Source organism: Gavia stellata, chromosome 13 (genome assembly GCF_030936135.1).
Source record: "Gavia stellata isolate bGavSte3 chromosome 13, bGavSte3.hap2, whole genome shotgun sequence".
Taxonomy (NCBI): domain Eukaryota; kingdom Metazoa; phylum Chordata; class Aves; order Gaviiformes; family Gaviidae; genus Gavia; species Gavia stellata.
Genome location: NC_082606.1, coordinates 7802567 through 7946745, shown reverse-complemented (window position 1 = coordinate 7946745; position 144179 = coordinate 7802567). Strand labels below are relative to the sequence as shown.

Sequence of the window (144179 nt, the reverse complement as noted above, 5' to 3'; positions counted from 1 at the left end):
AATATTTCTATTACTTTTGTTGGCTATTCACATCATTGATGCACCGACTTAAACCCGTCATCTCTGCTAGCAGACATCATCATGCTACTACGTAACCCATGTTGTACTGAAATCTTAAACATAACTCTTAGTTTTGCTGATCCCTTGATTAAAAAAATATAAAAAAATGAAAAAAATACAGAAAAAGGCGATGACACTGGCAAGAGATATGGAAGAACTCCCATACAAGAAGTGACTAAAAAGCTGAGAATTCTTTACCTTGGAATAAGGGATAGCTGAGAATGACAGATAGCAAAAGAATACAGTCCTGAAATAGCACAAAGGCAGTGAGTAGAGAACAAGTATAATTCATTTTATAAGGACTGAACAGTATCAGGCAATAGATTTAAAAGAAGCAAAAGGAAGTCGTTTTTCCACACAACATACTAACCTGTGGAACTCACTGCTGCCAGGTTTTCTAAAGTGTTTATACTTCTAGCATATAAAGAAACGTTTGGATGGATTAATGGCAAGTGTGTCAAGGGCTATGAAACACACAAGTGTGGACACATGGACAGGTGAAAAAATGCAAAGCTATAGCTGGAGGAGAAAAGGTATTCTGAGCTCCCCCCCTGCTATGGCGTATACCCCTGTAGCCTGACAACTGAACACGAACAGCTCAAGTATTGCTAGAATTTAAGCGCAGGAGAGAGCGTAACAAAGCCAGAAGCAGGAGAGCGTGAAGAGAAATACCAAACGCAGTTCACGCTTTGCACACTGTGCTTAGATAGACCAAAAGATCTGGCCCAAAACAAGAACAACTGTGACACGGATTCTTCGTGAGGAAAGTTATCCACTTCTTTTACTCTCTCACACAAACTCCTGGATTCAGCTCAGCCTACGTGCAGTTACTGCTTCTGGTGGGACACGGAGGCAGAACGAAGCAGCTCCTTACACACCCTCTGGATGCAGCCCCTGGAAACCGAGCGTGCAAGGAAAGCTGCTTCGAAATGGCTACTTAGACAGCCAAAACCAGGCAAAACCACGAGGCGCAGGGATCTCGCAGAGCAGACCAGAAGACGCTCTCACAGCCAGGAGAGAGCGAAAGCTCCTCGGGCCACGGCTTTGAGCGCCAACCCAGACTAGAGCAGCCCTCACCGCGGCCTCGCAGCTCCGGCCATCCCCAGAGGCCGGTCTCCGAGCCGCCCCGAGCCCCAGCCGCCCCGGGACGCTGCCCGCACACCCCAGCCGCACCGGCAGCGCCGCCCGGACGCCCTCTCCCCGCGGCAGGGCGCCGAGCCCGCCCGCCCGCTCGCCGCCCACCTGGCGCGGGGCTCCCTCCTCAGGGCGCTGCCGCCGCGGGGGCGGCCGGGCCTTCCCTCACCGCGCCGCGCCGCTCCGCTCCGCGCCGCGCCGGCGTCCCTCGCGGCGCACGTCCCGTCCGGTCGCCCCACGACGAGGCGCTCTCCGTGAGGCGGCGGCGAGAGCACTGACACCCGCGCGGCCTCCGGCGCATGGGAGGCGGCGCCCCCTCCGCCGCGAATGCCGGAGCGCGGCTGCAGGGCGCCCCGCAGGACCCGAGGCAGGTTCCCGGCGGCTCCGGGGCTGAGGGACAGCCTCTCCCCTCGCTCCCGCCTGCCTCCCGCGCGAGGGGAACGGCGGCGCGCTGACCGCGCCTGCTGCCACCTGGCGGCCGCGCCGCCCAGCAGCGCCCCGCGGAGCGCGCCCCGGCGAGGCGCGCGTACGCCCCGGCGCGCCCGTTCTCTCTCCCTCCCTCGGGCGCGCCGCCCGCCGGGCCGGCACGACGACGTTCAGCCCCGCGGCCGCGCCAGAGCTCGGGGAAGCCGACGAGGCTGCAGGAGTCGGGGGGAAGCGCGCGGGAACCGCACCTCCCAGCGGCGCCGGTGCGCGGACGTGCCGGGGGGAAGGCGGCGTATGGCGGGGGGTGCGACGGCGCCTGAGGCCGTTGGGCGCGCGGGGCACCGCCGCCGCCGTGGCTGCCCCGCGCCGCGCGGCCCGCCCCCGCCGACCCCCGCCTCCCTCCGGCGCGCGCGGGCGGGAGCGCAGGTGCTACCGCGCCCGCGGCTGCGCTCCCTGCCCCGCGCTCCCGCCCGCGCCCACCGGTGTCCATCCACGCAGGGTACGGACGGCATTTCGCGGAAGCGAAGCCTGCCCGGCCAGGAGCCCTCGGCCGGTATCGCGGGGCCGCCTCTGCGGCGAGCGCCCGGGACAGGTGCTGACCGCCGGGGCTGCAGAGGCCCCGGGGCTTCCCCCGGGCGGCAGAGCCTCTGACAGAGCCGTGCTGCATGTAAGAGTACCTTCCGCTCCGCCGTTTCCCAGTTCCTACAGCCTTACGCTGTTTGTGATGGGGGCACTAACACACCCCATAGTGCTGCCCTCAGACACTACAAAAAACGTGAGAGGGGCAACTGCCATCTTCCTACTCGCTGGCTGGATGAAAGGCTATCTGCTTCGAGTAAAAACACAACTAGAAGATAATGCGTGATTCCTGCTAGTATTTGCCCGAAAGTCTGAGATCTGAAACCAAGCCAGTAACAGCGATACACGGGCACTGTAGAAAGCAAACCACAGACAAGCATATATGAGGAGGATCTTTTCTTGGTGACTTTTGAGTCAACATCTGAGGAAAAAGTTGGATTTGTCTCTCTGTTCCCGCTTTATATTAAGTGTACCAGACCGAAGATCCCTAAGGGTATTTTTGTTGAACAGTGCAATAAAGTGTCCAGCATGAGCTCTAAACCTTAGAACCAGATAATCACTGGCAACAGTTCATTGCAACATTTACTTTTATGCTTTAAAAAAACCCAAAATCATTATTCTCCTGCTGGAACTGACCCAACCAGGTGAACCCATTTGCTTTAAAGCACAGCAAAACAGGTTGATTTTTCCTGGCAACATTTTGGGCTCGGTTACACTTGAACCCAGCCGAACCAGTAAAAGATGATGTGTTGACAGTCACCAACAGAACTACTCCATTCCCAAGCCCATGTATAGCAACAGGCTCTAAGCAAAAGATCTGCTGCAGAAAACTTACTTTTTCCTGTATGGTCACCAGGCAGTTGCCACAGCATAGCACTCCCGAGCCGTTTCAGATGCCTTGTGGGCACCACGGCAGATCGTGGTTGTCAAAAGACAGCTGTATACAGCGGTATGTTGAAGATTTCTCACAGGCAAAGAAAGGCTGCATTATAACGCTAAGAGAAGGGTAGCTATGCTACCTCCAAGAGATGGAGCTCTCACTTGTAGCAAGTGAATGGATTTGGAAACCAGCAGTTTAATCTAGAGACAATTCCTCCAGTCCCTCCTGAGTTATGCTGTGGTTTGGTATCAGGTAAACCTCTATCTGTGCTTCAAAAGCTAGACTGAAGCCTGTTTGGCAGTAGTAGACAATCCAGCAGGAAGCAAATGCTGCGCTACTCTGGCCATGATCTAATGAAGTACATAAATAAGTGACTAATTGCTAAGCCAGGTACCATGTGGGCAAGAATAGCTCTGGCAGATTACAGTGTTTTAGTTCTAATCTCTGCTACAGAGTACATGTTCTACTTCATCTACTCTGCCAATTATACAACTACTGTTTGCTTCTAGAGCAGTCACAACTGTGGCCAGATGGACTAGAGACAAGAGTTTCTTTTCAAGACCAAAGACCTAAGTGCTTAGGTATTAATAAATTAATTAATGTATTTAGCCAACATGGTGGGATTGCTCTACTTGAGACAGTTCCTAACCCCTGATATTGGGGAAAGATTACTTAACCTGTACCAGTCTGAAAATTAGCTACCTAACTCTCTCAGTCCTCAGGGGGAGGAGGACTTTCTTCTACATTAAGAGAAGCTGAACAGCATTAGCCTCCCCCCGGAGGTCCCAAAGGCCGGTTCATCTGGGTGCTAATAGTGTCAGAAGAGTTGGAGCCTTGGTACATTAAAGTAGAGACCACAAGGACACCTTCTGAAAAGCCAAAGAAGGTACACTTGTCACTGTTTTCCCTTCCTGCCTCTTCTGCTGCCTTTAATATCCCTAATCTCTCTCTTGTTTTCTATTTGACTTTCAGAATGATTGCTCCCTCCCAAGGGCTAATGCAGAGGCCTATCTCTCATCCCTCCATCTCCTCCTCCCCTTGCAGATGAGCTGTTCAGAACAGCATGCATCTTGTTTTCCCAGCAGTGCAAGAGGAAGTTGTTGTCATGCTGCTGAGGGGGAGAGGAGCCGTCCTTCCCACACCTTATCTACGCATCAGAGCAGCTGACACTCAATTTGTTCTGAACAATTGCAGACTCTCCCCTTATCATCATATTGTAATGTTATCTGAAGTCTTTCATGGTCTCACATAACAAATGTGGTTATCTAAGAAAAAAACCCAATATACTCTGGCTATTGGCTGCTCTTTTCTAAGAGTTGGACATGAAGGGGATTGTGAGATGGCATCATTCTTTTAAACAGAGAGCAAAACATAAATGCTTGAGAGAAAACATCATTCACCAGAAGTTTAAATGTAATTTCTCCTGCAGTAATCCACAAAGGAAATGTTTGTTTAAAGTTTTAATTTGCTTGCAGAAGAGGCAGTAGAAAATAATGCATTTGAGGGAGGTATTAACTCAGCAGGCAAAGAAAGATCTGGGTGAGGACAAGAATCAGCCTACTTGATCACTTGTTCAGCACATGGTGATCCAGCCACATCTTGTCTCCTCCTGTGAGGGCAGGGATAGCCACCAGTGCCACCCACCCAGCAAGCTACAAAGATTCAGGTTGGAGATGCAAGGGGTATCTTGGTATTTTTGCTTCCAAAGCTGAAAGACTTCCCTGCCATTAGCCAGTTCTTTGGCCAGCTGCCTCAGTAAAAGAATAGGAATCTATTTCAGTTCGTTACATTAAAATTCTTTGGGTTACAGCAGCCTGGGAACAAGACATCAGTACTACTTCGAAAATGCAGACTAGATTACAGCATAAAATGATAAGACTGGCAAACAGATAACAGGGAAGAACAGGGGTCTGTCCTGCAGGGCTGAACTGCTGCTCACTAGTCACAAAGAATCATCTTGCACTAACAGTGGGAATGAAAGTGTGTGAAAATCCCCATTGGGATAAGGAGGGAGAGAATCTGAGAAAGAAGATCAGATTGGGGTAGAGTAGGAAGCTAGAGTTCCCCTCCCTTGAACTGTTTCAGCCACTTGTTTCAATACTTCTCTGTGAGCCACTAATTGTCGCAGTGGGATCTTTCTGCTTCATTTCCTTTTCTTTGTGAGAGCAGGCGTCAACATTGCAAAGAGTTAGAAATCTGCTGCCTAGTATATGGAAGACTATGTCAGATTTGCAACATGTCCAGCACAGGTCAGTGGCACAGTCAAGCCTTGGAAAGTGCCTTTTATACAAGCATTAGATTTCGAGATCTGGGGGAAAAATCCACTATGGCAAAACCCAAAATCAAACAGAAAAAAAAATTAAAATGGAGACATGAGTTAGCTTGCTGGCCTGGAAGAAAGACACTGTAGTTTTACAAGTCTTCTCTTCACCCCTAGATCTGTTACTCTTTAAGCAGGAGTACTAGAAAGAGTGCATGACATCAAAGGAAAAGAATAGCTAGCTCAGTTGCAGCTTAGCTATCCTGAACCACAGTAGCGTTTTGTAGTTCACATCCAGAAACTGTTCAGAAAAGCCTCCATTTTATGTCCCCTATCTATGCCTTTCCCCAGTGCTAGGAGGTCAATCATTCCTGTCAGATCCTTGCCTGAGAACAGCAGAGATGCATAGAAGATGGAAAGTTTTTCAATTAATACGTCACGTTGCAGAAATGGGAGAACATGTCTGTTTTATGCTCATTCTACTTTGCATGTGAGGGCGAGTTCCAGGAATGGCACTTTGCTGGGACCTGCAGCCACTCTTGGCTGTGGTATCACTGCCTCACTCTCAAGGAAAACTTCACCACAGCACAGCAGGGCAAGCTGACTTTCTAGACAAACAAAAAAGGACTTCCCCCTTCCTCCTCCATACAAAATATTTCTCTTTGGTCCCACTGGCGGACTTCTCCATGTTCTGGATAAGCACCAGCCAGATCATGTGCAACTACATCAACCACATTCCTTGCTCTTACTACTGTGCTACATATAAATACCTCAATAGTTTTCTTTATGTGAACATACTCACTACTTTTTTTCCATTGCCTTTTGCTAATCACCATCTTTAGTCCCTTAGAGCTAGTATTACAAAGTTTGTGTCAAATAACCTGTCTATGCGTGTTTCCTGCTTAAGCCTTCCTTTTAAAATACCTTCTACACAGCAGGAAATATGAATGAAAGACAAGCAGGAGGTTACATAGATTTAGGGGAAGCAAAAATAGGCATTTAGGAAAACATGAGAGTCATTCAACTGAGTGGCCTTTTTAGCCTGTGTTTCTTATCTTTACTATCTAATAGCAAGACTGCAGACCTACAGCACACACAGCATGTGCTGTTTTACATTTATTTTCCTTTGTTGTTTCTCAGCTGTATAATTTAAACCTTATTTCTTTTACTACATGTGTAACTACAACACATTCTAATATTTACAAATGGAGAGTGACTTGGCACAATATTGGGTGCAATCTGTCTGCCATCAGAGAGGCATTCTCCAAATGGGCCTGCCCGCCTTAAGAGCTGGGAGATCTGAACTGTTTGTTTAAAACCTAACTTCCTCCGAAAATAGCCATGCACAGCTGTAGATCTATTGACAACTGTTAAATAACTGGAGATTTAGACCAAAGCATTGGACAGGGTTAGAAACCTTTTAGTGACCAACTAGATATCCCGTGGGAAATGGAGGCAAAGGGTTCCCAAGTTGTTCAGAAACCAGCAGCCAGGGAGCAAGCCACTGGGCTAGGCAGCAAGCCTATTAATGCTTAATACTGCCATGAAAAAGAGGTAAAAACTCAACTCTTGGACCTGAGAAATAATCATGGACTTTAGCATCTTTCACAGGTTAGAAACTGCAGATGCCCAGTCACCGACAATCTTTGCCTAAGACATCTTTATTTCTTCTGGATGCAAAGGGATAGTTACAAAGACCTAAGAATAAGACTCAAACTGTCCTGTACTTCAGCTGAAAAGCAGCTACGAGACACAGGATAGGAAATGCTGAGTAGAAGAGTAGTTATAAACACCCAACTCCTTCAAGATGCTCCTAAATCAGGGATTTATCAGTGGGAGAGTATAAATAGCAGTGCTTGTAGTGCAAACATATAGTACTGCTTACCACAATGGGCAGCATGTGGCTAGAAGCTTCCAGTAGAGAAGCTCTGCAGCCAAGATAACCACCTCTGTTAAGCGCCACAAAGATGGTGGGGGAGAATCCACACACCAGTTCTCCTTGCTCTGCATCTCCTCAGTCATCACAAATTTGCGCTTTTCTCCCCACGCTGGAGCTCTAAAACTGAGCCTTCTAAGCAGTGTGAGAGTAACAGGATGATACTGAGGAAATTGTTCTTGAGCATGAGCTTTGACCCTTTCAGGCAGTGAATATGAGACACATGGTCTGGACCGGTCCCTGGCACATTAGCTGCCTTTGTGAAGTTATTTGCTGATTCAGAGGTGCGAAACTCTAAAAAACACTGTGGAAGCAATGGCACTGCTTGTGGTACTGAAACAGCATGGGTTCCTCCCAGGCTGTTATGACTTCATAAATATTGACTTTGGATAAATCTTCTGACAAAATTCTGTTTTGTTTTTTTTTTTCTTTTTCCTCCCAAGTGGGTTCCCAGAGCTAATTTGCTTAAGGCAACATACATGGCACAAGAATAAGCCCTTTGAATAGTGATGCAATTGCTTGGTCATGAAATGAAAAAAGGCTGGATTTTGATTGATAGTTGAAGTTCATGCCATTTGTTTGATTTACTCTGGATTCTTTGTCACCTCAGTGCTATTCCTGCCAACACATATCAGAGCACTATTGATTATGGGCTGAAATACTGTTTTAAAGTCTTTTCTGAATTTTACACTTTTTAAATTTCCCACACACACCCTCTATAGAAGCAATGCAATTTTACCCATGAAGCTTTTTTTCTTCAAGAAATCTTCTAAGCTACAACTACGCACACACTGGGCCTCATTCCTTTCTCACTTGCAGTAGTATGAAAATTAAAGCAACATAATTTACTTCAGTGAAATGATTCCTATGCAGTACATTAGAATTAGGTCTAATATACTTCAGAAAAGTATTATTTTTCACTCTGTGACATGATTGTAATTGCCTTAGTGCCCTACTATACTAGTTGGCAGTCACAACAACTGTCACCCAATTAACACCAGCACACGCTTCTCCCAGTGTTATGCACAGGAAAGCCCTGATCCGGTGCAAAAATTTCAGAAGGTTACAATGAAGACAAGTACACTCAGGAACTGACTGTTTCCCTGCTTTGGAGGGAAAATTAGACACTTCTTCCACTAGAAGAGCACTTCAGTGTTAAACGTGCTTATGTGTTTTGCTGATTTGGGCCCAAATTTCTAGTCTTTTATTCTCAACAGAACAGATTGAGAGAAGAACGAGAGCAGACAACAACTACATCTGAGAAGCCAGGAGATTAAGTATGACATAAGGCACTTAGCTATGCTCTCCCTTGGCAATGGCAAAGGTAACTTGGTAGAGTCCAGCAATATTTCCAGGAATGCAAGAGTCAAGTATTAATATTAAATTTTTACTCATTATTTCTTGCCCCTGCACTTCAGTACACATCACTGCACCTATATCGGACACACACACCCACACCCGCCAGACCAAACCCACATATCTAGCTTGGAATAGAGGCTGTTTTCAGACAGTTTTTCTCTTCAACATTACTCACTTTCCTGATTTACTGATTCTTGGCTGAACTTAAAATTATCTGAAAACCATTGCCACTGAGAAAAACTTTAGTATCCATACTCAAGTACTTGCTGAATGTCTAACCTGGAGAACAACACCCAGAGATCCAGCCTCTGCAATATGGCTCTGATCAGATACTTGAATGCAAGTCATTGCCAGGAGCACTCCTATGATAATTTCTTGTCATGCTGTCTGCTGGCAACTTGATGCTAAATAGTTTAACATTTGTATCAGTGACTCAATCAGGATATTAATTTGAAGCAGAAGAGAGTTGTTTACCAAAAATAAATAAAAGACTTATGGATGATGTAAGTACTGAGCTATGGGACTTGCCTCCCCATACAGTGGACATGCCTACATGTTTTTCCCCTGATTCATGAAAACAGTTGGACCACAGGCAACCTGCGTACTGATCTGCAGGCAAATCTTATGTCAAAACATTGGTCTATCCTCAAAACATTTCCAATGCATGAGGAACAGCATGAAAGAAAACACTGTGGTTGGCCCCTTCCTTTTACCTCCTGAGCATTAACAGGTCTGCATCATCTTTTACTCTCACTGGAGGGTGTTAGCTCTCATACAGTCAAGCTTTCCATTCTACACAGAGAAGAACAGAAATGCAATTGAACACTGTGTACTGACTGAATTGTTAGGTTAATTAAAGAGAGAAAAAGATGGGGCAGTGGAAAATGGACATGTGCTCCATTTCCCTTTTTGAAAAGAAGGTTTTCTAGGATGAGGCATATGCATGCAGCAGTTCAGGGAGGGTCTGTACAAGTTATCCTTTTACATAAATGGTCACGGCCAAGACTATCCAGCTGCTTTGTAACACACTTTCTACACTGTGAAAAGTCATCTTTACAGCCAAATCCCTATGAGTGTAATGTGAACAAGATTTTACCCTGTCCTCTGTAGAAAGAGGAAGTCATTTTGGGGCAAGAAACCAAGACATGTTCCACATAACTCATGAACAACAATTCCCTCATCTAATAAGCCTGCCCTAGGGTTTATTCTTGAGAAGTTTACCAGCAGAGTAACTAGAAGTACTCCTAACACACTGGAATATATTTTGTATGCTAGAGATTCAGACCATAAACTTAGCAATATATAATCTAGCAACTACAGGATGCACAATTTTAAACTGCCTAATATTCAACAGTTCAACTGAGTCTGATTAACCACAAGTGCCAAACACTTATTGTACAAAACACAGACTCTTCCTTTTATTTCAGTTTGGGCTCTTAAGCAGCATTAGGCTGTAGTGAATTGTTAAAATCCTGCCCTTTTTTTCCTCTTTATTAATCCCTACATAGAGGTATAAAATAGGTTGTCAGTATAGTCTTCTTCCTGCCTTCCTCCAAACACCTCACACAAATAACAGGTATCTCATAGCAGGAAGAATCTTTTCCCTGAGATGATACAGCATAGTGGAGCTCCATAAGAATCTCAGGTGGCACAGCCCGTCCAGCACTACTGTGTTTCTTTCTTCTAGCTGTGAAAAGCCTCATCTATCTCCAGCTTGCTCCCTGGCCAGGCATAAGACAAGGATGAGCTGTCAACATGAAGCTTGACCCAAACAGAGCTGGACTCCACACAGCCAAAGGCTGAGCCCCGACAATAATCCCTCCCAACAAGCGCTTGTGCAGCAGCTTATTAGCTGCCTGTTCTCTGCCTGCCCTCTAAAGTAACACATAATCTGGCCTCTCTAAGAAAACCTGTTGCTTCTAAAACTTGACTCTAATTTAATTTAATTTATCTGCTACAGTGCAATAAAGGGAGAAACAAAGGGGGTGGGGAGGAGAGGGAAAATATCCTATTTTGTTTAAAGATTAACATGAGGATAACTCAGTAAACTAGACTTCATATGTTCTCTGTCTTTGTGCATAATGTAAACAGAACTCAGTTCACTTCAAGTAGATGGTCTATAGACTCCAAGCACTTGAAACAAGGGACAAGCACAAGTGGATGAGGAGGACGAGGATTCTTGGAACATCTCAGTGTAGGCATATTCTTAGGGCCATTATGCACTACATACTCCATAACAAAACACCCAAACTCTGCTTCATTGAGCTACCTTCTCATAAAACCTAATCTACATAATATCAACATCTGTTCAGCAGGACAATTATACAAGTAAGTAAGTATATTTTATATATATGTATATATACACACACACTCAGATTAGATAGTTTCGCACATTCTATAAAGAAGTAAATAGAAGTACTATTGTGGGAGGCACTTTTCTCATGTTGAAAAAACAAATTAGAGATGTTTGGAGAGTGAGTGCAATACTCCTCACTATATAAATATCTCTAATTCCCAAATTCCTTGAAGTAGGCATTGCTAATTTTTTTCAGGATAAATATTTCCTTATGCATTTCAGCTGCACAGAGAAGAAAAGCAGTTTACATGTAGCTTCGAACAGATGTGTTTATAGGCACAAAAGAAGAAAAATGTAACCTTATAGCTATATAGCAATTTTTCTATTTGTAGTGTTTCTGAATGTTAACTTTACAGTTCCTGTAGTTTATTGCAGTTCTGTGGGGTTAATTAAAATCCTCCTACAAAATCAGATAAACAAGAGGAACGGGGGAGGGAAAGTGTGCATTTTATGTACTGTCTGTTCATCTCAAATGAAGCCTGCCCCATGTGTACAATCAAACATCTGTAGAAAGCCTACACTTCAACCAGAGCAATCACTCTTTGCATTCCAGTTTTGGTAGCTGGTTCTTTTCTTGAATTTTGTGTATGTATGCACACATATGTGGTTTCAACATACTTTTCACAAATAAAAAAAAAGTAAGACAGTTTACATGACATTTTATTAATGTAAAAGCCAAAAAAATCTTTAGTCCTTACATTATAGACAGATAATGTTTTAGAAACTTCTACTGTGAGATTTTCTAAGAAATAAGCAGCCTTTGGAAGTCATATGTACCAGCCACATACTGATGTGAGAACAATCAATATAACCAAATAGATCCATCTAGATTATATTTACCCTCTACATATGTATAGGATCTTCCAATACATGAGATGATCCAAAATGGAATTAAATCAATGAAGAAATACCATGTGGATTTCAGCTACCTGGGTCAGATCCTTACACTGCAAGCAAGAAACAGCTTATATTCAACTTTCTCTATAAAACGATTACTTAAAAGATGGGCCCATGATTGCTTAGGAGCTCATATTCCTCAGGGCTCTAAAAAGCACAGTTTGTTTCCTAGTTGTGGTATCTCCACCTGTCATAAAGTCATTCATTTTGGTAACCAAATGTTACCCCTTCTGATGGAAGCTGGCATTTTACTCTTCTCAGGTACGATTTGCAACATATAGAATACAGAATGGCACTGATAAGCACTGAATGAAGTTTGTTTAGTCACACCAACATCCTTGCCTCAGGACTTTGAGAGCTGTGAGATGAACTGAACATTTTAGGCCAACTTCATCACCAAGTTAAGAGAATCATACCAATAGAGAAGGCACATCTACTTCTGGCTGAGAAGGAAGAATCTGCCTAGTTCTCCATACATGAACCTTCAACAGACAGATGCAAAGAGCTACAATGAATTCAGCCTGTTCTGGTCTCATTTGTCAAGTTTGAGCTGCATTCGTGGGTGGCAAGAGTTCCACATCTACATTCATGACACATCACTGTGCTGTGGTAAACACAGAACAGAGCAAAACATCTTCACTGAAAGAGCACTGGCCCGCACGACAGCTGTGCAATTCAAAAGGCAGGCAGTGTGCAAAAGAATGGAAAAAATGATGGTAACATAAAAGTAGCTCTTTGAATAAGAGATTTTTAGATACTTTTACCTGAAGTCAAAATAGATTTTTCATGTCATTGAGAAGACAGAATTTTATTTAAATATTGAAGATTATTTTTGATAAATCATTCTGTGATTTAGACGCTGCAATTCCCTTGATCCAATAGGATGCTACCATATTCTAAAATGACACAACCACCAGTAAGAGAATCTCCCTCTGCTAATAATCTCTGTTTCTACAAAGCGACAGTTCTCCAGTCTAGCATCTCAGATAATACACAGTATTTTTGGCACTTACATAACTACCAAGTAGGTTGCAGCAAAAACTTTTTTATGGGCTATTAAAATTGTTCCAAGTCACTTGGTTATTACTTTCCATATTATTATGCAATTTACTTCCACTATTTCTTTAGCAGCCACTGCATCTTTTGGAACACTTGCAGGTCAGAGCCAGACACAACTGGACCAGCTCCCTAAATTCCATACTGAACCACTGAAGCATCTGTACATCTTGCCTATCTTATGTCATCTTTTTCCAGGGTCCAATGTTCATCTATAAAAAACAGTATAGCTCCATTTATTTTTCTTCAACAGCCTTCCTTTTGAAAGTTTAGCATTTTCTATTAAAATTATGGATGTAATTTCAACTTTGAGAAAGCTAGAGAGAAACCTACATCTCTCTATATATTATACATACTGTCTGCACAGTGAATCAGAGCCTAAGCACTGTTTGTCCAAGACAAGTACCTAGAGCCAAATCATAACCTCTACTTTAAGGTGTGGACTAGATGAAGGGAATAGAAAATGCATTACAATGTCCAGAAATCTGTCAGAGGTTGAGAGAGATCTTCAATCTTAACTACCACTATGCTCTGCTTCCCGTGTTCCCAGGGTACTGTGCATTTGGGGATTCCAGGTTACAACGGCATGTAGCTGGCTGGAGCAGAAGCGTAGCCAGAGAACCCTGGCTCTGCACAGCTGAGGTTTTTGACACATCCATAGAAATGCTCTGCAGAAGTAACTCTGAGTCAACTACAATGTTTGTTTTTCCACCTGCTCAAACTCACAGTTCCCTGGTATGTGCAATGAAGAATATCAAGCTGTTCAGCTAGGGCATTCTGTTTTGGATGGGACAATCCTCTGCATACTTTGAGATCGAGAGAATTTCCTGACAGATTATGAAGTAATTAGTTGGCCAGAGATCCAGCCCTGGGCCCATTCAGTAGGAAGGCAAACTTTATTCCCTCACAATCTCTGACTGGAGTTGGATAGAAAAGCTGGGGGTTTTTAATCCCTAGGGGAAAGTTGATAGTTTTGGGATGACGGGTTTTCCAAAGAGGTTTAAGTTACAGTGAAAAATTGTAAGATTCCTATTTGTTTTTTCTATATTTTTTTGCTTTTCGCACTTTTGTCCTACAAATTCCTCCAGAAAGAAAGGAGTTGTTGGGGAAGGAAGAGAGAATGAAAGTGATCCGCCCCCCACTGGTTTTCACATATTTAATAAAAACTGTTTCTTAATAAGAGAAAAGATGGTGATTGATTACTAAGAAAATGTTTAAGTGCGAAAACAGTCGTCTTCTAATTGCCAAGATAACCCAAACATAACCCAGAAGAGTGTCAAGACTCAAAGTGTAAAGTACAGTCAAAGTCATGAAATGCAAGTAATTATAGAATTATTGGAATTCCAAGATTACTGTTAGTACAAGGTAAAATCAAGCTCCAGAAGAACTTCTTTAGCAGCAGGCAGAAGAAAACTTATCATAAACTTTCGATAACCCCCAAAATAATGAGGCCTTTTGAACTTTTCTGACACCAGATGGAAATACTTGAGGAAAAAAGAAAAACAAAACCTAAACACACATGATTTAGAAACACTTCTGCTTTATAATCACAGTAGACTGATGCAAAAAATACTATAATGTCATAAGGGATTAGAACTTCAAGCAATGAAAAAGCAATGGGAGTACAATGTTCCAGAATTACAAAACTTGAAAGAAAAGAATTAAACAGAATTTGTGACAGAATTGTTTTTAAAGGACATTGTTGTGGGTTTTTTTGGGGGGGTGTCTACCAGAATACACTACACAGTCTTTTAGACCCATACCAAAGACACTGACTGGCACCATTTAGGGCCCAAAAGAAGTTGAAAAATTACTTCTGCAGTCACTTGCGTAAAAAAGAAGTGGGAAATAAAAAGTGGGGCAAATAAATGAAGTCTAATGCAGGCAGTTTCATAGTAGGTACTACCACTTTCAGGTTCTTTTTATCACATTAATTCTGATTCATATTACTTTGGGCTTGGGCAGCAACATCAAGAGTTACCCTAGAAAGCTCAATTGTAAGAAGTGCTAGAATCACTGCTATTGAGAAGTGAGAATATTGAACTTCAATTGCTATAGAAGGTTCAATATCTCCCAACAGAAAATTTCCCAGTATCTTGCAAAATTAGGTGTTTCAGTGGATAGATATGATTTTTCTAAATATGCTAAAATGAGGTCTTTTTTTACCTGATGGTAAATGAAGTTCTGTACAACTACTTCTACTGTTGAAAGATCAAGATATAAAATTAAGGGCTATCAATATAGTAACAAAATGTGGTTAGGCTGCAAACACATTAGTGTCCTTTGCATTGTTCAAAATTGGTTCAAATTAAATTAAATCCTTTATCTCAGCCATGATTGTTCTGTTGAGAGCATCTTTTTAACCAGAAAGTACAATAGCCTAGTATTTCAAAGGCATTTATCATGAGTGTGTTCTGTATACACACTGTTCAGAAGTGGGCAGTACCTAAACAGAAAGCAATAGTACAAGCAAACTTAGTTTTTCTTCATCAGGTTCCACAGGACACCAGCCTGTCTGTGGAGTGCAGGTTCTCAAAGACCCTGCCTGCCTCTCCTCCTGCTCTCCTACTGCACCAAGTTCCTGTCCAGAAAGATGGTTCTTTGAATCATATAGCTATGGGTAACAAAAAACAAAGAACGTGAATCAAAGCAACACCTCTATGATTTTGTACCTTGCTAGTTGCAACTGTAGCAACATCACCTGGGAAAAAGGTCATTGCTCAAGTAAAGCAATAAATCAGAAGCCCACGTACTACAAGTAATAGTGCATACATGATGTAGAAGCCAGTTGTACAGATCCTAAAGGACACCTTATGAAGAGTTCAGTGCTCTTCATTTACCACAAAAGCTACTGCCTCCTCATTTGCTTCATCATGAAGTTACAGGATAACCCAGCAAAAACCATCTGCCCATCTTTGCACAGGGCAGAGTAAGACTATGGTCATGTGCAGACATCTTCCTGAGATATTTCTTAGTTGACTAGGTAAGAAATGCAACATGGAACTCAACCTGCTATAACAGATCCTTCAACAGCCTACACCTTCTCAATGCAACCCAGAACAGCTTACAAAACACACACTCTTCACGTATTTACTGGCCCATTTTATCAGACAAGATTTGGAATATGCATTACTTAAAAGCAAACACCTTTATAACATGAAGAGGAAAATAGATCTGTGTCTCTTTTTACAAAGAGAATGGCTATTGTTTGAAGTTGCTCATAAACTTTGAAAGCTAATAATAAACTTTGATGGGAAGAACTGATAGGAAGAACCTACAAAAGAGAATCAAGCCTTAAGACTAACTGTTAAGTATGTTTCAGGAAATAATACCATTTCACTGCAGGAGAAAGGGGAACATATAAGAAACACCAAAATCTGTAGTGCATCTATGAACACCTTTGTAACCACCACAAAAATCAAAGGATCTCACAAATCAGTGGATTTTTTGACAACATGGAAAAAACGTCTCTTCCTAGAACCCTATCTTAAAGTGATCCCAAACCCTGCTCAGCTTGGCCGTCCAAAGATGGATCAGTTATGCAAGAACTCTAGGAAATGAGATAATGCATCATCCAAGGCTATCACAATTCTGCATTTCCAAGGCTCCTGTGAGACTGGAGGACCTCATGGCCCATGACACAGAATCGACACAAAACAGAGACTCAGCATATCACCTAAACCAGATTTACTTCTGCAGATTGTTTCAGGTTTTTTTTTAACTCTCCTTTGGAAATATTTCCCTCCAGGGAATCCAAAAGCATTCTAGGTCTTCTTTCTTCTAGGGGCCTGGCCTGTAGAGCCATCAGAACCGTTATGAAAGGCCTCTTAGCTCAAAGGAACTCAAGAGAACTTTTCCATGGACTTCTAAAGAATAGCACTAAGACCTGTTACATTCAAGACACAATCAGTAACATTTATAAACACACAACATGCAACTTTCTAAATCCTTACGGCAATGCACAGGGTTGTGAGAACCACATGTTGACACTCAGCATTCTCATGCTTCTCTTTATGACAGGATACCAAGGCTAGGAATAAACAGTGCTTTTTTTCTGTTGAGGAAGATAGAAGGACTGAAAGTGACAGGAGATGAAGTGAGAAGGAAAAAGTGTTCCCTAGACTAAGTAACATAGAAAAGATTCTTCTATTCCTTTTTAAGACATAGAAGGCTTCAAATGTGTCCGTTCTGTTACAGACATTTACACCTGCCCACACCATTTTGCGTGGCTCCTAGCACATAGCAGTGTGTCATGGGAAAGAGGAGCACTTAGAAAGAAAGCCCAGCTGTAACATAACAAGGTGACTCATGGTCCAGATATGTATCACTGATAATCATACACCTCGAGAGAGAAGCCACAGCACCAAGAAGCAGGTGAGAACTGCAGTCCTGTAGGTGCTGAAGAATGAATTAAATAGCAAGTCAATCAAAAGTAAGTGACAGAAGAAATCTGTATTAGCGTCCTCCCCGACCTCATTTCCCACAGAGAGATTTTCATCCAAGGTCTGATGCTGTCTAGAAAGTTTCTGCCAGCTCATCTTGAACAACCACTACTCTGCTTGAAATAGAAAAATAAAAAAGTTCCTAGTTGTTGAAAGCTTTCCAGGATACCAACATTAACTGCCAACTCTTGTTGAGGCAGTCTCTATTTTTTACTCCTATGCTTCTTTATCCTCTTTTTACCGTCTACTCTCTCATAAGGGCAAATGCTTAAAGAAAAATAAAATACATATATACACACATACACACACAAAGACACAGAGCCTATTCCTAATCTTGCCTTTCCTGCAATCCTTTTAGTTTTGGAAAAAGGAGCCTGGACATATTTTAAATCACAAAAAGCTGATTAGATAGATCTGGCCTGATTTGTTGTTTGTATGATAAATTGCTGCAACAGTTTCACCTACTATGTCACATGGCCCGCGCTGGCCCACAGAGCAGATATGAGTGCCAGCTCTAGCTCGCTCACACTCCCTCCTCATTGTCTTACTCCAATAGACATTCCTTTACCCTCCCTGTTCTTCCATGACTGTGGGTACTCACCATGATAGGACCACAAACATGACAACTCTTGAGGCTATAATTCTTGTTCTCTTACAGTGTTGGTTTTTTTCTTTGTTTTGTTTTCAAACAAAAAAAGAAACCCACTGCTGTTGTCAGTACATACATTTCAACAGGTTTGTTTCCAACTCCAACACATTGTCTTTGATGCCAGTGCATTGCTTTACCAGTCAATAATGTACTCATTCACCCCTAATGAAGGGTCACAGAAAAGTTCAGCAATCAAGGGAGAAATAGCATCACTTATCCCCTCATCACAACTGCCAGGCAACAGGAGATGTGGAGCTTGTTGTCAAGTCACACAGTTCTAACAAGGCTTTCAAAAGCAAACCCCTGCTCGGCACAGGCCAAGTATGCATCTTACCCATTTTTCCTGTACTCTGACTTGTTATCAAAGTTATGATGTGTGAAGATAGCCTGGACTTTATATTCGAGTCAGAAGTTATTTCTCAAGCCCTGTAGTACAAAAATAATCCTAAATATCAGTTGAAGATTATTATATAATAAACTACACCCTGAAATGTGACTTCAGAAATTTGATATATATTTTGCAATATCCCTGAAAGACAATATGCTATAGGAGCTTAAGTCATCAAGTCAGCCTTTCAGTACCATCGTCAGGTGTGCAGCATTATGCCCTACTCAGGCACATAATAGAAGTCACTGATGGAGGCAGGCCATTCCTCTGCCCACCTGAATTGTTCCTATACTACATATTGTTAGTCCATTTTAGTTTTTAAGTCTCAAGGAACAGGAGCAACATTTTAATTTTGCCTATAAAACTACACTACATTTTAGGCTGACTTTTTTCCTGTCTTCAACAGATACTAAATTCACATCCAAATTCACCTCCTTTCTGGAATTTGTCTAAATGTCATTAATCTAAGGAGAGAGTTTTGTCACAGCTGGAGTTAGTAAGCATCAGCTATGGACAGCAAAAAGAAGTAACTCCCCAAAGCTTATGTGCAGACATTCTGGCACCTAAACACAGACTAAACTATTTCTATACTGTCCTTGCAATCTCACTGTATTTCTTATATTTAATCAAAACAGCTGTAATTTTCTTAATCTCTTGAAATTTATGACTCCTTGTCTCTCTAATGTCTTCATTTGTGTCTATGTTATTAAATTGCCCAATAATCCTACTTCAAAGATAGGTTGAATAACCAAACCGACAGAGGCTATGAATCTTGTAATCACAGAATCATAGAAAATGCTAAAGGCAGGGACTCTAATGACTTCTCTTCTGCCCCACAGCAGGATCAGATCTACCTGACAGTTGCCTATTAGAGCTGTTCTTAAAAGCCCAAGCGATAGATATTTTTATAATCTCCCAAAGAAATAGTACATTATCACTAACTAAGCATTAGCCAAAACTGAACAGAATTTATCTTATTGCAGTTCAAGCCCTTTATTTATTTCTTTTCCTATCAAAACTTGAAAACGCATTATTCTTTCTACTTTGCAGTAGTTTTCTAGGTATCTGAAGGCATTATTTAAGCAGGGAATTTTTGTTCTCTCAGGCAGAGAACTTTGCTTTTTGAGAAAGCACCGTGACTATTGGAAGATTAAAAAAACCATATTTATACCTTCTGGGAGTTCCAAAATACTGGTTTATTTCCTAGCATATTTGACACAGCTGTTTCTACACTAAGTATTGAGTAGTGACCAAGTACGACTGACATAACTGATCTTGACCACACCAGAATTTCAGAAGTGACTCACTGACCCTTTTCCTTCCATGCAACTGGGAAATTAAAAACTTCTAGTATGTTCTTCCTTTGGGTTACTCGTGTAATGGTCCTCTGACACAAATCAGAAACACATATTGTATGATGGCACTGCAGAGTCTCTGAGGAGCAGCTGGAACACCTACAAGCTGCAACTATGTCTTCTTTCATTTACCTCCTATCCTTTTTTATTCTGGCCAATGTAAGGAGCAGGACAGAGCAAGCATGGATATCAGAGAACTTTGTGCTGGACATCGGAGCACGAAAAACCAACTGTCTGGGGAGAGCATAGGTACATAATTGTATTTGCACACTTTGCAATTTAAATTTAACATACATGAGTGAATGATGACAAATACATACCCTTATCTTTTTTCCCTCTAATCTTCCCATGCTATGGTTTATGAAACGTGCGATTCTAGAAATGCTAATGATGCCAAGCATTTCAAGAACCTAAACAGCAAAGAATTGTTATCCTGACTGTTCGTAATTTAACCCATCAGATGACAGCTTTCTGACAATACCATGCCTTCACTGTAGCTGTGAATATGTACACCAAACAGGGAGAAAAACTGTTCTCAAACTCTGTCCAGTGTTGAAAGAAGACAAAGTCAGATACCATATTCTGTAAGTCTCAATAAACACAGTCATTGGCTTCCATTTCACTCTAGCAAGAATGAACATGTATCATTGTTCTCACAGAACCCTTGCAAGAATTAAAAAGCAATTGCATCTTGTTAAATTGCAACAAAACACCCATATTGATCAGTATGGATAGCACCAGTGAATCAAATCATGGTGCCCTGAAATTAGTGAGAGTTTCTAAACAGCAGCCAGGTATTAATCCTTATTTATAAGCTTATAAAAACTTACTGTCTATAACTTGCTGCCCTAATATACTATGAAGATTTAGTCTATGTTAATAAGATGAATACGGACCTGGAATTTCAAAGAATAATTGCTTTGTAGAGTTTAAAGGAATACTGTTTAAAGGAAGATACCTGCTTTTTAAAAGACAAACATTTTGATATTAAGGTTTTTCAGTAAGAACTGGTAGAATATTGAATGGCTAGTAAATACCCCTAAATAAATGTTTGATATGTGCACTAAATTTAGGGGAGTTTGACTCGGAATTAAGATTTGTATATAAGACACTAATAGAAATACCATCGCCTTGCACTTCAAATGGGATTTTGAAATACAGGAACTACTATTGTAATCAGGCTAGTAGGCCAGTCAAATCTGCTATTGTTTTTCCTCCTACTGTGATTAATGACAGTGCTTCTGAGAAAAGCCCAAGAATTCAGCAGTTCTTTCGGCCTCACTGACATCTGATGGTGACAAGTTTTATTGTTCATTGTTTCATTGTTCATGCACAAAAAACAAGAAAAAAAAGCAACTGTAAAAACACTGCCTTCCAATCTGTTTGAACCTTCTCATCCATGTGTTATAGAAAAGGTGAAAAGAAACACAGGTGAGCTTGTTCAGAGCACACATCATTACGAACACACCAGCCAGGCCTTCTCTCACCTCTTTAACAGTAACAGTCCTACCTTCCTCTCACACGTGTCTTTCTGGGACTTGAGGTCACTTTGTTCTCCTTCCATTTCCTAGTAATACAGGGGTGGGGCTGCAGCACACTTCACCCTCAAAGCATTCTAATAAGCTCAGTATTACTTTCTGTCCCTTTCTTTACCCATCTACACAGCTTGTTTGCTTCTCCGATTGCTGCTTCATATGGAGCAGGTAATTTCACTGAGTCATTTACAATGATATTTCACCTTTTTCTTGAGCTTTGCAGCCAATTCGTGTGTGACTAGCTAGAATTACTTCTTCTATTGCACGCTACTGAGCATTTGACAATCATTCCACCTGTCATCGTGGTGCCTGAGCCTGTGACTTCACTGTGTACATGGTGCTGTGTATTTCACAAAGCATTTTTAAAACATCTATGCCAAATGTCAGCCCTCTGCTCATTCAACTTTCTTCCATCAGTTTCATCAAAATGACAAGTTCACAACAGCCATCAACACTAATCCTGAGATACTCCTTTAAACACCAGTTATTCAATTCACTGTCAGCCGTCTGCATCCTGTACCCTAGAAGATCTTCACTTTATTTCTCATACTGTGCAGCATTTATGTAAAATATAATATGTTGTGCTGAGGGGTTTTTTTGCATTCAAACTGTCAAAATATATCACCATTGCTGACAACTTCAAAATTTAAAGGAAGTCCCAATACGACTATTTTAACATCTTCGAAAAAAACATTTAGTAATCTTATATTCACTGAGCTTCTTCAGAATGTGTAATAGCTTCTTCAGAATGTGTAATGGCATCTTCAGGCTTTCAGAAAGCTGCTGTGAGGGCAATCACTCTCTCTCAGCAGCTGCTTCCCTGGTTTCCTGTTAGGCAACTGGACTATGAAATTGCTCTGCACCAACAGTTGTCCTGCTTTACTCCTTTGACTTGCGATTATTTTCTTCTTCATGGCATTTTCTGATTGGTCTTTTTATCCTTGTTTACACTAGAGAAATTACTTATTGCTGGTTCGGAGTGCAGAAGAGGACGCAACTGCAGGCTAAGTGCAGAATGTGCCAGATTAATGCCAGTTCCCAAAATGGTTCTGAACAGACTTTGTCCTTGTGTATGCTGGCAGCAAACCCACATTCATCTGTGATTCTGCTGCAATACTGCTGACATTTAGTATCAGGAAGAGATAATTTTCTAGTATAGACATGTGTTTTTTCTTGCCAGATATTAAACTTGTGTCATTCATAAATACGAGGTAAAGTCACTTTGCTATAGAACCCTTGGGAATAATTGCTACTTGAACTCATTTTGCCTCTCACTGTTGAAAGGTTTGAAAAGAAGTCAATGAAATAGAAGGCCAGATTTCTGAATGGTCTGAATCTGTGCATTTCTGTGGATGATGCCAACAAGGCCCATACAAGAGCATGGAGCATATTTTAAATTCGCATTTTTCCTTTCCTTTCATTAATGTAATATGCTCTGGTCATCTTCATGCTAACATAATCTCTTTGTATTAGAGCATGCAAAACTTCAGAAAAAGTGTACTTGGGCGCAAGAGCCAACCCATGTTCACCAAAGGCTACTGTAAATTGCTTACTAACTTTCAAAACCCAGCTTGACGGAGGTTTCTACTTGCTCTGCCCCTCTCATTTAGAGGGCAAGAATTGTAGACTAGAAACAATGCAAGACAAAGATTGTTTTTACACTGAACACTGACATGAGTTCTGACTATTGCGCTGGGTGTGATCACAACAAATATTAAACAACAATAATGAAATAACCAGACTCTCCTCCTAAACTAAATTCAGCCAGTTATGATGTTCACCCCACATGCTACATATCAGCAAGCCAGGGCCCAATAGCTGTCAGTCATCTGGCAGAAGCAGCAGTCAAAATCACTTCAAATGCTAGTTATACTTACTCTCATTCAAATGCATCTTTCTGGTTTCAGGGAGCTAAATCTTAAAGCTAGCATCAGTATATTCCTTTCAGTATTTTTTCCATGCCTTACTTATTTACAGTTATTTTTCAGCTGTCCTGAGTACAAATCAGAGATACAGGAAAGCCCTACAATTTCACTCCTGTTTTCTTTTCTTCTCTACAACAGTGATACATTTGGCTTGCCTTCCAACTCATCATTCACCTGCATTATCTCTAACTGAACAGAGATCTGCATATAGATCCTTTATAAATTTTCAAAGGCCAACATACACATAAGGACTCTGTACCCAAGCAATCCATTAAATATTTTAGAAAGACCTCTTTTGGCTACCTGGAGAAATTAGCAAAAACCCTGGGAAAGCTGCATACATTTGAACCACAAACAACAGGAATATCTGCATTAGAAGTCCTGCTTAAGAATAGTTTGGTGGTAAGAGAGACACATAAAAGAAATAAATCCCACCTAAAAGGCCCTAGAGTATCTTCAGTAAAAATCCAAAAGGAACCTCAGATCTTCGCATAAAGACTTACACTGTAAAGTGCAATGTATTATATTGAAAAAGAGCTCTTCTCCGCAGTTTGAAGAAAACATGTCTAACAAACAAGTAGTTGACTAAGCAAAGAAGCATTCAGTATCAAGTATTGAAACCCTCAAGATTTTTAATACATCCTTACACAGTTTTGATTCCAACAATATTAGGAGTTGTCCATGGGCATCCACCAATTCATCTGTTGAGTTTATCCACAAGGCATAACAGCATATTACAGGGTCATTATTTTTAGTACACCAATTCACAACACATTCACAAAGTTCTCCACATCCCGAAGAACTGCAGGTTTGTACAAGAATCCTTTTTTTTTCTTCTTCTGTCATCTGCTGGATCAAGGACACATGATATTTTATGGAGACTTAATATCCTACAGGAGTAGGTGTTGAGAACGCACAACCGCATTCCTCAGAACAGACAGCATCTCTGTTGTGTTAATCTTTAGAAGGTGTACTGATTTCTGTCCTTTTCCAAGGTTTCACACTGCTAGTAAGAGGTCAAACACAGTTTTTCCTCAAGTATGTAACCAGGAAGAGGATGCTCTATCTCACTTAGCTGATGAAATCTGGTTTTTTGTGCTCCGATGTCCAGCTCAAGGATCTGTTCCCAAGTCAATGGAAAAAAAAAATCCCAGTATCTGCCAATAAAATTACATTAATTCAAGCAAGTCCTGGGAATGAGCCTAGTTCAAGGAAGTTCTTTCCAGTTTTGCTATCACACTTGAACTACTGCTTCCCCAGAATGGGAAAAGTATCATTATCTAGCTGATCCAGATTAAAAGTATGAGGAAATATTTTTTTCAGGTATTAACCTAAAATTATCATCTTATTTCAACTAAGTATTATCACATCCTTGGGAATTGTACCAGCAGTACCAAATACTGGTATCTCTATAAAAGATCACCAAGTAGATCTATACTTGAGGAACTGCCTGCTTTGATAAAGATGAAGATTTGGTAATTATTAATGAAAGTGGCAAGTGCAGTGTAAAGGTTGGAGTGTGGAATAATGAACCAAGATACTTGGCTCTCCTCCCATCTTGGCCATGTAATTAGTGTGTGATCTTGAACAAGATATTCAAGTATTTAAGAGTAATTCACTGATTTTGGAATTGAAAGCCTAAATACTGTGAAACTTCAGGTGTGGGACAACTGGCATTGTAGGAGAAGAAAGGACAGCTGATGTTGCCTCTCAGTCAAGCTTCAAATACTTCATTAATATAGCTTCTGGAATGCCTCATACTAATACCTGCAACATTCAAGAACGTTGGTGTGTTCACAGCAGTTTACTCTTGACTTACAGTCTCCACATGTTCACTTCACAGTTATTCCTTTTAAACTACTACGAGACTATCAAGAATATTACAGATACCTGAAGTACAAATTCCACCATTATGCATGACTGGATTCAGCTCCTAATCTTTAAGATACTCGAAATAAAAGAAAATAATTCTTTACCTTCTTGTGTATCTCTTTCAGGGTAATGCCAGAGTTAAACAATTCTTTTTGCCTCTCTCCGTTTCTTCTCTAATGCTTGTCCAATCTTTGTCCTGTCTCAAACAACAAGAGTAGTAGTTGCAAAAGGACTCTTGGTGTTACGAGCAACTGTCACTATACTTGAGAATAACAATAATTTGCTACCCAGTGCCAAAAAAAAAAATGGTTTGTAAATCTTTAGCAGTTACCTGAACTATTGCTTGGCTCTGAACAGAACAATGTTTTGTTGAAAAAAGTTACCACTAAGTTTTTAATTACACATTAGTCTCCCACATAATTTATTTTCCATTTCGTTGGTTCTTGCTGAGATCAGTGTTCTGAGTCATATTTCATCCCCAAGTCTAGCATTTGAAGCATGCAACTCCTTCCAAGGAAGAGTACCAAAAGCTTTCTGATGCTTTGGTCCTATGTGCTCATAGGTTGCCTTTAGCCCTGCTCCCAGTGCTCTTGGACAGCTTCCTCCTGAACAGAATCAAGATTTTCAGAGAACCTGCTATTGCCTAGGCAGCAGTCAGTGAAATCACACAGACGTGCATGCTGTTGAACAAAACGTTCCAAGCATTAAAAAAAAAAAAAAGTTAGCATCTAGCATGCTTTTTACTCAGTTTCTTACTCCCCCACACCCTGTAAAAAATCTCAAGTTTTATAAGATAGCAGAACTTATGGAAAGACATGGAAAAGACATTACTATTATAGTATTAAACATACCACAGTGTCTGTGCACATGTATTTATGCTTTTAAAGAGAAAAGCTAAAAGAATATTTTAAGAGGTAAGGGGAAAACTTTTCTAACTTTTTAGAATCAAATTCCATTTCTTACAAGATTCCTCTACATCCCACTTTTCTTCTTTCACCCCTTGTTTTCTTCCCTTTTCACTTCATTAAAAAAACAAAAACAAAACACAAAGACAAAAACCCAAAGAACCTTCTGAAGGTTCCCTGAGGCACAAAGTAAGCAAACAGAACATACTTTTCTCCAAACTCTGCAAGGTAAGTATTTGGATGAGGAAGTGAATCTTTGTTCTTTGTAAGTGACAGCAAACAGATGAGGGAATAATCAAATAAATATGTTTATCTACTATAGTGAATTTCATGTCCTGTAAGGGGGGAAAAAATGCAACAGGGCTTATGTGAAACTTTCTATTGCAGAGAAAGAGAAAACTCGGCAGATGAAAATGAATTATTTTAAAAATCTATGGAACTGACCTCAGAATTTGAGGACTGATTTTGTCTTTTTTTTTTTTCTTTTTTTCTTTTTTCTTCTCACTTCCAATATACAATCTTACCGTCTTCACAAAGATAAACTTAGCCTTTTACTTTTGGGACAGCGCCCTTATGAAGACTACAGGTTCTCAGGTACACATGTAGATACAGGTTTTCAAGTTACTGTGCTGCTACTTTATCTTTTCCTGATCTCCAGGAACTGGTACAAATTACTCATTTACTAGTTGTCCAAATGGACCTAATCAATCTCACTCATTTTTTGAAGCCTCCTGGAAAACTATATACACTTATTTAACACTTCTGGAAACTTTGCTTGGAACTTTTCAGGCAGAAGCTCTAGAATGAAGAATTTGGAAACAGCTGAAAATCAACAGCAAAATGAGGGAGACCCTGCTAAGCAAATCATCCTCAAGACAAAAGGTGCAAGGTCCTGCCTTTTTCGCTCAGTTGCCAGGTTCAAGCAACTGTTGACTGACAACTGTGGTGTTTAGGTGTACAGACTTCAGTTTTTTGTCTGCTAAGTTCGTGTTCTCATTAGTTGTTTCATGGAAGATGTTGCTTCAAATTTGGTGATGGGTTTTAAAAAAAAAAAAGAGATTGACAAATCACAGCGATGTAAAAAGAGATGGTAAACAGAAGGATTTACAATCCTATGAAAGAACTGTAGAACGGTGGAAGTCTACACGTCTATACTTGTCTGCAATAAAATTGCAATGGCTTCAAAGTGGCATATTACAGTCATTCTCCTATTGTGTGGTCTCCTGTCCCATGGCAAAACTAGTTTTGCTCTTTCTTTCAACAGATGCTCTTGTTTTCTGAGTTTGTTTCACTGTCCTAAAAGGCCTTTCATATGTCTGCTTGGGTTATTAATCTGTCTTGGGTTATTAAACTCTGCAAATGTTTGGCCCCTGGTTGTAAACAAAACACAAAATCTTTCCTCAAGCACTGTCAGTAAATTTAAGGAAATGAACTGCACTCCAACACCACCAAAGAAGAGAATGTTCTCACTCTTGTTATTTCAAACTTGAAAAGGAGTAGAAGAAATCTCTATTACCCCCCTCCACCTGGAAGGAGAGGAGAATGCAACCATAATCTCACTGAGGGAGAAGATTAGATTGCTACTAGTATCACTAGCAGGGTCCTGATGCAACAACACATACAAAATCAGGCTTGGCTACAAGCACTTGCTGCAATGTTTAAGTACACGCTTGAAAAAATCTCACATAAATCCTTTGTTGAAATGTGACCCAAGTACGGACAGATGCATGAAGTTGATATTCATGGCAACACTTAGTACATGTTTTTGAAAAACAACAGTAACAAAAAAATGGGGCAAGGTTTATTATTTAAAATTGAATTCTACAGTAATTTCAGAAATTTATTCAAGAACAATTCTATTAACATTTGAAGAATAAACTACTTAATGAAGTATACTTCCCATCAGAACTCTCTCCTTCACAATATCCTTATAGCTGTCAGGGACAGGGAAAATATCTAGGGTGAAATGTAAAGTATGGCCTAAGAAATAGGATTTATCTATTTAAAACAATTTATGCTACAGAGGTTACATGCAATAGAAATAGTTCTATCAATTGGATTTCTCCTTACAAAAAATATAAAATGGCATTTAATGAAGCAGTGGAAGGGTTATTATTCTTAACTGTAAATAATCAATGGAAGAAAATTAAGCTCCTGCAGGTCTGCATTAAGAGAATTGTGTGGGTTATAGTTCCACTTACCAATGAAAAAAGTAAACTAGGGTGTTTATAGTAGATCTGTATAAAATGCCAGACACAACCAGCTCTAGCTGATTCATAAAAATCACAAGATAAAGTTCCAGTGCTTCCACCTAATAAAATGTTGGTGGTGTTCGCTGAACCATTAAATGTCCTAACAAAATCTTGGGTATGAGACAAATTGTTCAATATTACAAACTACTAATTCATAAGATAGATTCAGGTTGCTCTAGAATGTACGTCATTGGGAAACACATAACTGCACTTCCTGTTGTCAGTAATTTCTTCGTAAAATTATTTGAGATACAGTGTATACAAAAGCATGCATACAAACACATGCATGTGCATACACACACAACATCAGTATTTATCAATTCAGCTTCTGAAAAAAGGATGACAGAAGTGAACATAAAGACAAGCTTTTAGTCACTTTGTGTATTTCTAGGCTAAAGTCTATTCTTTCTAGATTAAAAATATTCCTTTTTTTTTTTTTTAAATGTAGAGGCTTTGTGGGCAAAGGAGAAAAAACTTTAAAAAGTGGGTTTGTATTTGCATTTTGTTTGTTTGTTTTAAACACCCAGCCTAAATTTCTACCATCATGAAATATGACCATTCACTTATAAATTTTGGGGCTATGGACTGTTTTGCTGTTCCCACAACAGAGCACTTCTTATTCTTACAAAGACAAGTCTGAATGTGGGACTGATCCAAAGGTGACTTCAGACTGACTACATTCATCAAATACATAAAGCTACTGCAAGCATGCAGGAAGTCCCCTCTTCACTTATATGATTGAAGCATAGCACTTGGTGCCGTAGATAAGACAGGCTAAACACTTTCTTTCAGATTATTTAGCTTGCTATGCTTCTGATAAATGTTATAGACTGAGAAAGGTGGGTGGAGTGGGACAAAACTGTACGCACAAAATGAAACACTTAATAAAACAGAGAATGAGATTCAGGGAAGTAGGTTTATGCACTTTAACATATTTGCTTCTAGAAAAATAAAACACACAAAAAATGCACAAAAATGGGAAGGTAAGTAGTTTGCACAGCTATGAAAATTAGCCACAGACTATTCTATGGGTAGGAACAGCTTTAGCATGGTAAGAAATGTATACAGCATAGAACTTAAAATAATAAATTATTTTAAGCAATCATATAAAGTTCCATGTAATTCTGCAGAATACAAAATAAGCAATTTTAGGGAAATTTGGAATTAAGTACTTGCTGGGCCTAATTTGTGAGCATCTTTAGAACATTTAGGATTCCTAACACTAGCAAAATACTATTATCTAAAACACTATGGATGACTGTTAAAGAAGCATTTTTTTTGTTTTGCTTTTTAATGCTTGTAACAGAATGATGTTTTTGTGCTCCTCATAATAAAACACCAACTCTGTATTGTGTTGGCCAAGTTTTAAGAAAGTACCTAACCCCCACTCTACAGTTAAAATCTCTTGCTGAACTTCAAACTGCTGAACTTCAAACTCTGCTTTAGGTAAGCAGCTTTATAGAGAAAGTACATACCTGATACATGCATACAAAATAGTATGGCCCTAACATGCACACTGCAAAAAACTGAACAACTGCAGTGAGTCATCCAGTGAGTCACTAAGTCACTGAAGCTAAAGAATCAGCTGTAGCACTGGACCTAAACAAGGTGATACGGATGTAATTTTTACTTCATGAAGAAGCTTGTTTTCACCTTCCTCACCTCCCATATCCACGGACTGGTACGTATAGTCCTATTTGATCAGGTTAAAACCAGAATTTATTAAAGGAAAAGGGATTGAAGAAGGTGATAGGGTAAAAAAAACCACCCAAACAAACCAACCAGCTAGGAAGCATTCAGGACTTCAGGAAGGAGTGTCTCATTTCAGTCTTGGAAGTGTTTTAATGCTTTCCTGTTTAATGATAGTGAGACTAGGAATGTAGATGAAGGGTGATAGATTTCTACCTATAAGATAAACTACATCTCAGAGCTGCCGAAAATCTATCAGCCCTGCTCCTTGGTTCCCATCCCACTGAAGCTTAATGTTGGACTTCTCCTTTTTAACTCCAACAACCAGAAGCAACTCCCAAATGCCATTAGCTTGAACCATCAAAATGAGATGCGTCCCACCAGACACCATGCAGATCTGTGGCCTCTTGTCTTTTTTCTAACTTCAGGAATTAAATACTTAATATACATCATTAGACACCACTGCTGAATATTTAAGCTAACACCTAACAGAGATAAAGGCAGTAGTTCACACCTCTCACTGTTTTTGTTACAAGCTCCGTGCAAACTTCTGTCTGCACCACCTACATCCAACTTCACATTTTTGAGGTTTTTCTTTGCTACTAAAACAGCTAAGGCCTAACTTTCTTTAAAGAAAGAATATCAAAGCTGAGACTGAGGGGCACATCATGGAAGTCTCAAAGATTTATGCATGTGGGAACCTCCTGGTCCTTTTCAATTCCAGATATAGATCAAGCAAATGAGACACAGACAGAATGGAGTTCTCTGCAGGATTGTCTATGCTTAAGTTCTTGTGAAAGCAAGTATTTTTAGTACATGCACTTCCACTAGTAATAAAAGCAAGAGCACTAGCAGTGTTGTATTTTCATCATGAAGCGTCCAAGAAGGCCGGGATGTTGCTGCAAAGTCAGCCAAATTTCAACAATGCAAAAACCAGCTGCATTCTCCAGCAGTACAGTTTTAAGGACAAAGTTTTGTAGAATCAAAGACAGCTGCAATATGCCCAACGTAACTGCATGTAAACCTAATTCCATTCCCTGTTGCATGCAGGTACATTAGAGGAATGAGGATTAATGTTGCTATGTGTTTGACACTGATTTTAGTTGCAGCTCCAGAAAAGAAAATCTAACAGAGCTCAAAGCCAGTAAGTAGCATTTAAGTACTTACTTAGTGTTGGAAACTTCCAAAAGTCTTGAGACAAAACTCCTGTAACATATTGCAAGGACAACCCCACACTTCAGGATGAAAATACACATCTCTTACTAGCTTGGTTAAACAAGACTAAAGATTTTTGTCTCTGTATCAAGACTGTTGGCCAGACCACACTGAAATATAATACGAGTAGATGTTGATGGGAATATAAAGGAATCAATCAAAAAAATTGCTAAGTTGAAGAAGAAAGAAAGAAAAAAAAAAGGCCAGAAAAATGTTCGAACCTGTTTGATCTATAGCCTAAAGCTCAGGTCCTGCCAGAGAAAATACCTTTTTTTTTTTTTTTAATATCTGAGAGAGACATAATGGAGTAACAGCACCATTTTCTGTAAAGGAAATGGTCTGTTTAAGAGACATTTTAGGCCAGTTTGAAGATTCTGTGCATGTTTGTGTCTGATTTTCCAAGCCACCAAATCATTCAGGAGTCTTCTCAGACCAGAGGCCCTTGGTTTGCACAGGTTCTGCAAGCATGTCTTGCTTAAGGTCAGCAACATAATAATCTCTCAGAGAATCCTGAAATAATAGACCATCCTCTTAAATCCCACCTATGAGGAAGACACTGAGCACTGGTCTGCTGGCAGGTTAGCAAATGATCTCCCAGACAACATTAAAAGATGAGTGGTCCTATTCTGTCCTTAGACACTAACATGAGCCAGCTCAAACTATAAACTTCTCCCCAGCAAAGGGATACATATCTGGAAAGGGAACAGTATAGTAAATTTACATGTGCATGACATTTGCCCATGGAATGTTTCCTGCTCATATCTGAATAGTTCCAAACAAAGATGTCTGTTGATAGCCAGCTGCTGGCACCCACCACTTCTCGTCCACTTGCAGTGCTTTTCAAATTAGGGATGAGGGTACTTTATCCTAGATGCCATCTTCTACCTCTGCAGAAATGACCTGCCACCTTCCCAGCAAAGGCAGCAGATGGGAACAAGCTGCTGCCCCAAAAGAACAATTAATCTAGCTTGAATTTCTCTTGAGTATATTTGCTCTAACACAGAACAGAACTACGAAAATGCTTTTCAAGAAATTTATTAACTCTTTAATAGCAGTGAACAAATAACTGCTCCCTCTAGAAAACATGAAGATGATTGGTGCCACAGACTTGTATGAAAGTTTGCACAGTCACTGGTTTTCATAAGACACAATGCTGCCTGGGAATGTCTCTGGCAGAGTACCAGGAAAGAGACATCACGTAGTAAGGATTATCAACACTGCTAGTAAAGCATCTGTAAAGGGCCTATCATTTCTAAATTGAGATAGATATTCATAGGATACAGCTATTCTTTGCCATTTTATAAAGTGATCACTAGGAGTTCCTAGAGTAAATAAAGCAGTAGAAAATACGCAGTAGTGAGCTAAATCACTGACCTGACACATGGCAGAGGCATCCTGTTTTAACACACAGTCTGCAGAAAGCCGCCTTCTGGAACAAATTGGGAGAGCAACCAAAGAGAACAGTTAAAGAATGTTATGAGAAAAAGATGAACATTCATTGAGGTTGGGGTGCACATATTTCTCACTGAAAATTACAGACACCTGCCAAGCTGTACAGGCCTGAAATCAATAGTTGCAATCCTGGTTCCCAGCTCACTCTTCTGTCTAGCCCTCTGTTTCACTCAATTGCAGAGTCATAGGCACTCCACAGCACTATGTACTAGAGGCAGCTGGTTTGCCTGATTCCCCATGTTCTAGAAGGAGCCCTTCTAAAAAGCCTATTTCCTGACTTCAGATTTACCATTATAGTCCCTCCCTATCTCATAGCCCTCCCTATCTCGTAGGTCTTTTAAAGCTTTGTCTAAAATAGCTGAAAAAATTTCAGCCAAAATTTTGAAATAATTTTTAATTGAGCTGCTAAAGTCAATTTCCAGGAACCTACTTAAAGTTTTAAAATATTTTCAGCTGCATCATAAATTGCCATAAAAAAATTAAAATACTGCAACACCAAAACCCAAGAAGTTGGCAATCCTGCTCTAGATTTCCAAATGCTTCTGATTAGGAATCACTGAATTGATTGCATTCTGAAACATGTATATGAAAGAACCCATAGCCAAAGATTCCTCTAAATCAGAAAATATTTTAGAGATGTTAAATATTTAGCACATAAACTCACACAAAAATACCTACTTTCAGCGCATTTTATTCATCACAAATTCCACTCATTCTATAGGTGCAATGAGCAGTAAAAAAAAAACCAGCGGCATGGTTCCTCCCTAGAACATAAGGCAGACTATTTTAAAAAATAAAAGTAAAAAATCCAGGCAATACTTGACCTGTGACTGCTACAGGTGAAAATGCTAGTTAATGAAGTCTGTGTTAGTGGCAGCCAAGTAAGCGATTCCCTCATCTGGTGATTCAATTGAAATGAGTGCAGTAAAAAAATTTTTTAAAAAGCGCCAGGAAAAAATAAATCCCACTGAATCTAGCACTACACATGCTAGAACTACTTTGCTCCACACTGACAGGTGCCCCTACCCCTAGCATTCTTCCTCTTGGCCTCTCCACATAACAAAGCTCTATACCAATAACTAATACTAATTAAGCAATAGCCTCTCTGTAGCTGTTCCCCACTGTAGAGATAGGGAAAAGGAAAAAATTGCCTGTGCCTGCCTTCTGTTGGACCAAGCACTGAAGCTACAAGCAATGCTGACAATATTTTCCTTAAATAATAACAGAATGCATTGGAGCCTGGAAACAAAGGCGGGGGGGAAGTGAGAGCCTCCTAAGAGGAGTAGGGGAGGAGAAATACAGAAGTATTTGGCTTCCCACAACAGTTCTCACACCTCTAAAAATACACAAGGCTGTCTCACCCTCTGTAGCTGCCCAACGCTTAACATACACTACAGATGAGATACACAGCACCTGGCTACCTTAACACCTTCGTCAGCTCATTACCAGATATCTAATGCAACCAAGTATTTTTATTTCACTTTTGCTGCTGTTAAAATATAGGCCATCAGGGGATGATCCTCTCCAAGGCACTGCTTGTTATCCTACGGTCTCCTTTGAATACAATTTTGGATGAGTTTGACAAGTGTATTTTATAAGAAGGTATCTCTGGAATAAAAAATGAGAGCCAGTCAGCAGTGAGGCTGCACAGATGTCTTAAACCAAATATTCTTTAATATGAGAATCTTTACAGTTGACACGCATCTGTTCTGCTGAAAGACCTCAAACACTTTCATAGATCACATATTGAGATACACATTATTGAAATGCTAGTTTGTCCCTGCAATATGACAAAGCTTGTTGAAGTGAGGTGTTAATGGAAGATGTGAAAATAAATGACTAATCTTAGATGGACAACAGATGTTGGTTGAATTTGGAAACTGCCTTGAGCACACCTAGATCTATTAAAATACTTTCCTGACACAGCCTCTAGTTAATCCCTGAGAGTGAGCCTACAGCTAGCATCATCAAGCAAGGGCAAAAGTTCAGTACCAACAAAGAAAAAAGAGCAGATAATCAATACAACTTTCTCAGACCACCTGTGGTTCCTTTTTTGGTTTCTTCTCCAAGCAGCAATGAGATCAAGATTCATGCAATTTAAAAAATTGTAACAACAAAGCTAAAGGGTCCTTAGCATGTCTGAAGTAATTTTTAACCAATGTAATTCACTCTTTCTTTAAAGATGTGGACCACTTATTTTTTCTTTTACATAAAACTGAAAATACTGTGAATGGTACTCTGCAGAATATACAAAGAATCTGTTCAAAAACTTGAATACCCGTACTATCTGCAACTGACCTACTTTCTTTGTAGTTGCCCAGCACATACTAATCACTGTATATGAAACAGCAGCTGCCTTGCAACCAGTCAGCTCACCACCAGAGAAACGGCTATGTCTAACTGAACTGAGATAAACTTAATTCAAAATAACAAATGTAAGACTTTTATTTCTAGCTTGTCACCAAGCACATTTAACATATTTTGCAACACTCTTCACTACTCACATGCATATACTATTGTAATGATCTGAGTGAAGAAGCAGTTATCTAACGTCTACCCTAATTCACAGTCTCCCACTCTATCCATTTGACCGTGTCATGCTCCTCTTTTGGCAATATATGTATTCAAAATAGCAATGGAGACAACCTGTGTGCCAGACCTCAAGGCCTTTTCAAATGTGACAAAAGCACCTACTGGGGTATGCATCTCTCATTTTGGAAATCTAGGACACTCAAATTTTACCCCAAATCCAAGTAAGCACATGCTTGTTCATCATAAAGTGAGCTACTTACATGGGTTCTGACTGGCATGGAAGAAAACGTTGGTTTTAATTGCATGAGAGGGAAGCAGACAACAGGTGGGAAGGACAGAACTTGTCTGTACAAATTCAAGCTTCTGCAGACATCAAGATCTGGATGAGTGCCTAGACTACCCTAATAGGAGAGGAAAAAAGAAAAAGCAATTCCACTGCATGGAAAAGATGGACATCTAAAATAAATCAGATGTTTCACGCTGTAGAAATGTCTGTTTTCCTCTAGCCAGCACAGAATCTAAATGACTAGCTGAGGCATAGATGTCATCATCATAGATATTAAAAAAAAAAAATGGTTAGGGTAATCCTCCCCTTGCATATAGGCCATGTGTGAAATCCGTGTCACTCAAATCACAAGGAATCAGGCAACAACTTCAACAGCATCACGATTTTAGCTCACACAGGTTACCTAGTTTAGATTTTTCTTTTTTGATTATGCATCCTAATGAAGAGCATAAATCAGTGCAAATACCTTTTAGAATCTTCAGCAACATCTTTAAATTTTGCATTTAAATCTTGCATTATTACATCTGCAGAGGAGACGTATGATAACACTGAAATAATGCAACATAAAGCTTTGTAAACAATCCTGTGGATCATGAGAACTGTTAATCATCTAGAAATTCAATCTACAAAGAGAATGAATAAAGAGTTTAGACTTGGTTCTATAGCATCTTTAGTACAAAGTGTAGTCTACAGTAACTTATGCTGGGGGGGTCATTTGGTGGTGGAAGGGAGTAGAGACCTGTATCACTTTTTAATTAGGAATAACAAACCCAACCCAACCCCCCACCATCTACAGTTCCATGAAACAAGCTCTCCACTTCCATTTTTAGTTACACCTTTGTTTCCTATACTTGTGATTTCAGCTGTTTACAAATGGCTAGAAATATTCTTATAAAGCAATCTACTTTGCATTCCATCATCAAAGATTGAACAGTATGTTGGGGAGATAGTCATTATTGTAGTAAATTAAATTCCTCATGTTAAGAGCAGTTCATAGTTTACATTAATAAATGAAAATAACTGATCAATAAGAATGTATTTAAATGCTCATAATACTTGGAATAATCTAAATAGAACTGTGATTATATCAAGGTTTGTCTTGGATAAGACACTCATTCCAATTAAACCTACAGTAACAGGCTTCAAAATAAAAAAGGACCTGATCCAAAGACTTAAAGTAATAAACATAATTAATATGTTGCCTTTAACCTTACATCTCTTGTTTCAGGCCAAAAAAAAATCAAAGATGTTTTTGGCTATGAGCCCTAGTCTTGGAAAATCCTAAAAAAAAATGGAAATATTCAAGTATGTGATTAGAAGTAAGCATGTGCTTAAGTATCTTGCTGAATAATGGTAATATGCAATAGATAGCAGCAAATGTGCTACATATCCATGTAGAACACAAACCACAGCACATACTGTCTCACCATATAATTTTTAAGTGTAATATAATAGCTAATCAATGAACTCAGCATTTTTTATTACTATAAAGTCATGGCTTCTCTACATACCACTACGATTTCTTTCATTGAGTGTGAATTACATTAATACCACAGTTACTTGGATAACCAAGTAAAAAGTCTAGACTATATGAGCATGTAATACAAACACACCACAATCACGGGCACGATTTCTTCACCACTGTAGTTTAAATTAACTTTACAATCTTTTGTCTAATAGACATAAGTAGATGGAAACCATATGTCATTCCAGGCTATCTTCTTCTGTGCTTAAGTGTTAAGTGCTCAATACTACATGCAGAAAGGCTTTTCATTACCTTGACTCTTGAAAAGTATCATTGTCACTGCTTTGAAAAGGTTAGTGCTGTTTATGTTATCCTTATCAGGTATTCCAGAAAGAATGAACTTGTTTATGATCTGCTTAATGTTCATATGAAGCTCCATATTTGTTAGATGTAAAATGAAGTACTGCCAATCACAGCATTTAATCTCTGGGATACCCATATTAGTCAAACAAAAGTGAAAAGAATAGTTTGTCTGAAACTAGGAAGCATCTAATTTATGGATGTAGCAATATACTAGATGCCATGCACTATATAAGAATAAAGATCACACACAAGATTTTCCTTAATATGGAAGTAGCTGCCTAATTAGGAAGATTGCAACAAAAGGTGGGATTAAGCATTGTCACCCTGTTAACCAACAGATTACACACCAAGAAATTTGATCCTGTACTGTACCAATCAACCAAAGTCCAGAGCAATCATGAAGCCATCAGTTTGTATTTTCCAAAATGCTGGATAGAACAGTTACATATCAGTGCCTCCTCAAGTCAGTGTAGTCAGTAGTAAGGAATATAGAGTTGTCTTGTACAAACACATTTCTTGGGGATGTTGGGATACTTCTAATGCTGGAGTTGGTATAAATAGTCTAACCTGCAGTTTTCTAGGTTTGGTTTTGGTTGGTTTTGGGTTGGGTTTTTTTGTTGTTGTTTTTTGTTTGGGGTGGGCGGTTTTTTGTGGTTTTTTTTTTTTTGACCCTCAGTGTACTTTTATCAGTCAAGTATGTTTCTGCTTGCAATATGTCTATCTATAACCGAAAAAACCCCACCAAAACCAAACAACTCGAACTTGAGAAGAGTCCATTTTTCCCCTCATTAAGACTTCCCAGTTTTTCACCAGGGCTTCCTGTCATTTGATACAATAAGCAGAAGCATCTGTCCACCCCATCTGTACACAAGTATGGCATATGAGGTCCAATACACAGCTTGTAAAGAAATGCTGTTTTCACCACAGTAAATAGAGACAGCAGTTCCTCCAGATGAGCTTATCTTTCTTCCCCCGAGAGCAGAATCCTAGCAAAGCTAGCCAACAAAATTAGATACTTGGGTTGTATAAACAGTCCCTTAGATTCAATTTCTTTTAGCTCATGCTCAAGAAAACCCAGCTCTGAGGCAATGTGTTTAAGCAGATACCAATTAGCCTTTTGTAAGATTGCTTAAAGTCTGTGTAGCCTACACTCTCTACTTTTTGGTATGCAAAAATCCAAGTTTATATTCACTTTTGAGTAAAAGCAACTTCATCACACCATAGAGCAAAGTGATAGCTAGTCTCCTCTTCTCCCTCGCCTTGTTCTACATGTGTGTAACAAAACACCAAGTCTTACAAATACCCGAAAGACTGATGCCTCCAACTTAAACTAAAGAGAAGAATAATTTCACTGAAACTGGACTTCAAGATGTACCAGAGATTGTGTGATGTGGGAACAGAAACATATTCAAGTAGTCTGTTTTCCCAATCAAAACAAATAGCTTATTGTGATTCTGAATATGCACACTGACCTCCCAATCTGAATCACCTTTGTTAATGTTGCTTAATAATATGAAATTGCAAGCATTTGCCTCAGCTTCTTGAAATAAATTAGCTAACAAAAAGCAGTTCATCTTGATATGTCACTATGATAAAGAGTAGCAACAGAAAGCATTAGTGTTTGTTGCTTTTACAGGCTACAGGTCTGATCAGAAGTAGTGACTTGTCCTTAATTTGCAGAATGTATACATAGATTGTGGACTCACTACTGTTTGCACAATAGCCTAACTCAATCTGTAGAGGGCCAGTGTTTTAATAGGTTAACTTTTTTTGTTATTATTTTAAATAGTTTACATGATAGAAGTATGACCATTTGTAGTACTGGAACAAGATATTTCACTTTTATATCACTTATCTACACAGAACAGAAAACAAGGTTTTCAGCTATTTTCAGATTCAGATCTAACACTTGGTCCCAGGCAGAAGAGCAGTTTTACTTACTTTACAATGCTCAGTTAAAACACCTCTTCCCAGAACCTTTTTTTCCTCAAAACTGACAGGATCAGCTTTTGGTGTGCATCAAGTGAATCACTTCTCCCTTTGTTCCACTGTGGCGACATATCTGCAGCTCTATTACTTTTTCAGATCCTATATCAAAAGGAGTGTATGAAATACAGCTCTTCAGTCTCCTTACTGAAGATCACATTTCAGTTGCATAATAAACAATGACTCTGCATGACATAATGGGGCCTTCATGCATGACACTGCTAAACTGAAAAAATGTAAGATACATCATTATCTGCCCTTGTCTGGACATAGAGGAAATTTGTCTCAGAAAATAAGGAAACTGTATAAATAATCCTAAAAAAAATCAATGGAAAAAAGTTTTCAAAAGATTTAAAAGTGAAAACAGTATCTTTTTAACCCTTAAGATAATTCCTAGTTAACATATGGGATTTTTATAATAATAGCTCCTGTCCTGTGCAGAAAGTCAGGCTACATGCACCATCCATTTTGGATGGGATATCAATGATATATTAACAATACCAAAATTCAATTTTATGCAGCATTTAAAGGCTTTTGAATCAGAAAAAATAACTGCTTCTAGCCTTGAAGGTTTTAGTAAAAGGTCCCCAGCTTCAAAATCAAGGGCTTTTTTAACTCCTCAATTAATACCTGCAACCACAGAAAGTTTATTTATGTAGTACTTAAGTTTCAGAACATCTAAGAATTTGCTGCTTATACCACCTTCCAATTTTTAGGTATGCAGAAACTTCTTAATAAGCAACTACAGTAATGTACCCCGCAAGTCTGTATGATTTGACAAGTAATTTTGATAAACACATAAACAACATATAGCATGCTAACAATTTTAGTATCACCTGGCCACTTAAAATTCTGTGTACTCTAAGGTCTCACATCGCTTTAGTCCATCACTCATTTCCTAAAAACAGTTAGTAAAAATGTAAGGTTTTTTGTTCCTACTGGTTCTATGTGAAAAAATCATATGCAGCCCAATGTTAATCTTTTCTTCATTTATAATAGCTGCCTAGCTACCCTCGCTTCAGCCATTTAGCAATCCTGTTATGAAACAGCTGCTATTAGTGAAAGAAGTCCAAACTGGCAGCATTCACAGACCACTGGGAATACAGAACATTTTAAGGAGATGTTTCTACAACTCACAGTCAACACCCTCTGATTCATTTCACTTAGTTTTTTCAAGACCCTACCTTAAAGCCTCCTATCACGATTATGCTTCTAAAACCTCAGTATCAGAAAGTCTGGCTTTTCTCTGGATTTTCCCATTGAGAACTTCCTGTTTCTCTAGACCAATCCACCCTTCTTAAAACATTTTTTTCCACTCTTTTATTGCTGCTGAATCCGATTCAAAAGGGGCCCATCTGCTCCAGCTACATCATCAGGAGAGTTCTCCACTTCCACACAGCTGCTGAGGTTTCTTTCCCCATGCAGAAGCTGGAATTGCTCCACCCACCCCCTTTGCACAGAAATTATGTAAAGGAACTGATGAATCCAAAAAACTTGTGTGATCATTTCTGTACTGACTGTATTTCTGTAATTTCTCACATTCTGAGGTGTCTTAATTTGTTCCCTTAATAAAATGCACCCTGAGACTTGAGAGTGGAATTTTCCAATGGAAAGAAAAAAAAGTCCTAGCAATACGCTAATCTTACTATGAATTCCACAAAGCAGTTCAAGAAGCCTAGAGGGGTGATTGTTTCTATTAAATTCTCTCAACTGCTGGAACAGTTTCTTCAGGTCTTTTAACATTTCCTTAAAATTTAAGTGACTTAACCTCCATTAAGTTCTGTAAAGAATGAAAAGCAACTACCTGCAAGTATGCTTTAGAAGATCACATATAACATAAACCAAATTGAAAATTCCGCATGCCATTGTTAACCTGTAACATGCTCCGAAAATGGATTCTCTCCGAGAACTTAGATGCACCAGCTTGACCTGAATGCAAGTAGACTATGTATTCCAAAATACCTATGACCACCTGACTCCTGCTACTCATTCAAGGCTATTTTCAGAGCACAGAAACTTACAAAACTGTATTTGCATCTCTGCTTTGCCAGAGAGTTTTGCCCAGGTATAGGTTAAAAACAAACTTAGTTTTGAGCCATAGAAACTCTTGCAGGAAGTTTTCTTTGGTTATGAACATTTCTGTTTTACAAATGAGCTTAAATAAAGTAAGATCAATTTGAACTGAGTAAAAGAATGCACAAAGGTTCTGGATTGCTTTAGTTAAGATACAATGGAACTGTAAAATTAAGTTTAAATGGCACAGCTTTCTACCTGCATATGAACACTAGCCATGGGAATCAACTGGACTTGCTAACAGTTCCTAAATTAAATTTGTGGGTAGAGGCTGGCAAGATGTTTACAGTGGAAGTTATTGTACTATGGAATGCATTTTTTCTACCCATTCACAGTTGATTTTGGGGGGCAAGCTGTTTCTCATCTCTTCATGCAGCATTAAGGAGAAGTCTTTTCTTTGCACACAGTACTTCTTTATAGTATCTGTGAAGGGCAAAAATGAAAATTTTATTTTTATTGATAACAAATACGAAATCTTCACACAGTCACAGAAATTAATTACAACTGAATAGTAGTCATCAGTTTCCTTACCAAATGCAATGCATGCATTTTAACTTATTTGACCTTGGCAAACTTCAAAATTAATCATTTAGTAATCAAGAAACAAATGAAATTATATTATTAACGTATTTTAACAGAACAAAAATAAAGCTTCAGTGAGTATACCTCAAATGTGTATTTTACTTATAATAAATCACACAAACTAATACAAATTAAATTAATGAGAAACACTTGAGATTAAGTTTGGGCAATTTGTTCAGTTGAGAATTAGGCTCATTAAATGTCCATATACTGAGCACTGTGATAGCATTGCTGTGAAGACGTGTTCTATAATCTCACAAATTCAACAACAACAATAATAAGTCTTCAAGTTCAGGGTGTAAAAATAATTTATTAGCTTTTGCTCATAAAAAAATTGGCTACTATTCTTGATTTTTTTTTTTAAACAGCAGCAAACAGTCAAAAAAGTGACAACTGAAAAGTGTTCAATAAAAAAATAAGGCAAGCAGAGCGTAGATTTGTTCTTTAAAAATCAATGCTGTAGCACTATAGAAGCAAGGGTAGCAGAAAAAAAATAAACAAGAACTTAGTAAAACATGACAATCACCAAGTTACTTCTATGCTATCTCATCACTTTAGCCAAGGAAGCATTGCTAAAGCAGTATGCAAGTAAACTTTTATTTCAAAACTATCAAGAGTTAATTAAGATTTCAAGGCATCCCTTTGAGGGGGGTGTGTGAGGTGGGGGGGCGGGGTGAAATATGCCATAGTGATGGTAATTTTATATTCTATTAAGTTTGTGAAACATCACAGAACACCAAAACCAAAAGCTTGCAAGACAACAAGCCTTGACTCTACTGTTTTTGATCAGTGATCCGCTGTAAGCAGAGTTTCATGTAGGAATTTTTATTGCGTATTTCTACCACCGCATCTCTGACAAGCTCAATGAACATTTGAGGCCAGAGCTTCTGCAACAACTCGTTTTTCATATTGATGTCAGCTGCTTCTTTCACTAAGTTTTCGACGTATGTCTGGCAAAATGTTTTTCTTTCCTTGATTTCCTGCATGGGAGAACCATTACACATTATGTAAGACAAAGGAAGAAAAGGTTAAAAAAGAGCAAATCCAAAAAACAACCACAAAAATTTAATGAATTAAAGAACATAGCAATTAGCATCCAAAGAGGCCATTGCACACTTTTTTCCTGTTGGTTTTACATTGCAGGGCCTAGGGTCTAAGTCAAGATTTTACAAGTGTGGCCACAGAATCTTATTGTATTCATAATATTCCTATTATATTCATTAATTAATCTGAAATCCACTTTTAAGTAGTCATATAAATATCTTTTAACAGCATTATGATTTCTGTCGCCTTCTGGCATAGCAGTGAAAATTTTCAGAGATTATTAATCACTAGATTATTTTCCTCCCTTCTCTCCCTTGCCAGCTTTTCATGACTATAGTACAAACAGTTGGAAAGTATACGTTTATCTACCTGCCCTAACAAGAACTAAGCTTATTGTCACAGAAAGATAGGCCAGTACGTATCCTTTCCACAGGTTCCCTGATGGACTCTGGCAAGTACATGGTTCCTAACATGTACTACATTAGATACTGAAGTAACCTGAACCTTTAAAAAATAATAATAAAAAAATACTGCACTCTGTGCAACTACTAGCTCCGCATTTTAGTCACTCAAACTGTATTAATCCCTGTTTCTGCAGAGTTTCTATAAAATGCCATAATAAGCTTTGAACAGTAAGTTATATTGGTACTAAATATCTAACTAGTTTGATTTATGGCACTGTTAAAAATGTTAGGTCATGCTTCAGACCATCAAACCAGAAGTTTTCTTAAATGAGCGATAAAGCAGAGAAAATACTTTCCAGCTGTTTCACCTGAAAAAATCAAATTATTAATCAATTACTCCAACTGTCATCTTCAGCAATAAACATATTCAATCACATTTATTATGTTAGTTTACTGCTGATGGGGAAAACTTGCCTATCCCACTCTTCTCTTGTGACATCCTGTAATATCTGCTGCCACATACACAACGCTATAAAGGACAAGGTGTGAATCGCTGCACTGGTAAGAGAAAACAATGCATATATTTGATGGACTGTACAAACACCAAGCCTATTTTATAATAGTGCTTGTTCCATGGTAAAGGACAAGAGGAATGCCTCACTGTCTTACTCTATGACATTCAAAGTTTTAAGAGCTACTATCACAGCTTTTGAAATGAAAATGTGTTCCTAATTTAATCTCTCCACACACGCAGTCACTGTCCCTTTTTTACGCTATGGATCTGAGATAACAAACCCACAATGCAGTAACTGCATTCAGTGTTTACTTAACTTGATTTCATCTCTTGCACTACAGGATGTATATATTTCCACATAATCAAAAAGCACGTAACAGGACAAATGTGGGAGGCAGGGTGCATACAGCTAGAACTCATGCTAATTGCTCAGAAAGGAGCCAGTGGCTTAAAGAAGCATGTTCTCCTTGGGAACAATTTCCCTCTGCCCAAGCAAAAGAGTTACCAGATCAGAAACACAAACTAAACTAAGTGTGACTGATGCATTTGTCTGAAACAAGCCAGCTTGCAATTCTATTAATAATTAAACCTAATACATTTCCTATATATTTATTTTCTTGTAGCACATTTAAAAGCTAGGGAACAGCTCTTTATTACTACAGCCTGCACTATCTCAAATGTTGTCTGAAGGTGTTCTTCACCAATTAATTTTGGGATATACTTTCTGTCTTTCCAATTCCATTAGAAAATCCTAATATGTGCAACATACGTTTTTCTTTATAAAAAACTGTGCTCACTTCTTGTATTTTACTAATGCAGCTACATTTCATTATGAACACTAGGGCTTGCAGGTGAGAATGTATTTCTGAGACTGTGGCACTGTTCAAGAACCACTTCACTAAAGACAGAAACTGACCATTATCCAGTATTCTGGAAAACTTCAGTTAGATTAAACATTTGGTCATATATGTAAAAATGGTAAGCAATGATATTTTAAAACCACCATTCTCAATAGCACAACTGAAACTTTATATATAAACAAATTCCATGAGTAGAAGTCTAAGGTTATATAATAGAGGATGAAAGTATTTTGTAATGATATACTTACCTCAAGCTTTTCCATATAAAAGTCCTTTGTCATGTAATTCAATGTTGCTCGAGTTGTGCTTTCTCCTCCATTTCTTCTGTTATCACTACTTTCCTCGCTTCCAGTCCCAGATTTCTTTCCCTTTCCCTCCAGCAGACAATGGAATTGCTTCTTCCTGTGAAAGATAATAAAGAGATTTATAGTTTTAATTATTGGAAACTTTTTTTTTAAGTGCAGATGTTTCTAGCAATTGTGAGATCCCCCCCCCCCCCGAATATGTGCTTTCAAGTTTATTGCATCCTCAAGTTACTCAAAATACAGATGACTCTAGATATTCCTCTGTTAATTTGCTTCTATACAATTGACTTTTTGACATATATCACATCGCATCTCCTAAATAGGAAGTCTTGCAGCTTGAACTTTTATTAAGTACGTATCTATAGAAGACTAAAAAGTCTTTTTAAGCACCTTTTTTCTTACAGCACCAACTCTTAAATCTGTTAACTGTTATAGACACCCCCTATAAAATACCCACTAAAAATAGTCAGTCTTCATCGTGAAAGTCTGTAAATCTTCATCGATACCAGTACAACTGGAGAATTAAACAAGCAGTGCATTTGTGTGCATGTGCCTTTTAATCTTACTCAGCAGAGTTCATACAACTTCTGTGAAAACCTCTGTCTACATCAATCAGGAGATCCTAATATTTCTGCAATAAGCAGAGAACCTATCTTCTGTAAGTTGTTATTTGTGAATTTTTTATCTTTTTACCTAGAAAGAATTCATCATGACAGTGCGCAAAAGAACTAAACAATACGTTCTGGACAAATTCCAGTTCTGTTCATTGTATTTTACCTAGACTCTCCAAATGATGAAAGCATGCGATAATCTGATAGCTCAGAAGATGCTACATAAGCCAGAATGCCAAAGAGCCTTTCTGCCATTACAATGTCATTTTCAGTAACCTGTGAGCGAAGGGGAAGAAGGGAAAGAAAAAAGAAAAAAGTTTCAAAATTGGCACATTCGTATTTCATTACATATCTACATTGAGAATTAACTGAAATTTGTTATACAGAACAGTGCATACAGATCTGTTCCAGGCATATCTTCAAAACATAGATTTGCTTTTACTGGCACTTTAAACGTACTTTAAAAGAAACCAAATGAGGTACTTGTGCTTGTTTTATTTCCTGTAATTCTGGAAACTTTAATGTATACACATGCTACCCTGTGCTTCATGATATTCTTCATGAAATGAGGAATTTTATAACGATTTCTTATATTGAGTATCTGAAGGCCAGACATATTAATTCTGCTTCATACCGCATGCACTTACAGAAGGTCTACTGGAAAATTTCTGATCAAGTTATGCTGCAGAAATGAAAACATTCTGGGCACCCACATGTGAAAAGATAAGTTACAGTCTCTCTTATTTTGGCAGCATCACAGAGAAGGCTTTAGAAAGAGAGGCTTTAGAGAAAAAAAACAAGAAAAAAGACAACTATTCTCTCTGCATTTTTCAACCACAAAAAATAAGTGTTCCTCCATCTTCCTTCTCTAAATATCATCCATATTATTGTGTCAACGTTAAGTTACAGATGCCTCTCTAAACTAATTTTCAATGGTTGAAAAATTTTCAGGATTAATTTTACACATTTCAATTTTGAATAAAGAAGGTGGAAAGGGTTTATTTTTTGGTGGTTGTTGTTATTGTTTTTTGTTTGTCTTGGCTCATAATCTCTGGAGACTATGGCCTGTGTTTCTTCTGCCCGATGGCCAGACTATGAAATAACTTTAACTGCCAAAAGTTTATTGGCACAGTTTCTAGACTCCTGGCTTTCCACTGAGTGCAGAAGGAATCTTTATGTGATCTAAATCTGACCTGGATAACACAGGACAATGAAACTGACTTAGTAACTTCTTAACTTCTGGATCAAATTTAATTTCCGTTCATCTTATAACATATCTTTGGAAAGCAAACCGTTATTAAATAAACTTCAATGCTCACAATATTTACTAAGTACTTCCAGACAATTTTTGTGTTCTATATTATTCAAATGTGTGAGTGAAATGGAATTTTGATCCAAATCAAGATAGAATTATTATATTCTTGTTTAGTGTTTATAGACTATACAATCTACCCTTGTTTAAAGTATACTGCAACAGCATAATGCAGGCAGAAATTCACCCGAAAAAACACAGGTCAGGAAATTAGAAATGTAAAGTCAATTCCATTTTCGCAGTGTTTAGATTTGCTCATTTTCACTTAAAATTAAGTAAGTCTTACTTAGTAGCCTAAGAGTAAATGACCCTGCTGAACAGCCTGTTAACAGAAACAAAATCTAAAACAAAGAGTGCAGAAGGCAGCTAGGGAAACAAAGACCACTGCAGGCAGAAATGTCTGCTGGAGAAATAAGTGATTTTAATTTATTTATTTATGCTAAGAGAAGCATAAGGACCAGGTCAACAGAGACGGCAAGGCTGAATACACTCTCTAGTTCATAGAAACTCATGTTCCCTGTCTTACTCTAGTACATTGTTTGCTCCATTAATCACAAAACGATAGTAACGGTAAGATCACATAAATGTAAGTCTATTATGCCTGCTTCTTGCCAAGTACAGAAAACAGGCACCAATCCAGTAAATGGGATGCATCTGTTACATTGTATGCCATACCACTTGGCGCCAAGCATTTCATAGAAAGTTTAGCAACTTAATTAATTTGAGATTACTATCACCAGGAAAGTCTTCAAATAGTCTCAATAAAGAGTATTTGTTTCTCCATAGTTAGTAAATGTAACAGTTCGACAAGGGAAAAAAAATCATTGTTAGGGGGAGACTAACACTCAGCTTCTAGCCTGGAACATAACTGGAATGGAAGGGGGAGGTTGGGAAGAAAATAAAAGCTTCCTTATACTTTTTTTTTTTTTTTTTTTAAGTTTAAAAGTGCTACAGTTACACAATTTATTTAGTTAATTCAGTTAGTATATATTGCTTTTACTCCCCAACTTTATGTACCTCAGAGCTGGTGACACTGTAGTCTTCCCGAACATTGCACACAAATGATAATCAGAATAGCAGAATATGGACATTTCCCTTTCCATCATCTGCATCTATCATTTAGGGCTGATCTAAGGTCTGAGAGCACAATGCAGAGGTTTGTATTCTTTACATTGAAACAGGTTTTTCTATTATTGATTTTAAAAGAAAAGGTTTTATATATATATATATACACACACACATATATATATGCAAAGCTGGATACCATGACTTCTGCTGTAGACTAATGAAAAACTGTGATCACAGTTCATCTCCTTCTTCTGCTTGACTATGACACTTTTCAAATGATGAATGACACTAGGAAAAAATTTGTGTGCCTATCTCCATACAGTGTGGTCTGGCTGAAAAAGTTTGTTGAGGACAAAAACGTTCTTCAGTCATACTATTTAAGATTTGATATATGTCCTGCATAAAAAGCATGCTGTGCTACATGTAAATCCATTTACTAAATTCATCCCCAAGCACTATTAAATCCAAAGCTTTCCTTCAAAGACTGAATTTGCTGACCTTGAGATCGTAAAAAAAAAGTCTACTTAAATAGTTGTGTTACTTTCTTTTTTTCTTTCTTCCTCCATGAAGATCAAACAGGTAAGATTTATCTTGGATTTTCTTTTATTCTGAATCACTAGTGTTGATTTTGAAAATACGATGCAGTAAAAAAGAAATAAATTTTAAACCCATATTCAACCTTTTTTTTTGCCTTTTTTTAAAAAAATCAACTTTGATGGGCATGTTTTGTAAAGTACTAAATTCAAGGTTATTTTAAAGTTCTCATGGAATTACTGACTATCGCTTTTTTTCCCCCCGTTTCAAGATACTGTGCTGTTGGAGTGAGTCATATTTGCCTTCATCCTTCATCTTTTCTTATCCTTTCTCTGACAGTTAATTCAGGTAAGCTCTTTAACCCACTCCTGCTCTTCCGTGCACCTAATGCATGTTTTGCAGAACTAAAACCAAGTAAACCACAACATGCACGCTATGGTTGTATCAGATAACAAGTACAATATCTAATCTAAAACATATGATGATGGTGACCAAATTAAATTAAACTACCAGATCTAAACACTAAAGTTACATATTATTTTTGCTCTATTTAACTTCCATAACACCACTTAAACTTATTTAGCATTTAAAATTGGATGCACACTCAAACCTTCTGTTGCTTCGTAACTATTTGCCCAAACATAGAATAAACATTTTATATGCTTCAATAAATTTACTTTCAATTGATGTAAAGGGGAATACAAAGTACAAAGAATAGCAATATTCGTGTCCTAACTTTCTGTTTATTTAAACTGAAAACACACACCCAAACACCACCCCCCCCCCCCCCCCCCCCATGATCTTGTACATAGCAAGCAGGAAAAAAAGAAAAAAGACAGACTTTTTTCTGTGATAGGCTTCAGGAAGAAATTATGATTTTAACTATATTTTGTAACTCTGGAAAATATAAATAATCATAAATGACTAAGTAGTCTATCAAATGCACATTTTTGCATAAATATTCGATGTCAGTGCTGTGACTGTTTTGAACATAATAAAGAAGTGCTTGTTAAAATCAAGTAAAATCATGCAGTTCTTAATATTTTTTTTTAAATAGAAACACATGCAGAAATAATAACAAAAAGTCTTCCCTTCAGGTATATCCCTACCACTCAGGTATAGATTTGGACTGACATTTGCAACTGCAAACATCTGAGACAATACAACATTTTATGGCAAATAAGAATCTTATCAACTTTGCTAATTGTAATACAGTGCCATGGGACTTACCAAATGCACAGCACAAGAAATTATATGGTGAACTCTTCTTAAATGTTTTTTCCTCCTAATGCTGAACGGACACTGCTCATTTTATTAGCAATTCATCTGCTTTTTAAAAAAAAAATGCTGATTTATCTTGTGAGACCAATAGTAAGAAGGAAGCACCACTGTCCTACCTTTAGTCCATTTATCTTCTGTAGATTAAAATGGTTCAGTCTAAACAGAACATAGTATTTCCACAAAGTAAAGCTGACAACTGGATTTCCCTGAGGATCAACTGTCAACTGTTCAATGCGATGCATCTGGGCTAATGCATTGAATTGCTGCAGTGTCACAAGATTTGTCTCCTTAAACTTCAGGTGCTTAAAAAAAAGTCAAACCACAATAAGTTAAATAAGGAAACAATAACGAGTGAACACAATGATTCCTATTCTGTGCCACTCAAACAATTTTCAAAATCAAATAAAAACAGTCTTTAGGTCTGATGAAGCAACTGAGCTCACTTCATTTGAGGTCTTTGTGGAAAAACACAACAGTGTTATCAACCAATTGGTGTATTACATATATTTAGAAATGTCAACAGTACAAGTCCCTAAGCAATTTATAAACCCTTTAGTAACAGCACTACTATTTTCAGTATAACAAAAAGCAGTGATACTACTTAAGCAATGTTTATTTTAATTCTGCAAGTAAAGCAACTGCCACATACACACATAAAAATAAGTACAATATATGTTTTTAAATATTCTGGTTTTTCAGCCATAGCAAGCTGTCGTTAAGTCATACCCTCCTGTTTCTATGAACCATGCCCTATGCCAGTGCTCCTATGAGCACAGTATATTTGGTTACACAGTAGCATTATTGAGGGAAGGGGAAAAACTGATAGTGAAAATAAAAATTTAGTTGAGATCCTGCTGTCCCCCACCAATCTTTCACCCCCACAATGGAACAATTGTTTGATTAAGACAGGTAAATTTGTGGGGAACTTAAGAGAAATTTACTTATCTCAGTGAAACCATTAAGTTCTGTTATACTCAAAACCTTAAAAAGAAATAGGGAGCTCAAGAGGCATACCATCTGAGTAACAAGTTGCTTTATGTAAGTCATCACTATTTTACTATTTGCTTCAAAATGACCGATTTAAATGTCCAAGAAAAAAGTACTAAAGGGATGTCTCATTTACGTTGTTTTGCTTCAGGAAGTGAGGAATTCCAAAAGCTGTACTGATTTAGCCAGCTACTCCCTTTTAATTTTGCCTCTCTCTTTTTATCCTATCAGCTATTTGATCTTTGAACTCACAACACAAATGAAAGTCTCCTGATACCATGGATCCATAACAATATTGTAGAAGAGCGATACTGCATTTAAACATCAGTTTTGCAACTTGAAAATAATCAGCTAGGTCAAAGGAATTAAGAGAAATAATAACCAGTCTGAAAAGAAAACACCATCCTGTGTGAGAATCTAAATGGAACTCTTGATTTTTAAGAAGTATCAAGTTAAAGTTAGCATTATAGGATAACACCAAGCAAATATGTAATTCACAAATGCATCTATTTATACGAAAGCACTCAAGGGTGACTATGGCAAATTAAGGTTGTATTAGAGAATACATATTCCATAGCTGTTCACACAGCTGAAGTTTGAGGCATTCTTACCACACAATTAGGAAATTTTATCTTCAGTTTTGTTAACACTTGAACAATTTCATCAAATTCTATGAACATAAAGGAGACTGTGACAATAATTCCAGCTGTTTGAACACTCCAGTTTCGATCCAGGCACTCCAGCGCTCCGGCACCATACAAGCAAAGAGTGTCTCCTTCCACTTCCACTAAATGACACTCAAGAACAGACAAGCCTTGTACTGCACTGTTCAATATTGTATCAAGAGACCTGTGGAGGAAAAAAATGCAGCGATACAAATGAGATTTTGAGATAGTAACATCATTCTATTAAACGATAGTCCTTTCATTAACCAAAACCCAACTGTCAAATATGATTGCATTTCTCAGCATTCATTCATTTGCAGTACCCAATCTGGTTCAAAAACATTAAGTGCTGGAAAATCCTCTTTCCATCAAGTAACCTTGCAAATGTTCTTCTACTTCGGCAGAAAGGTTCTGGGTGTATTTGAGTTGAACAGGGGGGAGAATTAAACAAATAAAAAAATCGCTTATATTTGATAACCTGCTTAAAATTTTTAACTCAGAATGCTAACTTATCTAAAGCAACACGAAATATGTTATCTAAAACCAACTTCAAACAATGTATTTATTCAAGCAAAGTCACCTTCACATTGTTTGCTATATGAAAAGTAAAAGTTATAACATGAGTAAGCCCTTTAAGAACAGACAGTTGTTAAAACCAATCCAGGACAATGTTATTCACAGTAGTGAAGAGTTATTTTTATTCTTGACAAGAGTATAACTCCTTCCTTAAACCCATACATCACATTATCTGATCAGGACATCAGGATTCATTATTCTGCTTAGAGATGAGAATAATTTTATGGTTTATTACCCTTGTTTAATCCTTAATTAAGTATTTCTTTAAAATAATGTGAGCTTTCCATTTCACAAGAGCAATTTTAAAAATTAAGCAATAAGTCCAGGTATTGTCAACTCTCATCTCTTTCTGTCTTACTTCCAACATGATATACTCAGCTGACTAGACCTGAAGTGCACAGGGAATTCAAGATGAGCACAAATCACAGGTTTAGAAAGTTGCATAGTGACTGTTACTATTTTATTCTTTTACTACCTTACTAGTATTTTTAATGTATTTTGCTTTTTTGACTACTAGTAATCACTAGACTGATGTTTTCTTGACAAAATCAACCAGAACTCTAAAATTTCACTATTGACTGGAAATGTTGAGAGCCCATCACTTCAATATGAAGCTGTAATTACTTCTCTATGCTTAATTTTGCCTGCCATTTTATCGCTTAGTCACTCATCTTGAAAATACCTTCTGAAATTCTTCATTATTATAAAACATAGTAGTAGATCAATGTCAATTTTAACTTAGAGGGGGTTAAAGAGCAATAAAGCTTGACAGCAAAAAATGGCAGTGTCATCTACAGCTTCCTAATTCTAACACACATCACCACATCTTCATTGATCTGCTTAAACTAATATAAATTGGTGATAAAGATCACTATCACACTTTCATTTCTCTAACCAGACATGAAAAAGAAAAATTCCAAACCTAAGCTTCCAATTCAGAAAACTAAATGCACTGTAATTTGCATAAGAGAATTATAATATATGCAAATAAAGCACATGGTTTGTTTTGTTAACATCGGGGGGGGTGTGTGTGAAATTTTATATTTCATAAAAGTAACCACTCTGATTTCTACAACACATTCTACAAATCTTCACTACAAAAACTTTCACAAGAACATGGAAACAGATTTCATACATTGGATTTTATTACTGTTGATTTGACAAAAGATTCCTAATATTCGTGGTCAGGAAATACAAGGAATAAACCAACTTTAGTCACTGTATCCAGCATAAGCAGAGATAGCATTATACCAAGATCTTTCCCACAACTCCATGGAAAAAGTCTTAATATGTTACTTAAAAGCATGATTTCTCAAGCAATGAGAATCTGTTCATTAACAGGACAATGCTCAAGCTACCATAGTTACATTGACTTGGTCATGGGGGATGATTACTAACACTGAATTAAATTGTTAAGAAATGAAGGCAGCAAGAAAGCAGTGGCTAAAACATAAATTTGGGGGAAAGCTTTGGAAGCACAAGAACAGCAAGGGCTATAGCAATTTAAAAACGCTAAGAAAAAAAAAGGTCTAGCCACTACTAGACTGAAACTCAGATGTGTTCTGTTTGCGTGAGGCAAAGACTTCCTGCACCTACCTGACATTTCCAGTGTTGATCAAGCACAGCAGGAAGCTGTACTAGCTACTGAATTCGTACAGACTATTTTTTCAGGCTTTTGCCTGAGCTAGCCAGATTGAATGTGTGCTAGTTCAGTTTTAGCCAATCCAAGGCACACGTTGTTCATTAAGTTCTGCATTTGGTTTTTAAATTATATAGAATGCCAGATGGCCGCCTTTTAGATGCAAATAAGCAAGCCACAAAGTGTGTCACAAAAATAATGTAACTATATTTTAAGCCAACAATACAAAAATTACCTTAGGAAAAATTACCTTGGGAATAAAAGTAAGTCAAAGAATTGCTATTGTTAGAACAGCAAGGGTATGAAAGTGGTCCAATAAGAGATGCTGCTGTTCAAAGTGAGAACATGTATTCAACACTCAGTTTATGAAACCTCTTGACACACAACGAGGTTACAACATTTGTAATGCTTGCACATCCTCATTTTGCTCATTTCAACCAAAGGCAACAATCTAAGTTGTCAAGGAAATGAACAGCCTTAAGAAGGCTCAAGAATTCATATTTAACATTTCTCGCAAATATGAAGTCCTCCCTTATTTAGCAAAATCACATGATAATTTAGCTTGCACTTCTTTAGTCCATGAGTTGCTGTTACATTTCTTATTTAATATATATTACTTATTACTAATGGCCAACAGGTTTAATCATGAAGTAAAACATTTTTTCAGGATTGATTTGGATATATTACTTTTGATAATGAAATACAGCGAGATCTCAGAGGTGAGAAGAAGTAACTTGGAATCTAAGACAGGAACAAGAAGAAATATTTCCCAATAAAATACCTGCTTTCTTCAGGAAATACATATGCAGCACTGCCATTGATCTGACAGGGTTCGTTATCTTTATCCTGGTTTAAAGAAGCCACAATAGCTATTCGATTCTGCTGTATCTCCCACTGACGTGCAATATTACAAATCGTTAACCGTTTCTTTTCCTGAAACAAGATATAAAAATCATAATAACTTACGACAGTGCAGTATCAACATACTTGTTTGTTCTGAAAGAAATATTCTGCTTAATCAAAACATTTTAAAGATTTTTAAATTGAAGAAACAATAGTACTGGTTGGTGATTATGCATTAAAACCAAGACATCATTCTAGTGCTATTTTGCATAAGTGCCAGCAAACAATGATCTCACAAAACTTACAATAACAGAAACAAGAAAAGCAACACAACAAATCTGCAACCTGTGAAAGAATAAAGTTAAACTATTTAGTTTGGTTAACCACAGAAGTCTCATTTTGACAGTCTGAAGCTACCTGTAATACTCCTCCCACAAAACAGGGCACACTGCTTGTACTTTCCTCCACGCTGCTAGAGTGACCCTAGCACTTAAGCTAATATAGTTATGCAATTGCTGTAAGTCTTAGCAGTTATTGCAACATACTCTGCATAGGGGAAAAAATTATCTTCTGAAAAATGGAAAAAGTCAATTTTATAAAAACAGAAAATGAAATTACCTTCATGATAGACACAAGGACTACCACAAATCTAAGTTCAAGTATTTTGTAATAGTTTTTTTAAGTAGTTTTTATATTCTAGACAGGTCTTGTCAATGAACCAGTATTTCAAAAGTCTATTAAGTATTTGTTCTTGTACAGTCATGCAAATCATGTCATTACCTATGATTATATATATAGTTTATTTTTCTATTGTATCATATAGATATATATGATTTAATATAACCAATTTAGCAAACTTTAAGCAGTTAAAGAACAAGGTGCTTTGTAAGAGCTCATGGACCTGCAGCTGAACTCTCATCAAATGAAAACTGCACAACATAAATAGTATCAAAGGGCAAATTCATTGTTAGTATCACTTCATTTGTTTTTTCTGAACCAGATCTAATTCTCTGGAAGTCAGCCATCTCACTGTTACACTACTCTCAATGGAAACTCAGTGACTTAGAATTTCTGAGAGGCAAATATTATAAAGGAGCTTATAGAAAGTAAATTTACATCCACAAAACATGGAGAAAAGAGAGTATTAGTCAAAGCCAGTGATTTCTTGATTTATAATATCATACTCTAAATGGATGTTGCTATAGAAATGTAACTTTCAAGTCCATACAAAATAACAACCTTAATTTAAAGCTTCCCACTCCTAGGAAGAATCCTTTAATTTCTCTCATATACTTCAGAATACCACTATTGTAACTGGAATACAAATACACGTCCTGATATTTTGGAATGGAGGGGAGGAAAGGCAAACCTGAGTTTGCCCTATGTAGTATAAACAGCAGTTCATAGGCAGCCTGTGTATTTGTCACTAATTTCACTCATAAACAGGGGAAGGATAAAAGGTGCATACTCTTCAATGTACTAATGAATATTCTACTTCAATTCTATGAAATTTTGGATTGAAACAGCAAGTATTTGTTAGCTTCAACTTGCAATGATCTCAAATTGGGTCTAAAATGATCTTGGGGAAGGTAAATCCCTGTTAACAATTATTTCCCTAGAGCATAAGCTAACCACCTTTATAAATTTCTCAGCAGTGTTAAAAGCCCGTCTAATATAATAATTTTTAATATCACTACATTAGTTCCTGTCTCCTTTAGAATATTTTGTTAGGCTGATTACAATACAAGAAAACAACACAATATTAATTAGGATTTAGAAGGCTGGACCAAAAATCCTGAAGGCTAGAAAGGATTTATTTGTTTTAAAAACGAACACTTAGATTTCTGGTTTAAGACAGACTCTATGGCTTTTTTCAAATAGGAAAAAAAAGAAGATAATTTATTTGATATGCCTATAGAGAAAGGCAGGGGACCAGAGTAAACCACATTTTATAATTTGAAATTAACAGTTTTGATACATTAAGTTTGATCTATACTCACTATGCTCCTAGGTTTAATCTATAAAAGTAACATGTGACTGTTACCATCACATTTTTACATAATTTTTCTTTCACAGTGGGTGAGTTGTGGACATCACTGCAATGTAGTTCACTAAGAATGTTCCTCACAGTGCTCAGTATTGGATATGTGAAGTGTAAAGTACTATAAATGAATATTTCTTTGAAAAACAGAAAATAGCAGATCAACAAAAAAAGCAAGCATTTCCTCATCTGTGACTGCTGATTTGTGGAGCCTAAGTATTTCCTTAAGAAGAAAGAACAACTGCATATAAATGTTTCACAGTAAAACATTTAATACCTACATGCAAATCCCTCATGCTGCAGCTATTACACTCAGACTAAACACCATGATCTGTTTCAATTACTGATAATGCAGAGATAGATCTACTAGATTTTAAACATCGATAAAAATTACATGCATAATTGTCTATAACTGACACTGAAAGTACATGGAAACTACTTTAAAAAGTTTTCTTCTTCTGAAAGTTTTTCCATTTTAAAGAGCTCAAAAGTCTATTTCACATTCAATTTTCCCAAAGAGCTATGATGTTACCTGGCTAGAGAACACTAAGCACCCAACATTTACAGACTTCAGTGATGATTGGGCTCCATGTCACAGAAAGTAGGGGAAGTTCAAATAGTCAGCATTTTCTTCCAATCACATTTAGAAAATTCTGTTTGTTCTAGAGGGTGAGTGACTCCTAACCTCAACTACCGTACAGCTCTACTGCTTTGCTAGCCCTCAGTTGTGGGCTGCTGGATTCCTATAGAGCTTTGAAAACTTCCAAGAATTCCTTTCACAAAAAGCAAGTTTTAGAAGTGTGAAGATTCTGCTAGCAATAACCGTTTCTTGTTCCAGTAAATATTAAGTTCAGCCTCTGTTGGAAAGGAATTACATTCCTGTACATTTTGAAGTACACCTCACAATTTCCTAGAGGAGTGGGTTTTAAGCAATAAAAAAAGAGTCTGGAAACAGAGAGATGAAGAAACTCCGCTGTTAGGGTAGACAAGTTTTTGATGCAGTGAATACAGGAAAACAGCAATTGTTTGCTACTGAACAAGTACTTATAATTTCATTTACACTGCATATAGTTTTTTCACTGGACATTTTATCTGTGAGCAGATTTATTCCTTTCAATTCAAATGTGTGGAACAGGAAAAAAGAAAACAGAATCATAACACAAAAGAACATATTTACAAAGGAAAGATACACAAAATCACTGAATCATGCTCTTATGCCACTTAACTATTTGAAGATAAGATAGATTAAGAAAGATACCTCAATTAAATTAAAAAATCTAAAATTTAATGTTGAAATTTGAGTAACAATGACATTATACATTAAAAAAATTTTTTTCTTCTTCTAAGGGAAGATTCTACTTGCAAAATGCACTGAGAAATCTAGGCCATCAAGACAAACAATCCCTCTGCTACAAGGAAACATTACATCAATTCTTAAGAACATGAATTACAAAATAAACAATTTTAATAAACACCTACTTTTTTTCCAGTCCAGAGACACAGCTAGCTTTTCAACAGCATACAATAACACTATTCGTTAACATTATTTACTAATTTCCCATTTCTTTACATTACTAACAACTGGCACCAAAACTTGAAACCTAAAGAGACTTTAAATACATCAGTATCTTACAGGGAAAAAAACTCCAAACAAACAAAAAAACCCCAAACCAGGACACTACTAAAAAAAAAAGACTGTATCTAAGACTTCTTTGTTATATTGAGTTTTTTTTTTAAACAGAAGATTAAAATGTACATCGATACAAATATACAGGAAATCAAAATATATTCTTAGACACTAGACATGGAATTCTTTTTGTTTCCCCATTCACATATTTAGGTTCTTGGGGTTTTTTTTATATACTTAAAACATCTTTTAATACACCATTAACATTGTGTTTGTGTCTTTTTATTTTTCAGAGTTGTATACATTTGCTATACTTCTTCCAGCCTCCTGCAGCTACTTGCAGTCTAATGCCCTTCATGAAATATGATTTTACCTAAGCAACTTAACAATATGGATACATGAAAATTGTTTGTTTGTTTGTTTGACTGCCAAATTTAAAGAGCTTTTTGTGTAACCATTACTGGATGACGAAAAGTTTTAGGCACGTTTTTTCTCCAAAGAAAAATGATTTGGAGACAAATGGCGATATTCACACAACAAATGGAATGCAGACATTCTTACATCCTTTAACTTTGGTCTCCTATTAGCAACATAGGACATTTAGTCACCAGCCCCATAAGAGTATTCCGGAGTGCACCTCAGTCTCCCCTGTTAGAGCTAATCCATTTCCTGTATATAAGCATTAACCAGGCCAGGTGGTCTGGCAGATAAGCATTCTTCTGAAAAAGACGACAGCTGGAGTCTAGCTGCTGCTCTGATGACTGCTGAACTCCTTCTACAAAAAGGAAGAACTTCAACAGGAAAGAATGAAGGAAAAAACTACTTCAGAACACCCTCCAGGGCAGCAGTTAGAGCACTCACCTGAAATGGGGGATACCAAGTACAAGGAATTTGAAATCACTGAAAAGTCCTTTACTTTACTCTGGATTTAATTTATCTCTGGATTTGTGAAAAAGAAGTTTGCCATCCTTTTACATGTATCACACTCATGTATTCAACTGGGCTTTTTTGCTAAAGTATAACTTGCATATTTGACTGAAGAGAGTTTCAGTTGTAGAGTGCATTGTCTAAGCTGTAAAAAAAAGTTTAAAGAGATAGAGGCATATTGGGATAGGTAGGAAGTACAGCAAAAAATATTAGGATATAGATTATTGCTGTAAACTGGTTTACAGTTGCCTTAGAACAGCCATAGAAAATACCTTAAGCAAGGTCTGTTTATGGCTTTCACGCTTCCTTTCTTCCTCTTTCCTTGCTGCAACAGATGCCATACGTCTTTCTTCTTCCTGGATAAAAAAAAAAGAACAACTACTTCATAAAAGGAGGAATTAATCAGGGTCTGAAAAGTATTACTGATAAATTATAAATGTATTTTTGTGTTGCTATTTGAAATGCAAGTTTTAATTTCAATACAATTTTAGGATTTTTAACATTTTAATGTTTCTAAATATTATTAAAACCAACAAAATAGGTAATTATAAATAAGAAATACAGAAGAAATACCTATCTACTCAGATACAAATACTGAAGATAAAGCTATTTAAAACTATATAAAGGCCTTTGAAAAAGTATAAAGCATATGGTGAGTATGACAGTGAAGAACAACATTTTAATATAACAGTGCATTATGTCTTTGTATCTCTGTAGTGGTCTTTGCAATTAGTAGGATTTTTTGTAAGAAAAGACACAGAGCAAGTAAGCTGAGTTCTATTTATGCTCAAATCATTACCTAAGATCGATTTTTATCATTATAAACTGTTTCCAGGGGCTTACTTTTCTCAATCAGCAAGATAACTTGAGAAGAAAAGAGTATTTTCCAAGTTAACTATAGTACATTAACATTATTTCTCATCAATATTATTACTATTCAAGAAGACGTTTCAAGAAGAAAGCCATTGATTCCTAAATAATGAAGGTCACGTAAGTGAAGATGCTTAATTTTCCTGGTACAGCAATTTAATACTGCAATACACCCATATTAGGTTGAATGCTCCCTGTTTACAGAAGTCTAAACATTCTCACAGCACAGTATTTTTAGAACATATATTTTCCAAGTAACAAAAGAAATGTTCACTATGAAGTAAAAAGTGTAGAGTCCTTCCAACACAAATATTTGGGAAGCATACTTAAACTTATTTTGATTTACTTCACATGCCATTTGAGTGTTTCTATTAAATTATCTTCCCAGAACATACGGAAAGTGTTTTGATTTCCCTCAAAATAGAAGGCTCCTGTCTTAACCTTTTCACTTTCTGGAAAAAGTTGTGTGTTAAGAAAATTAACAAACAAAAATGAACAGAAAACATCATCAACCATGAAGACATATTCATATGTCAAAATTTCTATATAAATAAAATATGCTATGTTTAGAGCACTGTAAGAACCCCTAAGCACATGGGTGAATGCTTACTGTAAGATAAAACAAAACTTCACACTTAGCATCGCTATCACATTTTTAAGAAAATAATTTCCAAAGCCTACGAAGTTAGTTTCACATAACAAACTCACTCTTATCTGTGTACAACCCCCCTGAAACCCACTGGCATACCATGGATTTTGACATCAGTATGAGAGGTGATTAAACAACAAACTTCCAAATTGTTCCTCCATGACTTTAACCTAATATGCATATATTAAACAAGAGGAATACCTTAATGCAGATTATGGCATGAGGCTTTGGATAGAGTAAGCTTCTCTAACCCGACCGTATGCAAGAATTTCCCTGCAACACTAATTGGAAAGCCTAACTTTTTTTTTTTTGTTCTGAAAGCAACTTCTGGCCATTTGAGGGTGAAGTTTTGTTGGCAGCCTCCTCTGCTACCGGGCGTTTCAGTTCTTCCTAAATAGGGTATTACCAAGGGGCTGGTGTCATAGAATTACAGAATAATCCAGGTTAGAAGGAACCTCAGGAGGTCACTCGTCCATGTTAAAGGAGGATTAACAGTAAATAAATAATTAAATAAACCCACACACAGATACAGAAGGCCTTCTCGATCCCAATACAACACAATACCACACAATGAAACCCAATACCTAAATGGGAGGCTTCAGGGTAAGGCTGTGAAAATCATAAAATAAACCCCATGCAGGTAATATGCCACAAATATGAATGTATAATTAATAATGCAAAATAAAAATGCACTGTTCCTCAAGCTATGATTCCAAATGTTAAGAACTACAAACATTATTCTCATGACAGCCTTTTATCCCAGTTATGTGTTACAGTGTACTAACTTTGTGTTTACTTAAAAAAAACCTGAAGTCTTAAAATAAAATATAAACACTAGCAAACTACATTAGTGATACCTTTCTATAGGAAGTGGTTTAGAGTGGGAAGTTTTTTTATTTTCTAATTAAATCTCTTCATTTGACCTTGCATTTATGCTTTTTAACTTGGCTCCTAAAGAAACAAGCTTTTTACCATTCCAGTGCCTTCATCTTCCCTAATGACTTTTCAAACACATTGAACATATTAAATAACTTAAAGCATGTATAGAAGTCTCAAATTAAGTTGTTTTTTTTCTTTCCTAGATGTTTGATTATATAAAATTGGTATGTAGAAAGAAATGTAAACTAGTTTTCCCACCAAGGGAGAGGAAGCAGAAATTATCCATTCTATTTGGCAGAAAACAGCTGGCCAGTCATTACAGACTAGCTCCAAACTAACTGAGGTATTGTTGTGTTTCACACTGGGGAAGGCGAGAATTAGAGAACAAAATGACACTAATCTATAGGAAATTAGTCTTCAGTAATTTTAATTCCTTTCAAAACAAATTAAGGTGGTGTTTTTTCCAGACTTTAAGGCAAACATCCACAAAGTTCCCTAAGTCAGTTTTCTTTCATCTTCCACAAATCTCTCTTCTTACTCCATCTTCCTTCTCAAAGCCTTCCCTTAATCCAGTCCAAATTCGTACTTTATGACACTGTCTTCCGTACATGAGGGTCTACTGCCCTCATTCAAGTCAGTCCAGTACTTTCCCTGCCAACAATGTCTCAAAACAAACAATGAAATTAACATGCAAATTATGCTACAACAGGACTCTCTTACTAACTGAATAAGGCTTTTTTCTTGATCAAGAGTTTATCCTGATTACAGACATTTTAAAAATACTATTCCTTTTACAAAAGAGATTAGCTCAGCCTAAAAAGAAAATATATCCTAGTTTTACTCAGTATTCATAAAGGCAGAATGATAGAGAAAACATCTGAATAAAGATCAAGGGCCAAATTACTTTTTATGGAAATCAAATCCATATACATTTCTTCATTAATCTTACACAACACATGTAATCCATCTTGAAAAACACAACATCACCCCCAAAACCCACCAAAAAAAAAAAAAACCAACAGAAAACCCACAAAGTTTTAAAACAAAGCCCTTAATAACCTTGCCACAACTCATTTTTACTACCACTCCTCTTTTAGCTCCCGCTCTTTTGAAGTTCTTTCTATCTCCCTTTTTCTTTGTTCCCCCTCATTTTACTGCTATTGTCCGTAACACTGTTTTGTCTTTAAACAAAACCTTGCTAGACAAAGGGGGATACTTTTCCAGAAGGTCAAAGTGCCAGATCATTACAAAAGGACTTGGATGTCCTCTTGTATATTGAAGTCTCCTCCCTTTATTAGTTCGCCACTTCCCATCTAAAAACTTACTAAATGGCTAAGAAGCCATCTTCACCGCAAAAAAAGAGAGAAAAATAAAGAAGGGGGAATATACTTCCTAAAGAAGCAGAAGCCCCACTTTCTGCAATGAGATTTTGAGGCTGCAGTTTACATTCTCAGTGTGAAGCAACAGAACACAAGAATAAGGCACATTAAGCTATTACCACCCTTATAAAAACTTCCCATTAGAGCTGTAACAGCAGAGTATCTGTAAGCTTTGGCATGCTGATAGCTCCCCCTGCTGCTACACGAGCACTGCTGTAACTGTAACACCACAGATTTTGGCCAAACGCATCATTACGTCATCAGTCTTTCAAAGAGGTAGCATCCAGCCAGACCTGAGAAGGATCCTAAAGAGACCACAGTGGAATTCACATGTTCTTCCTCACTACTGCTTTACTATTGTAAATGTTATTCATTTGCTGCTGTCATTCAAGCAAGTTCTTTTTCAACAAATGATACCATTTATGTCACAAGAGAATAAGACGCTAAGTTAGCATACAAGGAATGCAGCATTTCGTTTCCACAGTACATCTACCTTAAAATTATTCAAATAATTTTACTATAGATTAGAAACATCTATCAAGTATACTTGATACAAACTACTTCAGGTAATGAGAATAAAAAAAGGAGAGTATGAAGAATGGCCAGGAATATACATTTAAGCATAAACAAATGAAACAGAGTACACTTAAAATACATAAAATTCAGCCCACTTACACTTGCAAAAGGCAGACTACTTTTTTTATGTATACCACATAGGCTGATTTTACACAAGAACAAAGTAAGAATGTAAGGATAGTTCTAGTAGAAATATAGCCATGGAAAATAACAACTACAAAATTTTTGATGAATCATTCTTTAAGTGATACTTGACAAATGAGATCTAGCTCCATTTTTTACTTTTAGTATTAATTTAGCATATTTTTGCAAGACGTGATTTAAGAGAGAAGATTACGATCCACATGAATGACTCTAGAAGTTCCTGAAGTATCTTATTTTCAAGTGGAAAGAGGAAAAAATATTAGGGATCCTTCCCCCAAAAAAAACCAAAACACAAAACCACTCCATGGTGGTGATGGACAACAAATTCTCTTCTGGATAAAGCAGTAGAACCTACTCCCTGATCAGCAGAGAAATGTCTAAGCAAATAACCAAACCAAAACACAGCTCTCTTACTTTAAGCATCCGAAACCTATAAAACCTCAATGAAAAGAAGCAAAAGTTTACTGTTAAAAAGATGCAGCTTGTCTTTCAATTTGGGAACCACAGCACACTTAAAAAATATATGTACATACTATGTATTATATATGTACACAAATATATAGACACTTAGCAAATTCTGTTGAGAAAGTGTATTGAAAGTGATGGATAGCAAGTGTTCCTGGTTAAATGATTTCTCAGTAAGGAATAGGTACACATTTCATTCATATTTTAATATTTTATTACATGTCTGCAGACAATATCTGCTCACTGTTACGGAAGACTGGAGGAAAAAAGATAAGTCGCAGCTAAATTGTAAGCGCCACTGGATAGGTCCACTTTTTCAAAAGTTCAAACTACAAAGTGTATTCAAAAAGCTTCAATGCCCAGAAAACCCGCCATTATAGTATGTTAACCAAACAATGTAAATGACTACATATGCAACCTGGGCTTGCTTTGACTGTAACACACTTCAACTTCACATAAGCCTATTTCACTGAGCCATAAATCAAGTCACATTAGTCCACCTTAGTTGTGAGGTAACGGTGTAACTGTTACAGACAGTTAACACAGGTGACATGCAGTAATCTGTCCAGCCACTAATTCAGCCTCCTCCCCACTCCTTAAGGCTCTAGACTGATCTATCAAAGTTTGAGAAAGTAAAAGATTTCCATTGAGTTGATGTTTTAGATACACAATACAAAATGGCTGGGTTTTTCAGCTGAAAATCATCTTCTAGCATGGACAATGAATAAGCATTTAGAGTCTCGCAGTGACACTCGTTACAGATTACTAACTTCCACTGATTTCACCACCACTGGGTCCATGCTTTGATGGTTTAAGAGCTTAAAACTTACATTCAGAAATGGCTTAGGAATGAGATGGCCTAAGAAAACACCAACTTCCTGACACTTCAGGGTTTAAAAGTTGTCATAATATGGTACAATCCCTTGAATAAAGGCAAGTCTGCCCTGACTTAAGAAATATTAGAACAATTACAATGCAAAAAAGTTTTATTTTAAGTGCAGAGTATTTGATTTTCATGGCAGCTATATGTTTCTGAATAGTTACCTAAGGCAGAGGCAGTTACCACCAGACCTCTGCTCCAAGGTTCTCTTTCTCCACAGAATCCTATAGAAAAGGCCTGGCACCAAAGACCATGTGTCTTCTTGAAAACCAGTATGAATAAAGCTTCAAAGTCTCTCACAAACTTTTGAAAATATCCTTCAGATTTTATTCTTTCTTGAAATAATTTTCTTTTCCCAGTGAAGCCAGTAAGTAAAAGAAAAGTTAAAAGCAGAAGTAACAACTGAGTAAAACTCAGTTCTCGAACAGAAAAGCTTCTGAACAGTTTAGTGAATTCCTAGTCAGAAAGAACCAACACCCCGGTCCAACTCTCAGTTCTTTACAAGACAAAGCAACACCTAAGTTCAAAATGGTCTGGACACTCTTCAGCCTAATGAAGAAGAGATCCTACAAATGTAATTAGAGTTTAGGTATACTAACTGAGCGAGAGAAAGCACATACCCAATATTGTACTTACATTCTCCTACCAAGTTACATTTACCCTCACAGCCGATGACAACAGCATGTTGCATTACTAGGCAGCATAGCTGGATTTGGCATTGCCAACTCTCTAATTTTATCACAAACCTCATATTTGTTATTCTTCTTAAAATCACAGTTTCTTCAGTCATATGATTATCTGGGTAACACAGTTATTACTGAAGAAAACATAGCACCCTCTACATGGAGAAAACGTTAAAAAAAAGTTCAAGGCTCAAAAACCATAAGGCAAATAAAAAGAATGTAAAGCACATTCTTTTTACAAGTAGATTTCTAAGTAGCCCAACTGGTGAAGCCTGGTTTTCTACGTTTTTTTGTCTTGTGTTTGATCCTCTGATGTTTAACAAGGTGCAAACCCAGATTAATTTTTTTCCCATGGCTGTGCATTTCTAATAGCTTTTTCCCCATACAGATCCCACAGGGTCTAAAAAGTAGTTTAAGCTCTTTCTACACTTCTTCCCATCACTGAGAGTTCTACCAGGATCCATCTCCTCTCAAGAAGGTCGGGGAGGGGGCTGGGGGGGAGTAGAACAACAGCAATATTTTCTTTATGTGACTCAAGTTTCTGAAATAATACTGAGAAAATGATCTTTTTAAAAGCAAAGCAATTATTCAATTAAGTCAGTATAAATTCACGAAAGAAAAAACCCAACCCATAGAATACCTGTGAACAAACAAGTATTTAGTATTTTCAATGCTGGGAGTAAAACTCTCATGTCCCAAAGCTCTTTATTTTTAAAAATAATGTTTTCCACATACATGTTATATTTTACATAATAATTGGCTCTATTTTAGAATCATGGTGGATTGGCTATGGGACAACAGGTTAGATGGTAAAACAACAGGTGCAATTTTAAATGCAGTACAGCCTTTGTACAAAGCAAATGAGCATTTAAAATAAGGTATATGTATCAGCACCTGGTCAAAAGAGATAACACTGCAATACTGTTGCCTGTAAAGCGTATTATACTTGTTACCTTGCTGTTGGATGGATTTCTCTTGTAAGAAGATCATGCTTACACATCACTTTTGAGTAGACACAGAATCATTAGCATGGCTATTCCTATATTACGAGATAAAATAGTTGACTTAATCGTAAGGCCCCCAGTGATTGCCCTTCCATTCTCTACCTTACAGAGTATTTTCAAGAAGTCTGTAGGAGACTTAGTTGTCCGTAAGTCCTCCCTTCTTTATGAAGGTTACTTCAACTTGAGCAGCAGAAACAGAAATGAATGGGTAGAGTAGGTTAGGTAAGGAAGGGAGAAACAGACACACAGAAACTGCATGATCACCAGGTTTCCTTAGGGGGGCAGACTAAAGAAACCAATAAGATTTTTAAATGAAAGAAGATACCAGTAACACCAATTTTAGGGTAAACAGACTATTCATTTGGAAGAAATATGCTGTTCCTTTTCAGCTATACAGCAAACCGGTAAAGACTGTGTTGAGAAAGTTCTAACCAACAGCTTTGCAGATGGCAATTGATCACACAGTATTTACTAATGAAGAGTTTAAGCGTTTAAAAATAAACATGTTAAAATGAAGTAAGAAAGCATACCCTTACATAATACTGAACAAAAAAAGTTAAAGTTTTAAATATTGTAATGTCTACAGACCATTCAATTCCATACTAAATTAAGAAAAAATCGTGGTATTTTTAACATACATTTAGTATACACAGAAAACCCTACATTTACTTCTGAATTTAAGGATCTAGTAAGTTTGACAAAAACAGAAATTTCTTACTGTGATTCTCTTCATATCTAGCTGTCGGAGCTGCATCATATGATGGAGAACAGTGTGTTTGTACCATGTCTCCTGAGCTATTGGATTGCCATCAAGGGTGATATCTGACAAAGATGAGGATTCAGCAAGGCACAGAATATCCTCAAAACTGTAACCAAAAAAGTTTAAAGTTTTAATGTCATAGAGTAGGAATAATTTTGAGATGGAAGATTTTACTTCTTAAGGATACAACATTAATATCTACCTGTCCTGAAAAAACCCCACCCATCGATATTATGTAAGATAAACCAAATTTTAAGTATTTTGAAATACCAACAGCCACTGCTGTTAAATGTTTTAATCTCTTTGCATACAGGTAAAAAGAGATGCGGAATAAGGAGAACTTGTTAATTATGGGAGTATAGTTTCACCTAAAAAGCCCCTAAAATAGGATACATGTCAATTCATATTCCAAAAAAATAATACAAGGTGTATTTGCCAAAGCCAGCATGAAAACCATGGAAAATACCAAAAAAAAGCCAACCACAAATACCACAGAATGATCCTGGGTGTTCGCAACATTGTTAAATATCGGAAGAAAAACACTGACAAAAGCATCATATTATCATCAAAACACATCTGTCTATGGTTTCAAGTTCAGTCTACAAACACTAACAAGTTGGCTTTTGATTGGTTTTGATTTGGTTTCCTGATAAAAATAACTGGCCTGTGTAAAATGTATTTAGAGATGTACAGCCTGCATCGTGTTCCTGTCATTGAAGATGGAATGTGAAAAGCAAGCAGCTGACTCAGACAACAGAGAACTATTTAACTTGACTTCAAAAAAAGCTGAACAGTTATAGAAATAAATATGACTCCCCAACACCTTTCAAGAAATTGATTACAGTGTATAAAATGTACAACTGTGCACCCATCCTTATGCACTTTAGCCTTCAAAAGTCGAGCCTGTGTTATGAAGTTAAGTAAGTTCAAGTGGAATGTATGAAATAATTTGACTCAGTACTTTTGAGAATGAAGTTCAAAAAATCTGAAAATTACAAAAGAATCAATGATGATCATATAAAAATATAAACAGAGGATCACTTTACTAGATAAACAAAAACTTAATGACATTCTGAAAGAAGAGGCTGTTTCTGAAGTGGAAAATATTAAATTATTGCCATTTTTTTATACTCTGACAATCTTCTTGATTGCATCAACTGGTTATATTTCTTGTCACTCTTGGTGGCAGGAAAAATCTTCATCCACTAATACTTGGAAGGATACCAAACCTTAAGTATGCACCGAACTTAGGAATCAGAAATTGTATGCAGTAGAGATGTTCATATTAAAAGACTGTCATTGAATAAAGTGGCAACTGCCTTTATCATTGGTATCACTCAACTTTCAAAAAAGCATACAATAATCTGCTGAGGACTAACTTTCACCTGCAAAGGGCTTCAGATCTACCAGAATGTCAGATTTTAAAATGAGATATCCCTGAAAGATTCTAGGTATTAGACAAAAAGACTTCTGCAATAACAACAAAAAGAAATATGGATGAAATATTAAAATATCATCAACAAACAGCCATCACTCTCAACCAGTAGAAGAAAGGCCTGGTACCAACATAAGCTAGAAGGAGTAAAGAAAAGAAAATCACCCAATACAAATCTGAAAAAAACCACCACAATTAGCACCGCATGCAAGTAACTTCTACACAATATACTAAATGGATGCAGCAGAAAAATGACAAAGTGGAAGATACTACTACCTTTCTGCTTAGTGTATTAAAACAACGTAAGAACCGATGGAAAATGAACTACGTACAAATTCCAATCAAGGCAGTGAAGGTGCTTAGCACATCTGAAAAACCGGGCGTTTCATACATATGGTTAAGTTTGATTATCATTTTCTGCTTCTTTTTGCAATCTGGTTTCCTTTCCATAAAACAGTTCATGTAACCACATTTTTGGAAGATCAGGCTAACATATTACTTAAAATATATACTCAGTATGTCCTGAAGATAAAAGACCATCTTTCCAAATGACTCAAAGTTAGTAAAGCAAACTCGTAAACATGTTAGAGTAAGAAAAGATAACTGAATTTCCATTGGGCTAGAATAGATTTTGCTTGACAAATATGACAAACATGAAAATTTTCTGGTCTTCAAAATTAGTTTAAAATAACGCAAATATATTTATTGAAAGCATTAAATATATTTACTCCAAGCACTTCCCACCAAACATTTAACCAAATAGTACTTCTGCCATTACACATACAATTTGCAGATTTTTAATAAAAATTATCTCTTCAGGACATGACAGAAAAGTTGAAAGTTTGCTAGTGTTTTCAAGACCTCCCACTCATACATACTGCTGTGCTTTGAAATTCTCAGTGCTTCAGCATACCAGAACATTCATTCTGGAGCAAAAACAGACATGCTTGCGTTATACTGCTTTTAGCCACCCCATTAGCAGCTCAATTTTAGAGCAAAACAGTAGCACAAAATAGCTATGTTTTCACATCTTTGTATACACATATGAAAAATAGAGCTTTAGAAATTCAATGTAGAAAACCTAATATACTGTACTCATCACACTGGCATACCAATCTTTATCCAAGCAAAGCTTTAATGTAATACACTTATCAAACTGACTGCATACTTTACAACCAAGCTTCTGTGTGCTTCCCAGCACACAGACTGCTGTTAGAGAGCCAAATGGTGACCACCCTATGGGAATCACAGACCACATCTCAATGCTCTCTCTAGCCTCTGTTCACCACAAAGGAGTCTTTAACCTGCTCATGAAATACAAAGCAGCTGTGGATGATGCTGTCTCAGACTGCCTCAGTCAATCTTCTCAAGTGGAATGTCTGCTTCTCTTTCCAAAAGACCTACTCCTGCAGGAGTCTCACCAAACTATGGCAACCACCTCTCCTTCCCTGTCCTTTCTTCCAAGATGAATTTTATCTTCGCTAAAATTATAGTTTCAGCAACACAGAAACAAACTGCAAATTTGGGCTAAATTATCAAAAACTGTTTTCCAGAAGTCTTTTCAGACTAGATCAGTTTTACATCTTGTGTACATACTCAGAGTCCTGCATCCAATTCTCCCCTCTGCCAGAAGGGATGCGAACCCACTTCTCCCTCATATGAGAACGTGGCAATTACTAAGCAGCAGAGTATTCTGGAGTGGTGTAAGCTCAACATCCACCAGTGACACACATTTACATTCACACATTTAGTAGGCAAGATTTGAACACAAGAACACTTGTCCTCTGTTACAGCCTGCTTGCTTAGGAAGACAGTTGTTCCTTCTCTATACATTTGCATCAATGACTTTTTTAAAGCATATTCCATAAAGGACAAAAGCTCTGGAGAAGAGAAGGAAGGCAACATACTCGCTGTAGTCTGATAGAACACCCAAAAAAGGGAACTGTATGTTCAAAAAACATTCAGTCAAAGAAGAAAACTTGGGTTTTCCCAGGTTTCTAACCACTAAACTACTGATGAAAACAGATGTTACCACAGTCAACCTTTCATTCCCCTTGTACTGCTTTTGCTCAAGTATTGAACAATGTGTTTATAAATTTTCATTCTGCTAAGAAAAGAAGATACTTTCTTGTTTTTATTAGGCTGAGAACATTCCTTCTCTCAGGTTTCCAATTCAGCAACCAAATGAAGAAAAACAATTACATGTCCTTTGAGCTTGTATCCAACTTCTTCCATATGGCTAGACAACATGCCTTACTAAATGAAAAAAGACAGCATAGTGCTGACCTGGACAGCAGTGTAACAGTGAAAATATGTATTTTGTGTCCAAGATTAAAAAATGGTCTTTCCTGGTTTCACATTTTGAAATAGGAGCAATAACCCTCTTTCTGAATCTAAGTGGCATATCTTTCCTGTAGAAAAGTTTCTGTAATCTCTTCCCAGTACGACATGACAAATTCAAAATGGGATTTCTCCCCCTTCTTTAAAACTAGTTCTAGAGATATACATTACCTTCAGCCATCAGGTGTGAATGCCTTCAGTTTGTTAATGCTAAATTTTTTTGGGCTGAAGCCAGAAGCAGGAATTCTTTAGTTTTAGGTCAGCATTAGCTTCTACATAGTGTTTGGTTTTAGCTTATATTATCTTGCCAATACATCCTTTTTTACTAAAAGCTCTGCAGAGAAGCAGCAGCATTCTGATGCCTCCTCTGAAGCACAAGGGAAAAAGAACATGATAGATTCTCATGCCTTAAATAGTGACAATTTTTAAAAGGCATTCCTGAATCCTTCACTGAAATATTATTTCATACATGTCAGTACGTATCAATTTAAGACTCAAGGATTTTTGCTGACATACAAAAATAGGAAGCAGCAAAACTTTCCATGGGAGCACTGCCTCAAAAATGCTACTTTTTTTTTTTAATGATCACTAATAAAATATTTTAATTAACCTGTAACATAAATAAATCCAGGTTTTGGCAATATACTTTGTGATTTGTTTCCATTTGCAGGTTTTCTCTTTGCACATACAGATAAATGAATTAGAATATCTGTGTGTCAATTTGATTGTCTAATAGAAAATTCAGTTGTATAGACACAGCTGTTTCTAGGAAAAATATTTTTTAAAATTACCATACAGCACACAGTAAACCCAGGTAAGTGACTCAAAAACACAAAATAATTTTAAAGGGTTGTAGGAATGTTCAGATGTAGCACAGCAATTCACTACTATTATGGTTGCATATAACTTCTTCAGTCAGTTCAAACAGTATCAGGCCAAGTATCAGAACACAAATGGTCAAGAGTATACTTTCATATTTAATAATTTTCCTGTTAGAAGACATATCTACTACATAACTCAAAATCAGGAATTAATGGGTTCTTTAGCCTTCAAAACTGCTATATGCAATAAAAGGTTATTATTTCAAAAACCTAAGCTAAATGTGATCATCAGAAGAAATATTTTGTTTTAAAATAATGTCTGGTAAATAAAGAGTTAAACTGATCCATCTACTTACCTACCCACATATATACACAAAATTTATAGAAGAGCAGTGTCTTTTGTTTGACATGAAGATTTTACTTTCATACCTATTCCAACTACGAATTAAAACCGAATTATATATTTGCATTAAAGTTCTAAATAAGTATTTCTAGCTTACATGAAAACTAAGACTAGATCTATCAATAGTTCAAGTGGAGTCCCAATGAATAAATGGCAACAGTCATGATAAAGTACCAAGAAGCAAGCTACTGATTATATAAAGTTTGAGTAATCTACTTTAAAAACCTCACAGAAAAACAAAAATATTTTTCCTTCTTTGAACACTAAAAATAACATGACTTTGTATAAAACAACATGAGAAAGGAGTCAGAAAGCTACACAAAATAGACGAAGTATATAAAAAGATACAGAAATTCCACTGACTGCAGTGATGCTCCCTGATGGCAAGGGAGCCAGCTACTGCAGTCCCCTCATTGCTCTTGCCAACCTAAGAAATTTTTTAGAAAAACAGAAACAAAAAGGCATGTTTCAGTTCTGGAAATTACTCAAGAGAGGCAAAATGCTAAGCTCCTTTCCAGCAGATTAATTGAGGGAAGGGCATATTTAAGATTTCTGCAGTTCAGCTCTGATTTTTTTAAAATGCTTAATACCCTTGAGTATTTAAGATCTACTGCATTGGTACTTTAAGAACTTAAGGAACACAGACAAGTAGGTTGAGCTGTCTGCAAAAAACATAATGCAGGTCAACTTAAAATGTTCAAGTAGCTATTACAATAAAAGCTCATACTAAGTATAACATTTTACAGAGAAAGCAGATACTACAAGAACAGCACAGTATTTCCAGTAATTAGAACATGTAGCATCTTTCCCCTATCCCACATTAAATTATTTGATTGAAGTAAGGATTAAAATAAGGATTAAAAAAAGGACATACCAAACTGAAGATAATGCAGGCACTTTTTTTTTTTTAATACTGGCAGTAGTATAAATGCAGACTCCAAAAATGCATGAATATGAAAAAGCATAGAGGACAAACATTTCTATCTATTTATAACAAAATGTACTTAGTTACTTGAAACTATAAAAGCCCTGCTTTGAAAGTTGAGCTATTCTGCTTCTGCCATCTGGTTTGGAAGAGAAATAACCATGAATATACCTTTCAGACTTTATTAATATATATGGACAAGTAAAATACAAGCATGAAATAATCTAATCATTGTAAGCAGAATATGACTCAGCAGTTTGTATAACTCCATTAATACAGTGAAGGTATATTAAATATAGTATGTACCTTGTGTAATGTTGCTTTAACAGATACCTAGTTTAACAGTAAAACAACATATTTATTAAACTATTGTTAATTTTGATTATCATTGTAAACCGTCTAATTTTTATATTAAAAAATGTAAGTTTCTTGGTAGAATACTCATAGTACAACTATATTTAAATGCAAAGGGTTTCAAGAATTTTTATGTTTAAAGTAGGAAATACACAATGGCTTGATTATGCTATCTGATATGTTAGGAAAAAAAAAGTATCTGCACTCATAGTGTTTGAATTTAAATTTTAATGAAATACAGCTCCAATAGGATACTTCAAATTACTGATAGGAAGCAAACTGCTATTTCCCTTACCTAGATATATTGTTGAAGCTGAGGAAGAGACGTTGGAGACGGGGCAAAGTATCCACATCTTTCTAGAAGGAAAGATAGAGGCATAAATTCAGTAGCTGAAAGTAGCTTTTGAACCTCTCAACTCTGCCTGATGAAATACTTTCATTCCTATACGCTATAACCTTGCTGCAACATTGATTTCCGTTGAACGTGCAGCTCCATTTCTTCCTAGTGCAGACTGCAAGGGAGTGTTTCAGTGCAGATATCCACTCTGCAGAACAAGCTGCATCACTTGCAAAGCAAATATGTTGAAGAAAAGAGGATAAGGCTGCTGCTGGTTTCTGAACAGGCTTTTGGGAAATAAGCCAAGGTGCTGTCTCAGCACTTAAGCTGCAGGATAAACATACTGTAAAAAAAAGAGTTTATTTTGTGACCATGCTGAAATAAGGTTTCTGAAGTGCAATACTGGCAGTGCAATTAGCACTGCCAAACAGCAGTGACTCTTCTGCCAGCGAATGATCTGAAGGACTCTGTCACCTTTACAATTAAAATTTATAAGGAGGAATGAGTTTCCAGAATGAGTAATTGTGAATTTAATCTATGTCACAAAAGACCTTTGCGGAAAACCTCTGAACGGCAAATAGCTCAAATATTAGTAAGATGAAACATATCATGTAAGATCAAACTTCATTTATGAAATATAAATCCACAATGCCCAGACAGCACAGTCCGCAGTGATTCACATACCATTCAGACTGCACACCTAACCCCTCACTTACAAATCTGCATCTCCTTATCCTACTACGGACCGTCCTCCAACTTGCAACCAGTGGACACAAACCTGTTACAGCATGGGGAAGTGTCACAGGGCTCACTACCTTGATTTTAGCCACAAAAATCAAATCTACAATCCTTCCTGCTGCCATCTGATTCGTGACCCATCTACATAGTGTTCTAAAACCAGAACTAGTTCATTCTATCCGAACAGGTAAAAACAAGGCAGCTCTAAACAAATCATGTAGCTGCTATTAATGAAACACTGAATGTGAGCTAACAAGCATCGCTGGGAGTCATCTCTCTGTATACTATAAGCAGGGCTTATTAGCTCAGGTCTGCAATTGCAAAACTCCTGGTTCAGAGCTGTTCTGAATCTTCCTAGATCAGACCATGGAAAGATTGAGTTCACAACAGAATTACATCTGGACATCACCTCTGTCCCTAAGGTGACTTAGTGTTGATGCTTAAAGGGGTGGGAGTGCATGATAAGGGTGGATATACACATGAACACAGGTATTATAGGGTTGTGCACAGTAATTCTTAAACAGCAAGCATTTTAACTAACTAAAGAAATATGCGTTGGAGAATACAAAGTAATTTGCCCTGAAGACAAGTTTCCATAACTAGCACGATATGTCACTAACCTGTAAAATACGTTGCAAGTCTCACAGGCATGACAGCAAACACCTTAAGTAGGATTTAAAAAAAGCCTACAGCTACTTCAGTTTTGATATTACATCATATAGGGCAGTGGACAGACAGGGCAGGATTTCTTTTATGAAAACATGGTGAACACCTTGACCAGTCCTCCTTCACATCTAAGACCAAGCTGCAGATGACAAACCCCAAAATTCTAACCTTTTAATACCTCAAAGCAATCAAGCAGGTCTGTCTTTCAAACAAAATTATAGTTCATCTTCCTAACAGTGGACTCTTAATTCACAACTGGATGGAAAGTAAATAGACATTCCATAATTCATGGTATGTATAGATTCATGCTTTTAATGCCATATGAGACACTTTGTAATCATTTATTGTGCCTGTCTGCTATTCTTCAGAACATTCAAAATTCTTGAAGGCACTTCAAATCCTGTAAGATATTATTCTGCTATAAACCAAGCCTCAGGACTGGCTTTAAATCCTACAGCTTTGGACGAAGTGCAGTTTATTCTTACAAAAAATAATTACTTGTGATTCAAGGATTTCCAGTCTCTAAACAATACCTCAAAGACAAAAAATGATCCCAAAATTGCTAATGTAAGGCCAGTGCATTGTAAGAGATTATTATATGTTTAATTGCTCAAACAAACTATGATCTATTTGGATAACTTGAATTATTCAATATAGTTAACTGCAATGGGTATGGAGTTCAGTATGGAACCTCATTTTGTTTGAGAAATGAGAATATCATCTTTCCTACACAAGAATAATACACTTAGAACAGGCATGGGGGGCACAGGGAGATGAAAAAATACGGAAGGTTCACAAAAAATATATGGAAAGAGAAAGTTATTTCAATTATATTGATTTTATTTTGTGATTTTGGGAGGGCAAACTTTTTTAAATTGAGGTTAGATTCTTTCATTTAAAGGAATAATCAAGCGTAAAAAGCTTGATTCATAATGATAGTGTTGTCATAGTAACTGAGTAACTAAAACACAGTCCAAAAACTAAAACAGAGAAACCAAATTCTTTTAATGAACTTAGAGTGAAAATTTTGTAGTTAATTGCTAAGTTGTAATTATATCGTGACTAAAGCGACACCACCCCCCCCTGCACAGTTAACCATAAGAAACCCTAAACCTCATCTTAAAGCAAAGAAATCTAAATCCCATCCCTCAACTACTCCAGCAATAATATAACAGTATCTTGGATATTCTTTCCATAAAGTGATATGTTTTTATGTTTCTGGATTTTCCGTAATTTCATGTTACAGCAGATTCTGAAATTCAATACAAAGGTAGTCCATCTTAAATTTATTTTCAGTTTTTTGAGAAAATTAAAGAAATACATGTACATTGTTGCGCACAGAGAAAAAAAGACAGCACCGATCATTAAAATATGAAATTTATTTTAGGAAAGAGACATGTATTTACTTTAAGTTTCAGACAGCATGACATGTCCAAGACTTGACTTCATATGATTTAAGAGTCCTTCTCTAGAGGAAGGTTAGTTAGTGTCATAGTTGCTAAAATCACCATCCAATTAAAAACAAAACAAAAAGCCACACACTAACCTGGGTAAAAAACCCCCGACAATTAGACAAAATAAAGTACTTCCCTGAACAGAACACCATCTTCTGAAACACTGCCTCTGGCCAGGAAAGGCTAAAACATTGAGATACAGCACAGAGTCCAAGCCTGTAACTCACTAATTTAAATTTCATGCTCACTCTATCTGTGACAACAGGAAGCAAGGAGAAAGTACGAGCTACATCTGAGGAGAGTGAAAAGGCAGTAGCTACAAGCAAGGAAAGGAATTCTAGGTAGCATAACTGATGTAGGGGGAAGGTACAGTAACAGAATCAGCAATGACCAAAAGTTTCTTATTTTTGAAGTGTGAAAACAATTCATGTATGGCAAGTAGCAGAAATTCGAGAAAAGGAAAGGCTCAGCAGCAATAGGAGACCAAGAACTAAAGCAGTTATGAGGGCCCAAAAAAATATTGCTATTTAAGTAGACATACTGTATTATTTTAAAAAGTGCTTGTTCAAATAATCTACTTGCCATACCCGAACTACAACTCCCAAATTGAAAAGTGAAAAGCTTTATTTTTTAGAACATATAGACTTACAATGCTAGGTTAAAGCTTTGATCAGTAAATTCTGCTTTTAGGATCAATACCTATTTTCTCTGCATTTTCCCCACAGATATTCATAAGGAGATAAAATTTAAGATGGTCTGACTGCTTAGCTGAGCTACAGAAATTAAAAGAGGGTTTGTTTCTAGGAAACAAAGTTGTATGGAAGAAAATTACCTAAATTTGTATGTTAGAACCACAAAGCTTCTTCAGAATCTCCCCTCCCCCCATGGAGAACCTCATGAGCTATCAAGATTTGAATCACTACAAGTGATCACATTTAAACAAAATAACAGCAAAAATAAATTGCTGTTTGTTTCACCTTTATGTTGTAAAAATATTGCAGCAGAACAACATAAGCAACACAATATGGGAAAACACAAGATTTCACAAATCTGAAATACTGATCTGGTTTAAAAAAGAAAAAGAAAAGAGAAGAAGACAAGAGTTTTGTTCCTTACTATAGCAGAGACTTGATTATGACGAAGGTTGAGCTCTGTGAGTGAATCCAATCCATTAAGGTTTTCTACAATGGTTAGTAGATTTCTGGCAAGGTTTAACACTCTCAATTCACTCAAATGACTGATGTTTTCTATTTTAGTAATCTGTGAAAGAGGTATAATTATAAACATGCATACTGTACTTTATATAGATATACAATAGATATATGTAGCACATTTTTTAAAAAAGTATATATGAACAATTTAATACAGTAGAGTGCTTCTTGTATATTTTTCTAAACCACAATAATCATAAATTGCTGAAAATAAGCTACAGTCTGCCAGAGATTAAGTATAGTATTCACTTCACTAATATCTTTCTAGTCATACTGCATTAAAAAAAAAAAAGAATCAGTCAACACTTCCTTCCTTACCATCAGAAATTAGGTTACTTCAGCTGTGCTGTTCTATAGCAGCAACCTCAAAGACAGCATAAAACTAAGATGACACTGATGATATGGTATGCCAAAAGGGGGAAATTTTGTGCACGGTTGATCCTTAATTTGGCTGCAAAGGCACTCAAACATACATCCGAATCTCCTGGAACCTATGCTACAAGAATATGAGGCATCGTATCTCCCTACCATCACAGAACTCTGCACCAATTTCCCTTCAAGCCTCTTAAAAAGCCAGCAGCAGCATTCACAGCTCTATCTACAGGAGCTCCACAGACAGACTTCCCAGCAGGTCATGAGGACAGGAACCTGCTGTGAGTCAGGGGCAAGGAGCAGCCACAGTCCTCTGGAGAAGAAAGCAATTATTTTGAAATTGGAACTTGTAAGGAAGTTTTACGAGCAGGTAATTGCTGGCATCAGCAAGACATACTCAAAAGTTAGAAAAGAAAGCAGCAGCATCCTTAGTTTGGGTACACAGCAGATTTGCTTGACAGTCCCCAGCACTTCTTCAGCAACTCAGGGCTTCCAGTGATTAGAAAACAGATGGATCAAACAAAGCAACTAAACTACAGTAAACAGGCAGCTGCCCAAGGTTTGTTTTTATACTTAATACCCTATTTTAAAGATTAGGTAATACTGACAAAAAAAAAAGTCATCAGAAGAGTAATAATAGCTACTGTTCCTTAATTTTGACTTCTAGAAATGCAACCATGTTTTACAAAGGCATTAATTATTGCTCCGTTGACATAATCTGAGTTCATTTTCTGCTGTTTGTATTTCTCAGAGTGATCCACTCAAGGTCTCTATCCAGATATTTATTTCTCATAATGGTCTGCGATCTGTCCTCCAGCATCTATCCAGACATCTATGCAGGACTTGCATGCATACAGCAACGTATCATGGAGAAGATGAAGTATTGCCACTGCACAGGAGACTATTCCTATCATATTCTTACTGAAACTATGCTGTATGGCAGAAAGAAGGCAGCAGGTTATCCTGCTGAAAAGAGTTCAGCCTTCCATAATATGTGGCAGTGCATCCAAGGATACAGTGCACAAAGCTACTAACAAGTATAACAAATTCCCTTTCAATTAGAATGATCATGGGCTGGACCACTGTAAGCTCCCTTCAACACTGTATACTCATGCACGCTATTCCTCCTCAAAGCTACCAACAGCAATAAGATGCAGACAAGCAAGACAGCAACTGGTGTCACACACCTTCCCGGTCATAATGAACTTTCTGATGCTTTAGACCAGTACAAATCTGGCCATGCCAGTTTCCAGAAAGTGTCTAGCAACTCCTGGAATGGGAGAAGAGGTGAGGTAGCTGTTATTCAACAGTTTGAGAACACATAATGTTGTTGGTAATTTTCATATATATACACACACACATATGTATATGTCTATAACATACGACTTGAATATGCTGCTATAAAAAGTATTTCAGCAATTTTTCCATTAAAAAGCATACACAAGTAGACAGTAAAACCAAAATTAAGTAACGTCTTACAACTTTTGATTCAACTGGTAATTAAACTATTATGCATCATCCATTTATGTGTATTATATGCAGAAAATAAAAGTTATCAGGATCTAAAAATATTACGGCAAAAGAAACAGAAAATACCACCATTTAGAACAATATATTTAGACAGAAAGACTTGTAAAATCAAAGCCAAGAGCAGATGGTTAGCATGAAGAGCACAGACCTCTGCAGATGTCTGCTTAGCTAGAATTACATCATGTCACAATGTAGAATATTAATCCTGGTGTTTCACTGCTATCACAAGGATAATGATTTCATCAGCAATGTATAGAGATACTCTTTATCACTTTGCTAAGTTTTAAGGTTAACTCTACTGGATTTTCTCTGTTTCAATTATGCATGCACGCATGAAGATACGCCAGCTTTTAGTACATACTATTAGGTGCAGCTTAGGTAACAAGCCATTATCGCCTCTTTCTAGAGAATTCAAATAATACTTCTCTTACTAAAAAGAAACTATACCTATAACTATTTTACATTAATTATAAATAAAGAAGGATTATTATTGACCTTTTTTAGTTGCTTTTTCAAAATACGTATGTCAAAGACTTCACTTGTAAACATTGAACAACACCACTATTCTATTTTGTTTGCTTTTATGTTTGAATACTTAGCTATGAAATAGATTTATTTTGGAAAAGATTGTTAGGCACCACATAATCACTCATCAATAATTAAACTGCACAAAAGTTGCGGGTTTTAACACACATTTCCGAGATTACTGAAAAGGAGTCCATGCCTGAAAAAAAATCAAGTTGCATTTTTTTGTTCCTTTTACTTATATCCTTGAACTTTTGGCAAGGAAAATGATTCACAGAATTAAACAGAACACAAAAAATAACTCTAATGACTTTTTGAAATTTAAAGCATTATAGAATAAATTTCATTTTAAAAGTTAGAATGAAATTCAAGTTCAACTTGACTCAACTTTAATGCACTAGTTCACTGGAAGACAGAGTATAGTCCATTTCAACCCTACCTAAAATAAAAAGGTTTTAAAGGGATTTATATGGAGCATATACCATTTACCTTGATGGCAAAGATCAAGCCAACAATCAGCATTCTCTCCATAGACTATTCAGAGTGCTTGGAAGCACGCTATTTAGAAAGTAAATGCTTAGTTTAAAATTAAATGCAAGTTGTAGTGCATGAAGTACACCATGCACACAATCATGTGCAGGGTGTATCATGTAGTATCATATGTCCATATTAGTGTGTTAATAACCATAGAAAAAGTCTCTACATAGAAATTTAAATGTTACTAAGATGCTGTATTTTCTTACAGATTTTTACTGGGCAGTATTAAAATCAAGAACCTTGCTAAGTCATGTAGGAAAACAGGCCAAGAGTAGTAATATGACAAAAGGAATTCACATTTCGTCCTTTTTGTAAAGCGTAGGCACTGACTGCAATATTTCATTAGGCATTACACTGATTATTTTTTTTAACCTTCTTTTGGATATTTATTATATGAAAGAATTTTCTTTAAGTAGTAATGCATTTAAAAGCTTGATATGAGAAAAAAAAGAAATCATACAAGGTTTATCATTAAGCATCGTGGAATACTATACCTCAATGTTTTAAAGCACATCCAGTTCCCAGAAAATTTCTCACTTGTGTTGGGGGAAGTCTCAAAGTTCAGACCAAACCACATTATCCAAAACACCCAAATAAATAAAAATATTTTCCCAAAAGTGAACAAAAATTAGATTTTCCTCCTCCTGTTCTTCCTCACCTCCAACCTCTTGGAAACATTCCAGTGTTAGAAGTTTCATAACGTGCATTCCATCTATGGGACTGATTTACACCCCAAGAGAGAGGGAGGGAGGGACTAAGACTGAAACAGGAATCTAGTTTTCCTCTTAAATGCTACTGCTCCATGAACATTAATAAAAATAAATAATTTTTAGCTAGGCTCTAGCACTATTTTTGAAAAATAAGATTAATAATATTGATATTCTGGCCCTATATTTGAGTATTTATATTCTGCAGCTATTGAGAGTGACTGCTGAGATTTCTTACCTTATGTAGAACTACTCTGTACAATGAAAGAGTTAACATTTCTAGTTAGTTTAATGCATTTCAAATACCTTTAAGATAACTTGTACACAAGACTCAATTGTTCCGTGATCCTCTGGGATCACAGGTAACATAGAAGAGATACCATGCATTACTAATGATAGCTTTGAACACCAAAACAATTAAAAGTATTGCAAGCACCTTCGAATATTCCTGTAGTGAATTAAACTACTGAAGTAAGAATGAAAACTATCTGGCCAGATATTATGTAATGGATATTACACATATGATATTTTAGTTTATTACTGTAAATATGTAATATAACATACCATGAAGTGGAAAAAATGGTAGTTAAAAGAGTAATACTTTTTTCTTGCCAGCTATGTGAACCCATTCAGTGTTCTCAGAAAGAACTGTGGAGTATCACATTCACTGAGTCGTCAATCTGGTAAAATGACTTGCCAAAGGCATCAGGAAGATTTACTGGATTTTGCTATAACCTGCTACATTGAATTTTATGGTTTTATTTAATGACATCAGAGAAGCCAAACCATGAAAACAAAGACTATGGAAAAACTCTGTTCTGTATTGTAACTCAGTCAGAAGTAGTAATACTACTGTAGCCATTTATATTCCATGGCATATTGTTGTAATAATATTATTGTTGCCAGGCAGTATCATTTAAATGCATTTTACCTATATGACTCTTTTCACCTACTGGAGTGTAACACACATGTTCAACCACCTTGTGGAACTGTCTGTCTGACTACAGAGGAAAGCTGGTGATACCAGAATCATTAAATGCAAGTTAACTTGCATCTCAAGTAAACTGTAGGCAAGCAGCAAATATTCAGCAATCCTCTACTGTGATGAAGACTGCTCACCAGATATTCTCCCCTTAACAGAACTGCCTTTACTACAAATAAAAAAAATGTGTCCTTGTCTCCTGTTAACTAAGCAAAGGCAAAAGTCCCAGTCAAAACAGAGCTGCTATATACATTAATACAAAAAATAAAAAAGCTGTAAAATAGATTACTGTTCTAAAACATGTATAAATATGAACCACAGAGGATGACTCTATAAACAGACAAATCAAAGAGTGAAGAAAATTCAACTGTCTTCTCAGCAAATAAATTGGCAAAATACTCTATAAAGTGACTTGCAATCATCAAGCAGTAACAGAATTGATGAATAGAAGCAATCAGTGCAAACTGCACAGGAAGTGCTCTAAAGAACAACAGATTTGATGCATAACTTCATCAGATGTGTGGGATTTATGAACATCAAAACCACAGGAACACTCCTATGCTAACCCCAAATACAGAGTGCCATTTAATTAGACCTGTAGTAGGATGTTGATTCAGTACACTAGAGTTCAATGAACTGCCACATTCATCCAATAAAGAGGTTTTTCATGGCTTTACAGGGGACATTTTTGCAATAAAGAACTGTCACTTTACTAGTATCCTCAAAATAATTCTTCTTTACTATTGTTTTCTTCTTCTATTTCCCCTACCACTAAAAAGGGAAAATAGGAAAAGAAAAGATAATGAATTTAATCTAAAGTAACCCTAGCCACAGAATCAGAGCATCAGTTGAGGTCAGAAGGGACCTCTGGAGATCGCCCTTTCCAACCCCACCTGCTCAAAGCAGGGTCAACTACAGCACGCTTCCCAGGACCACATCTGGTCAGGCGCAGACCACCTCCAGGGATGGAGATTCTACCACCCATCTGGGCAATGTTCTCCAGTGTTCAGCCACTCTGACAGTAACATTTTTCTTAAGTTCGAACAAAGTTTCCTGTATTTCAGTTTATGCTCAATGATTCTCGTCCTTTAGCTGGACAATACTGAGATAAGTCTGGCTCCATCTTATTTAGACCCTCCCATCAGCTATTTACATACATCGATAAGAACTCCCTGAGGCTTCTCTTCTCCAGGCAAAGCAAACTTCAGCTCTCTCTCAGTCTCCTCACATGAGAGATGCTTCAGTCCCTTCATCACTTTTGTGCCTTTTCGCTGGACTCACTCCCCCAAATTCATGTCTGTTTTGCACTGGGGAGCCTGAAGGATCACCTCCCACAATCTGCTGGCAACACTCTTCCTAATGTGGCCCAGGATGCTGTTGGCCTTCTTTGCCATACAGGCACATTGCTGGCATATGGCCAGCCTGTTGTCCACCAGAGCCCTGACGTCCTTTACTACAAAGCTACTTTTCAGCTGGTGAGCACCCAGCCCATAGTGGTGCTGGGTGTTATTCTTCCCTAAGCGCAGGACTTTGCATTTCCATTTCTTGAATTTAATGAGATCTCTCTCAGCCCATTTCTCGAGCCTGTCAGGGTCCCATTGAATGGCAGCACAACTGTCTCATGTATAAAGCTCTCCTTCCAGTTTCCTGCATTGTTAATAATGTAGGTCATCAATGAAGGCGTTAAAAAGTATTGACCTAGTACCAATCTCTAGGGTGTAACGATGGTGACTGGCCTCTAGCTAGACTTTGTGTCACAGATCACAACCCTTTGAGCCTGGCAGTACAGCCAGTTTTCATTTCAGCTCACTGTCCATCTATCTAGTCCAAACCTTAATTTAATTTAGGTTTGTCTGTAAAGATGTAATGGGAGACAGTGTTAAACACCTTCCTAAATTCAAGATAAAAAGCATCCATTGTGCTCTACTCATCCACTGCCTTCGTCATTTTGTTGCAAAATGCCATTTCCTACATATATTCACAGTGACTACTCCTGGTTGTCTTCTTGCTGTAGTACGTTTGGAAATGGTTTCCAGGACTATTTGTTCCATCACTTCCCCAGGGACTAAGGTGAAGCTGTCTTGTTTCATAGCATCTGACATATACTCATTTATATGCCATCCCACAATTACAGTCTATGCAACAATTTGGTTATTGAGCAGACAGCATTCAGGCAAAACTTACATCCAAGTTTTAACTTATCAGTAGGTTTCTTGAAAGAATCTTCTTCCTGGAGAATTTGGTATCAAAACCCGTCCAACTAACGTAACTACAATGACAGGTTTTATAATGAAGTTAAACATTTTCTTCAAAACCACAAAAACATATTTTTAAATTAATACTAAGAAAAAATAAACGCAAAACCAAGTATGCAAGTCTAAGTAGTGCCTTTAACAGCATGAATTTTGCATTGTGGCCCAAGAATATCACATTAAGAAAATCCTGAAAGTATTCCCGGTAACAAGACATAGATGACACCACAAAGACAGCCGTCTTTTCTAGAAAATAGCCTTAAAAGTTTTGTGCTGGATCAAAAGTATCTGTTTCCCATGTTCACAGCATTAAATAGTTTCTCACATCTGTAAGAAACACAACTTTGAATGTAAAATGAAAACAAAAATACCATAAAAATATCCATAAAAAAGTATGACTGAAAAGATGGTAACATTAAGTAACCTACACAGTCTGTTTCACAGTTACTGGAAGTGAGCAATGGAAAATTATGTCCAGAGGAAATGTCATATTCACACAGCACATACAGATACTCATATTACACCGGCAGTCAATGACACTTTTGTACACTAAAAGTGAATTAAACTTTTCCATAGTTATATAGAAAAGCCAACATAAGCGATGCAGACCAGAAAAGTGCCATTACACCTTTCACTTAAAGTAAGAACCATCCTGATAAAGGAAAATTGCTGCCTGTTACTGGTTCCAAATTGTAAAACTGACTAGATGTATTGTAGATTTTTTGACTTTCCTGTGAGAACTGAGTGCAGGACAATGCCATGAGCAATCTAAGGAAACAGATGTATCAAGAGCTTGTTAAGATAAAGCAAATCCTATTTTCTACTGTTTTTCATTATGACTGACAAGCAGGATATTCTGTTTCTGCATTCTTGATTCTAATTGATCTGTACCGAATGAAAGAAAAAAATAATAATGTGTATGTTAGAGACAGGACATGATATCAACAAAGCAATGATCAGAATCCAGTATTTTGAACTATATACCAACACTTCATTTTTAATTCTACTGATCTGTTGTTTAAATTGCTATGTTCTGGAATATTGGAACACATATTTTGAAGTTGTCAAAACCAATTCCGTGGTTAAAGTCTGTTCTTGAAAGATTTATGACATGGAAGAAATACTGTTTAAGATAGACTAGAAGGCTGCCCTAAGTAAAGATCCCACAAGTCTAAAGCTAAAAGATAAAGCCCCCCTATTCATTATTAATTAAGCAAACCAGCCCTGACTTCAAAATAAGACACTAGTACACTAAGCTGATATGTCTCAAACCCAGCATTTCTCCCTTCTTCATTTCTTCCCTTATGACTTCAAAAATAACTAATAATATGTATGCCAGACTGGCGTTTGAAACGTGGAACTCCTCAAAGACAGGAAAAAAAGAATGTTAATATGAAAACTTGCATATCTTTAAACTGGAAAGGAAAAAAAAGATAATTTATTAATGGAAGAGAAGTTCATAGTCTTTATTTGGTCTTTCCATGAATAATATACTAAACCTACAAATAAAACGCAGAAAACAATTCATTCCATTTCCTAACATGTGCCCTTCACATGTACATTTATGATTAAAACTTTCTGAAAAACAAAAGCACTTATTACGCTCCAGAGATTTAACTCCTGATACAGGATAATTTGTTATGTTCTCTGGACCAAAGTAGGCTTATTATTATGAAGCTGATCTAGTAGCAGGCAGTTGGACACTATGCCCAAAATTCCTAATAAAGTTCTAATTAATGTAAAGGGAGTTGTATAGACATTCGAAAGAAGAAAAAAATTTTAAAAAAATCAGATCTACTTCATGATCATTTCTAAGAGTTGTGCATGACCTATGTTTCATTTCCATTAGTGATTCCTCCACTTGTGCTATAAAAGTGTGCTGACTGGCAGAGCTGCATATCTAGTCTGCAAGTATTTTCATCAAACACAAAAAAACCCCAAACTTAAAACAGCAGTAAGAAAATTACTATAACTACACAAACACTTAGCCACCTCCAAACACAGTCACTCTAAAACTCCAAGGGCAATGTCATTATCTGCTCCTATATTGCCTCTGCCACTGTACAACATGCATACTATTGAACTAATGTTATTCAAAGAAGCCACAAACATATCGCATCACATATAACAGTAACTCATTATAGTGCTACCTTGTCTTTTTTTTTTTTTCCCGGGAAAAAAAAAAAATTATTCCCATTTCCTACTGTCAAGTAATTGTATAATAAACAACACACACACAGATGGAGACAAATCAGTAAGACGTCAGAACAGGAATCCAGAAAATTCTCACATTTGTCTTATATAGTCACAATAACCATGTGTTGTTTTAAACAGCTCAATTACAGAACATTTTGTATCACATGTGTTTTAAATTTATTTTACAAAAAGTATACTATATCCGGCTTGCCCTTAATACTCCATGCTGCTTCTGACACACCCATTAAACAACAAACTTCCTCTTACACGTATTACAGCTAAAATTTTATGCACCACTTGAAACAGAAATGACTGCTAGTCTCAAATTGGGGAAACTAAATAGACTTTAAGTAACTTAAGTCCAGTCAGAAGCATGAATCAATCAAGAGCTTGGACCCATTCTGCTTTTTCCTGTACAAATTTAAGTCTTCCACAGATATCTAAAGGATCTCGTTTTGTAAGATCACTAATAGTAGAAACAACACATCAATCAATGAGACTTTAAATTCTTCTATGACTTCCAAGACTGTGTTACTTTAACTACAACACAACTACTTATGCTAGATTACTATTCTGTAGGTGTGAGTGTGATTATACTCAGTTGACTCAACATTTTAATCACTGTAACTTTCCAAAAGTACAAGGGACTTGATACCAAGATTCAAAATAACATCATACCACCTTTTACTAATTTACTGATTTCTGTGGCCTCAAGAGTTGCAAAATTTACTACCAGTTCCCTTTCAAAAAGCAATAGATTGGTAAGAGACAGAGGAAATGCATGATGTCTACACAAGAAACTTAAACAATCAAGTTATTGTACTGTACCTGATTTCCATGAAGATCTAAAACATCAAGATTTTTTAGGTTCTCCAGATTTGAGATCTTCTTTATTCTGAAAGATTTCAATTATAACATAAAGTATTTTTCATATTAGTTAAAAAGTATCTTTGATTTTCCAGCTAATATAAAACTTAGCCATTTGTTCCCGCCTACCAAGAGTAACAGAAGAATAACAAAGTTCTGAACCATGTAAAAAAAAAAAAAGAATAAATGAATGAGTATGCCTTAGACTATCACCTTCCTTTCTGACTGCGAATAATGCAATAGTGGCAGTATGTCTGTGGCTCTTCTAGGAAGATGAAAAGGGAAGGAATACTTGCACCACTAGAAAACAAAGTCAACAACCAATCTATCCAGACACCTAAATAATAGAACAACGTTATTACTGGCAAACAGCTAATTTCAAGCCAGTTTAAAGACAGACTATAATCTGACACAGGCTTTTGAGAGTTTGTTAGAAGAGCAGAGAACAAAATAATAAAAAAACCAAAACAAAACAAAAAACCCCACACAACCTGAAAGCCACTGGCCCTTTCTAGACAATATAGATCTCTAGATTTGGCAGTATTTCTTCTCCCCCCCTACAATTTCACTGTCTTAAAACTTTTCTGTCCTGTCCTGTTTTCTCAGATTCCAAACCTAGGTCATTGTATACTCAGCATCATCATCTACTGGCTGATGATATTAAACATCACATGTATTATGCATTTGCTTCAAGAATAATCTAAGATGACATATAGATCAAGCTGAAAACAAGTTGCTAGCAACTGTGTCTGACTTGTAATCATTTATGTCTTGTCCTAACTACTTCCAAACCATATTTCTATATAAACAAGCTACACCGCACTCAATATAGTTACAATTTGGAAAATAATTCCTTAAAGAACCTTAAAATTATCATTCCCATGCCCCAATATTTTGTTATAAACAAAATTAATTTCTACAAGTGAGATTTTTTTAATATAAAAGCTTATTGCTTTTATATTACTCCACTATTGAAAACTGTCAGTTTTGACTACAGGCTGAATTAGGAGAGAAATTCTTTGTAAACTGCACATAATTGAACTTTGTTTACCAGTTCTTCCTTTACTGAATGTAAAGAAAATAAGAAAACTGAACAAAATCAGAGCACAACCCTTAGATGTGTGAGCAATTCCACAGATACTTCTATTAAATTATTAGAATTAAAGCCTACAGGATTTGAACTGTATTTTTAGAAACTAATACAACTAGCAAGTTGTATCTCCCAACAGAATAGAATCAATAAGCAACAAAATCCATGATTCATCTGTCCAATTTTTTCCCCAGCTAAATACATCAGGCAGAAATACTTTTTATAGGTTATAAAGAATCAATTAATACTTTACGTGATGTGAAAAGAAACTCCACCTGTCACACAAATTTAAGAACAAGTATTTAATAGCTGATCAGAACAGAAGATTAAATGGAAACACGTTAAATACTTCAGAACTGTTCCTAAAATTTATGTAAAAAAGGAAGTTTCTGAAGAACATTATGAGCAAAAACCGTGTGCTTCTTTAGTGGGATTCCTAACACTTAGCTAGTGTTAGGGACCAGCTTACTGGTCTCACGGCCAACATCACAACCTGAAAACTCTGTAAGTAACAGATACAGTCATAGATCACAGTTGTTACACCATAAAGAAGTAAGATGCTTTAGGTTAGTTTTATTATTTTTACCTGTTCTTTCCCAACAAAAGGACTCTTAGGGATCTCAGAGTTGAAAGCCCACTTATTTCCTCTATTTGATTATCATATAAATCTAAGAAAACAAGATGCTGCAGGTTAGAAATATTTTGGATCCGGGTTATAAAGTTATGTTGGAAATTCAGAAGGCGAAGATGATCTTCCCCATCGATAACAGGGCACACTGTCAGTTTTTGCCTAGGAGGAAAAAGAAACAAAACAAAAAAAACACATGTAAGTAACAAATTGGTAATCCAACTTCTACTCACCCACTCTGACTGAACCTAGGAAAGTATATTATCTTGACTACAGTAATATTAAGGTAATTAGGTTTGCTAATTAAACTCTGTAAATAAGACAGTAACTCCTTACTACAACAAAAATAGCATGAAAAGATTGCAGAAGTGATTCCAAAATTCTCTGAAAGTCTGTCTTCTTAATCAGAGATTTGCTTGTTACATGAAAAATACATGGAAGTTTCATGTTGTGACCACATTAAGATTTCAACAGACACAGCCTGCCAATTTTTCCATCAGATACCACGTAAGCAGCCTGTTTAGATCAGAATTCAAAGTGTTCTATGTCTACACAGTTTTTCTTTGGTTTACAGAACTTTACATTCGAAATATAAATACATGAAATAATAACTGTTAATGTGAAAAGTCAAAGATATAGGAAATGATGCTAAAAATGGTTATTCTCATTTTAGGATTATTCCAGAAGTTGTCCTACTGACCTGACAAAGCTTTTTGGACTACATGAACCTTAACCCCGCAAAGAAAAAAAATAAAAAAGGAAAAGATTACAATTAAATATCTTTCAGATAAAACTTTTTTGTGTGTCCTGGTTAAGAAAAAGAAAAAAAGAACCACTCTACAGTTAATGCATCAGATTAAAACTAATGGAGACATAGCCTCTGACTCTATAGATCACTTGCATGACCTTGCTTTCAACTCTTAAGCTAGTTCCTTAATTTACAATGAAAAGCTCTAACTGCCTTAGATGAGTGTGCTCTATGGATATATTCATCACAAGGACACTCATACAGAATTTCTCTACGGGACACAGCTGTTATCTCAAAACCACACACACTACACAAAAAACCAGCAAAACCAAACCCACTACTCATACCATTGACCACAGGCATTACCAGGTTACTCATCACTTTAGACCATCAGACACAAGAGTCACAAGCTATGGTGTGTGTACTCCATAACCTTCGCACCTTTCCAGGGTAAGTCTGTCAGAGTTCAGTATTTTTTCTTCAGCAGTACGTTGCAATACCGGAAATGTTATTGATGAACTGCTCCCAAAATTTGTGTTATCTATCAAAAAATCATACAGAGAATATATTTACTACTTCTTTGTAAAAGAATTTCATTAACTACAAATAATAAAAGCAGAATTTTCTTTCTTATTAAAAGTAGAGAATTACACTGTACACGGAAGTGCTTTTTGCCTTCATTCAGTACTTTATCAGTTTTCTTTCCTGCTATTTTTTGTTTACAGCTACATCCTTCTACATCCTCTTTCCAAAGTATGTCCATTTGTTTCATTTCTGAGAGATTTTTATCAACAATTTGTTGTAAGCAGATATTTTGTAGATGCTTTTGTTTTGATTAGAATTACCCAATGATGTTTTAAGGTGAGGTTGTATAATAGTTTCACAATTTCAGTATCTGAACTTAAAAGAAGATATTATCTAACTTAAGATCAATTTAAAGACACTGATCAAGTAGGTGTTGATAGAACTAGAAACAAAAGCACCAAAACATTGGAACAGTCCCACTGAGCCACAAACAAATGCAAAGTCTTTCAAAGGTAAGTCCATGAAATACCTAGTAATCATTGGTATTGTATTTCACTCCATCAAGAAAACAGGCAACCCTTTAAAACATATTTACAAAGCTAGCCATCTTTACCCATTTTGTTAATATAAGGGGCAAGAGGGAGAATGACTAAAACTACTTGCAAAATAAATCAACAAATATATTCTGTGAGTTCTGGCTTATTTGGAAAATGACCCACTGAAAAAATATCAGTCAAAAATAGATCATTGTGCATGCATACTACCACAAGAATACAGGCTCAACTTCTATGTGTTTGCCCCCTTTTTTTTCCTCTTCCTTCAAATAAATCAAATATATTATAGGGAAAAACATTACTTCTTCAACAAACAAAGGCAATTGCTTTATTACTATAAAGAATGAGTGCACTGTTGTCTAAAACATGCCATTAGAAGATACACCTATATAAATAAAACAATTAGTTGTTCAATTTAGAATCTTTTCAGTGCTACTCTCTAACACTTTATCACTAGCTACTCTAACAAGCCAGTATAACAACCAACATTCTCTACGTATCCTTCAAAGTGAAAAAAACTGAAGGAAAAAAAAATCATTGAGACCAAAAATAATCAATTAACATTGTTACAAAAGTCTTAAAAACCTGAGACACACCTAATTTAAGTCAATAAACGTAAGACCAGAGACTTAAAAAGCAGTCTGAAACATAACATGATGGCAGTACATTGACTTTTTTCCTCTTATGCCATCCTCCTAACGATACTGTGAAAGATCCCTATGACTGCCCTTTTGTTAAAGAAAGGTTTATAAAAAGCCTATATTTAAATGCCTATATTATATTTTGGAAAATATTTATAGTGGTCTCCTGACAATGATCTATTAACCTCTCTTAATACCCAAAGGGAATAGTAGGCAACACTTGCTATTCAGTCATACGTTCTGACAGCCAAAAGCAGCACACCTTACAGGTCATAACTTTACAATAAGAAACCCAGTTAAAAAAAAAGGAGACTAACAAGACAAGATTTCACTGTTACCTGAAGCATGTGAACTAATACTGTGGCTGCTTTGTCGAGATCTGGATTTTGTAGGTGTGTGAATAGAAGACTCGCCAAATCCTGATAGAGAACCTGTATGCTGCCTCAACTCCAAACCAGAAAGTTCTGTCAGACCGGATGGTACTGGAAGATATATCTGCTTATTACGCACCAAAGGACTTAATACTCTTGGGTCTCCTGTACGGGGAACAAAACCAAAGGGCAGATGTAAATTTACTCCATAATTAATTGCATAATAGCCCTAAACAGCAACCCATTCTGAACAGCTGCTGGTCTTTATTTTTTTTTACCAGAATGAATAAAGAATTGCCATGATAATTAAACTGATCTGCTATCCTAACCAATCACTGGTTTGATATGGCAGGCAAGCAGCAGCAGTGTAACAACAAGTTTTGTGTCTCCAGGCTCTTCCAGGCTTCACCACAGTTAACACTGGTATCACTAAATATCTTGCTTTTCAAAGCCAAAAGCACACAAGCACAATAGGAAAACTATCTTTTCATATCAGGGTTCTGAATTAGAAACTAATTTTGTCTACATACATTAAAATGTTAGAAACCCAATAAAATGTTACAGTAGAGAATTGCATGCCTTCTGAGGGAACGTATAGTAGGGCACTTGATAGCTTGTGGCTTTGTAGGTAAAAGAATGCTCTTCCATGGACAGAACAAGGGGCAAAAAGTGATGAAAAAAGCCATCTGCACTAAGCAGTAGAAGGATAGCGGGTTCAGGATGTGATGCAGCAGTAATTATATTTAATTACTGCAGACAATTAGGAAAAGCTGTCACTCTTACATATTCTAATCATAATACAGTCTTTCTTTACTGTTCAGTTAATAAAAGAGATACAAATAACAAACCAACCAAATCATATTGAAATCACCTTGCCTTCCTGAATAATTTTTTTCCAGATCATGCTGCAGAAGTCTATTTTGGAAAGATGACTGTTCTTTATTTATCCTGAATTCAAACTGTAACACAATATTTAAGACAAATGTTAAAGTTCTCAAATGCAAGTAACGTATTTACACAGACAAACACAACCTTAGTAAGAACTACAGTTATCAGGAAACTCTGCAAACGCTTTAAAAAAGTTAAATAATTGCTCCAATAAAAAGAGTATTTATTCTATTAAGATACTATGACTGAGAAGTTTCAGTGTTGGAAACCAAAATTAAAATATGTAAGTTACCAGCACATTCATCTGCAGTTGACTAAATAAAGGAAAAAAAACCCCACCCTATGAGGAGTACCGCAATTACAGGAGGGAGAGAGGTACAGATGGAAGCATAAGAAATCATATATGTATATATATATAGTTTATTGCAGGCTATAGTACATCTTTGTGTTTTTACTTTATGTATCTTTAACAGGATGAAATAAATGACCAAAAGACTATCAGATACTATATTAAAAGTCAACATATTACCACTGAAAAGGCAATTCCTATCTGAAAGCATACAAATTTGGCTGTACCATACAGCTGCATTAATAGATATAACTATTAAAGAAAAGGTAATAATTACTGATTTGCTTTTATCCGTTATTGATGAGGTCTGGATCACCAGCTGAAGACCACAATTATTAACCTGCAAGTTGTAAGCAAAAGAAATGGAATCTTACTTTTTTCAAAAGTGCATATCAACACAGAAAGCTGAACATTTTGTTTTAACAATAAAGGTATTTTCAACCGCAAAATCTACCAAGAAAGGAACTATTTTGCAAAACTATTATGAAGAATACACCACAGCACTAAATAACATTAAATCATTTTTAGTTAAAAAACCCCCAATTTTTAGTTTTAAATATACACTGAAAGCGTGACTTTCATGGGGATGTCATCCTCATTCTGAAGAAAACAAGTGTTCACATTAAAATATGAGAATTTTTTTTTTTAAACGCAAAACATGCTGGTCTTTTAACTGGATTTATAGGACAGCTGATAAGTAATCAAAACGTTTAACAGAAATATTTAACCAAACGCCTTACATGTCTACTTCCCAGCAAGGAACAGGGGACATAGACATAACGCAAGGGAAGCCTCCTCACGCCAGACACGGCACAGAGAAGACCGAGCTCCCCTCGCCCGCGTTTGCCGCGCTGCCGCTCCCCTCGAAGCGCGAAGCGGCGGGGGCTGCCCTCAGGGGACTCCGCCAGCTACAAAGCACCTACCCGCGCAAGGCCCGCACGCAGCCGCCCTCCTCCGCGCCCTCAGCCCCAACACAGCCGCTCAACGCAGCCTCACAGAACCGCGGCGAGGCCGCGCCCTCAGAAGCGCCGCCGTCGCCTCCTCGCCCCGGGCCCGCCCTTCTGAGAAGCAGCGGGACGCCCCAGCCCGGGAGCGGCACAGCGCGAGGGCGCGCGGCCGCGTAGCGGAGCACTACCACTGTCTTCTCCCCGCGTCCTACACACCCCTGGCTGAGAAGAGGAGGAGGTAGCTGCCACCCACACCCCCCAGCAGCACCTACCGGGCCGGGCGCGGCCCGAGGGCCCCTCCCGGGCCGGCACTTGCTGGGCACCATGTAAGCCTGCGCCCTCAGAGCCTGGCAGCACCTCACACCTCCGCGCCGGCCGCCGCCCCTGTCGGAAATCGCTCCGCTGTTACCGGGGCAACCGCCGCTTCCGGCCCGCTCCCGGCAAACCTCGCTCGTGCCCCGCCTGCCGGCTGGGGCGGCGCCGAGTGGCGGGAAGTCGTGAGGTGATTTCGCGGTCGTTCCGCTGTCTAGTGGTGGTTGCTCTGGGAACGATACTCGGCACCTGCTGCCCGGCGAGGCGGCCTCAGGTAGGGGGCCGGGTGTAGGGTTCGGGGAGGCGCGGGAAGGGGCCTCGCAAGTGCCTGGCTGTCGCCCGTCCCTAGCAGTTAAAAGACACTAATACGATTGTATTTTTCTGAATTCTAAATGCAAAAGACTGTATGAAAACCCGTGACAAGGTAAGAAGCTGGACGTTACCTTCCAGGTTCCTGTTCTGCCTCAAGAAGTTGTCTTACAGGCATGTACTTCTCACAAAATGTGAAAATCTGACCCTGAGAGCTTGAGTATAGACATGGGACACTGAGAGACCCGTCTGTTGCCTGATAGGTACCTCAGTCTTGTGGCAGCTCTTGCTGCTGGCAGGTCAGTACCTGCCAACCCCAAGCAGCTCTTGGAGCCCAGAAGCCTCACGGCTGCATAATGGATACTTTTAAACACACAGATCAAGAACCCCGTGGCTAGAAAAGCAATGGCATGGCTGTCTGTGTGTGGAAGGGCTGTAAATCACCTCACGGTATCTTCCCCATCCACACCCCAGCTTTAGCTTTGTGTATTGTTGGTTTAGTTACCATTTGCTGAAAGGCTGACAGAAAAATAATGTAATTATGGCTTACTTTGTGAGAAATATAAAATATGGGGTGTTTTCTTACGGTATATAGACAATACTGTGCCAACAATAAATGTGCCATAAGAAATTTGTGAAAGTTTTGTACAGTTGAGGCTCGTGGGGTTATAATCCTAACTGAGTATCAAAAGCTCAGCTGAGATATGGGTTCCCCTCTAAGAGACTTGTCTACATCACTCATTTAGTTTTAAGTTCTCCCATGGTTACAAATACTGCTTAATCTGCTGGTAGTTGAACATTATAGAACATTACTATACTTAAAAAAAAAAAAAATCCCCAAAACATTAGCCTGGTAATTTCAATGGAGATCCAATCAACACAGTGTTTGAAATTACATCAATCTTCATCTACACGAATTCTCTCAACATTATTAACATGTTTGTAGCAGACTAGATGATAATGATAGACTCTCCAGAGAAATGAGCTAAACATTGACAAGGCCAAAGGCCAGTTCTGTGCAGTGACCACTGGTAAAGCAGAAAACCAGATCTAGTGTCTCTGTAAAATCAAGTTCACTTAACCTCAACAGGAGGAGTCATCAGATAAACTAAAGAGTCTCAAACACCATTTAGGTTAGCTGTAGCACAAAATAGTTCTTTGCCGATACTAGTCCTGACCTTGTTCCTTCCCAGGGAGGCAAGCAACTTGCATGAACTCAAATACAAAATCGGGCCCACAATCCCTCTACGTACTCTGTCCTAGAATGGGTATTGTGGGTTTGTATTTCTGCTCCCACTGAAATCAATAGCAAAGTGATGCCCTACCCAAGAGTTATTACAAAATGCTGTTCCATTAGCAGAGAAGTAGACATTTGGTTAGTGATGCATGTAAGCTTATTTCATAAACAAAATATTTCATTGCTTAAGGCATGTTAAAAAATAAGCTAAACCCACTGAGGCAGAGCGGTAGTCCCATTATGTGTTCATGCCAGCAAATCTGACTCATGAGGACTGTTTGTCACAGCGATGAGAAGAACTGGCCCTGAGTGCAGTCTCACTTTTTGCCAATCCAAATTTTTAAGAAGAAAACATTGAAGCAATACAGTGGAGTACAATTCAGATGAATTGTACAGACAAAACCAAGGATGCCACAAATGAGGCGGTGACTTAAAGGCCCAGCCTGCATTTAGCAGTTTGGGTTCAGATAGTATTGAACAAAAGATCTTCCCTGACTGAAGAATGAATATTTACACGGTGAATTGAAATGCTTTAGATTCTAACCCTGAAAACAAAAATGTAAATTTCACTTTAATAGCTGAAACAGTCCACTGAAATATAGTGCAATAGTCTTTAAGTTCAAAATAAATCAATGCATAAGTGTTTCAGAAAAGAGGCCTCTATATTTTAGTAAGTTCTTAGGGGGGAATGTTTTTATTCTGCTTAAGTACCATGCAGAATTATAGAGGAGTGCTCTACAAAAATAACGTATATGCCATCATGTCCTTGTTCACTCAGTTTTCTTATTTCCAAATCTCGTCCTTGGCACTTAAAACTGCACTTACCCCAGCGTAACCTTTTTGAATTTCTTAAAACGCAACGCTCTAGTCAGGACGCAGCAGCGCAGCCGCAAGGCTGTACAAGGAGATGAGAAGCTGGGACGTTGCTCTTCGGTGAGGACACCGCTGTTTTCAGCTGAAATGAAAGCAGTCCCAATTCAATCGTCAACGAGAAAAAGCTTGAACTGGCTGGCTAGCCCAGAGGCCTGCAGCCGTCCCGGCGGGCCCCCGCAGTGGGGGCAGCATCGCTGGAGGAGGGACAGACCCTCCCGCTGCCGCGCCGGGGCCCGCCCGGGGGAGTGGAGCTGGAAGTGCCGCCCCAGCGCGGCTCGCCCCGCGCCGCCGTAGCGGGAGGGGAGGCGAGGCGAGGCGGGTGGCTGCTGCCGCAGCCCGGGGCATCGCCGCAGCCCGGGGCATCGCCGCTGTCGCGGCGGCGGCGGGCTCTGCCGCCCAGCGCCATGGCCCAGCGGCAGCCGGCCGCCCCTGGGGACTCCGAGGCGGCGGAGCCCGGGGCTGGGGCCACCGACCCGGCGCTGACGGGGGGGAGCGGCCCCGTGCAGATCCGAGTGGCCGTCCAGGCGGCCGCGGAGGAGGAAGAGGAGGAGGAGGAGGAGGGCGGTGGCGCGCCGTGCCTGGCGGCGCGGGGCGGCGGCAGCTGCAGCGAGGAGGACTCGGGGCGGTGCGGGCGCTCCAGGTGAGCCTGCTGGGGCGCGGGACGGGCTGCGGCGGCGGTAGGGAAGGGGCCCTGGCCGCGGCCGCCTCTCCCTGCGGGCCTGGCTGTGCGGGGCGAGGACCGGGGCCGCCGCGGACACCCACGTAACGGTGCGGCCACGGCTGATGCAACGCCAGCGGGGAGGGGTGGGAGACGCGGGAAACGCTCCAGCGCGGTGCAGCCGCCGGGCGGGGAGCTGCCCGCGGTGGCGGTGGCTCCGCCCGGGCTGCGTGTCCCCCCTCCGAGGGAACGGCCGGGGCCAGGCTGCTTGCGGCTGCACAGCGCGGCGGGCGCCGCAGCCCCGCCGTAGGTGCGGAGCGGGACGTGGCTTCCCCACAGCGAGAAGCGCCGGGCTGTGGTGCCCCTGACATTTCCCTTTCACTGCCCTTTACAGAAGGGGTTTTAGAGTTGGTGGTTGTTGCGAGTTTTTTTCCCCGTTTGGTTTTTATTGCATAGAACCGTAGAGATTTTCTTCAGTAGAATTAAGGCATGGACAAGCAGACCTGTTCTATGGCTTTGGAAAGAAGTTCACCAGACATGAAATCAAGACCAGTTTAAATGCAGAAGAAACTACCACTTGATAATCTACTCTACACTTTACTGTTTGATAATGCCAAAAGTGTTGTCTGCATTAAATGATAAGCTGAAGGAATTATTACTGATGCCCGAAGTTGCTTTGATGCCTACCAGAATATTTTAATTGTAAAAGGAACATTCAGGATTTCTGTGCCAGAAAACTGCAGAGAAAGCTCACTAGTTGTAGTTCATCTTGTGTTTTGTACTAAAGCTGTGGATGCAGTAAGAAATTCAGTCACATAAAGATCTACATACAGTAGCATGAAATTCAGTATTCTGTACGGAGATCAATTGTTTCTAATCGGTTCTCTAACTTCGTATCCCAGCACTGACTCAGAGTGAACTGCAGTGCATTATTTTAAATTACAGAGGGGTGGTTGGGGAGGGGGCAATTTTCTGCAGCTGCCAAAGTTGTCAGGTATGCACAACAGAAACAGGAGGTGAGCATAGCTAGACACAAGGAAAATGTTTAAACTGAGTCTGCTTAGTCTCTCCACAATCATATGTGACTGTTGTATTTTTATAAATCAAATGTGTACAGCAGTCTACAGTGTTGCATTCCAATTACTGATTTCTTAAATTCACAATATTTTTTGTTTGTTTTCTTCGACAATATTACTTGTGTAAGAGCTTCTAGCCCTGGCCTAGACTAGAAAAAAAGGTGGTTATTTTTTCAAGCTTTGTAATACTTAATAGCTAATTCTTAAATGCCGCTTATTTAATCGTCTACAGTAGGTGCTATCTTCAGAAATGTTTGCTGACAGTGCTGATGTATATTCAGTTCTTGTGGAGGTTGCCTTTTTGTAAAAAGCCTTTTCCTGATCCAGGAAAGGCCAGAGGTATTGCCATGGAGAGAACTATAAAGGCTCTGCATCAAAAGTAGGTGAGTGGAGTTCACACAAGCTTTTGCCATTTATGTGTAACCTTAGCTAAGGATTTTCTTTCAGGAATGCAACATCTGATAGGAAATTATTTACCCAAACATTTGGAAAATTGTCCAGTGATGGTCTGAAACTGCTGGGAATGAGCCATTTCACTCTCCAGCTAAGCTAGCAGACAATTTAGATTTTTTTTCTTCAGTTTCTAGGTTTTATAACTTAAGAAATGAAAACCATTTCCCTGTGGTCAAGACACCACAGTACTTCGGGAGATCTCTGAGTGTTTGTGACATTCAATCCTCAGCCATTTAGCTGCCAGGTGCTTCAGAAAAATCTCCAGACTGTTGATAACAAACAGGTGGTTCTCCTATGCATAAAGTAAAGCTATTCTTGCTCAACTTAAGTTTATTTTGGATGCAGACAGACACAGGAAGAATCTGAGCTTGAAAGGTGAATGTTTTTATGATGTTGTCAGTCTAAAATAATAATGTTTCACAATAGAAATTAAAATTTAATAATTGCTGCAGCCAGACGTCCTGTTAGTAGGCACCCAGTATTGTATCCACGTTAACAGACTTGAGCTGCCTTTGAGTGATTGTACTGTTGGAACATCAACTTAATGCTGTAAATTATATTGCCACATAGGGCTTACTAATACAATATCTTACTCTTGAGACTCAGCAAAAACTTGTCAAAAGGTTAGACTCTCTCCAGACAATTTAATATATTGTTTGTGAGTTTTGATATTTAAAACCCAAAATCTATTCTCTATGCAGATGTGTTTAGTTTCTTGTGTGACTAATAGCCAGATGAGTCACCATGTTAAAAGGTTGTTTTTCAGTCTATCCTAACTGTTTTGACAAGCTTATCCATCACAAAGCTCTGAATAAAGAAATAAGTAAATGAAAGTTGTGCATAACTACTAGGCTTTTTTTTGGTCAACGTTGACTGACATAGATTTATCAACTACTTTTGTAGTAGAGTTGATACCCTAGAGATACTACCATTGATCATTGCTATGAATTAATATGGAGCTAGTTACAAATGTCTTCATTTGCTGTAGGTACGTAGTAGTAGTAGTAGTAGGTAGGTACTTCTGTAGTACTAGTAGTAGGTACTTCTGTAGTACTTAGTGAGGGCTGTTGTAAGAGCCCTAAAGATTTTGTAAAAGCTGAACCATCTGCCAAATATAGAAATGGTGTGTATAGTTCAGACTGTGACCAATAGTTGAGAGGTGAAATGAGACCTGTTTCACTCTGATTCAGTGTGTTAACACTGTAAGTAGGGTTGGTACTGATCTTTGCAAACATGCAGTTCTTTTTTCCCAAGCATGATGCTCCTTTTTCTTTCCATCCAAACCTTCCAAATAACCTGCAAATGTCTGTACTAATAAATCCTCTAAAAGAACTGTAAGCTCCATCCTGAATTGAAGGTAAGCTTTTCTTAGCAGAGTGTGGATATGTAAAAATGCTGAAATGTTCCAAGTTTCTTGTGGCCACACTAGTTCTGGATCGGTAGTGAATGAAAAATGAGAAGTAGTGGGGTAAGGGAATATCTTGAATGAAAAATAAATACTTAACCAGCACCCACAGCTGGCCATTAAATGTTTTTTACTATCTTAATCCTAACTTCATCTATTTATCCTCCACTCCTGGCATTGTCAACTTAAATTCTTTTTCTTGCTCTCTCACTCTCGTCATTCCTTTGAACTGCACCCCATTAAGTGGCTAGGGAGACCTTAACAGGGAGACTTCTACGATTGTGTGAGTGAGTGTCCATGTGTATCTGATATGTGGCCCTGTCATTGGAAGAACCACGATAAGTAAATAAACTGTTAGCTTTAAAAAGCCAGGTCCCAGAGCACTGCTGTATTTACCACACCTGGGAGCGTGTTCCCTATGCAGAGCCCATTGACCTGAATGGTATCTTCAGATGTACAGGAAGCACCTGCCTAGGCAGCGCTTCTGCCTGCGCCCAGGTGTGGGTGGCATGCCAGTCAGCATTCAGATCAGTCTCCAGTTCTTCTCTGGGACAAAACTGCCACAAGGCAAGGTGATTCAGCAGCCTGCATCCTCCCTGCCACTTTGCCCTCGGAGGACTCTAGTGTGATGCCTGCTCCCTTGTTTAAGGATTTCACAAGCTCTGCAAAAGCTATGTAAGACAATTTTGAGAAAATGCATGGCTCCTCCTTTTTTGTTGCTGAGGTACATAGGAGACCAAAGTGATACATGATTTATAGGGTCTAGGGAGTGTAGTGATTTTTTTTTTTTTTTTTAAACAGAAACTTCCATGATGGTCCCACAGCAAAACTAGACTACTAACAGCTTTAAAAAAACAGATTCTGGCTTAAGATAGACTTGTGCATTATAGTTCTTATAGCAACATCTATGGCTGTAGTCTGTGGGTGAACTATTTGCCTTAGTGCTAGATAACAATTTAAATGGTTGTTTCTATTTCAGCAACAAACATGTTGCTATAACTGTGTGTGGCAAGAAGTTTATCTCAAATCCATGGTTGCAGTATCTTTTTTGGGGATAGGATGCTCAGTAGTGCTCCATTTTGCACAGATACCTAGACAACATGATGGGAGGGGGAGAGAGGAAATGAGAACGACTTCTTAGCAACCTGCGTATGTGTGGGTATACAGCTGTTCCTGAGGTACATGAGCTGCTACTGCACCAAATTCCTTAATCTGAAACGTACATACAGTTTAAGCCCCTTGGTAAACTGCTGGTTAAGTTACTCTGTCACTCTGGAAGTGACCTGTAAAAAGTGCAGTAGTCCTGTCAGTCTTTCTTACTCCCTGGATACCGGCTCCTGCATTCATGCAGTGAAGAGGCTTGAGAAACCATGATTGCATCAAGTTGGAATATTCATTCACTGGTATGTGACACTACTCATGAAGGACATAAATGTCAAGCCTGCGTTTAATAGCTTCATACTGAAAAATAAAACAGTCGCTGGAGGAACTTTGTATAGCACCAAGTGCCTGCGCACCTGCATCTCATGTTTTGGTGTAGGATTTGAGTTGGCAGAGTGTTTTCAAGATGCTAGTGTATATGTCTCATTGTTCTACACTGAGATCAGCTTTTGGAATGAGCTCAGGAGCTTGACTCCTTATGCTGACTGGAAAGCTTCATCCTCTGAGCTGGCCTCCTGCCTCAGATGGATAGGGCGATACCTGTTCAGTGCCTACGTATAAAGTAAGTTGGAATCAGCATTATGATTATGCCTTTTCATTTTGAAAGACTATTTGAATCCACTAATATAAGATGAAGATCTGTTAATAAAATGATTTAACTGGTTTCCAGTGGTGGGGAAAATGATGACGACTCTGACCAGAATTGGAATCCACCAGAAAATGACCTGATCCAGAAGTTAATAGCACAGATTGAATATTACTTCTCAGATGAGAACCTTGAGAAAGATGCCTTCCTTCTAAAGCATGTGAGAAGAAATAAGATGGGCTATGTCAGTGTTAAACTCCTCACTTCTTTTAAGAAGGTAAGCTAACTTTTTAAGATTTGAAGTGCCTTATGTAAGCCTGATGAATCTAAAAACATCAGGAGAGAGGAGATGAAAACTTGTTTTACAGAGGCAGTCTTACAGTCTTCCTCTTTATCTGCCTCTCTCAGGGGTTGATTGAGTTTTGGTGTGATGGTTAGGTTTGGTCTCATCCCAAACTTTATTTGCTGAACTCGCTCATGATTGGCTAGGGAAATCACAGGCTTTTAAGCAACTATGCTTCTACATGATCATTCTGGGAGAGAGTAGGGCATAGTAAATGGGACATAGGATAAAATTCATTTCTAGATCAGCTACTCATGAGTACCTAAGTAATCCTGGTAAAGTTACTTTCCTGTCTCTGAGAAGGGATGGTGAATCTGACCTTTGCAAATGTATGGAGATCCAAAAATTAAGAGTTGTAGAAAGTATCTGGTAACTGAAGTCACTTAAAGGTGAGGTGGGTTTTATTCTTTTTTCTTTTTTTCTTACATTAGGAACTCCTATGTAAGTATGTGTATGTGACTGATTTCTGAAATTACATTAGAAACACTTTGTCAAGATTTGAAATCTGACAGTTTTGCAGAGCTATTCAGTCTAGAAGTTAAGGCACTCCCAGTTTCTTCAGACCTCTTCAAACAGATTATACCGATAACAGATAAACTCTTAAAAACACTTCTTGGAAATTGAGAAGTTTGGGGTTTTTTTTAAACTGAGATTTTTGAGGGAGGAAAAACCAGTTCCATAAAATGAAGTCCTAAACTTGGCAAAACTACTTGTTTGGCAAACTTAACAAAATAAAACCCACAGAACATGCATTTTGGTCATGGTTCAGACTTCTATGTGGAATGACCAAACATCACTTGAGCAGGCTTTAAGATAAAGTAATGATTTTTCAGTTTGAGATTAGTGTCAGTTCCTGTTTTCAGTAGATTTAACAGGACCTGAGCTTTACAGGAGCTCACTGATGCCCGTTATAGCAGGAAGACTGTTTACTTTTTCACTCAAGTCTGCTACATGAAACTTAAATCCAGGTTTCTGTTTGTAGACTGGAGCCTGCATCTGTCTAACAGTTTCTGTAATTAGTTTGAGTGGGTTTGATCAGTTGTGCTGCTTAACCTATGTCTGTCTTCAAGGTGAAACACCTTACCCGGGACTGGAGAACCACAGCCTATGCACTGAAGTACTCGGACACTCTTGAGCTCAATGATGATAACAAAAAGGTTAGAAGAAATACTCCAGTTCCAGTGTTTCCAAGTGAAAACCTCCCTACTAGGATGTTACTGGTGTATGATATCCACATGATTTCTGAGCTGCAGGCTCTTAACAAACAACAAGAAAATGGATGCATGCAAGAAAGGATAATGGAGTATCTCCTCAAAGCCTTTGTAACTTTTGGTGTAATTTCATCCGTTCGTATTCTCAAGCCTGGTAGGGATCTACCACCCGATATCAGGAGGGTCAGCAACCGGTACACCCAACTGGGAACTCAGGAATGTGCAATTATAGAATTTGAAGAAGTAGATGCTGCTGTACGTGCTCATGACTTCATGTGTGCTGAAAAGAAAGAGAGCGGCATGAAAGTTGTCCTAATAGGCATGAAACCTCCAAAGAAAAAAGTTCCCAAAGACAAGAACCGTGATGAAGAAACCAGCAAGAGTCTTAAGAAGGCTAGATCCCTTAATAAGAGAGTTGAGGAACTTCAGTTTCTTGGTGATGAATCTTCGGCAAATAGCTCTTCTGACCCAGAGAGTAATCCTACATCACCATTGTCAGGACGCAAAAGTACTGCAACAACTACTTCGAGGAATTTGAGCCCCGTCATCCACCCAAACAACCATTTGAGTCCTAATGTGTCACCCAGATCAAGCCCTTGGAACAGTCCATCTTCACTAAGGAAAGTAACCAAAAAGTCTCCACTGGCTGAAGACAGCAAGCTTAACCCAAGCACTAGTCCTGAAATTCCAAGGAAATGTACCGATTATTCCTCAGATAGCAGTATCACTCCTTCTGGTAGCCCCTGGGTACAGAGGAGAAAAGCTCAAACTGTAACACAAGAGAAGAGTCCCGTCAGTAGCCCCATGTTAGCTCGGAAAATACAAAATGCAGACGGTCTACCTGTCGGGGTGCTGCGGCTGCCGAAAGGTCCTGATGGCACTAAAGGATTCCACAATGGATGTGAAAGAAGGAAGGCTATGAAGAATGAATAACTAACTCTTTAAAAACAATTTCACAAGTCAGTCAACTGCTTTTGTTCAAGCCTGGTGAAAAATTGCCACTTGAGTGACTGAGTTAAGTCAGTATTTAATTTTAAAAGATTTTGTATTCATATAGAGACTTGATCATTTGTATATTGATATATTCACTTCACAGAAGCACAGAACAGTTGAGGCTGGAAGGCATCGCTGGAGATTGTCCAGTCCACCTCCTTTGCTCAAGCAGGGTCCACTACAACAGTCACTGAGGGTTTTGAGTATCTGCAAGGATAGAGACTCCCCAGCCTGTCTGGGCAATGTGTTCCCATGTTCAACCCTCCCCACAGTAAAAAAGTGTTTCCTTACGTTCAGGTGAGATTTCCTGTGTTTTGGTTTGTGCCCCTTGTCCTGTTACTGGCTATCGCTGAGAAGAGCCTCGCTCCATCTTCTGTACTCCTTCCCATCAGAGATTTAAAAGCACTGATGAGCTCCACCCCCTGAGCCTTCCCTTCTCCAGTCTGAACAGCCCCAGGTCTCTAGGCCTCTCCTCCAAGAGATGCTCCAGTCTCTTAACCATCTTATGCACTTATCTAATGCAATGCCCTTATCTGCGTTACTATTGTTTTGAATCTATTAGTTTGAAACAGGACATAAATCATTTGTGTAACTACATTATTTGCAAAGCTGTCATCCTGAAGAGCATTGTGTAAATGCTCAGGGTTTAGTGGCTGTATTATGATAAGCTGTGTATGTTACAGCCTAATCATAACGAATAGATGTTTTGAAGACTTTCTCTGTTTGTCTCAAACAGAACTGAGAAACTTATGCTACAGTGAGCAGTTGCTCTCTGCTTCCATACATCTCCAAAGGCAATATTGTTTAGTAGTACCAAAGTATGTATTTTCATGTGTTGTAAATAAAAACTCTGAGCATTGAAGACTGTTCTGTAAGCATTATCTCATGTAATTGGATATAAATAAATGAAAATATTAACTCTGTCTAGATCTATTTTGCTTACTTAAAGTAAGTTGAGCTGCACCTGAATAGCTACTCAAACCTCATCTTATACCATATTAAATTCTAGAAATAGTTACTCAAAATTTCTACTGCATTCGGGGGAGGGGGAGGAGTCCTCTGCCCCATTACTGATGGTTACTTCAGTGCTGATGCTTCACTCCAACTGTATGTCACAGTCATTTTTCTACAATATTATAAATTAAACAATGATTTTCTCACTGTTAACTCTGAATGTAACCAGCAAGCTCAGCAAGAAGCACTTAAGCGAACTATAATCCTACCTGCGGCCAAAGAAGGAACCTCTGCAGTTTTACTCATAAAAGTTATACTCCTGAAAAGTAGCCAGCGGTAGTAAGAAGGTAAGGTTTCCGCTTCTCATGTACAACCTGGGAACTGTGCACGACAAAGTTCTAATCAGATTATGACTGTTCATTCCAAAACTTCTCCCCATCCTTTCCAACTTTCATTTCCACTCTAAGCATAACACTTCCGCAGTGTAAGTAACTGCAGTAACGCAGAAACGCAGAATTAGGAACCGAGACACAGAACAACCCTGGTTCTGTATATCATCCTTCAGCCACCCAAATATACTCCTGGTTCTTCTACTTCACACAAGTGGAATGCTTCAAGTTACCTCCTGACTTCCCTTACCAGCCGAGACACTATAACTACTGTTAAATGCAAAGTGGTGGGTTTTTTTTTAAATCGGCAGCACATCTGCAAGTATCTGAGTGACAGGGTAAGTGCACGGTCTTCACAAGAGCGACTGCGTAACTCTAGATCACACCTAACCAACAGCACTGTTTCACTATGTATTCACAAAACTGTTGTTTCATTAATCATCAGGGAAGTTGTTTCCTACTTACAAAACTATGAAGCATCCCTGTATTGTCATGTACCAAACTGTTTGTAGGCAGTATTTTGAAGACACACAGAAGTCAATTAAATGGAAATGCTGAGAACTACATGTAACAGTCCATAATGTTAAAAATCTCTGAGACACTATGCTTGCAGGAAAAAAAAGTTGAAAATAGCACCATTTACCAGGGCTTTGTTCTCTGAATGAACACATCTGCATGTCCCACTCAGCAAGTAAACCTTACAAATCAAACTTCCTTCTGTATAATACTAACAGCTTGCAACTACAAATCTCATCAGAGACTGATTATGAGTCTTACTTTGCTTCAGAAAGTCTTAGACTTGACAGATAAAATGAACACCGAGGATGGCCCCTTGGGAAGTCAACAGTTTTTTCGCAAATAAACCAAATACTGTGTTACTGAAGAGTTATTAAAAGGCATAACCTATAAAAATATTATCAAACTTATCTTACAAGAGAATGCCATCTCACTTGAGTGTAGGCCCACTTACCCTAAGATATATGTAACTGTAACATTCCAGAAGGCTGCTCAACCTGTCTTTAGAGAGCTTTTCATTAAGAAAGGAAAAAGAATACATTTACCATAGTAATTATTCTTGTAGGAAGAAAATACAGGCAAACTTGATCAAACAGCAAGCGATAATGCAACTTGATAGAACAACAATCGATAGCGTGATCAGTGAAACTATTTGGAAAGTAATTTAAAGCACTATTTAAAAAGTCAGCATGAGGTCTTATTCCAAGTTCAGATAAAAAGATGAAAACTCACAGTTCTCCTTGACATAATTTTCCCCCATTTCCAAAAGGAATGTTTTCTGCTTGGAAAACATTCTGTGGAAACCTCAGGTAGCCACACAGATGTACCAACTTCTTTGCTATCCTCCCCACCGGCTTTTTTTTTCCCTTTTAATTTCTTATTGCCACTTTGGAGCCAGAACAACTACTTTATGCTGATTTTATTAAAAATACCAAGACAGAAGTCATGAACAGCTTTTGTATCATTGTATTTATATTCAGTATTCCTTGTAGAGCCCAGAATGTTTGCTTGTTTAGTTAATCAATGTAAAAATATTCCAAGTATGAAATACCTTCTCTCTGGATACTTCCTACACTAGCTAGCAGTATCTAGTATTAGATACTGTTGCATGTGTATGTTCCTATGTATTTTGATATCTCAGTATCAAACGATACATGCACAGGCGTAGAGGCACGCAGGGTGAACGCTGCTGTCTCTGCCTGAACCAAGGTGCATCCTCTGCTGTCGGAGCAGAAGTGGTGCCGCTCACAGACAGCGGGTCTGCTCCGGGGACCCTCACTTACCAAATCCTGCAGCAGGTTACACATGCTCCTCTTCCCTAGGTCTTAAAACACACACAGGCACAAACACAAGCATGCACGCTTGAAGTAGTGGTTTTGACAACATGAAGGTTGAAGCTCTTTTTATTGCTTTTTTACAAGAAATAAACAGCAATTCTAAAAAGCATTTTCTGAATTAGACCATTTCCCCCAAGTAGCTCACAGTTGGCTAAGGCATTCAAGATTCTTAACTTTGTCGAAATACTACCAGTGCTGAGTGCATCAATAGCCACCACCACATACGCTACACAATCCACAGCAGGCTTCAGTCATAGGTGTACGCCAATAAAAACAGAGGCAATATTTAATTCCTTTGGGACAAGTATTTCATTCTCCCTGAGTTTGGTTTAGTCTTCACATTCAATCAATCGCTCAAAACTTCTGTTTAAAAACAATACAAAAAACAAATACACACACCATACATACAAACTGCTTGGAGTAACGTTGCCAACAGAGACATTTTAAGCCCTAACAGCTGTACCCTTATTTTGTTCTGACTCTCAAATGTTTGTCGTATGATGACGTATCTCAACCAAGTATTTTTAAAAATGTCGTATCAACTGGAGAGAAACGGCGTGATGACAGATTTGGAATTTTAGTCACTGCTTGAGAGCCCTTCCCAATTATGAAAGAACATTGACTTCCGTCACCACTAACAAAGGAGGCATTCCTGTCGTCTTCATTTTGCACAGGCACAGGTTATGGGCTGGATTTATAAGCCTGAAGTCTGAAAAAAACCAGACACTTCAGTAAAAAATGCTTATTAACTAAGCTAATAAACCCAAGGTGTTTGGAACAACAGTTTAGTTAGTCAAACAGAGTTGGCTTCAGTTTACACCACTGTTCCCTTAGCTTTGCTTTTACTACACTTGAAGCGAAGATATAGTTGATTGATTCATAGGAAAGATCCCACATCTGTGATCGAGTCAGATTAAATGTTTTTGCAACCAGCTCGTACTCTTGCGATAGATCTGTTGCAAAGACGCCTTTATCATCAGTCTGGAGTTACATTGAAAGAAAAGAAAAAAAAAGTTTAAATTAGTTCCTCTACATCAAAAAGGGGTTTTTCTACACATTACAAACCAGTTGCTGTTTCACATTTTACTCCACGGTTCTTTCATCTGTTGGGAATCATTTCATATTTTATTTGCCCTATTTTCACTCAAAATTAATTATTCAAACATGCAAGAAAACATCTTAAAGTGATGGCACAATTTATCAAGAAAATAGAATTTCCTATTAAAACTGCTAGAAAGATGGCCATCAAATAATGCACACATGCAAACTCTATCAGTATGTGCACGTCTCCTTATTCCTCTTTTCCCCTTCCTCAGACCTGGGAACTAGAGCATACTCTGTATTCCTACATCTTGAGGGAAGAAACTGGCTCACCCTCCACTCTTAGTGTCAACTAGAACAATTTCTTAATACTGGCTGAAGTTAGGTTAGCATCAAAAACATATGATCGAAAGCCACCCAAAGAGTATTCATCTAAAAGGAGCAAGTTAGGATTATTTCAGGGTTAATGAGATTACCCATCTGCATGCAACTCAGAGTCCTTGTGTCCCCCCAGAGAAGAATGCTAACTATATCCTGTTAAACTTAAGACATTGTAGTATCTCCTTCTACTGCTCCTGTTTTTACAGGCCTTTATGGGTAAACTGCTTTCTTACGCGGTTTCATTGGTTATCTAGACTTTTCACAATTTACAGTCTCAGAAATAATCTCTAACCATGAATTATTTTTCATCTAACACAACAGAGTTCAAACTCAATAATAAATACTTTATACAACAAAGGATCGAGGCTTATTTGAACAGTAAGCACAACGCTCTAATACATACACACACACTTGGTCAATGCTAAAAATCACAGGGGTTAAACCAACAGGATGATTGTGAAATCCTGCCAATGCCAGCAAAAGTACTTGGCACCTCAACATTTAAGGACCTTAATTAGCTGTCAAGAGAACTGAAGAACCCTCATCCACCAGGCTCAATACCCAGGTAAGCACAAGCTTAAATGCAAGCACTGGACCAGTATGTTCAAGAGAAACCTGTCAGTATGCAAACAGTTAAGTTCACTGCACGCAGAGCTGATCAGTTTATCTATTCAGAAAAAAAGGTCTTGCTTTACAATAAAAACAGAAGAAATACTAAAAATTCCCATTTGTATTACAAGCATTTCTCAAACAGAACATCATGATTTCCTATAAGCAGATGATTGGCTGCAAGGTCAGAAATTGTTATTAAGTGAGCTCTGATCCATAAAAGGAGATTATACTTCTCCAATTTCACACTAGTTTGGCTCTTTGCTAAATACATCATTAAAAAAATAACAAAAACTTACACAAAGCACTGCAGGGTGGCCCATGTTGTACCAATATCCAAAATGGTGTTTGTCACAGGAAGGCACTGTCTGAGTTTTGATGTTTGATGTCATGCAAAGTTCTAAGTGAAAAAACAAAGAAGCAAGGATATATATCAAAACAGAAGACACGTTATGTTTTGACACATTAATTGACTTATTTCTGTTCCTGAATGAAAATTAAAATCAGCTATTGTCGTTTCCTTGATTTTCTATGCTTCAAATATTTGGTAATACCTTCCGAGGAAAGTTTGGTCATCAATTTCTTCTTAACTACTGGCTGGGTACAAAATTGAGGGAGCTTGCAAACCAGATAGAGAAACGACACACAGCCTTGCACAGTAACTAAAAGTTGTGATTTACTTCTGTTTTCATTTGAGACATCAGTTGTTGTCTGCTGCCACAAATATGTGAAAACCACAAAAGCATTACCAGTGTACCTTTATAGGCTATTCTCTCACATACACGGCCATGTTTTTCTAAGTCGCCTCTGGTCAAAGGCAAACCAGAGTTACTAGATCAGCAGTATGTATGATATTCTGAAATCTAGAGACCACCAAGTAATTTTCTTAACTTTTTTTCTTACCAATAGGTATATGATTCTGCCGAACAAGTGGCACTAACTCTTCTGAACCTGTTGTTGCAGAGTTGAGAAATGTTCCATGTCCAATTCTGTCAGGAGGCAGGCCCAGGAGAATTTTGGTCTCCTCTTCTTGATTTGGAATCTAGAGAGGATATATTTTACATTCTGTCAAGGCAGCATAAAACGGCACATTAAACAATTACAATGGACTTCAAGTTCCATTTTCACAGCGTATCTTATCCAAAAGAAAGGGTTAGTGAGACTAAATATCTGCATTACTACCCTGTAGAGAAAGAAGTAGTGCTTGACAGTGACTCTCGACTTAGAATTACAAACCGAAGAAGCCATAATCTTAAACTCGTATGTAAAAACAGACGATAGCTATTTGCAGTTCTGAAGTACTTTCAGTTGGAGGCCTCAAATCAGCTTTGTATCCTTCAGTTTCCAAACTACCCTGTCAAGAAGGCCTTTAACACTTGTTTTACACAGGGATTAAGAAAATGGTGCATGAAGAACTTAAACTGCAGGAGGCCAAAACCAACCAAACAAAAGAAACAAAACCAAAAGACCCCTGAGACATTAAGAAATAAATTTTCAGAGAAGTATGCAGGAATATCCTCCAAAAGCCTCCTTAACGAAATAGAAACAAGTATAAATAGGCCTGTGACATTGTGTATCATGCTTAATTTCCTGAAGAAATAAAAATATTTTCAGTATTTATCAGACTCGTCAGAGTAAACTTCAGCCACCAGTTCAACAGATTGTATGGAGAAGCCCAACTCCTCTACTGATACAAGCAGAGCTACCAGAACTATGCATGAAGATGTGCGAATTTTACTCTACATGACTTCTGATAAAATACCAGGAAGAAAACAGCGAATCTCCTGGAATATTACTGATTTTCAGTTTCACACCTAACACCATAATACATGTAGTACAGTAAGAAATAATTTGACAGCTCTGATTCAGAACAGATTGTTGAAGATTTCTCCTTGTTTTCTTCTCTCTTGTCAAAACACCCCAAACCATTACTGCTTTGGCCCGAGAAGTTCAAAACACACAAGTTAATTTTAGTTTCATCAAGTTTTTTATAAAATGGGAATTACAGAGAAGGACCAAAATGAAGAAAACTTTTACCTCTGAAAGATGCAATGCCAGCTTTAGACCTGCTTTTTTGGCTTCTGAGAGTGGTTCCAAAAAATCTTGACCATGTCCTGCCTTGAAGACAGAAACACATCACCATTCTACAGCTTGTTTTACAAAATTCCTCCTATTACAATAATTAAGAAGTCTAGCAATATCAAAATACTTAATTCAAATAGTTACACTGAATTATTCTTCTTTTCCCATTACTTCAGTTTTGAATGCAGCAAGTCACATAATGTTCTGCTATCTGGCACAGTTTAGACAAACTGGTCAAACGTCAGTAGTTCAGACGATGCCCAACACTGACGAGCCAATTGGCTTGATTTTGATATCCTTCCTACAACTATCACCTAGAGCTATTTCATTTGAACTTGACTGCTATCCTCAAACATTTTTGCTTTCTTAATAAGCAATAAGCATTTGGTGCCTCTGAACAGTATTTAAACTAGCATCAACTTGCAGTATTATGTAAGTTGCCTCAACCCAGTCAATCTGACTGGGACAATTTAGTAACAGACACTTCCCAGATAAACACTACTTTTCAGCAGCTCTTTTTTCAGTGTCGTATATTAATCTATTGATTTGTTAGAGTATCTGTCCTTTACAGCAACAGGGATTAACCTGGCATCACAATTATGAGCAATCCATTCAAACTAGCAACAAACAGTGGACAAAAACTTGTAATAACAAAGTATGATTAGAACTGCTTGCTGTTACACAACCTTGTATATTTATCTTCAAGAACAGACAAAAATAAAACAAAAACTTACGGTGGGATCACCACTGAGGTCAAGTCCTACTACAACCCCATCAGTGGAAAGAAGGAACTCTTCAGCAAGTTTAACAGTCTGCTTAGCAACTGCAGGGCCACCTCTTCTATTTATTGCTATTAACAATCTAGGATAGAAATGTACATATTAAGTTAAATACAAGCTGTAGTATCAGAAGACCAACAAATCTGGTACCAACAAAAATGGTACTTCACATCCTTCATGACTGAGTATAAAGAGTATCTGTATAGGAAACTGTTCAAGGAATGAAGGTACTAAAGTGCAGAGGGACACAAATTAGATAACTAGGCTTGCCTGCGAAATGCAATAGCCATGGTGAGAGGGAGGGCAGGGAACAATACACCGCTCATTTGCTGCCTGCCCTATTAGGCGAGCAACCTCTCCCAGGTGCACGCATGAAGAATGAGAATTCTTCAGCTTCCACAAATAAATCTAACAAGGGTTGCTGTATAAAGAGAATAAAAGACAGGCAAGCAGACTGCCTCCAAGCAACCACCAACACCTTCTGAAACTTTTCTGCTGGTTAGGACCACCTCTCCTTTACAGCAGGTTGCTTGTACAGCTAATCAAGCAAAATCTCTGCAATGAATCTAGGCTGTGGAAAAGGAGGATGCAATTTCCATCAAAAACACTGCTTTTCCTGAAAATGTTGCAGAGAATGGACAGTCTCAGAGCTGAAAAGCTTTACCCAGTTTCATTCTCTATCAGTAAAAAGGAAGATAAAAATTCAGGCGTCCATGTGAATTACCTGTTTCCATTCCATGTAGTCTAGTTTAAGCATAATTTTCTTTCCTACACTGATGGTTTGTAAACCTCTCTGCAAACCATGACCGAGCATCAGACTACACCAAACCTTGAAACAGAGGTACTCCACGTGCTTTATTTACCTTACATCTATATCCAAGCCTTCTTCTTTACACTGCTTTATACCCTCAAGTACAGTTTCAACATACATCCTTTTGGTCATACCTACAAACACATGTACACATTTGGAATAAACATATTTTAATTAATTTTATTATGTTGCAGACCCAGCTCTCTAGCCTCCTAAGTTTCATTTTGCACCTTTGATTTCAGTCCATGGTCTTCTAATCTATATTGTTCTATTTCTGTTTATAAAAATAGCTTTACTTTGAAGCATACATTTGAATTAAGCCTCCTCCTAAGCATCTGGAAGAAAGAAAGTAACTTAGTGTGAACCACAGAGTAGCAACAGGACTTCTCTTATGTGTTTCTATGAAACCCCATCTAAAAGAAAATAAAAAATGAAGTAACAAAAAGAAAATGTATCAGCTATTAAAAATATTAGCAGACTCAGATGTCATACTAAAGTGAATAACCCAAATTCTTGGGTAGTAGAGTTATAAACAACACATTTTTGTCCTCAAAAATCTAATAGTGAAGTGACGTGCTTTTACACGGTTAAATCTTTGCTTTTATATTTAAAAGTATATTTTTATTGAACCAATTAAATTTGACTTTACTTGTTATTAACACAGTCTTAACTAAGTTTTATAGCACATCAGACTTACAAATTAAAAACCAGAAGAGACTGTACCTGTGGACTTTTCTTCTCTAGGAGTGCTCCTCAATTCCAGATACTTGACACCATCATCAGCAAATTCTTTAATAACATCTTTAGTTATCTGATTCAGAAACAGTGCATTCAACATCACAAAAGTAATGCTTACAATTGGTTAGATTTTCCTTTACAACTGAAAGAGCCGGTTATTTTTTGGCTTGAAACACTTGCCAAATTTTCAGGCCCTATGTGTTTTTAGCGCTCTCTAGAAACGCTACCCCGCAGAGGGTACCTTCAGTTCCCGCAATGATGCTAAAGAGCGTTAGGACAAATGAGAATTTCCTTGTCTGACCAAGAATACCCCTCAAGTGGTGCAGTCATAACCCCCTTCACAGCTACTCTACCTTTCTGTAAGTTTAACAGGCTGCCTAAAAGCCCCTTTACAGGAGGAAAGGAGAGGACACGACACCACCTTCTGCTCCCTGTTTGGATCACACAACAGTTCTCCTTGACAGTTCTGTAACCTGAGGTGAGCAAACGGCAGTTCTGTAGTTTTGGTACGTAATGAACCGAAGAAGAAACAGAAGACTAGGGTAAATCAAAGCTTTGGTAACAGCTTTACAGACATAACATTTTTAAGACATCATCAGTCCAAGCATCTGAGTTGTCATAATGACCACCATATTGGAAGCTCATTGCTTTCACAAAACTTAAATGGAAGAGTTTTGTAAAATCCTGTGTTTCTAAATTAACATGTTGCACAATAATAATTCTGACCTCCAATTGAAGGGACCATTGTTGATGTTGTTACTTGGAACCCAGTGCTGTTAATCCAACTAATTTTGACTGTGTGTATCGTTTGCTTGTTTTAAGTAAACTTTTGTTTAACTTACCAGTAAAATATCTTCAGTCCTAGTGGTAATCTGATAGATGAACTGAAACATCTGAAAACATCTAAAATAAAAAGTTAAAAAATTGGACAAACATTGAACGGTAAAATGAGTGTTCAAAAACAAAATCTACACTTTGAAACGTACTCACTATTAATTAGCTCAATTAACCAGCTTGTAGCTTAAAGTACAAAGACCATCTGAATGGCAATTTCTCATTTTAGATGCTAACAGTACATTTGCACCAGGAATTATTATTACCACAAAGCTTTTTGAAGCACAAGGGAAAGCATTAAGTTTCCAAAAAGGGAAATCATACGAGTCAATTTTCTCTGAAGAGCATATGCTACAAGTGAAAATTTTCAATCTTTAAAAAAGGAATTAATCAACATGAGATTTCCATTTAGTTTGCAAACATCGAAATAGTTATTCTACAGATACAAGCAGCAAAAAATCTAACAGATTGTACTGTAACTAAAACTTGAAAAATTTATTTTCTGCAGTCAGTGTACAAGGCCACACATTTCTCTGTTACAAACTTAACTAAAAGACACTCGGGCAGTGTTCCTCACAGACGTGCGCGCACACACACACGTACGTGTACACTCACTCATCTAAGGTTCTTTTCTTTCCTTTGTCAATCATAGTCATTCCATTCTGGATCTGAAGGTATGGCTTCTGGGCCATAAGCTTCTTCATAGTGGCAGAACTGATACAGCCATTCAAATGAGCATGAAGTTCCTAGAGAAAAAAAATCCTATGGATTTGTGTCTGATGTAGAAGCTATCCTTCTCAGCTTGTTTGTATTACTGTTCTTGTATCCTACATTACTGTTTCATTCCGAGTTTGAAAATAAAATAGGTTATCACTGTATTTGGCTAATAATTGTTTCCTCATGCTTTTGCACGCACCGGCTCAGCTGAGACTGTCCTATTTGCTCCTTCTCACTTGGGCTGTTGTTAGCACTGATCTCGGTGGGAGCACAGCTGGCTCAGGAAAAAGGGCTCTCCAGCGAATTGTTGGAGGGGTGCAATTCACGGTGAGGAGGAAGTGAACAGCTGCCTCAGTGTTAAGAAAAGTGTAATAAGGATTCAAGAACTTTCTCCCCATCCACTGCAAGCTAAACATACGTGTACATTGTTCGAAAATAGCAACATCTGTATATCCACTCACCTTTCTTTTTTTCCATACTTTGAAGTTTTAACTTACACCAGAAATCCAGCAAGAGGCTACCTCTACCCAGTAACAGCAACCAAAGTAATTGCCCTCCGTTCTCTGAGACCACCTTCTGCCTGACTTTCTCTTGACAACCTGCCTTTGGGCTCCAAACCTATGATCCTCAGCTCCATTCCTCACCTCACCTTTGCTCCTTCTTATCATTTCTTGGGGACGTATGGAACAGGTTGCTAGTGCCCTCCCAACTCATTCAAAATGTACCTGCAAAGCATCTGCTTTGTTACCTACCCCCTCGCCCCCCTGGAATTCATCCCTTCTCACTGGGAAAAGAATTGGAGAAATACTTCTTCGAGCCTTTGATTGGAAAACATCTTGAAATTGTAACTCCTTCAAGATTTAATTATTTTAATTCTGCGAAGTCTTATATTTAAGATTCCTATTTTAAAGTATTAAATTCACAAGCGAAGGAAAAGGGGTCAGAGTATCTTAAACTGTGAAAGTGCACAACTCCAACCAAACACCAGGAGCTATGGCTGCTTACCACGTCTGGAAATCAAGCCAGATACACACTACTACTACATGAAATTTTTCACAGTCTTAAAAGTGAAATACCTTGCAGAATTTAGTTAGACATGAAACATAAATGCTGAAAAACCATCTTCTTGAAACAGAGCATAAGACCGGAAGGGTGGTGTAGCGTGATGTGGTTTTAGTTGTGCACCTGTGCGTTTACAGTACAAGCTCTCCGCTGGAGTACGTGCCATTTGCTGTTTTGCAAGTCCAGAACGGTGACACCGATAAAAACACGGCAACACGTAGAAACGACAGCACAGACGGGCTAGAAGTAAGGCACACCCTTCGGGACACGGCAAAAAGAGTGTTATCGGGGACAGACCTCTTGGGCTGGCGGCGGGGGAAAACAGGGCAAAACCAGAAAATACAGATCGCGCTCAGATGATTTAACGGGAAGAAAACTGGACAGTCAGAACTGCAAACAAGCTGGACAGGCAAGCACCGACCGCCTTCTCCTGGGGGATAAAGGGCCTCAGAAAAAGCGCGCGTTTGGTAAAGCCTCTGAGGAAACAGCCGCTGTCCGCCCGCTGCAGCGCTGGTGCGCCGCCAGCTCCAGCGCCGGCCCCTCAGCCCGCCGGCCCCTCAGCCCGCCGGCCCCTCAGCCCGCCGGCCCCTCAGCCCGCCGCTCCCGCCCGAGACCGCTTGCGCCGCGGGTTCCCGCACCCGCGAGCAGCGTCCGGGGCCGCCCGCCGGAGCCGGGGCCGGGACCCCGCGCCTGAGGCACGGCAGGGCCCCGGCCGCTCCACCGCAGCGCCCCCGCCGAACCCCCGAGGCCGCGCTGCCCGCGCCGCTCACCACTTTGGGCAGCTGCCGGTAGAAGCCCAGCTCCCGCTCCCGCTCCGCCGCCATGACGGCGCCTGTGCCGGCGGCCCCGCCCCGCCGGTTGCGTCCCGCCCGCAGCAGGAGCCGCCCGCCCCGCTCCGGCTCCCCGCCCCCGGGGCAGCAGCCCGTGCACCTGCTCGGCAGCGGGGCGGGGCCACGGCCCCACCGCCCCCCCCGCCGTCAACCGCCCTGCAGGGAAAGAGGTGCAGCAGGAGCGGAGGCGCGGCCGCAAACCGCGCCAGCCAACCGCGCCAGCCGTGCTTCGTTCCGTAAAGCCTCCGGCTCCCGTCGATTCAAGCGACAGGCGCTCCGGCTGCACCGCGCCCGAGTACCACACAGGCGACGGCTCCCGCCCGCCCTGTGGGCGCGGGCCCGGCCGGAGGGGCCCGGCCGAGAGGCAGGCGGCCTCCGCGGCTGTTTCAGCGAGTAAACCCAGCTGTTCCGCCGCCATGGCACTACAGCTGGCTACCTCAGCTCCTCACGAAGCCGTACCCACGTGGATAAGCGCGTCAATTGCATCGCCAACCCTCTTCTCGAATTAACTTGGCAAGCTTCCTGGCACAACAACACGACTTGCAGCTTTCACGGATCTGCAGCTCAAACCCACCCAAAGTAAAGACATTCTGGAACAATCCTAAAATCTATTTCAATTATTTCGTATTTAGCTTTCAGTCTTACTGCAACCTAATTCTAAACCCCCCCACAATTTTAAGTCAACAAGTCACTAAGCAAATGTTAGTTCTTGCTATATCCTAAGACGGAGATGAATGTAATTAACATCATAAAACGTGGTGATCTACATACTGCTAGGGTAATTCAGGCAAATAAATTATCCTCCCACAAATACGGAAAAAAAAAGTATTCCTGACATATTTAGGGAAGTTAGCTTTAAAGTTGAATTCAAGCATACAAATACGAAGTAAACAACTCAATATTCAAGTCGGTTTGCACCCCTTTTGGTGCTTGACAGGTCATCCAAGTTCAAGCACGGCGCAGAATTTGGTTAGCTGCTCAACTATTTTCATAGAAAACCAGCATGTCCGCAGAAGAGAAAGGAAATGAATTTCAGCTTACTCAGTGATCCACTCTTTTATTTTACCTTAGTTAAAGGCAAACTAAGTACAGATACTGTACATTACAAGGTATGCACGTAGAAAGAACAGTTGTTCTTCGCTCTACCTTAACGGCTCAAATCTCTACAATTCTTTATTTAGAGCCCTTTCCAAGCAATTACTCCTCTCTGGAACACCTTGCACCCACATTTAAATATAAAGAGAACCATCTGCAGGTCCCACATAGCCAACACCTATTAGCAGCACATCAATTAGGGTCCATATTCCAAGTCCACCAAAGCTGAAGAGTTTTCCCAGACCTTCCCGCCACTGGCCCAAATAGAAACGATCGGCACCAAATCCACCGAGGGTGATGCTGTGAGAACAAAAACATGATTCATTGTTATTATTTTTAGATGAACTCAGTTTGGGCATCCATACACACTTCTTTCTGACATACCTGCAAGTCAATGATAGCTTTGTTCTACATTGTTCAAGAAACTATACATTCTTTGTACAAAAAGAGCTGACTGGGTTAATAAACAAGAAAGCTTTTGATGAAATAGCACTATTTCTTAGCTAATTAATACTATCCAGAGACTTAACGGTTTTTTACTCATGACAATCAATAAAAACAAAACCTCTCAAATGTATAAATGTATTTTGACTTTTCTAAGCTAGCAGAAGCTAAAAAAAGCCCAACAAACAAGCTATAGAAACAGACCCAAATGTTAAACTCAGCCCCGTGCAGCAATCAGGCAACAGTAAGTTTCTCCAGCTGGTGGCAGAGAACAGCTCCTGCTGAAACGAAAGCACGTTAGATTGCTTTCTTAATCAAGAGTCTTATTGTACCTTTGGGTCCAGGAAGAGAGAGTCTCACTATCTAACTTATCATATTAACTGCTTTTGAAATACTAAATTTTAATGGCAAAGGTCTTACCACCAAAAGAGCTTCAGTTACTTTCAAATTGCTATTGTGGTGCTTTAACAGCTTAATATTCCAAAAATAACCTGAATAGTTTCTTTTTATATTGCTACACTGGTCTCTTCCCTAATAATTTGAAATGCAAGAAACTTCGTCCTAAGGCATTTCTAGCCGTTACAGTTGGGAAGGAAGCCGTAACAAACGTATACCAGCTATAGCCAGCTCAGTGACATTGATCAAATTCAGGAAGAAATGCATTCATATCAGATGCCAAGAAGTAATTTGGACAATTTTCAGCCCTAACCATTTAAAACATACAAAAAACCCATAAATCTGCAGATTTTTTTGAGCATTTGTACCTCACCATACAGAATAAAAGCAAGCATGTCCTCTCTATTCAGAAAATGGATCACTTTGTGAAGCCTAAGGATCATTGGCATTTACTCTGAAGAAAGTACATTTGATGCAGAAATAGGGTAAAGGTTTTCTCTCGAGCTCTATTTACTGAAGACAGCTAGTATCATTGCATATGAAATCTTCGGGCATCCTATGCCTCCAAATTCTAAGCTAGACTATATGAAATACCAGTTACTCAGTACACCATTAAAAAATACCAAGCAGAAAACCACACAAACTGAAGATTCTATAGACAATCAATCTCTTTCTAATAGCATTATCTATTTCAGCTTGACATTATCTAACAGTTCTTGTGTACCTTAGCGCCAGGGCAGTAGACCACTTATAACCTCCAGTCCAGTTGCAATAGAGCATCTTAGGGAAGACACGATTACCTAAACATTAGAAAACATTCAAACCTTAATGTAACAAACAAAGATCACAGAATGAGTAAGAAAATGACAAGCAAGAAGATACTGTATTTCTCTAACCAGAGTCTAAAAGGGTTGACACTAATTGAAACAAACACTGTCAACACAAAAGCCCATATACACTCTACAGTCCTCTGTTCCATCAATCTTCGCCCCACATCAGAAAACGTGCAAGGTCACTGAACAAACGGGGAGAAAATTAAACTAGTTAGGTGAAACCAGAGTGAATTTTTTCCATTATCCCAATGAGACATTTGATACTGATTCTATTACTGGTGTACAAATTAGTTGAATTCGTAGAAGTCGACAAAAATAAAACAGAACTATTTTCTCTCATGTGAAGGTATACAATAGCATTAAAAGCCAATGTTTAGTTAGATGTCACTATTATGCTTAAAAATTAAAATGTAACTATAAAAAAATTCAGTGGATTAATCAAGGTGCAGGCTGTTACTACAATGGACATAAACGATCACTGTATTGCCCCATTACAAAAAACGTGAAGAAATTCTTTAGAAAAAAAGCTTCATTACAGAATCTGGTTTAGCCCACCTTACCTAAACAATGAATATGATCCCGTACTGTACAAGTGGCATTATATCGCTGTCGTGGACAAGAAACTGTCATGCAGTTTGTAGAATTGGTACATACATAATCAGTTGTTGCAAGCTGCCAGCAAAACTGGCATGTCATGTTAATTGTAAAGTTCTCCTGCTCATGGTTATTCTGATCCTACAAAAGGACAGCGTTATCACTTCACTAGTAATAACATTCACAGCGTGCAGTAACAACATACATTTCACGGATAGACATTTTGGGCAAAATAACAATTACCCTCTTTGCTACCTCTATGTAGTCAAATAAAATTGAAAAGTCAACACTAGAAAACTGACACAGAGTTATTAAAGCGCAGTTTAACATTACTGCTTCCTCCAATCTAGGGCTACTGCCAAAAGGAGGACTCATTCAGTCTCACCTGTAAGATCAGTGTGTAGCTCTGACAGGTATTTGCCCTCCCCACTCTCAAAATGGTTCAATTTTGATTGGTCAACAAATTGTTTTAACTCAATTGCATGGCTGCATAACAAAAAGATCCAACGCAAGAAAGGCAAAACAGAGCAGGGTAGGTCTGCCTCTTCAGCAACAGCCTATAGGTGAAGGATTAAACGTACCGCAGATCTGCAAACCTGCCTACGTAAGAACCGCAAATCAATTTTTTGTCTCTTATGACAAGATGACACAGTTCAATTAAATTAGTTATATCTGGGTTTAAAAGTAGCAGGTTACTTACAACACAATGAACATGTGGCTTGACTTTGCAATCAAAGGTGGCCGGCTTCCCATATATACAGGAATAGTTGGTGTTACATGTCATACAGTCTGGTGGCAATCTACTGCAAAGCCCGTTGCTAGGACATTTAGTCACGTAAGATGGAATTTCTGTACTTTCTGAAAGGTGAAATACGTGAATAACAGTAAGAGAGCGAATAAAAAAGCTATAGTCTAAAGTGTGCATATACACATATGTTTTCTTTTATACATATACACACACACATGCACTGACACTGTACAAAGGGCTTTCTTTACCGTACAGGGAAGAGCATAACAAGTTTGTGGTTTGGGAACCACTGCGTTCGTCAAGTGAGCTATGCAACGCAGCACAGCACCCTGCAAGGACCTCCCAGAAGTTCTGTACAGCACCGCACAGCAACACAACTCAATACAGCACCAGACCAGAGCTTAGCATGGATTAGTGCGCCTCAGCCAGTACTCCTCAGCAGAAGTAATCAGTTTAGGTACAGAAGCAGGCTGACACACGTAACCTACTTTTAGTTCAGGTCTAATTAAGCTCACAGCTAGCTCAGCCACTTGCTGTTTGTACGTGTTCAGAATCACCTCTGAAATTACTAGCAAGAACAGTGTTCCAGCCAATCCTGATGCACCCCTTAGTAAGCTACGGAAACCGTGTTTATGTTGGATAGGGAGCAGTAACAAGTTCTTGCAGAATGCTGGAGTCTTTCAAGGACTTCCACCATCCTGAGAGGATATAAAACATCCGAACCACAACAGCAGTTTAACTGGTCGTTTTCTAGTTGTAAGATCTTGTATGGACCAATTTTCTAATGATACAATCCAAACTCATTTGCCACTGAAGAGTAATTCATAGCGTGTTATACCATAATCTCTTTTACCACTGTGAAAGCATGGAGGGGTTTCTAAGACATAATTCAAGAACTTTTAGAGTAAACTCAAGATGCTGAGGAAGAAGGCCCACAGAAGGAAAACAAAAGAAACAACATAATATCGTACCTGCTGCTTTAAAATAGGGAGTATTTGTACTGGCTGAAGTCAGACTTTTTGCAAATGTAGACTGTGGCTGTGAATGCTTTGTGGTCATCAAAGATCCTGCTACAAGAAAAAAAAATGGAGGAAGTGATATTTCTAGAAAAAAATTTGTCATCGGAAACACTCTGATTTCAGCACACTGATATGAAAATACAAGTGGCAAGTGTAATGAGAATAAGAAAAATTATAAAAATCTGCTTCCTGTTCTGTAAATATGACATTTACGTTAAACATTAAAACGAGCATTAGAACGGAATAGTTCCTTCGACACAAGAAATTATGTTTATTTCAATTCAGTCTTATTTTTTGATCCGGGAGAATTAAAAAGCACTGCTCAGAAAGCAGATTTTGCACTGTATTTGCTACTGAACGAAGCCCTTTATGAGGCAACGCAGCCGCTTCGTTGCCAGAAAGGTGGAAGAGAAGAGCCGGTGGGCAGCCACGGCCCTATTTGCGCACGCGCTTCGGGTTTGTCCGCGCGCCAGTCCCGCGGTTCCGAGCCGCGGAGCGGTGCAGGGCTCAGAGGCGCGCGGCGCTGCGCCGGAGTCCGTGAGGCAGCGCGCGGTCACGCGCACCGGCAGACACGCGCGCCCGGCTGGAAGCGGAGCACGGGCAGGCGGCACCTGCCTCCCAGGGGGTGCTGCGAGCCCCCGGCCCTCGCCAGTGACGTTCGGGCTCACGCGCAGTGCACAGCAAGAAGCGCGCACGACAGGCGCTACGTCAGGCTGGAGCCGCAGAGGGGCCGCTGAGCGGGGCCTAGGGCGTCTTCTGCCCTAACGCCCCGCGCCGCAGTACGAGGCGCCGGCCGGAAACCAGCCGTGCCCGAGGCACTCGGCCCCCTTCCCCCGCCGCACCCAGTCAGGGAAGCGGCAACGCACCTTCACCAAGCCGAGGCCACGGTCACCTCCCCAGCTCGGCGCCTCAGACGCCGGACCCGCCCTGGGCGCGTTCAGCCTCCCCGCCCCGGGGATCGGCTGAGGGCACTCGGGAGAACAGCCCCCGCCTGCAGGCGAGGCGCTGAGGCGCCGCCGGGCCTCCCTCCCTCCCCCGCCGGGCCAGGGCCTCGGAGCGCCCGCTCCGCCCGAGCCGGCCGCGGGCAGGCGGCAGCTCCCTCCCCTGCCCCCCTTCTTCCACCCCACCCGCCCTGTCGCGGCCTCGGGGAGGCCGTGCAAAGCGGCGGCGAGGGCCGCGCTCACCGCGGCCGGAGAGGACGTAGAGCTGGGCCAGGAAGAGCGCGACGCCGCAGAGCCTCCGCAGGGCGCGCAGCCCCGCCGGCGCCGCCATCTTGCCCGCCGCCGCCAGCCGACTCCGCCGCTCCCGGCGAGGGGCGGGGCGGAGGAAGGCGGGCGGGGCCACCGCCTCAGCCGCAGCCCCGCGCAAGGCCCCGCCCCTCCGCGGGCCGAAGCGGGGAGGGAGCTCACGGCGGGCGGCACTCCAGTCCGCGGGCCGGCCGGCAGCGACCCTGGGAGAAGAAGGACGTCGGTCAGGCCGGTGCTACACCTCGCCTTTCCCACGGCCCAGCACTTCTGCACGGGCTCCCAGGAAACAAAACGCAGCTGCGGGCTTTACTAACCCTCGTCACCCTCGTGACATGTCACCACGCTGTGGTTCACCTCCTCAGGCGCCCCGCCACGGCCAGGGCTTTCCACCTTCGGTCCTGGGCCGCTCCTGCCCTCTCCGTGTTTCTCCATTTAACAAGTTAGTCTTATAGTTGCAAAACCTAGAAATTATCTGTAAAAAAAGCCCAGAAGCTTTAATTCTGCAGTCTGAATACATTTCATGTCTATCATGTAAACTGTAGCCCATTAAAGTATGATATATTTATATATAAATGTATTATTAATAATGAATATGCTTTAAAGTCACCCTCCACAGCCCATGTAAATTCCATAAAGTGGAAGAGAAAGCTTTCTCAGCACTTATTCCTTCAACTTTTTCTTTTTTTCTTCTTTTCTTTTAAAAGCAGGGGATAATCAGTTAGTAAAAACTGATACACAAAACCCAACTAAGACAAAACCAAGAAGAGGCCTATTGAATACAAATCTGTACAAGTGTCAGGCAGAAGGAAAACACTAGCTTTGTATTTGTGTAACATTTATGCACTAAATAGTATTTTCTGCTTCCTTTCAGTGATATTAAAACACAACAACTACAGTCATATAGCTTAGCTAACACTGAATGCTATCTAAGTCTTGTAAATAAAAAACAGCCTATAAAAAAGGGAAAAACACAGTAAAAAATTCATCTCAAAAAAATCCAACTCAATTGCCTGCAACAGTAACTTTGAAATAATTTATAAACATAAACAAGTCAGATAAATATGGCCAATTTAAATTCCAAAGAGGCTGTGTTTTAAAATGAAAATTGTCATCCGCACCTTTTCAGCATTCTCAGTATCCCAAATACAGCAATAAATTACACAAAGTTTTTTCAAAGGTTTGTTTCTTTTAGAAGAAAGCCAAATCAACAGCCAACACAGGAAAAAATAAAACACTTTCACACACAGATGTGGTGAGTAATTCAACTTCATTCTTGGCAATCACCTTTACAGCAACCAATTATCACACCAACTCAATCAGCGCCTCATTTCACTGAGTTTTCCAAATCTGTATTTGTAGCCTGTGAACATAAATTCAGAAAGCGTCAAGCTATTACCCCCCACCCCACCAAGAAAAAAAAAAAAATCAAATTGACATAACCTGGAGTTAGAAAAAAGCATACCAAAATGCTCCTGATGCACCGACCAACTGCCAAGCTTTGGATTCCAGGTCACATCAGTTGTTCAGCTGCTACGTGACTGAGGTAGCTCAGCAACCACTGCAGCCGCCAGTACACTTCACAGCCTCCTGTTTCTTGACTTTTGTGCAGCCCCGATTTATTTCCACAGCAAACCCAACGTATTTTAGCAGAGGTGTAGAACTTTTTAAATAAGCATTCCGCAACTCACACAGATTGGAATCTCAGAGGATTGCCAAACGAGTTGGCAGTTGCATCTCTCATGCTATTCCTGGAGCACCAACATTGCTACATTTGCTTATTTTGTGCATCCGTTAACTGAAAATTCTCTCAGATGAGCATTACTGCTGTACAGGAGGAAAGAAACACCGTTTCACAAGGGCAGCTAATAATTTTTTTTCCTAACAGCAACATCAGAATTCTTCTTCTGCATTTGGAATATGTGAACTCTTAAATTTCTTGAGTTTTTCAATAGCAGCAGATACTGAAATCTCTCCATGGACTTTGTTGTCTCTTGTTCGCACGTTGACAGCATTATTTGCTTTCTCCTTTTCTCCAACCACTGCAAGACATACAATATTAAATTTACTACCTACATTACAAAATGAGAGTCTAGAGAAACTCTCTGCCCAACATTAAAACTTAAATGATATTCAGAAACGTAAGATGCTGCAATTACCTAAGATAAAGTTATACTGGGCCAGCTGTGCATTTCTAATTTTCTTGTTTAATGTGCAACTTTGATCTAGATCCACATCTGACATAAATCCTGCTCCAAAAAATTCGCTGCAAACCTAAAAAAAAAAAGTCTCACTTTATATTACAGTGTATATTTACAACATAAATTTGTACATGCTATAATCCCTGATGTCTTCCAATAATTAATTCATGTATGTGCACAATTTTACTCTTGTGAATCATTGTAATGAAGTCAATCAAGCTATTTGAAGAAAACTGCAGACACACTTAAGGGCTTAGCAGGACTCCAGTTGGAAGACAATACAAGGTAACATCCATACCAAATATTTGCTGATCTCCTCAGACAGCTACACTGCTGAATGTCAAAAATGTTTCCTCAGTCTGAGACAGGAGAAAGAGGAGAAGGAACAAAACCACTTCTGCTTGCATCAAAAGAAAAGCAGGGGAGAGGGGTAAAACCAACCATGATCAAATGTAATGTAGTCAAGAGTATACATGCTGGGAAATGGAAGAGACCAGCTCTGCCCCTACTTTTCGCAGATACTTCTGTAATGAAACATTAGCTTGTATATAAGGTTTGTCATCCAGAATGTTTTTCCCTTTAATAATTACTGAAGTATGTACACAGTAACAGAACCAAAACCACTTAAAGTTACATATCCCTTTCTCAGGCTTATCCAAATTTTAAACTACATGGAAAAATTCACATCTCCTCCCAAATATGTCTCCAAAATCATTAAAGCATTCATTCTTTGTTCTAGGACAAGTACTTAAGGAGCTATCAAAATTGCTTGCTACTATAAAAAGGAAGGCGCTACTCTCACCTGTCGGGCATACTCTTCAGAAGTAGGTCCCACAGGCACAACCATGACCTGCCGTGGAGACAGCCAGAATGGCCTGGCAAACAGGACAAGAAAAATACGACATAAATGCACATTTTACATTTGCATTCATATCCATAGTCATATTCCCCAATAATAATTTCTTTACTTTATAAAAATATTTATGTTAGCTAAGGATGTTGGACAACATGTTATCTTCCTCTTTTCAAGTTCACATAAAATAGCAAATAGATAGATTCCAGTAAAGCGACATACGCAGAACTTTGATCTTCTATTCACTGCCTAGCTAACTTCACAATTTTAAACAATTTTTTTTTCCACATAATTTTCACTTTTATTTATAACTTTATAATGAAACGTGGACAGTCAGACAGCTGGGTGGCTGAAAGTAAGAATTAACTCCTCCTTAATACTTTAAATACATTAATGAAGAAGTATCTTCAGAGCTTATTCAAGATGAAACAATACATCTTACAAGTTAAAAAAATATTTCACATATTAGGACTAATTCATGTCTGTATAAATAATTGCTTTACATATGTCTAACATCTTTCCAGTACAAAAGCATGATTTTTAAGAAAAAAGGAACAACAATAATGCAGCACATATACATTCAATTACAATTCTTATTTCTGCTTTATTGTACAATTTTTCCTGCAATCTCATGAAATTGAATTTCTAATAATGAACTATTAATAAAAGGATAGCATACAACTCAAGACCATAAAATTAGACTTCTTTTCTTATAATCTTACCTACTAATTTTGAGAAAATTCTAGTGATATTGTTTTGCATTGTAATATATGGGACATTAGGGAGGATCTATATTTCCTACATTGTTAAGCAGTTCTTAGAACTGAATTTGTGCTACATACCATTTTCCTCCATAATTTTCTGCTAGAATAGCTATCATTCTCTCCACAGATCCCAAAATAGCTCTGTGAATAATCACTGGCCTTTTCTTATCATCGCCATCCTTACTGAAAAAGAGTAAGCAAAATTTAAAAAAAAAAATTCTCTTAGCACACACAGATAATCCTACTAATATTTTTTATTCTACTTTTCATGGAAAGACAAAATGTAGTTACTTATACTTAGGCAAAATCTACTGGTTTTAATAAAAATGTACTTTCTTCATGTCACCTGGGCTTTTAAAGGAATACTGAATAATTATAGTGACTTAAAATAATCATGCCTGTAGTTACTGGCATAGGCACAAACTCCTAAGTTTGAAAAGACACTCGACTGACTCAGCTCCATTTCTGTACACTTTAATATTTTATGTTCTTCCTCACTCTTTCTTTTCTGCTGTGTCTTGCTTTTATTGTGTTGCACAGGATCTTCTGCCCTTACTGTTCATTTCTTTCCTTAAATTACAATCCTGGGATTAAAAAAAAGCCATCTGCTGTTCGTAACAGTATTATCACCTACCAAGGAGCTATGACATCTACTGTAGAACATGCAGCAGGACTAAAAAAATAACGATTCTTATTCTGTCTTCCCCAAACTCTTTATAATATGCAAAAACAAACACAACAAAAAAACAACCCAACAAATATGTTCAAGTCAACACAGTACTAAGATTAATTCACTCAGTGGATAAATATCCCTCTTCCTAGATGGAAGCCAAAGTACTATTTTCATTAAAAATTGTTTGCATTTGGTTTATGTTCAAAGTTAACTAACTTTGTGTGATAAGAAGAACAAAGTACTTATTACAAACATACTAGCTCCTTAAGACATGTCTGAATTGGTATGCAATGTCTTCAAAGGAGACACAGTGACGAGGCTGAAAGTGAAAACTGACTCAGCTGAGTTTTCTTTAGCATTATACACCATCAGTTGTCTTCAGAACTGGCAGACAAGACAGATCATTAAATTTTCCTGCAAACAGTAGCACTTACAATTAAAGTGAGCTATCATCACATTGAGGAAGTATCTTCAAGTTTGTGACTCGGTCCTCTACTCACCGGGGATGTTTCCCCTTCTAACCAGGCTACTGATACACAGGCTAATCATTTGTTAAGTGAGCAACAGAGCATTGATACATCTCAGTTTAATGGGAATTACAGATAATGAAAGTAACCAATTTTTTAAAAAATTATTTCATTTAAGAGAGGAAGATATTTAGCTTAACCACTCACCCAACATAAGTAAGATTAAATCGAATGGGTAGTTGGAAGTCAAGTTGTATAGTAGCACATTGATGGTACCTGCCAATAGCATCTTTGATTTTAATATCGATCTGTGAAGCAAAATAACAGTTATTAGTTTGCCTGCATTGTGTCTGTATTCTTGTCCATCCCAAAGTTGTATAAAATGCCGATTCACTAACCTTAGGACCATAAAATGCTCCATCTCCTGGATTCAAATTCCATTGCTCTCCAAAGTTATTCAAGCTGTTTTGAAGTTGCTAATCATAAAAATGAGAGCATGATTAATAAAGACATAGCAGGGCCTTTCATTACTGTAAGTCAAAGCATTTGCCTTTGAAATACAAAGGGAGTCAACAGGCAGCACAACTCGTACTGTTCAAGCATTTAGTCATTTATGATAAATAATCTTGAAATAAAGAGTAATTCCTTGTACAAGTGTTGTGATTAATCAGAAAAAAAATTAATAAAAATCAAATCAGTTCAAGATAAGGGGCTAAGTAAGAATCAGAAAGTTCTCATTTTATACAGAAACTTCACATTTAATGTGACATTCTTCAACAAGCATTTCCACTAGGGACAATATTTAGCATCTGATTTAAGCAATTTCACTAATTTCACTATTCAACGTGAAAGAATTTAGTTAAATATCCACCTCTGCAAATACAAATATTAAGGGTTTTGCTTGTTTGTTTGCTTTTAAATGAATTACCTTTTCTGCATGATCCCAGATCTCTAGCTCTCCTAGATAATTTTCTGGTCTTGTAGAAAGATATAGTTGAAAGGTAAAACCAAAGACAGCATACACTGACTTCAAGAAATCAAGACAGCCCTCAATTTCTTCTTCAATCTTAAACGTAAACAACATGTATTAGTTAAAATTTACTTACATAAAAATGTAATTGGATTTACTGAATTCCTCATAACCAGAATATAAGAGTCCATTAAATAAAAAATTAAAAATCACATGAAAAATACATCCTACAAACCCAAATCTAGGTAATGAGTGAAGAGAGAACTGAGGTCTTGTGGCTTCAAAGCCTAGAAAGAAAAGTAATGTTCTTGTTAAGCCTGGGCTTTCAGAACCAAATTGCATGAGTCATACTTGACGAGGGTACATCAATTTATTCACATAGCTCCACTAAAATCTATGGCATTACTGACAAAATAAAGTATTCAGTCAGCATTACTACGGAAAACAAAATGCGGTCAACAGCGTTTTTCTTTGCAGGGGGAGACGCAAAAAGATTTTACCTTTTGGGATTTAGTTGCCCAGTTTATCTTTCTAAAGGGAGAAGTCCTATACAGAAAATCTTATTATGTAATTCACAATCAATAACGTCCCTCAAATAACATAATTTTCTTCTTTTGATAAAAGCATTTTTTAATTTCAAAGAGAAAAATAAGTAACACAAATTATGGCATTGCTATTTGAGAAACTTGTAACAGAGAAGCTAAATTCAACAGGCTATTGACTTAAGCAATATTGGAGAAGGTTAAGAAATATGGAATACCAGATGACTAAAAAGGTAGCACCTAAACCTATCAAAAAACCTCATCAAAAGCAGCATTATGCTACAAAGCAATGCAATATAAGCTGGAGCTGAAATATTTTGCACTGGGACAGGAGGGGAAGGGTTGAGTTGTTTTGGTTGACTGCTGGGGGGAGGGTTGTTGTTGGGTTTTTTGGGTTTGGGTTTTTTTTACCTGTCCTATTGTGCAAAAGATATGAGCATCATCTTGTTGGAAGCGCCTTACACGAGTCAAGCCACTTAAAGTCCCAGAGAGTTCATTTCGGTGAAGAACTCCAAAATCTGCAAGTCTAAGAGGCATTTCCCTCCAGGATCGTGGACGATGGGCAAACATCAAGCTAGAAGGAACATGAAGGAACCTTCCTTTTATCCTTCTTATAGCAGATTTAAGACAACACAGAAACTAAAACAAGATCAGTACAGATAGCAATCACATTTTTAAGTATTTATTCATTCAGGTTATCTGCATCCTAAAAGCCAGGCAAACAGAAAAAGTGCAGCACTCAAAATGTATTGCTAAAGACCACCTAGAAAAAACACTGTGAGAGTAACAATCAATACTAGTTCATCTGTACCTTCTTTTGGTACACATCTGATGCCTATCTCTATGCAACATAATTTGTATTTACTAGTGGTACAGACTAGTATTAGCATGCACAAACCTAGCTCACTTAGTGCAGACTTACTGAAAGATCCTCCTACAAAAACTGTATTTGGTCTGCTTTGGGACACTGTCAGGGGAGCCATCTGGACAGACTAGTTGCTTAGTAGTCTACTGTAAACATACATAACATGTATTGATACTCCATTTATTTCCTCTCAGCCCCACAAAGGATAAATATAGTAAAATAAGAAGTTTTTCAGTTGAGAGTACAAACCAATGTCCTGGACAATTCATCGGTTTAAGGGCAAAAATTTCCTTCTCAATCTCAAAAGAGAACATATTTTCACTGTAGTGCTGCCAGTGTCCTGAAGCTTCCCAGAGCTTACTGTTGAAGATGTTTGGAGATACAACTTCAGTAAAATTACGCTTGTGATATTCCTCCTATAAAACAAATTCAACATTTAAAAGGTCATAGAGCTTTTGCCAAGCAAAAGCCTGGTTCTTTTTAACTGCGTTCTTATGATGGCAATTGACTGGGAGACTAAAGGACTACTGCACATGCAGGTTTTACACGACTGGAAAAAGCACATGTCAATGCTTTACTCTGCCCTATTTTCAAAAAGGTTAGATCTGTATAATCATAGTGAAAATCTGGTATATGTTTATATACATACATGTTTCTCTTTCTGAGGATAGCTCAGTGCTATGAATGGCCTATCACTTAATATCAGCAACTGATGTTAAGCTTGTTAGGAGTTACACTAGTGTATACTCACTCGTATGAAATCCACGAGCGTGTTATAAAGAAAGGCACCTCTGGGGAGGAAAAAGCAGCTTCCAGGACTCAAATCATGAAAGAAGAAGAGTTCTTGCTCCTAGGTAAATTAAAAACAGAATGCTGTATCACTGCTTCAGATGTAACTGCAGAACCGCAGAAAATGACTACTTCACACATGTCAGACTCTGTTCACAAAAATGAAGTATTACAGCAACAAGGTAACTTCCAGAAGTCTACAAGTTCTCAGCAACAGTAGTTAATTTATCTGTAATTCTTACTCTTAGAAGTTCGTAATGACACTGGAATTCCATTTGACTCTGTGACTATGTAAATACACATTTCCTCAAAATCCTGAAGCCTTAACCAATCTTACTTTCAGTAACCAAAGCAACTAAGCATATACCCATCAGATCTGAGGGCTGATGGCTGAAGCTTGTGAGCCAGTCATTATCAGAATTCTGTCTCAAAAACATAAGCTTAGCAGCGTGACTCTGATACATTTTTGGATGATGGAGAACCTTAGCCTCTTCAGTATCATAGATATTAGACACATAGACACTAGGTAAGTTGTTTGATTGATACTAGATAATATGGTTTTGAAAAGGCATAGATGTCATCAAACAAATACTATAGAAATATTCAAGTCCTAATGGGTTAATAGAAATAAGCATGCACACTTCTGTAAAGATCATTTTTCTACTTCCCTTTGTCACTGTTTTCTGTAAATTCCTCGGTGGCTCTTCCTCTGAGTTACCTGAGTTGTTCGTCTTTGCTTAAGAAGGCCCTTCACAGTTGCTTCTTTCACGTCTGCCAGTAAGGAGTGAGAGGTTCATACCTGCATCCTCTTGGCCTATGATGCTGACCTTCACTTACATGTGAGTTTTTCAAATAAATGCCTCCCTGCTTTCACCTGTACTGCCCATTATGCCTTTAAACATCCACAAAGCTACTTCTTACCTTCTCTCAAATACCCTCCCTATAACTCCACCTTCTCTACAAAACTACAGCAAAGGTGACAATAATTAGAAGACTGCATGCCAACATGACCAATATTAGGTCACAATCCTTGTCTGTGTCAATCTAATGTCTTCTGACTTACACTCAAGATTAAATCTGTTTATTTAAATCTAGTAGAGCAATGTATGAACAATATTCACAACAACTGCTGAAATACTACATGTACATACACTTAACTATTACCTTATTTATGTCTATAATAAGGAATGACCAAACCGCATTATTTATACAATTTCCAGTAACTTCTTTCTTCTATGAAACATATAGTGTTTTAGGTAGGATCTGAAAAGACCCTACATTAGAAGGTTTAAGATACACTTCCCTAAACTGAGGGACTACTTCATTATTTCTTCCCAACATTAGCTTTAACACTTGCATGCATGTGACAAGCTGCGTTTGTAGAATTAAAATTTTAAAATATAACTGACACCAAGAAATTCATAGAACTGCTCCCACTGAAACTGTCCAAAAACAGGAAAAAAAAACAAGAAAAGAGAATTAATTCAATTACAGAAGCATAGAAGAGAAGGAAACCATAAAACAGTGTACCTTCCCAATTTTTCTATGGTCCCGGTTTCTGGCTTCTTCCTGGAATTTTTCCCATTCCTTCATCATCTTGTTATCAGGAAAGGATATTCCATAGATTCTCTGCAGAGTTTCCATGTCAGATTTTCCTTCCCAGTATGTAGAGGAATTCTGATGTACAAAACCCGTACTTTAAGATAATACTATATTATTTCAGGGAAAGGAGCAATAAACACTAATGCATTCAAGTGTTATGATTTTTTTTTCCTTGGGGAAAGAATTATATGCAGTCATCGAGCATTTGTTTATAATACAAAGATACTTGCACTGCCTTTTAATCAGCATACTAATACAGAAGACATGAACAAAAGCGACTGGTCAAGCCATACTTTTATTCTACTTAGATACTTTGTTTTAACTCACATCATGGCATGTTTTATTATCTCATATTATATCTTTGAACAAAGCAGCACTTGTTTACGTTCAAAACATAATGCAGTAGGGAAACATGAAAGATAAAACTCACTCTCACAGTTAAATCCTAGCTGGCTTGACAATCTAGCATTTAATCCCCGGAACTCAGAGTTCCATAAACTTCAGTTAGGAAGCCAGCAAAAGCAACTATGATGAATGTTCCAATGAGGTCAGCCTCATAAGGTTACCAAAATTAGCATCTGCAAGTAACTAAAACTACATCATAACCAGAGGCATCTGCAAACACTGTCTCTGGCTTTCCTGTGAGCAATGCCATTTTTAAACAGCAGCACTTGCAGATCTGCCAGTGTCCACTTTACCTCCCATACCTGCAAGATACCATCTTACAAGGTCAAAATACTCCTTTCTGACCCAATAAATATCTTGGATGTTCATTTACTGCAGAATAGTGCGCGCGCACACACACCCCCCTGCACACAGACGTGACAGCTAGTACAGACTCAAACTAGGACATCTGTACTACAAAGAGCAGTGCTGGCTGGAGATACTAGCACAGTGCTGCCACATTAGCTTAGGCACCGCACTTCTCTATTGTGCATGGCATAATTGGTTCCATAGCTAATCTAGTCACTACTAGCTTATTTTTGCAGTGCTTTTCATTATAGTCTAAGCCTGCATGTTACTGCACTAATACTCTGATGAAGATGCTGTGAACTTTCACTGATGTTCTATATTGTGATGGTCAAGAATCAGTAAACCTCGGAAGCAGATGAATGATGGAAGTCTGTAGTTTTACTTCTACAATGGGAGTGGGGAAAGAAATGAAGGACTAGTTTCAAAGTAAGCAAAGAAAACAATACAAAGGACCCTAGCATAATCACTTCAGGAGAAATAAATACATAAATAACTAAACTAGGGGTCAGTTGATTTAAGTTTTAATGCACAGTTAATTTAAACTTACCTTAAATATTTTAAGAGCCTTAATTTTTCCAGTGTGTCTCACATGTGGACCCCTGCAGAGATCAATCAGCGGACCACATCTATACACCAAAAGAAAAAAAAGTGTTTATTTCAAAACACTCCAACATTTTTAAATACAGTCACTAATGGCATACAAGTTAATGCTTGACAAGTTCAAACACACTGAGAAGTATGCATTTGCAATACTCAGCAAATTCAGCGCATCTTAAATCTAATTGTGCCTTCTACCTGAAGCAGAATATTCACTCAGTAAATACTCAGCACACTTGGTCCACTATCAAGAGCATCGTAACACACTCAGCAATTCATACAGTTCTGTACGTAAACTTTGTTTACAGGATCCTCACCCCACACTGAGCTAAGAGTTAGCTTTACCCCTTATCCAGCAATTCAATGTCATAGGTGGTAACTTATTTTAATCTATTTATTGAAAACAGAGGGAATGACTGAAAAGTGAATTTGCCATTTGTCCACAAATTGAGACCTAATCTGTCCCAGCAGAGAAAGAAAAGATCTGATTTTACATAAGTAGCAATATTAATTGCAAACTTAAGTCCCAATCACACAAGTATGCAGAAGTTAGAATGAAAAAAAATTCTTGTCCTCTCAATTTAAATGAAATATACCTAACTATAAAATATTTCATAATACCTTTTAACTTAATTTTGTTTACCTGTATATTGTGGTAGTTGGTGTGTTCACCTTCTCATTAAGGATACGACACTTAAACTTGTTATACTGTGTGGAGAAACATGAAAAGTCAGAAACATCAATAAAATGGTTAATAAAAATCTATTTTAAAGTTATGTATTAATAACACAAATGCATCAGTAAAAGACACTCACAACTAAAAAGTCATATGAACACATACATGTAAGCAAAAGTTCAATATCCTTTCAGAAGGGTTCTAAAACAAGAGGGGAAAGAGACAAAAATATCTTAATTTCCCTGAGGATGTTTTAAGCACAGCTATTACCACCTGAACACCTCAAAGCACTTTTGAAAGGCAATTAAAAGACAGTACACTGAGACTGGTAATATTCACTGCATAAAAAACAGAGGACTAGAGGACAAAGTCTTTTTTGACTTGTCTCTGCAAATGAGCCAGAATGAATGTATGCCTTTTGTGTACTGATTTCTTTGTCATCTCATTGAGGTGTTTTTGTGTAGTAAAAAGTTGTTTTTATTATTGTCTGAAAACATCCTGAACACTTGAGAGGGATATGAAGAAGGGGAAAAGCATGCTATTCTTTTTCTTTGTTTTACTAGACAGGTACTATTCTGATGAGTCAGTCACATGCAGTATTTTATAAAAGTTACATTTTAAAAGATCATTTTACCAGAGTCACAGCTACCCCAAAGATTTACCTTAAACATGTCTAACAGGATCTCCTTTTTGACTTCCAGCCTTTCAAAAGCCTGCTTCTCTTTTATGATATTTTTACAGCGGTTCTCTAGTAGTGGGAATTCAGTACTAGATACACCTCTAAACAAATAGACACAGGCAAAAAGAAATATAAAAAAATGTGAATAGCAAATTAATTAAGTGATCACTTTCTAGTGGTCTATTTTGAAAAATATGGGATGTGTTGTTGTGATTTGTCACAGTATTTTCTTAGTTTCTTACAATCTACTGTACTTTCAGACACTAAACTCAGAAACACAAATGCTATCACCCTGAACAAACCCACTGCAATCACTTCTAGAACAGTCTTTGACATGTTTAAATGTCTGGAAGATCTGTAGCTCAAAATATATATGATTTAAGAAAAAAGAAAAAAAAAGAAAAAAGGCTCAAACCAGCTGCAAGAGCTAGTTTATCAGCTGATGCAGATTTGGTATTCTCCCTGACTACAGAAAGATAAACAAGGAAAAAACAGAATTGTAAAGCTGCGCACAAGGATTAGAAAAGTAGTAAACACCTATACGAGTTACATGCATACGTGCCATTTCTACAAGTGACTATGGCACTTTGAAACCAAACTCCCCTGATTCTTCAAGGAAACTGTCTCCTATATCTCCCAGGAATTTCACAAAGTTTTACTCAACTGCTTTACATTTTTTCACAGAACAGTCAACAACTGCAAGTCTTAAGGAGCAGGTGTCTGAACACTGCTCTTGAATTTAAATATACACACACACTCAACATATATGTATACACAGACCCATACCATGAAGAAGACTAACCTGTCAGTTTTAAACCATACTAGATACACATTATTTTACTTTTAACATGCAGAAAGATGACTGAGCAAAAATAATTCTAGTACTGAGCTTCAATACAGAGTATTAAAGTTCTAAGACACTGAAATTTTACCTATCTTCAATGTACATGTCATAATAAAATCCATTCTCAATTGGTGGTCCATAGCATAAGCAGCCCCCAAAATAACCTTCCATGGCTTCTCCAAGAATATGAGCACTTGAATGCCAATAAACCTGCAAATAAAATCAGGTGAGCAAGTCATGGGGTCATTGCCATTGTGTAACTAAAAAGAGAAAACAAAACAGAGGTGTATCTGCAGTTGGTAAATACACTGGAATGAATGTTGTTTAAATTCTGTGAGAAGTGTAACAATTTTCTGTTCTCATTTTGAAGTATGCTAAATGATTAATATAATGGCAGATGTAGCAATAAATCCCCACCTTACTTCAGTCTGAAAGATGATTATACCTCTGCACAATTCAGTCACCTTAGTACTTACTGTACCTTGGTTCATTTATAAATTAGTTTCCGGTCAGTTATAAGTCTATGCAGTACTAACCGCACCTAAAGCGACATAGCCAATTCAGTTAACTTCGTTCACATACAGTACATTTGTTAATAGGACTGTAAACCACATCAACTGAAATGTCAGAAGAGGGGAGTCAACAACCCAGTAGATCAATATCAGTCTTATGTTCTAAGTCCCTATTAATTCAGACCACTTAATAGCTACTGCTACAAGATAAGGCCTTTACAGGCTCCTGAAATGCCTCAAGCAAGCTTCACGTGAATAATTCTTTGAAAAAATGTAGTCTAGTTCTAGTGCATAAAGATAAACATAGGCTTGAGACTGAATCCCATTAAAAAAAATAATCTTGGGTGTGTTGCAAAGTATATTAATAGTTTAACTGACCAAGATATGCCTACTTAAGTTTATTATAAACAGTGTCAGTACAAGGAGGTGTAGATTTTATTTGTGACTCAAATCTGATATTGGACAATTTTTAGAAAACTGTGAGACAGCCTCACTGTTGCTTTCAGGGTCTGATCTTCAAATGCACTGAGTCAAACCATAGAACACTTGTCTTACAACACATCAAATTATTTCAAGTTCGCACACAAATCAAAACATTCTGTACAATCTCATTTGAGAAATAACCTGTTTATGTAACAGAGAAAGGAAGAAAAGAACACCAATATTTTATTCACCTATAGATTACAGGTACTTCGCATCTAATCATCTTTATCAAATCATGACAAATACATTACTTGAATAGTATGGGGGATTTTCTTTTTTTTAGTTCAAGATTTTAAAAGCATAATGCTCCAATCAATTTCATGTCATTAGTTCCTTTAATCGAGTAGAAACCAGTGAGTGTTTACTCACAGCTTTTGCTTCTTCATTATCAAACATGAGCAGCTCCAGAGTACAATCTCCCTCCAGTGGACGATCCAGGTCCCACAATTCACCATTCACTTTGGCTATAACTGCATTTGAAGCCAACACTTGACTAAAAACCACAAATAATGACAAGAGACCAAAATATTTACATTCAGATTTGCAGTTTAGGTTTCTAAACCCCATGAGACCCCACCCACATCTCATAGCACCTAAAGACCTTTAATTTTTGTTTCTGTGGTCTTCGTAAACACTTTTCTACTTTTAAGGTATAGACCCTTAAGGTCTTAAAGTTTCATTCAACTGTTTCCAGTGCTGGGGATCTGGAGCAAAGACGGCTTCTAACAACAGTTTCTACTGTTATCTGGTAACTCGCAAAACTTCAGATGTCTCTATTAATTCCTAGCAGTCCCACTAATTGTTCTATTTTTTAATTGGAAGCAAACATTATGATCGCAGCACAGAACCTCAAGCATCGCTCAGAACAGTAACTTCACCCAGCTATTTCTTCTGCATTCAGCTGAAGTTTCAATGCTGCTTTCCAAATAAACCAACTGAAGGGAGTCACCATCCACTGACAATGACATATGTATTTTATGCAACAAGGTAAGAGACAAATGATAGTCACAGATTTATCACTCCAAAAGTACAACTCCTTCTATCTGGAGGTTACCTAATTCCTACAGCTAATTGATATGGCGTGGTTTTCCAAGATTCCCCTTCAGCCATCTTTCCATCTGTCAGAATAATTTTAATAGGTTTGCTCTGGTTGGCCACTCTGTAAGCTAACAAAGCATCATGTTCTTTTTTCAGTGCTTCATAAAGCTTCAGTCTGTCTTCTATGAAGCTTGGCTCACAGTGTAGCTGTAGCAAAGAAATCATGCACATAAATATTTGTGAGAGAAATAGAATAAAAGGATTCACAGTGTCCATGCATCCCTAGAGGTTCCAACTGAGACCAGATTTCACTGTACCAGAATTTATACTAATACGCAGTAAAGCATTTATAAATAATTATACACAGGATAGTCCCACCCAACTTGCTGACTATTTTATAGTGGCTTTCCAATTTTCCAATGCACCTTCATCAGTCTGGGCCTAAATGGCTTTGTGAGTTTGACCTCAGAAAACAGCCTCTATTCCTGCTCCAGAATTTGTATTTGGCTGACATCCTAGAGAAGTCTGGATCACTCCAACAAGCCCTCACTTCTGCCAGCCCATTCAAAGCATCAGATTCACATAAGATGGTTCACAGGAAGTTTCCTGCAGTTTAGCCTAAGGTGAATTGTTAAGATGTATTGAACTACAGCTTGTCCTGCCAACACCCTCTTTCAGTCATCATGCATGCTATTTAACTATTCATGAACCATCACTCTCTTTAGGAACCACAGTATCCTGACCCTTATTTAGCAATAGCCCAAATCCTTCTGTAACATAAAAGTAAAGATCTAAGAACATGTAAGTAACCCTACTAATTACATCCAAGACAAAGCTCTTAGATAATGTTTTTTTTTTCTATACGCATGCTATAGCAAGCCTTCTTCCCAAAACCCGGGATTTCAAAATACAGCGAAGTATATTCACCTTTTCTGAACCTAGCCAAACAACACTCCTTCTTCTATTACTACAGGCTATAAAATAACCACTTACATCATTCCGATGTTGGTTCACAGCTTCATTTTCTTTCTTCTTTTCCTCATTATTTTGATTCACCACAACAGTTGGACTTGCACGGGAGACTTTCTGAAAACAGTGATAATATGAAGTATACCCCTGTGCTTTAAAGACTTTTCCGCAATCACTGAAACAAAACAAACCAGATCAGCGCAACATGGGGCTAAAAACGCAATTATGATTGAGTAAGGTACATCCTTAGTACAGAGGGAAGGCTCCTCATGACACATCTAAACCGAGTCCTTTTGATGTTCAGCAGACACAGCAAAACTGCTCACCAAGCAGAATCTTCTCAACACAATTTCCCCAATTTTACTACTGCAGCCACCACTGGCAAAATCTCCCCAGCGAGACCCTGGGAGATTAAAACGGCCTAGTGAGCAATAAAACCAGCTTTCGGTGGTCTGATAAACTTACTCCACCTTTGCAAAAAGGAAGGGACTACTGGGAGAAGCACTGCTCAGCGCTCCGGGCATATGGCGAGTGCGGATAGAGACCGAGACAGGCTTCCACCCCCGAGACCACCGCCGACCCGCTCTGGCTGGGGCCAGGCGTTTCGCCTGCCCTGAGTCCCTCCGGGGCCTCCACCCCCCGCAGAGCCCTGGCCCACCCCAGAGCCATGCGGGCGGGCGCTCGCCCCCGCCAGGCCCGGCGCGGCCCGCCGCCCTCCCCCGTCCGCACCGAGGAGGGCCCCGGGGGCGTCCCCGCCCCGGGCACTACCTCGCCGCCGGCTGGGGGCTCCGCCGCGCCGAGGCCCGGCGGCCGCTGCTCCGCCGGCGCTGCCCTGCCCAGCTCGGCCGCCAGGCTGCGGCGCAGGTGCAGGAGGCGGTAGCGCAGCTTCTCGTTCTCGGCCCTCAGCCGCTGCAGCTCGGGGCTGCAGCTCCCGGGGCTGCACGGCGCCTCCTGCTCCTTCAGTCGGCCGACCTCCGCCGCCAGCCAGCGCAGCTCCCGTTCCTGCCGCGACAGGCGCAGCGCCGCCACCTCGGCGGTCGGGGCCGCCATCTTCCGCCGGCGGTCGCGCTCTGCCACCGCCCCCGGCCCGCTCCGCCTCCCCTGTACCGCCCCCGAGCCGCCGGCCCGGGCCCCGCTCCACGGCCACGTCGAACCGCTCCTCCCTTTTCCGGCGGAGTCGCCGAGGCCGCTCGCCGCGGCGGTGGGCGCGCCCAGGCGCGGTGGGACTGCGGGGTCCTTGCGGAGAGTTACTGGTGTCACTGCTCGTTCTTCTAATTGGCTAAATGCCGGGGTGTAGCCCTCACTGCTGGGCTGTCAAAACGCACCTGCCCGTCTCGCCCCGAGGCCGATGAGCAGCTGGGACGCTGAGCAAACTGGGGCTGCAGGTGGTACCAGAGACTTAAACAATTTACTATACAAAGAACAGGCCCCTTTGTGCAGACAAACTGAGCAGGTTCGCGTGCCAGAGAACACCATGGCTGCCAGGACCGCAGGACGCCCCTCAGCACCAGTGCCGCACACCCGGCTCTGCTGTTACGGAAGCGGAAGTTGCCAAACCATAAGTTGTGACCATAGGTGGGCAGACTGCGTTAAGGGCTATAGCGCCAAACGACCACCAGAGACCCGCCCAATTCAGCACGCCTGCGCAGAGGCAGTTTCGCAAGGTATTAGCATATGCATTGCATTTCCTGGAAGTAGGCGAGCGCTTCTGGGAAATTGTATGACTATTCATTTTTTAATGTATATAATGAGCGTGCCTTTGTCCCTCGGTGTGCATGCTAGGAGGAGAAATGCCCCATGCACCCGGCGCTGCAATAAACCAGTGTCGGCTTTCTAAACTATCATTTGGTTTGGAGAGTTTTCTTGGTCACGATTTTCGGTGACAAGAGTTTGGCGACCCAGGTGGGACAAGCGCTCCGGAGTCCCGACAGACCAGAGGAATCGCGAGGACTCCAGCACGCACCGGAGTATTTTCAGGGAGGTCCTCCGATTCCCTGGTCAGGTGAGTTTCCGCAACAGCTATCTGGGAGATCAACGACATTGGTCATAAGTATTGGTTGCTTATAAGTAAGGCGTATCTGAACTAAGTAGCGTTGTTGAGCTATTGGTATCAGTATTGGAACTTGCAGTGCACTATTGTGTAATCCGTACGCTACTGCGGGACGCCCGGAGTCCAGATTTTGTTTGAGTATGCGTGGTAATTTTGAAACTTTCTATAATGGGAGCTGGACAGTCTACTGAAGGGGGAATTCTTAAGTGCTCTCCCTTGGGTTGCACATTAAGACATTGGAGCAAGTTTGGGGGTGACCGCCTCACTCGGAAAAAGTTGGTAGAATATTGCAATCATTGGTGGCTCTTCTATACTCTAGATGATCAGGAGAAATGGCCTAAGAACAGAAGTATAAACTACAATACCATGTTGCAATTAACATTGTTTTGTAGACGCGAAGGAAAATGGGATGAGATGCCATGTGTGAATTTGGTTTTTTGCATTACGGGATAATTGTGATATAAGTAAGGAGTGTGGCTTGATTGCACGTGAAAGTGGTGTATTAGCACTAGAGGCAGAAAATAAGAAAGTGTCTAAGCATTGTTGTTCGGCATGTAGCATCAACAGGAGATGCAACAAATACAAAGAGAAATGGGAAGAAGGGGAGGATGTTGAGATGTTGGTTGGACCAAGAAGGGGCAATGGGCCAAGGAGAAATGAGCAGGATATGGTGGCGCAGGGCAAAAGGGGGGCGAATGGAAGGCAAAGGGAACAAAGGAATAGTGATTTGGATAGTTCTGATGAGGAGGAAGGTTTCAGTCCGGTGGCAGGTAGAACTAGGCGGGGAAATGCTCAGAACATACAAGCCCCTCTCAGGCAAGCGGTAGGACCGGACCGACCAGTTTGGGTAAAAGTGCTGGTTTTGGTATCAGATTTAAAGGCTTGGAAAGAGATGGCGGGCATATATAGGGAGGACCCCGAATGGGTAGCGAAGGTTATGGAAACTATAGTTG

The 144179-nt window shown here is 38.6% G+C and overlaps 5 protein-coding genes across 7 annotated transcripts; 1 reads left to right on the top strand and 4 right to left on the bottom strand.

The window, feature by feature from the left end:
• Positions 1 to 42588: 42588 nt before the first annotated feature.
• LRRC49 (leucine rich repeat containing 49) lies at positions 42589 to 95155 on the bottom strand. Of its 2 annotated transcripts, XM_059823925.1 has the most exons (17): positions 95102 to 95155; positions 94160 to 94222; positions 93517 to 93604; positions 92613 to 92810; positions 90996 to 91095; positions 89765 to 89968; positions 88050 to 88116; positions 78026 to 78169; positions 74010 to 74071; positions 67395 to 67542; positions 59420 to 59503; positions 54491 to 54642; positions 51441 to 51678; positions 49959 to 50144; positions 45814 to 45923; positions 44980 to 45133; positions 42589 to 42889 (listed from the first exon to the last, which is right to left on the bottom strand). In XM_059823925.1, the coding sequence occupies exons 1-17, from the start codon at positions 95153 to 95155 to the stop codon at positions 42683 to 42685; spliced, it is 2259 nt and encodes a 752-aa protein (XP_059679908.1). In that variant the 3' UTR covers positions 42589 to 42682. The 2 variants fall into 2 exon arrangements, with proteins under 2 accessions (XP_059679908.1, XP_059679909.1); XM_059823926.1 differs by lacking the exon at positions 92613 to 92810.
• A 9130-nt stretch (positions 95156 to 104285) lies between these two features.
• On the top strand, positions 104286 to 105404 carry LARP6 (La ribonucleoprotein 6, translational regulator). The gene has a single exon (XM_009815863.2). The coding sequence runs from the start codon at positions 104298 to 104300 to the stop codon at positions 105384 to 105386; it is 1089 nt and encodes a 362-aa protein (XP_009814165.2). The 5' UTR covers positions 104286 to 104297; the 3' UTR covers positions 105387 to 105404.
• A 3288-nt stretch (positions 105405 to 108692) lies between these two features.
• Positions 108693 to 118520, bottom strand: ADAL (adenosine deaminase like). Of its 2 annotated transcripts, XM_059823867.1 has the most exons (10): positions 118467 to 118520; positions 116533 to 116663; positions 115926 to 115986; positions 115069 to 115156; positions 114398 to 114479; positions 113490 to 113616; positions 112711 to 112791; positions 111577 to 111715; positions 110973 to 111073; positions 108693 to 109623 (listed from the first exon to the last, which is right to left on the bottom strand). In XM_059823867.1, exons 1-10 carry the CDS (start codon positions 118518 to 118520, stop codon positions 109432 to 109434), a joined length of 1056 nt encoding a protein of 351 aa, XP_059679850.1. In that variant the 3' UTR covers positions 108693 to 109431. The 2 variants fall into 2 exon arrangements, with proteins under 2 accessions (XP_059679850.1, XP_059679851.1); XM_059823868.1 differs by lacking the exon at positions 116533 to 116663 and having other exon boundaries at positions 118467 to 118501.
• Positions 118521 to 119579: 1059 nt separating this feature from the next.
• TM2D3 (TM2 domain containing 3) lies at positions 119580 to 124927 on the bottom strand. The gene is made up of 6 exons (XM_059824020.1): positions 124840 to 124927; positions 123608 to 123706; positions 122589 to 122746; positions 121855 to 122029; positions 121186 to 121261; positions 119580 to 119921 (listed from the first exon to the last, which is right to left on the bottom strand). Exons 1-6 carry the CDS (start codon positions 124925 to 124927, stop codon positions 119756 to 119758), a joined length of 762 nt encoding a protein of 253 aa, XP_059680003.1. The 3' UTR covers positions 119580 to 119755.
• Positions 124928 to 126321: 1394 nt separating this feature from the next.
• On the bottom strand, positions 126322 to 142226 carry LOC104255112 (threonine--tRNA ligase 1, cytoplasmic). Its single transcript, XM_059823686.1, has 19 exons — positions 141945 to 142226; positions 141201 to 141293; positions 140224 to 140414; positions 139539 to 139662; positions 138263 to 138384; positions 137314 to 137431; positions 136619 to 136683; positions 135926 to 136004; positions 134554 to 134700; positions 132986 to 133084; positions 132484 to 132650; positions 131781 to 131943; positions 130786 to 130923; positions 130256 to 130333; positions 130065 to 130165; positions 128796 to 128900; positions 127903 to 127975; positions 127059 to 127173; positions 126322 to 126941 (listed from the first exon to the last, which is right to left on the bottom strand). Exons 1-19 carry the CDS (start codon positions 142224 to 142226, stop codon positions 126793 to 126795), a joined length of 2409 nt encoding a protein of 802 aa, XP_059679669.1. The 3' UTR covers positions 126322 to 126792.
• Between the last annotated feature and the right edge of the window lie 1953 nt (positions 142227 to 144179).

Excerpts from the sequence above, each read along its gene's own strand:
- TM2D3 (XM_059824020.1), bottom strand. The coding sequence starts at position 124,927 with ATGGCGGCGCCGGCGGGGCTGCGCGCCCTGCGGAGGCTCTGCGGCGTC. Across the intron at positions 122,747-123,607 it reads TCCCTATTTTAAAGCAGCAG|AAAGTACAGAAATTCCATCT; the intron begins GTACGATATTAT and ends TTCACCTTTCAG. Across the intron at positions 121,262-121,854 it reads GGATCATATTCATTGTTTAG|GTAATCGTGTCTTCCCTAAG; the intron begins GTAAGGTGGGCT and ends TCTAATGTTTAG.
- LRRC49 (XM_059823925.1), bottom strand. The coding sequence starts at position 95,155 with ATGGTGCCCAGCAAGTGCCGGCCCGGGAGGGGCCCTCGGGCCGCGCCC. Across the intron at positions 88,117-89,764 it reads CTTTTGTTGGGAAAGAACAG|AATAAAGAAGATCTCAAATC; the intron begins GTAAAAATAATA and ends GAAATCTTTCAG. Across the intron at positions 74,072-78,025 it reads ATAATCAAGTCTCTGCTATA|AAAGATGTGGATACTTTGCC; the intron begins GTAAGGAACAAA and ends CTTTCCTTCTAG.
- LARP6 (XM_009815863.2), top strand. The coding sequence starts at position 104,298 with ATGTCTGTCTTCAAGGTGAAACACCTTACCCGGGACTGGAGAACCACA.
- ADAL (XM_059823867.1), bottom strand. The coding sequence starts at position 118,520 with ATGGCGGCGGAGCGGGAGCGGGAGCTGGGCTTCTACCGGCAGCTGCCC. Across the intron at positions 116,664-118,466 it reads ACCGGCAGCTGCCCAAAGTG|GAACTTCATGCTCATTTGAA; the intron begins GTGAGCGGCGCG and ends TTTTTTCTCTAG. Across the intron at positions 111,716-112,710 it reads TGGCATTGCATCTTTCAGAG|ATTCCAAATCAAGAAGAGGA; the intron begins GTAAAAGTTTTC and ends TATCCTCTCTAG.
- LOC104255112 (XM_059823686.1), bottom strand. The coding sequence starts at position 142,226 with ATGGCGGCCCCGACCGCCGAGGTGGCGGCGCTGCGCCTGTCGCGGCAG. Across the intron at positions 138,385-139,538 it reads ATAATGAAGAAGCAAAAGCT|GTTTATTGGCATTCAAGTGC; the intron begins GTGAGTAAACAC and ends TTTTATTTGCAG. Across the intron at positions 130,166-130,255 it reads GAGCATTTTATGGTCCTAAG|ATCGATATTAAAATCAAAGA; the intron begins GTTAGTGAATCG and ends TTTGCTTCACAG.